Consider the following 141,444-nt stretch of genomic DNA (forward strand, 5'->3'; position numbering starts at 1 on the left):
TTGGAGGGTTTCATTTGGCTGATGATGAATTATAAAATCACAGAATGGCTTGGGTTGGAAGAAACCTTAAAGATCATCTAGTTCCAGCCCCCTGCCATGGGCACTCACCTTTCAGTAGACCAGGTTGCTCAAAGCCCCAGAATCATCAAAATTAGCTCAGGGAGTAAGTAAAGGAAGGAACTGGTATTATCTAAATGCTTTTGCACTGGGTTTTTTGAAGTCAAATAAAGCGGTGCTCCTGTGTTTGCTTCATACATGCAGAACACTCTCAGAAACTCAAAGCCAGGAGTTGTTAGTTTCTTTCACCCAAACAATTTGCAGGAGGATACATGCTGTGTGAAATACTTTCTTTTTGCAAAGAACAATAAAGGCACGGAATAAATTTGTGTCTGTTGCTGGTATGGCATTTGTACTGTGGCTATTTAATGATTCACTTCGTGTAGGTAGAATTCTTTTCAAATGTTGCCTAAATATAACAGTATTTGACACAGTGCATGAGAAATGTCTGTTCTTCCAGCCAGTCTCAGCAGGTGTGTGTGTGTGTGTGTGTGTGGTGTAATTCCCCCCGGTTTCACTTCACATCGGATGGAGAATTTGAGGTGTGTCCTTAAATTGCAAAGATACTGTGGTTTGATCCACCCATTAAATGAGAATGGGAAGACTCCTGCCAACCTCAAACCCAACCTTTGTTGTAATTACCTAACACTGACTAGTTAACAGTTCTGAAAGTGGCTGCAGTGGGTATGGCTCAGCTCTGACAGCAGAAAGAGCTTAAAAGATGTTATGGAACCAGATCACAAAATGTTTTGGCGTCATTAATAGAAATACCGAACTAGGCACAATGTTGCAAAGGGACTATTTTTGATCTTTCTGCATTCCTATTGTTTTTTCCACAGTGTTTTGGGAAAGCCTGAGATAAGGGTAATTTTTTTTTCCACTAGGACTATGATCTATTTATAGCTTACAAAGCCAGATGAGACTACTATGACCATCTCGCTTGACCTTTCGGGTAGCAGAAGCTGTAGGACTTCCCTTACTTCGTGTTTGAAGGAGAACTCCTCTTGTGGGAACAAGAAGAGACTGCAACTGCAGGGAAATCCCACCGCAGCTCTGGGCGAATTATTCCAATGACTATTACCTGTTGTAAAAATGTTTTCAGTGTATGACATCAGTTTGGTTAGCTTCAGCTTCTAGTTGCTGGACCTTATATTTAAGAAGTCCCCTATTACAGGTAACTTCCCTTCATGCCAGGTGTCCCAAAATGTAACTGTTTCTTAAACAGTTTTTGGACTTCTGCCCACCACACTGTTCCTATTTTCTGCTCTTCACAGAGTTATCCATTGTTATCTCATAACCTTAAATTCCAAACACCAGCACTGGACCGAAAAAAGCTATTGCACAAGTATTGGTTGCAAAGGTAATTTGTGTCCCCCAGTTTTATACTTGCAGTCTTTGCATACAGACTCCATGCCATGCTATCAAACGTGCTTGAACCTATGTTTGTGCTCAGTCCATTCCCCATCCACGCAGCTTAGACACAAATACCACTTAGATCATAGAATTGGTTAGGTTGGAAAAGACCCTTAAGATCTGGTCAAACCCAGCACTCCCATGCCCAGCACTAAACCATGTCCCTGAATGCTGTCCCTGAATGCCACATCTACATGTCTTTTAAGTACCCCCAGGGATGGTGATCCCACCACTTCCCTGGGCAGCCTGTTCCAGTGTTTAACAACCCTTTTGGTGAGGAAACTTTTCCAATCTGAACCTTCCCTGGTGCAATTTGAGGCCATCTCCTCTTGTCCTGTTTCTGCTGAACTCTCATGCCTGTGGGCACCTTAACAAAGGGGGAAAGTGGGATTTGAGGGTGGTCTCCTGTAAACCTGCACTAGGCTAAGCGCAATGCAGCCTGGCTTCCCAGTGGGTGTCCGAAGCTAGTCTTGTCTTCAGCATGGTATAAATACTGCAAGCCTGAGCCACAGTGGGGTTATTAGCCAACAGTGTTGATGGAGGGGCTCAGGGCTTCTGATTAAGCTGCCCTGCACCTTCCCCAGCATCTTACAGATGCTTTCCTGCAGATTTGCCTCTCAGGTGTTGTTCCTCGTGCTATAGTTGTGTGACTATTTCTCATAGTTACAAATTAATTTTACTGGATCAGCTCTTTATTTTGACAAGATATCAAGGGTAGCTACTTTCTCCCCAATTTTTCCACAAGTTTTGTGTTTCCTCATAGCAACTTGGCCATACTTCTTGTGCTTGGTTATAATACTTTCAGGTGGGATAGTGTCAAGACTTATAAAAGTAAGGTGACATCTTAGCTCAAAATCTGTGGGTAGCAGCACGAACTAACTGATGTGACAGTGGGAGCTCAAACTACCTAACAGCTCAGTATGATCTTCAGATCTTTGTAAAGTAATGAGTACCCAGGAGGGAACTGCACATCCTGTAAAGCATGTCCTGCAGTCTTTGTTCCTAGGTATGTAATTTTATGGGAGCTATATTAAAATACGTATTGTTTGCTAAAGCCCAGCTTACTCAGAGAGTGCTCTGTGATCTGTCTTCAGGACTTACCATTCTCCCAATTTGTGTTATCTGAAATCTTGAGCAGTGAGGATGTTACATCTTCTTTTAGGTCTCTGATAAAAGTTTCAAATTGCTAACACCTAATCCATGCTTAAATCTTTAAGTAAATGTGCCCTGCATGAAGATGACACATTGAAAGGACATTTTGAGACCAATTAGTCAACATTTAATCCTTTTAATGCATGCTGGGCTAAATTCACAGAAGTGTCCCTGGTGGAAACGTCAGGGGTTACCAAACCAAATGTTCTATGGAAATGTAAAGCATTATTACATTAACACTGCTACCTTTATTCAACAAACTTGTGACTTTATCTAAAACACATTTCCCACCAACCTCCCACCCACCAGGGGACCAATCCTTGTCAAGTGGTGATGGTGCTCCCCCTTTTTATTATCAGCTTGTCCACCCCTGTGTCTGGAATTGGGGTAAGGCTGACCGGTCTCATCAGCCCAGGCTGCTCTCACTTTACAAACCAATAACCCTTCCCACAGACAAGCATTCATCCACTGGTCAGAAACCTCCACAGCATCTCCAGACTGACTGACTGGAAAAACAGTATTACAAATTGAGGGATGTGAGTTTATCCAGAGCTGCTGATTCTAAGTTGTTTAAATGGAGCTGCTCTTATTTTCCATCCTCAGGCTTGCACTGGAACAGAAAGTATTCTGTTGCCCACCCATAATATGGTTCTATCATCTGCTTTGCACCGCAAAGCAGAGCAGAGGTATTATTGAACATCTGTGTTTCTTTTGCATTCCAATTGACAAGTCAAATCTCTCACATAGCTGTAGACTGGCACAATAGCTGCCACTCTTGTTTCAAATATATATTAAAATCATAAAAGCATTTATCACTCAACATCAATGGCTGCAGATCTTAAGTTCTTCACCAGTTTTATTTCTACCAATTCCTGACAATTTTACATTTTTTCCACTTATGTTTATTACTTTAAATGTCTTCTGTAGTTAAATTATCAGTATTCTTGTCAGTTCTCCAGTCAAGACTGTAGGTTTATCAGCCAGTGCAACCTTTTTTCTTTTGATAGCATAAGAAATGCTCTTGAACAATGCAGAGGTATCATTTCTAAAAGGACACATTTTAGTTTCTCCTTGTTTCCAGCTTTCAGAAGCTTCCCCCTAAAGCACCAAATATTTATATGACTGTTTTGACCCTCACCTTTTTCATTGCAGATGGCTAGCTTGTATCCCAGCCAGCGGTACTTTGGGGGTTTCACAATTAATTCTTCTCTGCAGTGCTGATGAGGGCAAATGGAGATTTCTCCTGCTTGCACGGTTCTCTTTCTGAGTCAGGATATTATTACTGCTCCTGTTGGGAAGCTTGAGGTCATTTTAATATCAGCAAGAGGAGACTTTTAACGTATTTTGCACAGATATAAATCACACACGTTGTCACATCTCTCCCCCCTACGCAGAGCAGAGAGGGAATTCGGTAGCCAGCCGTTCTGCTCTCACACCTGGTGGTCCGCAGACAATATGTGCTACTACACGATCTTGGGTTTATGCCAATGGGAAAAAAAAAAAGACATTTTCTTCTCAATTCAACTGTGCTAGCAGGGAGGAGAGAGCCACAAACCAGCACATCACCTTATACCCACTGAAAATCACCAACACAGCCAATCTGGTGGCGCTCATCAGATAAATACCCTTAATTTGCTTTGGGTAAAATCAGGCAGATCAGTTTCAGCTCATGGCTGGACTTGGGACAAAGCTTCAGAGAGACCTTTGCGGGGGACGTTAAAGCAGCTTTCCAGTACCTAAAGGGGACCTACAAGAAACCTAGAGATGGGCTTTTTACAAGGGCATGTAGGGATAGGACAAGAGGAAATGCCTTTGGATTTAAAGAGTGTGGATTTAGATTAGATATTAGGAAGAAGTTCTTTACTGAGAGGGTGGAGAAGCACTGGAACAAGCTCCCCAGAGAAGCTGTGGCTGCCACATCCCTAGCAGTGCTCAGGGCCGGGTTGGATGGGGCTTGGAGCAACCTGCTCTAGTGGAAGGTGTCCCTGCCCATGGCAGGGGGTTGGAACTGGACGAGCTTTAAGGTCCTTCCAACCCAAACCATTCTGTGATTCTATGGTATAACGTGGCTGCTCTGGCCTGGTTAAGCAGCGTGCAGCTGCCCATACCCTCAGACACTGCCCATCACTACATATACAAGTGCTTTCTGCGCAGCTGCCAGCAGCTGGGAAACAGGTATTCCCATTTTCAGGGGCCAGGATGCTTTGCCCTGCCTGACCTTCCTGTCACGGCTGCCGTTATCATTTCAGCCATGCAGCCACCTCAGTGCAGTGGTTAATGGGGTCTGCGCTCAGGTGGGATCTGTCTGCATGCTCCCACTTGTTCATCACACTGGCGGCTGGTGCTACAGATCAGCAATTAAAGGTCACCCTTTGTATCCCTCAGTGTCCAAATTCATTTTGCTCCCAGTGTTGTGGTTGTGGGCTAAATGAGTATTCGTCCGCTCCCTCTCTCTCCTGCCCCTTCTGTTATTAGTTTCGCACTCTCCAGGGAGACCAACTTCAATGGCCAGGAACCCAGCATTTCATCCGCCGCTAGCCAGATGCCTCACAGACCAGCTCCTCTGAGGTATTTTAATGAAAAATATGTTCCTGATGAAATTTGGATGGCACGTTAACAAAGACAGATCCTAGTCCTTAGCATCACAGCAGGTGTGTTATGTGCAAACATAATCCAGTGTGCTTCAAAGGGTTTAATAACATAGCTTTGTGTATTTATCCCGTGCTCATCCTCCTGTTATCTGGGGTCTTTTCAATTCCTGTCATGTAATCATAGGGGTGACTTGTGTTTTTTAATCAGTATTTTTTGGACTCTGTCCCCTGTTGGAAGTGTCAACACAAAGGCGAGATGGGTCTAAAAGGCAGCACAGGGGGGTGTGCAGTGACCTGAGCTGCAGTCTCTGTTTTGTTTCTGGCTTTACAATTTCAGCATAATCTCAGCAAATCAGTTTACACTGGTGGAAACATTAAGACAAAACCTTTTTCATCAGGAGCAGGGAAAAAAAGACCAAAGATCCCCCATAACTCATAAAATACTCCAAGGCCACTGGATCAAAGGCAGTATAGTAAGTGCAAAATACTGCGATATGAGTAAAATATCTTGCCACATGTTCCAGGCTCTCTCCTGCTGTGTGGATTTCTTTACTTTCCCCACTGCACTGCTAGAGGAATGACTTTTTTTTTCCTTAGTGATTAAATCTTTAAGAGGTTGTGTTCATAGAGGGAAAAAAGCCTGGCAGCGCACTCACCAAAATAGGATTTTTCAGATGTCAAATGTAGGCAGCAAGCGAGACTGGACTTTCAGCCCTGGGACTTCAGCAGACATTTCGGAGCAGGGATTCATTCACCACACACTTCCTCTGCTCTGAATTTCCCATCATGTGTAATCTCCTTACAGCATTATTTTATCACAACACATGACTTATTACAGGTTTCACCCAAATCGAACCCAGTACCACGGCACATCCACTGTGTCAGCTGGCACCTCACATGATCCTTGTGAAATGAGCTCCTGACTTGACTTAGCACCTGTATGTCTGTGTACCTCCGTGGTGGCACTGCCTGCAGCTGAATCCCTGCTGCAAGACGAGTCACACAGACCAGGACCAGGCATGGAAGCTCCTTGGCATTCAAAGGAAGGGCTGAGCTACATCTCCGTGAGATCATGTAGCTGCAAGTGGCTGATGGCAAAATGCAGTGACCTTCACTTACTAGACTGGACACACGGTGTGTATCCCTTCACTTCCAAAAAGCCAAGCAAACATCTTACAGACACAAAAAGATGAGTTAAAAAACTGTGCATGCCTCCATTAAACAAAACAGACTTCCAGTACCTGGAGGGGGCCTACAAGAAATCTGGAGAGGGGCTTTCTACAAGGTGGTAACTGGATAAGGGGGAATGGGTTTAAACTGAAAGAGGGGAGATTTAGGTTAGACATAAGGAAGAAATTCTTCCCTGTGAGGGTGGTGGGGCACTGGAACAGAGAAGCTGTGGCTGCCCCATCCCTGGAAGTGTTCCAGCCCAGGCTGTGCAGGGCTTGGAGCAACCTGGTCTAGTGGAAGGTGCCCCTGCCTGTGGCAGGGGGTTTATCTTTAAGGTCCCTTCCCACCCAAGCCATTCTGTGATTCTGTGATAATATTAGGGATCTGGTTGTTCAAATGAAAATGTTTTAAAACAGCCTGGAATATCTTTGTGACACATCAATACTCCACTTTTTGCTGTCCAGAATAGAGTCTGAGTTCCTCAGCAAGTGTTTATCTTTCTTTCCGGAAGGTTTTTGATGGTGCTCCAGATGGCAGCGTGCCTGTGAGGCTTTATCCACAGCAGACCCAGGCTAGCATATGGAAAAGGGTTTCAGCACAGGTTGATCAGAGCCGAGTGACAGCGGGAAGGCTGGGGACAAGAGGGGGCTAGGGCAGACAACAACCCTAATTGACTGCTCAGGCTCTGCATTCATGTGGGGCAGGAATACTTGTGTGGAAGTTGTATTTTCTTGGTCAGCTGTATGATACAAGTTAACCAGGAACAACGTTTCGGTTTGGTTTTAATTTGAACACTAAAAGTCAACAATTACTTCCTCTTGGGCCTCCACCTCATGCCCACGCTTGCTCTAGATGGATTAGGGAAAGCAGGAAGATGCATTACACATAGTACTGGCTGACTTCAATGCCCCTTGAAATCCTTTTGTCGCATTGTGGGTGCGTGGGTATCCATCGGTCTGTATTTAAATCACAGACTCTGTGTCAGGGAAATAAATTTAACCACAATTTGAGACAAACGGATGAGTCCGTTGCATAAAAACAGATGGAAAGGGTTTGTTTTCTTCTTCTTTCCAAGAAGTCTTTCTGCAAGAGGATAGTTTTATCCTGTCACAACAGTCCCTGAATGTTATCCACACACACTGGACATGACAAATACCCATGCACATGTGACCTCTGGGGCTGCAGATGGGCACCTTAAGGAGCTGGTGCTGCTCTTTGCTGTTGATGATTGTATGATGCCCCATCTTCACTGCTGCAAGTTGGCTCAGGAAAGTGGCCTCCTGTTTGCCTGCTGCTCTCTGCATGAGACAACAACCAACACCAACACCTGTCTCAGCATCAGTGTGCAAGCTCATGCGTGGATGGATGCTTTTACCAGCACACAGCAGGATTTTGTGGTGAGAACTCTCTACTGACCATAAAGGAGGCTTGTGGAGAGGTGTAAAAGGTGGAGATCACCACGCACCTCAGGAGAAACAGCAGCTTGGGCAGGTTTGAAGGTCTGACCTGCCTCCCCGGTATTGCCTCGATTCACACCACGGATCTCCAGCTTCTTCACAGAATTGTATTATCATAGAATCAAAGCATAGTTTGGATTGGAAGGGACCTTAAAGATCATCCACTTCCAACCCCCTGCCATGGGCAGGGACACCTTCCACTAAACCAGGCTGCTCATAGCCCCATGCAACCCGGCCTTGAACACTGCCAGGGATGGGGCAGCCACAGCTTCTCTAGGCAACCTGTTCCAGGGCCTCACCAACCTCAGTGTAAAGAACTTCTTCCTAATATCTCAGTCTCCCTTCTTCCAGTTTAAAGCCATTCCCCCTTGTTCCATCACTCCACACCCTTGTACTAAGTCCCTCTCCTTATTTCTTGTTGCCCCCTTTAGCACCGGAAGCTGCTTCAAGGTATCCCCAGAGCCTTCTCTTCTCCGGGCTGAACAAGCCCAGCTCTCTCAGCCTGGCTTCACAGGAGAGGTTCCCCAGTGCCCTGCTCGTCTTTGTGGCCTTTCCCTGACTCACTCGAGCAGTTCCACGTCCCTCTTGTGCTGGGGGAGCCCACGACTTCTCACCCCGGGGCCACACAAACCGCACCGCACCGCACCGCGCCGCTTAAAGCACTGCTGGAGCCCGGGGAACGGCGGAGCCTCCGCCGGGGCTGGCCGGGAGCCGGCGGCTCTGCGGGCGACCCCAGCGCCTCCCTGGAGGCCCCTGTCCCCCCGGGACCACCACACCCCGGCGGGGCCGGGCCGGGCCGGGCAGGGCCGGGCAGGGCAGGGCAGGGCAGGGCAGGGCAGCGCCTCGCCGGGCCTCGCCGCCAGGGGCGCGGGCTACCCTCGCACGGCGCCCGCCGCCGCCCCGCGCCCAGCTGACAGCCGCCCTGACAGCCGCGCCGGGCCGCGCTGCGCCGCCATTTAACCCTCCCCCCGCCGGCGGAGGTGGGCGAGCGAGGGAGGGAGCAGCGCTCGCCTGTCCGGGGGCAGTCCCGGCGGCGTTTCCTCCGCGGCAAGGATCCCGTTCAGCCGCGTCCCGCCGGCGTCGCCGGTGCGGCGGCCGCTCCGCCCGCGCGGGGCAGCGGCGAGGAGGTGAGCGCGGGCAGGGCGGAGGGGAGCCGAGTGCCCGCGGCCCGGCCGCAGCTTCCCCGGGCGGCGGGGCGGGGATCCCGGGCCTGGCTGAGGCGCCGTCCGGCCGCGGGTGACGGGGGGCTGGAGCCTCCGGGCTCGGGCGGGCCGTGGGGCGTGCGGCGGCACGGGGCGCCGCCGGGGACAGCCCGTGGGTCGCTGAGAGGGGTGCCGGCGGGACCGCGGCGGGGCGGCCGTGAGGCTCGGTACCGGGGTGCTTGCAGGCGCTGCGTGGGGTCAGGTCCCGGCTGTGGATCTGTCCTCCGCGGTCCCCGTGAGGCAGGGACCGTCCCGCCTGGCAGCCCGGGTGCTGTGCGCTCCGAAGTGCCGGCAGCACTGGCACCTAGAGTAGTTGTAGTGGGTTTGTCGCCCCGAGTCTGCGGTAAGTAGCGTTAATTTTAGAGTGCTTCCAGTACGTTTGGTGATTTCTACTTTGTACGAGTCGCTAGACGAGATGAAACCATGTGGGTTTAAGGCAAAACCAGTATAAAGCACAGGAGACAGCTTCCCGGTTCTCTTTTCAGTCCTGATACTTTGTGATATTTCAGACCTGCTTCTCAAATGTATTTCTAATTATTTCAGCTGTGCGGTGTATATTCCCCATCCTGTGGTCTTTAAGATAACCACACTAACAGGGGAATTCCAGAAACAGTGAACAACATACATATTTAAACAAAATATCTAAAGGGGAAAGGAAAGAATGGATGACTGCATTCCAACCCTTATGCCATAAGGGAATGATCTAATATATGTAATTCTTTGCATTCATTATTTATTCTTGCTTGGACACCTTCCCAAATCTCCTATGCTTAATAAACTTATTTTCACTGTACATTTTCCAAAGTAAATCTCACCCTTATATGCAGTCTACTGTAGTCCTTAGGTTTCAAGGACAGATGTTGCTGGCCAGCTAGCTCTTGAATTGCTGAACTGATATCAAAAGGAGCTGAGAAATCCCAGAATTTTGTGAGACCTGACCCCAAATGTGGATGAAAATAGGCTTTACTGGGAAATTATTGGGTTTCCTCTTGCACACAGAGGATCTGGTGCTGTCAGTTTCAGCCTAGTGAATTTAGATGCATAATTTTAATAAAGCCATTATCTGATAACAATGTAAAATTGTCTGATGTGTAAATAAGAATGAAGGATGCCTTTGAGGATGTCAGCTCTAAGCCCCCTGCTGTGGCAGGCATCACATACAGACTTTTATTGCTAAACTCGGTATCTTCCTGGAAGTGGCATATTTTTGGCCCTGACCACTCTGAGTGGTCAGCAGTGATTAGATTTCGATAAAATGTGATGCACACCTGAGGTGCTCCCTTCAATGTGAAAGGGGGAGGATTATAGGGGAAGCTCTGAAATTCCCAGCAGGTGGTAACACTTCAATAGCTGCCTAATCCCATTGCAATAAGCGAACGCTGGTTGAAAATAATTAATCTCTTTCCTGCCACACAGATAAATTATCTTAAATTTGCGGAAACATTACAGATGCACATTTCTTTTTGCTGTTCGTGCTGCTTGGCATCCCTCAAGTGAAATGTAAGGAGGGTTTAGGGACTTTCATGCTTTTCCATCTCTAGCCTATTTTACTGTCAGCCTCATGCATAGCCAGAATTGTGCAAATTCAGGTTGCAAATGTGACTGTAAAATGTTTACTAATGGACAGCTATTAAGAAAACTTGTTTTCAGCTGGGATTTTTTTTTTTCTTCCTTTACATTCCAGCAACATTTTGCTTGCTTTAAATTTCAATAAATAACTAATTTTTTTGACAGCATCACTCCAGACCAGGGCTGGTTACTGGGGTAGGTGCAGCTGCTTGCGCAGGAGGTAGGCTGGATCCCAGAGGATCAGTCCTCAACCTGACCCCTGCACTTACTCCTTCCCTGAGCCTTTTTCTTGCCTTGCCATTATACGTGCCACAAGTCATGTTGGGGAGTTCTGTGCTGTGGCTGGTCCCCTGGAGCTGTAGGGTCTGGGGGTCAAGGAGGGAGCAAGCCTGTGCTTGGAGGAGAGTTGAGCAAGGACAGGCCTTTTCCTGATTCCTGAAGGAGAATGGAGCTAGGGCAAGGGAGGGCTTGGCCCTTGCCAGGGATTTGCAAAGAGGAGGATGACTGAGGGTACTGGTGGCTTGGGCAAAATATGAGATCCATCAGTGGCATTTGCCTGTTAATGAGGCTCCAGAGCACAGAGCTTTCAAGTGCTGTGAGTTTGTGTTCTCATTAAACTCGCTGCTTGTCATGGAGTAGCTGATTCATTCCTGATGGCCATTTCTTAACTGCAGGTCTCATTTGCCTCTCATCTCCCTTACGAGGGGGGAGTCGCTGCTCAATGCTATACTGTTGCAGCTGATGAAGCTGGTAACTGGTTAGCTGTGCTAAATCAGCAGGTGACAGCGCTCGGAAGGGTGGCTGGTTTGAGAAATGCCGTGTCTGCTCTGTGGCCTTGGATGCTGCTGCAAAAAGTGCTGGGAGTCATAAATCCCGTTGGCTTGTGCTTTGTTGTTGCTTCGGTGGGTGGTTTGTTTTGTTTGTAAAACCAAAATACTTTGATTTTACTGACGTAGAGAAGTAGTGACATTATTTAAATAGATTAATATGTGTGACTCCGGTAGTATCTATAACCTATTCTTTTACTTCATTTGCAAAAAATACTGTAAATGAAATTGTCATGTTTGGTTCTTGCACAGTTCCTGACACTGTGGTGCCTGTAAAGCCTCGCAGTTCATGATGGATTTGTTCGTACAAGGTAGTGAGGTACTGTTTCCAGAAGAGAGCTACAACACAGGAAAACTAAGTGGTGTGACCAAGACTACACAGGAAAATCTGTTGCAGAGCAGGGACTTGGAAGTTTTCCTGTGTCATTTGCTTTATACACAAGCCTCTTGGTCTTCATTTCCAAGGCGTTTTAAAGCTTATCCCCTCCTCATCTGTCATTTCTAATTCCCTTTGGAGAGGAAGCTTTCCACTTCCAATCAGCCCATTACACCGTCTCTTGGAAGAAGAAAGCATCTTTTTATGTTGCTGTGCTTCTGCTGCGTCTCACACAATAAAGCCTCAGTTCGTGCTTGTCCACAAGAGCAATAAATTAAAAAAGCCAATTATTCAAAGTCTGATAGCCTTCTCTGGTCAATCATTTTTCACTTCGCTAAGTTAATGAACTTGAGGCAGAAGATTTGAATAGAGCAGAAGCCATTTAAGCTGTACTGTCTGCCTTGGAAAGCAAAATTTTATGTATGGAAAGTAGGAGAATAATAGAGCAGAGGGCAGGAGGCAAAGATGTGGGGAGTTCTGAAGACCTAAGAATGAGAAGAAATCTAGAAAGAAGTTGGCTTAGGGAGGACTAAGAGGAGAGGAGAGAAGTCTGAACCAAGCTTAGAAGTCAGTGTAAGGCCTGTCCAAAGCTGGGGCCAGGTGAAAAGAGGGGAAATTGAAGGAGGGAAGAGGAACAAACTTGCAGGAAAGGAGGGGTGAAGGGGTGTGCGTAGAAATATTAAGCCAGAAATGGGGCAGCGATTCTTGCGTTCAAAACTGCTATTAGAATTGAACTAGCAAAGGTGCAAAAGCTCAGGGAGGCTTTGTGGAGGCACTTTAATCAGAGCTTTGTTCAAAGACAGGGCTGTGTTGCAGCTACTGAAGCAGCTGTATATGAGGTGGGAGGGCTCCCTCTGCAATGCAGGGATGGCAGAGGCTTGGAGGGTGAAGTGGCCCCGGGCTAGGCTTCCAGAGGTACCTGATCTCACTAATTGGAAGTTAGTTTTGGTACTGGTTCAAATACTCCAGTTCTAGCCTGGGTGTTGCCTGCAGTGCTCACCGAAGTCTTTTTCCCAAGCAAGCCAAGGTAACACAGAGGGAAGGAGGTTTTGGTCTGACAAATGATCGACGTTACCAAAACACCCAAGGGCCCTGGCGCTGGGCTCTGTCTGCAGGCTTGGTTAGAAAGAGTCTCTGTCCTGAAAAGCCTGTATTATAAATACAGAGCGGGAGAAATGGGGTGGGAAAGAGGGGAGCAGATTAATGCTGCAGTCTGCTGACATGGTATGTCTGGCGACGGCAGGAATCGGAACAGGAGTCGGGTCTCCTGTGCCTCCCGCCGGCGCCCTGTCTCGTGAACCATGCTGTTTTTCCCTTGGTCGAGCTGATGTGCAGATTAAGATGTACGTCAACTATCTCAAGAGTACTCTCCCACACAGGCTTTTTTCTTTCTCTCGAGGATTTATTCTCCCATCCGTAGCTTCGTTTCCTCTCTGCAATGTGTCACTCATTAGACTGAGATTAGGATTATTTGAATTTCACCTGTCAGTGTCTGACGCTCTGAAAGAAGTATTTGTAAAAATCATTTGAAAAATACACAGCTGGGAAGGTTGAAATGGAAAGGACCCATTAAATCATCCAGCACAATCATGATTGTGGCCCACAGAGCATTTTTCCCCTCTTTATTTCAGGGCAGTGTACAGCAATGCTGCATAACTTGTGCTGTTTTCCTTGAGCAGTTATGCTAGAGGGCAAGGCATCTATCACAATTATTGTCTTTTTAAATGAATCTGCTTTTATTTCCTTCGACCACTTCGATTCTTTGCTTTGACTAACTGATAAGGGATTGGTAGCAACACAGGACAGGAGCGCTGTGCCCGTTGCCTTTACCCTGGGAGGCAGGCTGGTTTGCCGCCGCCCTCTGCTAGCAGCCCGCCCTGTCTTGAGGCATAAGATTTGTCTTCCTGTAATTTGTGGCATATCAAGTGAAATTCTGGGTGGTGGCGGTATCACTGTCCCTATCTAATGCTTTTTGGAGCCTTGTCAAGTTCCTGGACTGGATGATGATTATTCCCTTCGGATACATACAGCTATTATTGTAATGGGCTTCTACTGAGCAAAGCCATGCTGTTAGTCTTTTCTTAGAAATTATTCTCTCCAGCCACTTGGAACAGAGAACAGTTTAAAAAGCTTTCAAATGACATGTCTGCTGTCTCTTAGTTCTACAAGTCTAGCAAAGTTATTGTTGAAATATTTCATTTGTGATTCCTAAAGACAGCTTTGCCGTACCTGGTTCCTACACTTTGCCTTTATGCTGTGCAGTTTTGTTCGCTTCTAACTCCTGCCTGCTCCAGTGCCAGTTTTTTCTCATAAAATTAGGTTGTAAACTTAATGGAACAAGAACTTTCTTGCATGTTTGCGTGACAATGAGCAAAGTAGGACTGACTTGCTGCTGCTCCTGTGTAATACAAAAGAGCAATTCTTGTATTTTGAGAATGGTTCCCCTGAGGTAGATCTTCTCTTCTTAGATTCTCCCCTATTTCTGCTTCTGAAGCAAACTATTGGTTTTGCTGCTACCATTGTGCTTCCAACCTGTTTTATATGGTTGTTCCGAGACCCATAAAAACTAGTTTAAAGCACATGGACATAAAATCATGAAATTTGTCAAAAAGAGCGCTTTTTTTTTCTTCCTTTTTTTTTTTTTCCTTTACTAAGGCTGCAGAGAATAAAAACTTTAAAAATGATGGAGGAAAAAGTGGTAGTTAGCACCTTCTCCATCCAATCAGTCTGAATGACATAGAAGGTAGTTACAGATAACTAAATATATTGCTGAATAATAGGACAGTTTGAGGACCAAAATGGTAGTTTTCTAAGTCTCTCACATGCTTGAAAGCAGTTGACAGTGATAGGAATTCTGTAGCAGCAATAAATCTCCAATATCTATATGTGCCGAAGGCAGAGTTACATTTTGTATAAAATACTTGCTATTTTGCTATCAGGAGTCTTCATCTTAAAATAAGACATGCACAGCAGCAGTTACTGCAGTGCAAAGGAAAATTGTTGTGCTCTGTCTTTGTTATTCTGCTTTGTTATTCTGGCCCAGGAGCCAACATTTCTGGAGGGAAAATTTATTGTACAGTGAATTGTAGTCGTGCTTATTCAAATTCATTGATACAGTAACTATTAAGTAAATGGAAGGTAAGTGTCGTTTAATAGCCTGGGTTTTTTGCTTATTGGTGGGATGCCTTTCTTCTTGTATTTTACAAAGCAAAGTCAATACAGCTGTAATTTGTAAACTTTCAGGTGGTGTTGGAAAATAGTGCCTGCACTTCGGAGCTGAAGAAGGACATGAGGAGTACAAGGACCTGGGATCTCACTGGTCAGAATGAAACAGATGTTGAAAGATTTTTCAAATCTGTTGTTAGTAGTGCTCTGTGACTATGGTGAGTATTACAGCTACCAAGGGAAAACTGTGAGATGAGTATTCACAAAGTGGGTTTGGATGGTACTGTTTCCAGGTGTTGGCTGAAATCAGATTTCACAGAAGCCACTGCTGATATGCACAGAATATAGTCTAGATTATTTGAACTGTGTAAACTTGCCCTTTAGATCAGAGTGGCAGGAACCTTTCCTGCTCTGAATTTGCTCAGAGAAATAAACAAGGTAAATGAACAGATTTCCGTGGGCGCTGTTGAGGAACTGGCTGTGTTAGAAGCAGGAACTGGAACTTTGCTCTCTTGTAAGACTCATATTTCGTAATCTTTAATGAACATCATGGAAGACAGACCTTGTAGGTATCCATACCAGGTTGGGTGGAACTGTGCCACACACCTACCCATTTCTCTCCATTAACTGTAAAATGAACCTGTGATGGTCTGCTGAGATGTAAGCATCTACAGTGCAGGCAACCTCCTATTACTGAGTGAGTCCCCATCTGATGGAACTAAGCTGCCATTTAAAGAACTTTTGAGAACAACAGAGGTTTCTTTCCTCTGACTGTGTAAGAAGTAAAGGGATGGTATTTGTACTCATTCAATTTTAGTAATGTAAAATTAGGCAGCTAGTCAAGAGGCAATCAGTTTCATTTGAGTAGTCCATACATAAGTCAGCATATCTTGAATGCAGCTCTAACCCATTTGCAGTGTGAGATGTATGGAATGAAAAATCACCTCCTTCTCACCATCATCTGCCAAGGAGGGAGATCAGACATCTTAAGTTCAAGTTAGATAACTAAAATATCTGCAAGCTGAGGGACATCATATTCATGGTGTCTTGTCTTTCCAAGAATGCTCTAAGTAGGAAGTAAATTTGCAAAAGGGATTAATTCCTTATTGCACGGTGAATGAGAAAATCTGAAAATGGGACTCAATTCCTAAATAATAGATATATTTTTGAAAATCACATTCCTAATTTAAAAAAAGGCATTGTTCTGACAGCCATGGTACATTGTCAAACCATGCCGAAGGATTAAGCCGTGCACTGCTGAAATGTCTGTAGCATTAAAAAATAAAGGAAAAAGGATTGTTTAGTCCCCACTTATGGAATGAACTGTGGTAGCAGGTAGTTCACACACCAAAAGGCTGAAGAGGTCTTACATAGGAGAGAAATGGACCAAAAAATCTGTGCAGTTCTCCTTGTAGAAGTGAGAAAAATCTGATTATAGGTAATGACTCAATACTTATCATGCTGCTCATGCCTCTGTGCTTGCTGCCTTTACTCTCTGGAACAAGGGATCACTAGAAGGTTAAAGAAGCTAGAATTGCCATATTTTAGGTGAGCTAAGTTCCAGTAAAGGTGGAAGCATTTGTCTGGCTTTCAGTACTTTTTCTTCTTTTAATAAGACAAAGTTAACTAGCCAGGCTGAAAACACTGCATTGAGTGGGGAACACTGTGAGGTTAAGTATTAAATTCACATAACCCAAGAAGTGACGTGAATGACTGCAATGTCTACTGGTGAGCCAGTCCTGTAAGCATTCACGACTATTTGACTCAGAGGAAAAAGCTATTATTCCTGAACTTTATAGAGCGTGGCACAGTAAGTAATTACAAAGTGCAGTTAAAGAGCTAAATCTCTGCTGCAGATTTTAGGTGCATCATCTTTTGCCTTATTTCCAGTTAAAGAGTAGTCCATAGTTCAGAAAATTACTTCCAAACAGTTCTGCATATACACGTGTTTGAGTATCGCATGCGTGCAGTTTTTAGGTAACTATTTCACTCATACACTTTTCTGTTTTAGACCAAGACTATTTTTTAAATGATCCAGTATGTGCTGGAAAATTACTGTAATGCTAAAAAAACCTCTAACACACAACAAAACGGGATTCTCATTTCTGATCAGTTTTTCTGGTGTGTTTGTTCTTAGCTCTGTACTATTAGTGGCTGACAAGCCAACAGCACAACCCAAGTTGGCTTAAACACAATTAAAAATAAATAAATATCATAGTAGCATGCTCCAGTAATTCTTCTTGCTCTTCAGTGAGAAAAAAAGATTTTCCTTTTGATCTTTCTAAGCGTGAGTTCTTGCAGAGACTCCTCTGGCAGGTTGTTGGCACCACAGCCAGGCTCCATTCAATGGCAAACCATTGTAATGACAACCAAAAATATACAAATGCGTTGAAAGCTACCCCTGACTGGCTGTCCAAACAACTGGGACCGAGTTTTGGCATGTGGCACAGTCATGCACTCAGAGGGGGCTGGAAGGCATCTGAAGGAGCTTGTGGTGAAAGCCGGCTACTTCTGACTAGTGCCTTTTGGAGCATCATGAAAAACTGCTATATGGGCTGTCCAGGAGTGCCAGGTTATTGCGTTATTAACCAAAGATGAGGGAAAAGATGCTGTGAGCTGGGGTGCACCAGCCAGAGCTCTGCAGTGCTGCAACAGCATCCTCACTTTCCTCACTTCCCAAGTGATCTTCATGAAGGTTGATGGGAGCTGGCTTCTCTTCAGTCCTCCTGCACACATACACGGTAGTGTTACTTCAAACCTGAGATATTCCATATAAAAAAAATAATGTAAGAGAGTTGAGACAGTTGTAAAAGAAAGCAAGGGGAGTGGAGAAATAGATACAAGCAGTGATACTTTTCGTTGCTATCCCTTGAATATTTTTGCTGTAAACTTAAAGCTTGAATTTGAAATTTTTCATTAGGGTTTTTTTGCCATGGTCTGCTTTCTTTTTCTCCCTATAATATTTTGGCTAAGTTGAATCCAGATGATTCCTTTGTAGAAAAATAGATTATTTTACCCATGTTCAAAGAAACAAAGCCCCAGCAACTTGCAGCCATTTCACTGGGAAACACAGCTGTGAGAACTTCATGCTTGTTACAGTGCTCACAGTGGCCTTTCTGCTGTCCTTATGAAGATTCACCCAGACTTGGTCCAGATGTAAGTCCTTGCAGATGAGTTAGTGATGAAGTTATCTGAAGGACTGAGCATGCCCACCTCCTGCTGCCTTCTCTTGCCAGCCCCATGCAATACTGCCTGCTGCAGGCCAGGGCAGCAGAGTTCTCCCATATTTGTAGTATTGGGCACTAGAGTTGCTTATCCTGTGATCTCTGCTGTCATGCTAGCAGTGAGCAAGAAAATTTGCTGGAATTGAGGAACCGCGGAAGTTAGAAGAGCTATAAGACAAGGAGACAAAGGCAGGAGTCTAGAGAACTGTGGTAATGGTAGTGGAGTTACGGTAGTACCCAAGAGATAGTGACAGTAGGTGATGGTAGGAGCAGGACTGGAAAATATGGACAGGCACAGATGACAGAACCAAAACACGAAGAGCAAGGCAGATGTGTTGCTGGGCTATTCATAGAGTGCCATTTTCCACAGGCATTTAGGGTCTGTTTCCTTCTTTCTGAGTGTCTGAGTTGAGATCAGGTTTGCTGGGGTGCCATGTGCTCACTACAACTGGAACCAAGTGGGATCCTGGTTTGGATGCTTCTGAAGGACCATTGTATTTGAAATCAGGTCCTAGCTTTCTCAGGGCATTCACAGTTACTTGGCAGTTTTCACCTTTGTGCCTGTGCCTTGGTTCCTAACACACAAAACAAGAATAGTGACATCCTCTCATCTTTCGGGGATATTGGAAGGATAAACTCATTTAGGTTTCTAATGCACAAATATACTATGGTAAGTGCACAATAAAAGAGTCTGTGAGGGAAATGAATAATTCTGCGTTATCAGAATGGGGTTTGGATGGTGAGCAGTCAGTGATACATGGGACTACCCATGGAAGAATAGAACAAAAGAGCCCTCTGGTAACAAGCACCATCCATGTGCCAAAAGCAGCATCATCTTGTGGAAATGCAAATTAAAGACGGAGTAATAGTGCATGTATGCCAGACCATGTGCATGATTTATATGTGTAAGGCTGTGCATGCCACCTTCCTTTGGACTTCATGGATGTGGTTGGAGTTGGTTATTTTAAGGATGTGTTATAGCTGGTGGAGAGTAATGGGTTCTTTTAGTGCACACTGTACCTCACTCAGATGTAAATGTCTGTAGCTGGTCAGATCAATTTCTTCCTGAAAAATTTTCCCTGCTGACAAGAAAGTGAATCCAAGGCGACTAACTCAAATTGAAGCTTAGAGTGGTAGGCGTCTAATATTATGTGAGATGAGTCCTGCTACTCCTGACTGCTGAGTGCTTGCCTTGGCAGTTGCAGTGTTTTTCCAGCAAAGCTGTCTTTGTGGTAATCTTAAGACATGTGTAACAGATTTAACAAGTCAAAGTATTGTTAGTTGATACTGCTTATGAAAGGATTGCTTTAACTGGGGTTTTACACGTCCATAGGACGTTCCATCCAAGATTCAGAAGCCTTTTCCCAGGCAATTAATTAAATAAAGAAGTCACACGGCACATTCTGTATATGGAATGGATATGTGCAGCTCCCATTTTTCAGATAAGCTTTCTGTGTCTGAAATCTCTTTTAAGTTTCAAGCAACACAGGAAAGCTAGCTGAGCTGAGAAGGGAAGTGTGATCTTCCCAATCCATTGCTTTAGATATCATCTCTCCCCACTAGTTATGGCACATCTCAGTATAATTTGGCAACTTGCACAAACACGGTCATGCAAGAAGTGCATGTAGAAAAAAACTGCGCCATTTATAATGAAATGATGTAATTTGGACATGTTGCACCACATCTGAGACAAGAAAAGTGCTGCAGTCACGATCCCTGTTATTTTCAGCTCTCTCACTCAAGTGACTCTGCGATGCAAATGAGCAAAATGAAAGATTCATGAGACAGAGGAAGAGGGAGGCTTCAAAAAGCATCATGCAGACTTCTTTATTTAATTTGGGGGACATTTTTCATGTTTCTGTGTTAAGACACTGCCATCCTTTTTTTTGCTAAGTTATACATAAAGTAAGTGGAACAACAGCTGGCCACTGTGGACTTTTAAGAATCGGTAAGTGAAAGAAGTTGAGAAGTCTGAGAAACTACCCTGATAAGTGAAGTTTTCTGTGACTCTTCTGGGCTGTTCGGAGGTTTGTGGGTTTTTTAACCTTGTTTTTAACCTTCCTGAGCGTGTTACTGCAGTGGACTCTGAGCTGCAGCAAACCATGTCCCTCGACAAAGGCGGTGAACTTTAACTGCTATAGCTAGGGCCTTCTTTCATGGGTGTGTATGTGTGTGTGTGTGTGAATTGATTCGTTTTAAAGTGCTTGAGAAGCACTTCTAAAATATCCACGTTATAAATCTTTGTTTTCTTCCATAAAGTAGATAAACAATCAGTTGTCTCTTTGGTTCTCCTTTCAGTTCTCGGCGAAGTGCAGTATCTCCTGTTGGAGCGTCCAGGTCATGTAGCCTTCAGCAGTGACACAGTGTCTGTGGAATATCAGTACTCTAGTGGTGGTAATGTGACAGCAGAGCATTTGTCCATCCTATTGCTGGATGCCAGCACCAACAAGATAATTGCAAGAAAAGAGCTTCCAGCAAATCAGTCCCAGGGGAAGGTGGAATTTGAGTGTTTCCATTTCAAGAGTGCTGGGGACTTCTTGTTCAGAATGGTTTCTCCCAGTGATAACAGCAGTGCTGCCCAGTGGAGCAGAAGCAGGATGTCCACCCTCCATGTGGAATGGCCTGTATTTCACATTGATTTGAACAAGAGCTCAGAGGTGCTTGGGAGCTCCCTTCAGGTTGGACTTTTTACAAATGAGCAGCTGTGTGCCATGAACGAGACAGTGGTTTCACTCGATGTGATATTCACCAGCACCCTTTATGAATTCGGAAGAGTAAGCTCTGATGAGACTCTGGGCATTAGAACTAGCAAAAAAATCCCACTCTCTAGGTCCCAATGGATAGAGTTTGATTGCCCACCTGTTAGTCAAGAAATATACATTGCTGTGTTACTGAAATCATTAGAAACACGTTCCATCATTGCCTCCATAGGACCTATAGATCTCCTCCACAAATTTGGGTACAGACTGGTTGTGGCACCAGAAGCAACATGCAAAACTTTGGTTCAGGTCTTCGTAGTGTCTCCACCATGCACTTCTATCAGTGGAAAAATTGTCGTCTATAAAGAGGCTCTCAAGCATCCTACTCAGAGAACAACCTGGCTCTATGAAAACACTCTTCACCCAGGAGACAACAGCACAGAATTTAACTGCACTTTATTTGATGTGGGGAAGAACAAATACTGCTTTGACCTCTTTAATTTCTCAAACCGAAGCCTTTTCCCAACAAGAGTTAAGGAGTGCATGATGATCCAAAGGAATATGGGTTTGTACTGATGTTTGTCCTCTTTTAGCCAAAATCAGCACTCTTCCCAGCCAACATGGGTGATGATAAATAGGTTTAATTGTGGTGTCACCTGTTGGATAGCTACTTTTTGGGACTCTTTCAACCAGACAAGTGGTGTAAATGTCTTATGCAGTGGGAATGAGATAGACTGTTACGTAGAGGCATACACAAGGACATTTGGTACCAGATGTTACTGAAGTAGCTTAAAACTGCACTAAGTTAACACTAAGTACCAACCCAAACCATTTGGGGCATTCTGAATGATGTCTCTCTCTAGTCCAGGCAAAACTGAAACTTGACCCTCTCAGTGGATCACACCCACTGGAGACACTAAAGGTAGGATTAATCTTACCTACATCAAAATGTCTAAAAGCCAAGGGTCCAGCACTGAGTAGTTATCTAGCTTTTTAGTCAAGAGGGACAGGGTGATTCATAGGTGTAGAAGATACACGGGCTGAAACCTTACCTGTGTGTGTCGTTTTCTCTAGCCCATTTGCTGTAGGAGTTTAGAGTACTGCCTGTTAGGCACACAACTTTTGGTGAGATGAATCAGTATTTGGCCACAGTGAAAGACACTGTTGTGTCACTTGGACAGGTTGCAGGCTTTTCAAGCAGCCTTTCAGCACATGTGTCTGCAGACCAGGGTACATTTTCTGACCCATCAGGCCACTAGGCAGATCATGGGTCACATTTGTATAGCTAAACTTTTCCTCCCGAGAAAGATTAGAATCATACAAACTGCCAACTAGGAGCAGTCTGTGGTTCATATAGTCCTTTGGGCCATGACCACGCATGGCCTGGGAGAGGGCTGCTTGGCAGAAGCTAGAACCATGTCCAGGAATGTTAATGTGATCATATAATCACAAGACAGAGCTTGAGCCCGTTCCTCAGGCCTGTTTAAGGAACCATCTATACATTCTATTTCTATCTATGCATCTTATGCAGCTGTAGCTTCAGAGGTGGCAGTCCGTGCTTTGGCAGAATCTATAAATCGCAGTCGCATGGCAGAGGAAGCAGATGAGCCAAATGTCCTTCTCATCCTTTGTTTGTGGATAGCAACCACGGTGACGGAGGGGCTGTGTGTGCACGAGGGAATTGGGTTGGGTTAGGTTGTGTTGCCTACACCCTGGAACAGAAGAGTAAATGTTCTCATGTAAAGCAGGCTTGTATCCATAGGTAATGTATTTGTCTTTCCCATCTTCACACTTCAAAGAGTTCAGGTTGAAAGGTTTGAGATGTACACCATTTTATACACCTCCCCACCCTGGTCTCCCTGAAAAGCAAATGCAAAAAAACCCCCAGTCGTTGCATTTCACGGGCAGGTATCTGAGTGGGATCAGCAGGAGACTGGGAGTGTAGGACATGCTCCATAGCACACAGTCCAGGCACAGCCGATCTTAATTAGGTTCTTAGTATCGTATGCTCTTACATAAATTCTTAAACTGCTAGCTGTTTAATTAACGCTTTGTACTAAAAATGACCTCTCTTTTCACCACATGCCAAACTCTGTATGTAGTTCTTCTCTTCATCTTAACTTCCCATCTGCGTTATCTGTTGGCACTCTCTCTCTTCCTTTGGCATAAGAAAGTCTGTCTAAAACTGAAAGCATATTTTCTTAGTGGAGATAATTCTCAAGGAAAAAGGAAGAGAATTCTAATTCTTTCTCTGTGCTTGGGTGGTATGTTACACTGATGTGATCTAGATAATTACCCCCGCAGATGAATACCTAGGGTATGACATAGGTACGTTTCTGTGCCCAGTATTTAACTGTTTTAATTGATGAGATCCACCTTAAGTGATGACTCCCTGCAATCTGCTTTGTTTTCTTGGGTTCCCCAATAGCACGATCCTTACAACTACAGTCAAAAGAATCAGGCTATGTCTGTGAAGAACAGAGATAAGTCAACATCTGCCAAGTTAAAAGTGTCACATCTACAAAGCCGATGAAAGCGAAACCACGTTGCATAGCCGTAAATAAAATGTCAACCTGAAATTAATTAGGTGCAGCACATCTGACTGTGCCTGTATCTGTGAGACTTCAAAGCCTGTAGGCAGTGTTTGAAAGGAGCGTGGTGTTCTGGGAGGGGTGCATTTGCCTGAAGCCACAACAGGCAGAGTGAACCTGTGCTGCCTGCGGTGGCTATCTGCCTCCTGGCTGATTGCAGAAGCTCTCTCCTGAGCCTTCACCCTGCAGCACGGCACTGAGAGATGGTATGCGCAGACCCAGGCCCCGATAGCTGCGTAACACTTGCGGCTGCTGCACAACAGGCACTGCTCCTCAAGTCACTTTCTGCTTTGGACTTCTTGAACTCACTCGGTTTAAGGCAAGGAGAGGTGATAAATCCTCTGGTCTGGGCTCCTAGACAACATGGGCCATCACTTTTCATCCAGTTGCCCTGGCACTGAGCCCTGCAGCTAGGCTTTACATTTGACTGCCACTTATCCTCCAGAGAGTTGCCCAGTCTTTTGATGAAGACAGGAGAAAACAGAGACCTTTCTGGTAATTTCTCTCAATACCATGCTCTGATTTTATTTTATTTTTCTAAAAAAAGGGAAACTCTGTGTTTCATAACTAAAGCTCATTTAGCTTCAGTCTGTGGTGACTAGCTCTTACTCTGCTGCTCTCTGCTAGATGAGACAGCTGTTTCCTATCCACTGTCTTCCCCCTGCAAAGGCGTTTGCACATCCAGATCATCTCAGTACTTCCAGGTTATCTCTGTGTTCTTTTTAATAAACTGAAAAAGATTGAGTCTTTAATTGGAAGGCATTTTGTTTGGGATTTGATTACTTTTCTGACTCTTTGGCTCCATTTCCGTTATTTTAAGCATTTCTTTTTATTTGACAACAGGGGTGCCAGCTTTGGGTGCTGTGTTCAGAAGTCCTCCTCACTGATGCTGCTTGAGCAGAACCACTGTCCTTACCCATACCTCTGCTTTCATTCCATCAATTGCATTAGTTGATTTTGCTACAACTTTTACCCTGTAAACCCCTGTTGCGCTGTTTTTGCGTATGACCTTTTAGTATGTAGTCTACCATCCTGCAGGTACAATTTGTATTCCTTCTTCCTACATTTTGTAATTTGCTGATTAATGATCTACTTTGCTTCGGTTGCCGTAACATGCAAGTACCCTACATTAGAATCAGAATAGTTAGGGTTAGGAAGGACCTTGAGATCATCTAGTTCCAACCCCCCTGCCATGGGCAGGGACATTGCTCCATACAACTGCACTATCTACTTATGTCATCACAGCAGTGACATATTCTCAGTAATGGTTTTATCTTTGTTTTCATGTCAACTAGGCAGGCACTGTACAGCACTGAGCCTTATATTAATCCCTTTGGAACCTATCCAGGTACATTTACACTCGATGGTGGTTTTCTGTTGACAATTGCGTATCAAATCTGTCACTCAGCCAGTTCTTACTTCATTTAACATGTGCTCTGTTATTACGAAGCAGAGACATCGTCTTATAAAAAGGTCAAAGCACCTAATCATTATCTTCATCCAAACCACAGAGGGTGAGAAAAAAGATTATTTTGCCACACCCATTATCCATGGATCAGGCATCAGTTATATTCCTGACCCTTTGGCAAGCCTGCTCCTTACTCCTTATTGCAACCTGGTTTAGTACAGCCTGTGAAACAGGAATCTGACTTGCGTCTGGAATAGGAAAATGTTCACAGTGGCCCCAAGTGGGCCAGGGCAGCAGCTTCAGAACGAGTGTTGCAAAAATGCTTGTGCTATGTAAGACTGTGAATAGATCTATTAAAGGTGGGCTGTGAGCCAGCACTTGTGCAGCTTTTTGTAGACTTCCAACTGGAGAACCTGTGAAAAAATAACAGCGAGATGCAAGTCACTTCATTTGTCTCAGTGGAGTGTTGGCTGTTTCACACAGGTGACTTAGGGAGGGTCATGCAGCTAACTTTTTCTCTGTGTCTGACTGTCTTATTTGAATGTCTGAGGTAGGAAGCTCATCTTACCCAGCAACAGATGCATTGCAGGCTCATTCTTTTCAATGCTTTATCCTGTGCTTTGCTCATGTGCATTTTAAGTGTCCCCAGCAGTGAAACTTCTGCACTCCTTAGAAGGATGTTCCATGTCCTAGCCTGTATCCCAGTTGAAACATATGGGATGAGACTGATAAAATTAATCAGTAATGCTACCGCATAGAAACAGGCGTATTTTCTTCATATTTCTGGTGTTAATTAACTTAATTTTACAGCTCTTTGTTATACTCCAGAGACCGTTTTCAACTTTGGTGTGAAGTCTTTCACAGTTGCCAGCAGCAGAGATGAATTTTGTTCATCCGACTTTTGCTGACTGTCAAAAAAAAAGCCCTATTGGGAGCTCAGCAGGGCATAAGAAGTACAGTTGTTGCCTGCAGAAGGAAAGAGGAAGGTAGGGGAAGACCTTCTGAAGGGAAGAGTGGTCAGTAAGGGAGGAGAGGAGTAAGTGGAGTATCTAGAGGTCAGGCAGGGACACACAACTTCCATCAAATACTTGCTCCCTGAATAAGACTCACTGAATCAGACCCGCCTATCTGTAGGAAAATCTGGGAAACAATTAGCTGTATTGCCTGAATCTGCACCTGGCTTGCATTTATTTTGGAACAGACAGATGCAGGGGACGTGCATATGCCAGGGCTGGTTTGTACCCCACCTCCTGTGTTACTGAATACTTCTCCACATCCCCAGCATTTTAAGAATAAATTGGATGTTACAGACCCGGGATAGCTCTTGGCTTCTGAAAAAAAAAGTTTAGGCTGTGCCTCCACAATTCTTAAAGACACCTGTTTGTGGGGAAAAGACTGCAATATGCACAGGCAGAGTCTAGGTTTTCTTCCTTTAAAGAGATACTCATGCTTTCATTGTCCAAATTAGTAACCTGTTGGAGCATGCCGCCATTTCAGTGCACCCAGGCTTCATTTCCATGGAAACAGAGAAACACGGAATGGGTGAGAAGGGTGTTTTCCCAGGTCTCATCCAAACAGCAGTACAATGTGTGTACACCCATGCTCAGGACCTAAAAGCTGATCTCAGCTTCCACAAATACTCTGCAATGCCCCAGGCTAGTGCAGCTCTTCACATGAGCCTGTAAATCATCAGTGGGTTTGTCCCATATTACTGGTCTTGTTGAAGGGTTTAGGACTATTATGTGTGTCAGGCTGGAAGGATGATGCTGAGCATCTCTCGCTGACTGCACTGTTGGATAGCACTGCATGCTCAAAGTCTTATGAACACAAAAATTTGCGGGGAGATAGTTATACAGAGCAGCAATTAACACACTTAATTGCATTTATCTTTCATGTTGGCAGATCTGCCAACTACCAGCTATGTCAAACTAACTCATCAGTTCGAGGTCTTCATGTCGATAATTGATTCCTCAATTCAATGTGAAAAAATTCACACTTCTTAGAGCTGGTTTGCAGTGCACACCTTCTGGTTTCCCCCTGGCACTTTGGATCTGTTTGTCTTAAATGGAAATTAATCATTTCATTTCCTTGGGGGAGAATAAAGTATGCTTCATTTTCTTTTACATTCTGGTAATTGCAGAAGGTTGCAGAGCAAGTCACAAGAGTCTGGTCTTTCATGGGAGCTGGAGCATTTCCTGCTCTCTGCTGGTTAAGGCCCGTACTCTTAGCCTCAAAGCTATGGATGCCAAGTATTTATGCTAAGGAGCTCTTTTGCCCTCAGCTGAAGGCAAAGTCAGTCAAAAGTGCCCTGGAGCAATGGGCACATCATAGATTTGACATCAAGATTGTAAAATTACTCATCCTGAATGTTCTTGTACGTTGAAGCCCACAGGCATCAATGCGGAGGCCTCCATCAATGGGGCGCCCTCCACTATCGCCAGTATTAGCACTGGAGGCAACTAGAATCTTTCTGGGTCTGGCTTTATATCTGTCTGTAATTAACGGAAGTTTAAATGAGCAGGGAATGTGGAGAGAGAGAAATTATGAGAGGGACTCACCAAGCTGCTCACATAAAGTAGTCTATGAGGAGGTAGGTGCTTCTCCACCTAGCCTTCCTCCATCTACCAGTGATTAGGGACGCTGCAGGAATCTTTCATGATACTGGTATGAAGAAGAGTGTCATGAGATCCCCCGTACTGTGATACCATGAAGTCTTTTTCAGGAGGGATCAGCTAGCCACTGACTGACTAATGATGATGGTAATTTTGTCTTGCTGCCCTCACTAATATCTCTGCTCACTAGCTGATGTGATTTTGCAACTGTCCAGAGTTTGTATCTTTGTGGGACTCCTTACTCCAACAAACTTTCTCAGTTCCCTCCTCCTTGGCACCCTCTGACTCCCTTTCCTCCTGACACCACACACCATCCAGTCTTCATAGAATCATAGAATGATTTGGGTTGGAAAGGACCTTAAGATCATCCAGTTCCAACCCTTCTGCCATGGGCAGGGATGCCTCACACTAGACCAGATTGCTGCTTAAAGCCCCGTCCAACCTGGTGTTGAAAACTGCAGGGATGGGACATGCACAACTTCCCCGTGGCAGCCTGTTCCATTGGCTCACCACCCTCGCAGTGAAGAATTTCTTCCTTATATCTGACCTGATTCTCCCCTGTTTGAGAGTCTTAAAGACTTTCAAGTTAGAGAGACTTAACCAGAGTTGTGCTCCATTACACTTTCCTGGGAACTGGGGTGGCTGAAAACTGGAGGATTGAGAACTCAGCCTGCCTTTGGGCTCCTCTCCCCTGTTGTAGCAGCTCACCAGCTCCAGAGACAGAAGGGTGAAGGCCGAGAGGTGCTCACAGAACGCAAAGTGAAAGACAGACTGAGATCATAGATATCACAATGCTGTGGTAAAGTCAGTGGCAAATAGGCAGGACTGTCGCTTGGCGTTGTGTGGGCTTAAAACTGCAGCACCACCGGGGTGTCTCACTGTGCCCATCTCTACTCTGCATTAGGCAAGGCACATGCACTGGAACATGCATGCAGACAGATGTGTGTGAGTATGTGCCTATACACGCTTTACAGCCTTGGCTGACAGCACAAGGGTAAGCACAAAACCTCTGGGCGCTATGCTGCAGTGCAGGTGAGTACCTGCATGCAGGAGAGCAGCCCCGCTGATTCTGTTAAGCTCCTTGTGTTGATGTAACTCAGACTGGCATGGTCACAAAAATCTGTAGGACAGGGCCCAAAGCAGGTAACATTTCATGTTTGTTAAAACACAGCCGTATTTATTTTTGTTAGAGACTTTTAATAACTCACTATGAGCAATCCAGCAGCCAATATAACAAGGGTCTACAATGATGCTGGGAAGGGACTCTTCTTTAGGGACTGTAGTGATAGGACAAGGGATAATGGGCTCAAACTTAAACAGGGGAAGTTTAGGTTGGATATAAGGAAGAAGTTCTTTACTGTGAGGGTGGTGAGGCACTGGAATGGGTTGCCCAGGGAAGTTGTGAATGCTCCATCCCTGGCAGTGTTCAAGGCCAGGTTGGACAGAGCCTTGCGTGACATGGTTTAGTGTGAGGTGTCCCTGCCCATGGCAGTGGGGTTGGAACTAGACGATCTTCAGGTCCTTTCCAACCCAAACCATTCTATGATTCTATTCTATGATTCTATGAAATCATAAAGCTATTTCGAACACTGTCTAGTCCTTTAACATAGTAACTTTGTCACTGATCAGGAGCTCAGGGGCATCATAGCAGGAAAGCAACTGTGTCATAAAATTAAAGATCATGACCAGCGTTGACAGAAGCAACACTATAAATTATTTGAAAGAGCAAACTTTAACTAACCTAATCTAGGGTTTTAAATTATTGTCTGTTCAGCGGATTTTCAACTTTATCTGTGAGTGACAAAATGGAATTAAGAGGTCTGTTGTTTTTCTTTCTGTTACAATATAGGAGGATCCCCAGGGGTTTTGTCCTTTAAGATTGTACCTGGGCTTGTGGATTAGTTTGGAATTGAAAGTTGTAGTCCTGCTTCAGTGTCACAGCTGTCAGATACAGGCAGGAGCAGTCCCTTTCTCTCTCTGGGTTCTTGCTGCTGTAAAGTTTGAGTGTTGAACACTGGATAAGGATGTTGTCTGAGCAAAAGAGGGATTTCATTAGACATTAAAAGGTGATAATGTTTGAGGTAGTATTAGAACTTGCCTCCACTTAAATAAATGAACCAGCAAAATTTCGTCTCGAGTTAATTGCCAAACTATAAGCAATGAAGCAACAGAGACCTGGAAGCTGTCAGGTGAATGATTCAGTAGCACATCTGTGTGCTGAGAAGATAACAGAGAAAAACCAATATTGCAATTTCATTAGGCCTTGTAGACTTATCCTCCTTTCGCAATCACATAAATCAGGAGTAACTACACTTAAGTCAATGAAGTTATCCTGCTGTAAAAGCACTATTTGTCAGGCAGGAATTGGATGAATATATAAATTACTAACCCATTCCAAAGATCTGTGGATTAATTTCCATTTGCTGTGGTTCCAGGAAGAACTTGCCTGCCAGTTGACTGACCACTGTGTTGTTGGCTGGCACTGGAGTGGATAAAGGAAAACAAGGAGTGGGAGTTTGCCCAGACTGTTATGGAACAGGAGCAGGTCCCTGGATGCTGCTTGCTCTTTTGGTGTTGTTTGGTTTTTTACTGCTGTTTCTCTTAAATGAGAGAAGACAAATGGCTGTGTCTTTAAAGGTAAGGATGCAGATGCATTCCTCATTGCTGTGAGCTTGTGTATTTGCAGACACGTGGAGCCTGTGGCAGCCCTGGAGCCCCTGCAGTGTCACCTGTGGGGACGGCGTCCGGGAGCGCTTCCGAGAGTGCATCACCTCCTCGTCAGCCAAATCAGGCTGTGCTGGATCACCCAGCGAGACTTCTTTGTGTTCCCTGGAGGAGTGTTTGTGTAAGTATCATCTCTGCTGTCCTCTTCCCTGTGGTTGCATGGGCAGATGCTGTAGCAAAAGAAAATGGCCTGTTATTAGGTGGACTTTGCAAAATGGAATGATTCTGGAGGGGTGTCACATTCCTATGGTTGTTGGAGTAGGGCAGGAGTCTGTGTTTGTGGGGCAGCTGGAGATAGGTCTCCAAGGCATAAGATTTTGGTATTCTGTGGGTCCATGGAAGGGGTTTAAAATTTCCAGTGTGGCCAGGGAATGAAGACTAAAGGAGAGATCTTGGGGCTAGCAAAACATAGAATCATAGAATGGTTTGGGTTGGAAGGGACCTTAAAGATTATCTATTTCCAACTCCCTGGGAACCAGGGATGGGGAACAGAAGGTGCCCAGGGACTGTGCAGGCTTCTATTCCCTTAGGCTGTAATTTAACAGATATTTTAAACTATTACAAAGTGGTCAATGCCTTACCTCTTGCTTTGGCTGCTTCCACACACTTCCTTGTGCTGGCAAAAGTGTAATGTGGAGCACTAGAATGGAACCAGCCAAAAATTCGGAAGTTTGGGGATGTAAGCTGTTGCCATGCTTATGCCACGGAAAAGGGAAGGTTGGCAGAGGGGGAGAATGTGTAGCTGGAGCAGGAAGAGGGCAGGACTACTTTTTTAATAGAGGCGTTGGCTTGAACCAGCTTCAAGTTGTTGAATGAAGGCCTCAGAATTGTACAGGCAGGCCTGGAATGTGTTGTGGAGCACTGTAAGAAACAGATTGTATTGAACAAAAGGTTGGGTGAAGGGAAAATATTAAAAGTGATATTCCATGAAGCCAGGTATTGCATTTTGTCAGTGTTTGTGCAGCACATAGGGTATTTTAACAGCTTGTTGTTATAGCATCTGATGTTTTTAATGACTGGAAAATGCTGGCCATGTGGGTTTGCTTATTTTGTAAATCTGCAAGTGTAAGCAGAGAAGAGCAACTCAGATGTTTAGGGCCCCAGCTTAAAACTAATGCCCCGCTCTAGGCCTAGTTGTCTTCTCTGTGGCAAACCCTGTTATGCTGGTGTGGGCAGTAATGCCAGCAGAGAAACACAGTGAGGTAGTTGGTGTTTTCCTAAAGCTGATGCTGAACTGTGCTGTTCCTTGCTTGTGTTACCTGCAGGAGGGGTATGTCTGTAAGTACAGTACTTGGCTTGGCTCCTCTCTGGCTAGCTTCACCCCACTCCTCTGGAACCCAGAGAGCAGTTCTGGTGCACAGAGTTCCCTGAGGGGGGTCCATCCATGTGGAGCATGTCCTGGACATGTGGTTTGTGTATGCACCGTGGCTTTACATGCACAGAGGTGACTGGCCTCTCTGGTGCTTCTTGGATGTGTCACTCTTTCCATGCATATGTACAACTATATAATGCATATGGTGGTTTTCAAAGAGGTCACCAATCCTGTGCATACCCAGTGCACATGCCTGTGGCAGTCTGGTGAGAGTTATACTATCTGACAGCACTAGGAAGGTCTGGAAAATCCTCAAATTCCACCTAGGTCTCTGGGTTAATAAAAAAGGTTATCTATGTTTTTTATATATAGGAAACACAGATGCACAGGAGGCCTGCGTCTGCACCCATTGCCGTGGGACCATCTGAAGGAATTGCCTTGCTTCTCTCTTGCGCATGGTTTCTAATCCTCCTGTTCCTACGTCAGGCAGCTTCCTTTACAGAATCACCTACAAGATTTCATCTCATTGAATCTTAGACTGCTCAGGAAGTGACTTGACGCTGTCATCTTACAGTGTTCATCTGCTGCCTGATCTCCAGCTGGGGGTGTCACCCTCCCACCCCCTGACTGTCTGCACCTTTCTGGAGCAGGCAGGCCTCTTTTTCAGCATAACTTATGTTTGAAGTTATTAGTCCAGCAGATGGAGCAAATAGCTGAATAAATGAAACCAGCACACAGTCCAGGGGCAGAGGTACATGAGGTGGAGAAAGAGCAAACCTAAGGGACTAAGTCCTGGTTTGAAACTCACTGTTAGCTTTCTGTTCCAAACAATACAGCACAGTGTCTTGAAACTCTTTTAAAAAGTCTTTAAAAAATAACTGTAAGCAAACAGGAATGGGAAGAGGATGAGCAATGAATGAATTGCTATGCTGCAGTGGTACTGAACAGAGCAGATGGCTGGTCCTACCTTCTTTGCTGAGGTCAGCGTGCTCAATTCCTGCTCAGGTCCCCAGAACAGCAGTGCTCTGGCTCAGTGGCATTGGGCTGGATGAAAGTTTTAGAGATCCCCCAGTAAAGATCCAGCAGGCATTGGTCGTGTTCTTTGAGATGATGCTGAGCTCTCAAGAGTGACATGAAGATCAAAGTGGATCCAGTAGCAGGATTTTTTCAGCGAGGTTGGGGCTGTCAGGTAGACCTGAGGCAAAGAAATGTATCTCTTGCCCAACCAAGCACCCTGCACGTCTGTTATCATAGCAGCCTGAGACCTTCTGACCTGTGTTCATCAGTGTATTTGTACATTGTGCACACCCTCCTAATACCAGCTTTCTGCTGAATGAGCATCCTTCTGAATTACGGGAAGAACATGGTATCAGCTTCCTGTTATTCTGCGGGCGCATTTCCTATGCCTGGACAGTCACAGTGGTGCAGGCATCTGCCAAGTTTTATAACAGATTTTCTTTCACTCTCATGTAAGGCTTTGGGTTCTGGATAAAACTAGAGACAGGGGCAGGGTTGTTAACTTGTTCAGTGTGAGCTCACAGCTTTATGGTCAGCTCTTGTCAACTACATCTGTGCAACCTTATCCTCCAACAGCATTGTCATGGCCTTACACTGATGATGTTGGGCCATAAGAAACTGGGGAGTGCTAACACACATTGGAATTAGCTGCTGGACCAATCCATCCACTTTCAAACATGCTCAGGGCTGCCCCTAAAATGCTAGGGACCTCATCCAGAAGAAGAATTATTAATCTCTCCTTGGTTCAGCCATCTCTAATGTGGTGCAGTGCGCAGGTGAGGGGTTTAAATAGGGCTGTGGAAAGATCTGTGATGTTCACATTACAGGTTAAAATCATAGAATATCTCAAGCTGGAAGGAACCCATAGACATCATCGAGTCCAACTCCCTGCTCCTTTCTGGACTACCTAAAACCAAACCATATGACTAAAGCATTGTCCAGATGCTCCTTAAACTTTTAAAAGGCTTAGTGCTGTGACTGCTTCCCTGGGGAGACTGTTCCAGAGACTGACCACTCTCTCAGTGAGGAAAGGCCTGCAGAGTGTTCATCCCTGTTTGAAAGCCCATCTGCGGTCCACAACAGAAGAGTGTCAATACTAGAATGCCAGGGGCACCAGAGCAGTGGCCTTCTCAACTGGGAGCCTGGGGTGGCAGGGGAAGGTTCGAGCCTCTGTGGCTGTGACACAAGGCAGTGGTAGAAGAAGCACGCTCAGAGGGCTGCTTAGAAAGTTACGCGGCCCCTGCTGGTGCTGCCTCTGTGCTCTTCAAATTCACTGCAATTCTCACTCCTCTTAAGCTTTCATAAAACTAATTTTAAAGTGATACTGAAGTACTAGCCTGGGTTGACTTATTTTATGGTACTTTTCACCATGGGATCTTAATGTACTTCACAAAAGAAGGCAAATAGTGTTACCCATTTTACACCTATTTAGGAGTGCCTTATGGAAATGGCAGAACAGGCAGAAGTAATGATGACATTTAAAAGTTCCGTGGGAGCCTGGGTTTAAAGTAAGTAGATCTGTTCCTGCCAGCTTGAAGTCATCAATAAGAAGTCATCTTCAATGACCAAATTTTAATGGCAGACAACTTCCTGTACTGTGTTAACTGGTTATTTTTAATTTCTTGCAAGGTATCCATCCTAAAATACCAAAATGCTGATGACACTGCAGCTCTGATTGATAGACGTGTGTGCTCTTTGTTACAGCTATGAAGCCTCCCACCCCACCTTCTGTCCAGCCAGGAGAGGACCAGAAAGCAAATAACATAGTGACCATCACAGGTATCTCCCTGTGCTTGTTCATCATCTTTGCCACTGTTCTCATCACCCTCTGGAGGAAGCTCTGCAGAGCTCAGAAGTGCAGCACCGCCGTGCGCCGAAACTCCGTCCATTCCCCTGGCTTTCGGAAGAGCTCTGACGAGGAGAACATCTGCCAAGGCAACAAGCAGCGGGACAGCTTTGCTGAAGGAGGGGATGCCCCTGTTAACATTCCTCTGACCTACAGGCGAAGCCTCCAGTTTGCCCAAGAAGATGATGCCTCCGGAAGTGAGAACTTCCAGCCAAACGCCCAAAAAATTATCCCTCCGATCTTCAGCTACCGCTTGGCACAGCAGCAGCTGAAAGAGATGAAGAAGAAAGGCCTGACTGAGACCACCAAGGTGTACCATGTCTCTCAGAATCCCCTCACGGACACGGTTGTTGGTGCCACCACGATGCTTCCGCTGAGCGGAGAAAACCAAGAGGAGGCAGCAGCAAACAAATTTAGGATCAAATCTCCGTTTCTGGAGCAGCCAGCCAGTCAGCCCAAATTCCTGGGGGAAGGCTCTCACCCTAGGCTGGATTTTCCATTCTCACAGGCCAATGCGGCAGTGAGCCCTACCCAAACCTTGGTAAGAAGAGCTCATTTCAAGCACCAGGATAACAGAGGAGACTTGCCTGAGAGGGGCTGCCACAGAAACCCACAGTTCAGAAGAACAGCCAGTTTCCATGAGACTAAAAAGGCCAGGCCTTTCAGAGAGAGAAGCATGTCCACCCTCACCCCCCGGCAGACTCCTCTCTACAACTCCAGGACCAGGACATGGGACCAGGGTTTGGAGGACAGGATGCGGCCAAAATCAAGGAACACTAATCCAACTGGTGAAAAACTGGATCAGCCCCACAGCGCTGCGCCAGGATATGAACTGCAGGGCCATGGCACAAAGTGCCACCACAGGGCAGGGCCCCCGGTGAAGAAGCTGGACTTGGTCACTGACCGCCAGCCTGCCGGTCAGGAGAAGGCAGCTGATAAGCCTGAGCCCAGCCGAAGCAAGTGGGGCCCTTCACCTAACCCCAGAGGCATGTGGCGGAAGGAAACAGGCTCAGCTGGCAAGGATAATTCCCAGAGAGTCCCAAGTGTAAGCCCTGCCCAGTACCGAAGGGACAAGTGCCAGAGCTTCCCCTTGGATCCTGAGTTTGCCTTTTATGATAATACTACTTTTGGCTTAACGGAGGCAGAGCAGCAGATGATCGACCTCCCTGGGTATTTTGGCTCCAATGAAGAGGATGAAACAAGTACTTTAAGCATCGAGAAGCTGGTGATCTGAGAGACTCATTGCGGCCCTGCAGGAGGGGGCATGAGCGGGAGAGGATCTGCAGGATCTGTTGGCTTGTGGGGGAAGGAGCAGTGGGAATTGTGTTACCCCCATGCAGAGCAGCGAGGAAATTATGCCCCAAGTCTGGCCTGTGGGAACACATTCCTTTCTAATTACTGGAAAGTGCTTCCATATCATTATTTTTTGTATGTATGTGTGTACAGTTCACACAAAATACCCTGGGAAAGCACGTGTTAGTGGAGGCATGACACAGACATAGCCAATAGTTTTTATTGCATAAAGCAGTCATGTTTTGTGCATCATATGTGACGGATGCCACTGATCTGGCCTTTCTCACCTTGTGGACCATGTACTAGTAGATAATAATGCCCTAAAGCATCCATTGTCCAGTATCCTCAACCATCTATCCTAATTGGTGAATCCTTGCCCATTTAGAAAACACAGACCTCAAGTTGCGAGCAATTTCCATAACTTTTATGGTAGTCATTACTGAAGTGTGCCGATTCATCGCAATTGCTCAAGTAAGTCATATGGTGGTGTTTATTTTAGCTGCTTGCATGAAAGTGCAAACAATTGATGCTGAATACTTGGAGTGAATTTAAAACTGAGGGGGCACTTCTCACCCTTCAAGGTTTTGATACTTTCCTTCTGTCAATATTTATACTACAAAATCAGTGATGTACAGACACATGCAGGAAGTGAGTAGAAGAAGCATGCTACTGGGAGGGCAAAGAAAATGGATGATCAGATTTGAGTCCTCACAGAAATGTTACTTGCAGCCATCTAAGCACCTCTAAAAGACAGTGAGAGAACAGTTGAATCACCCACCCTTTCCATAAGCATCTTTGCCTTTATTAAACTTTTCAGAATGTAAATACATTGACAATAATACTGCTACAGCAAGCTCAGAATAAATTATGAGCAAAACCTGCGAACAACAAATTCATTTCATGAATACCTGGTTTGTGAGCAGAAACTAAAACTGGCTTGACAGCATCTGGTGCTTCCCGGAGAATCCTATGGCGAAGCACAAAAGCTACTTTGGGTGTTTGATTTTGTCGGGCTTTAAAACCAGAGATCACAAATTGACAATTACACACTGCTGCAAGTATTCAGAGCTGGGTTGAAACCCCAGTTAACAACAGAGACAGAGCTCGGGCCAGCGAGAATGACTCAGAGACTTTGCTTGCTGTTTGTTAGGATAACCATCTCTTCAGGGAGTTTGCAAAGACCAGGGAAATGCAACTGGGCAAAACCAAGAAAAGACAAGATGCTGCCCATGGAGGATGGAATGAGAGAAGGTAGGTTCGGGCAGAGGACTGTCTTAATTCTCCTAGAAGGAGCCCAACCCGATGTGGGCCTTTAACCCCCCTGTGAGTGTGAAGAACACTTACCATGTGCTCAGTTCTCTGGCAGTAGGCTGCTGTCTTTCTCAAAACTGCCTTTCTGAGCAGAAGGATAGATTTCCCAACCCCACACTTCTGTTTTTTTTCTCCACACCAACAACAGTTTTAAAGGAAGAGCAGCATCACTGTGTGTTAGCCAGTTACCGACAGCACCCCACTGAAGTGTCCAAATCATGCTGAGGTAACCTGGCAGGCACACAGTGATGGTCTTGCTGTGACAGCCTCAGAGGAGCAAAGCTTGCAGCATTTGGCTGCCGGAGTCAAACCCTGCTGTCTGAATGGCCTTTCTGATGGGTAATGTTTTGCAGCTGCTGCTGCAGCGCTGGGTCTGACTCGCAGGGTGCTGTGAGCTCCCTCTTTCCCAGGAGCTGGGCTAGCACACTGCATTGTCGACATTCAGCCCTTTGGCACAGTGTGGTGTTAGTACCTGCTCTGCATTGCCATAAGCTGTCAGCTTGAAATGCTGTTTAAAGCATTTGAGAGCATGTCCACACTTGAAGAGTTATCCAAAGCTAATCAAATGTAACAAGTCTTCAAAGTGACTTAAATAAGCTGGAAATCAGACCTCTGAAGCAATTGCTGCTCAGATTACTTACCACCCCTGTACTAAAGTAAAGCCTGCCATGTGAAGCACATTCGCCCTGAAGCAGTGAGGTGTCAGCAGGGCTACAATATCTGTTTACAGATTTGGTGAGCCCTCTCAGCACGGGAGACCTTGGAGAAAAGGGAGATCAAGTGTACAGCACAGCCACACTGAGCAAGCATTCCCCTAACCTTCAGTGGGAGTGATGTGAGCCTGGCGGTAGCCCTCAGATCAAATAAGTACTAGCTAGTGGCATTTTACCCTGCCTACTGAGATAAAGGGGGTTCTGAAACACTTCCTGGGGTTTGCTGTGGGAGTTGCGGGGTCTTGCACAAAGCCCTGTGACCTGTGTCTCTGAGGGGGTTCCCTGCACCACAGGAGGGCAGAGGATGGGAAGCATTGTTCCAAGCCAGATGCTGCTTCCTGCAACCTTGTCTTAGTGTTGGGCTGCATTCAGAACAGCTACTGTAATGCATTGCATGTACTTAGGTGCATCTTACACCTAAGGCAGCAAGGCAGACCCCTTTCCTCCCAGCTTGTCAGGTCTGGGCCCCTTTTATCTCTTTTTCCTTCTCTTAGAGAAAAAAGCACCATAACGTATTGATGCTGGCTGAAGGCAGCCCAACTATAATGCCTGCCTCTCTGTATTGACACAGAGGGAAACAAGCTCTGTACTCTAGACTGCTCACTGCTCCTTCACGGAGGAGCTGGACTGGGTAGCAGTTATCTGTCTCAGCCCTGTTGACTTTATTTTCAGCTTGGTATCTCCATTATTGATAGCTCCATTATCAGATGGGTTATTGGCTGCTCAATGAACTGTCAAACCACTAATACTGTCTCTTTGGTGCTGTAGTTGATTTCCAGCATGCAGAATCATGCATCACCGGTCTGCAGTCTATATGCTGCTTCCATAGCCCCTCTACCGAAGAGCAGGATTGAGTATCATCTGCCAGAAGGCATTAATTTATTTCACTCATACTTCTCTGCCTAGACAAAGATTGTTCTTGCTGCCCTCAGCACTGCATCAGTGGCCACATGCCTGTAACATGTACAGAGGGATTCCTCATGTTCCTAACATGCAGTTACAACCTTGCACTAAGATTTTACCATAGTATAAAATATAGAAGCAGTGATCAAAAAGTAAATCGTTCACAGCCCTTTCTTCACAAGAGCAACCTCATTTCAGAGAGGGAGGTGCAAGTTTTGCTCCGTGTGGGTATGTGGGAAGAAGGTTTTAGGATCACGGCCCGTTGCTCTCCAGTGTTCACGTCTGCAACCACTGGGATCTCTAAGAAGAAGTGAGAACAGAGTTTACCTTTTCCTAAAGCAGAGGAACCAAACCAAGTTTTGATACTGAACCTTCACATGTCTCTGCATTGTCTCCAGGACAACTTGAGCCCTGGAAATTAAACTTACCTTGCAGAGACTCTGAGCTGGCCAGGACAGCAGGTGTAAAAGCACCGGAGCCAACACCAAAAGAAAGCGTTTCTCATATTATGAGCTTTCTCAAGATTTTAATCCAAATTTCTGTTCAAGTTCCTACTGTTGAAAATGAGATACAAAGTGTTAAGACCTACTCAGATGGTTTTATTTCACCCTCTATGGATATATAATACAAATTGCAATATGTATGGATCTAAAAGCAAGTAAATGGAAAAGAACAATCAGTTTTTTAAAAAAAAGTAATTCAGAAAAAGAAATAGGCTCATTTTACCACATGGTAGGTAACTGATTTGCATCAAGCTGATATTCCTGTTCATTGTAACTGTTGTTAGTAAAACCGTGTGGAAAATAAATCTTCAGTACCCAATTTGTGTTGCTTTTTCATTTCACTCCACTGATACATGGAAAGCAGGGGGCCCTATGGTTCAGCCACTTTCCACTTTCACATTCCCCTTCACTAACTCAAAGTTAGTGGTAAATTGCACGAAAACGTACAAATGAATCATGAGTGTGTTTTAAATTCAGCAAAATCTGCCTCATTTTAATCTGGGACTTAAATCTGATTGGCAGCATTGTATTTGCATTAATACGTCGCGGTGTGCTGCAGAAGTGGATCTGCAGCGCGAAGCACTTGGCAACCAAACCCAGTGCCCACGCTGTCCGTGTTGTGGGGATTTACTTTGAAGTAGCCTTAGTCTGGATTCACATCAGCAGTTGTAGCATGTCACTGCCTTGGCTTCACACTCTCCAGGAGTGTTCTGCAATGGAAGTGTGGCAGTTGGGGACCGTAAATACAGCTGTTGAAACATTCTCCTGATCAATTAATGTAGGTAGACCAGATGAAGTTCAGTTCACCATCACCTTGTTGTTTCTTATGTTCTCGTAACTGAAGCACTGATGGAAGGATTGGGCCCTTCAAGAGTACAGGTAGCTGAAAGGACATTCTTAATCATTCAAGGTCCAGAGAGCTTTTCTGAAACACTCTCCAATGAGTGCTGAAAATTGCTGCATTTATTCCATGACTAGATCCATATGTTTTCTGTCAAATTATTGTCTGGCTGTGCTCAAACAACTCACAATGTTAGCTTCAGCAACTCCAGTTTTCGCAGTGCAGGCTTGTTGGTTGGCAGGAGCAGAGGGCTGGCTGTTAACTTGTACAATTCCCTTCAGCCTGTACTTCTTTCCAAAGCAGCAGGTTTCAGCTGCCCTGACTGTTCTCACCATCTCCACTCTCACTGTCAACAAAGAATGGAGCCCTGATTTTCATGGCAGAGTATTTTAGAGAGTACCACACCCCACGCCATGTAGACCAAACCAAGCCATCATCATGGGATCCATTGTACCTTCCCGTTCTGTAGTACCGGCCATTGAGGTTCACAGCATGGCACCTTGTAATGATGTAGGAGAGGGAAAAAAGATGAAGTTTAGTGTGGGAAGATACTGCACCATTCCAGTGAAGTACAATTTTCACACAACCTAGACTTAGAAATACCAGGGTGGGATTTGTTGACAGATTCAGACACCTAGATATGTCTGTACTGAACTGGTTATCTAAACTCCTACAGTAGCCTATGGAGATCTGGTTAATGCATTTCGTGGAACACAGAGAAGTATGTGGGTCATCCCAAGCAGACACCTGCATTGCTCAGATAATTCAACATGTTGACTCCTTCAAGTCTATTAACCAGGATCCAGCTGCCTAAACAGAGAGGTGGAGGGCCATTTGGTAGGCTCTAGCTGAAGTGTAGGCAGCTATGTATTGGCACCTAAAAATGTAGATGTCTTTTGATAAAGGTAAATCCCACTATTGATACACATTTTTGTAGCTCCACTGTTTTCAAGTTGTATGTGATGAGAGGCAGTCAAAGAAGAGGCACATCCTGCCCTAAAGCAGAGAAAAACTGAGCACAGTGTGTCCATGCTCCCAGGACTGATCAGCCCAAGTCCCTGTCTGTCAATGTGTGGGGTGTGCCCAACTAGCGAATACATCACCAGGATTCTTAAAGGGTAGCTCATTTCCTAGACATGCTCCCCAATAGTGTCCTATGTACAAACTTCACCTTGCAGTGACCAGAGTTTCTTTCTTGGGATATGACCCAAAGCACCTTAAGGAATTTTAATGGGGCTCTTTCCCTTCTAGATCATTCCTCCATATGCATTTATAGAATCATAGAATAGTTAGGGTTGGAAAGAACCTTAAGATCATCTAGTTCCAACCCCACTGCCATGAGCAGGGACACCTCACACTAAACCATGCCACACAAGGCTTCATCCAGCCTGGCCTTGAACACCACCAGGGATGGAGCATTCACAACTTCCCTGGGCAACCTATTCCAGTGCCTCACCAGCCTCACAGTAAAGAACTTCTTCCTTATATCCAATCTACACTTCCCCTGTTTAAGTTTTAACCCGTTACCCCTTGTCCTGTCACTACAGTCCCTAATGAAGATTCCCTCCCCAGCATCCCTGTAGGCCCCCTTCAGATACTGGAAGGCTGCTATGAGGTCTCCATGCAGCCTTCTCCAGGCTGAACAGCCCCAACTTCCTCAGCCTGTCTTCATACCGAGGTGCTCCAGTCCCCTGATCATCCTCGTGGCCCTCCTCTGGACTTGTTCCAACAGTTCCATGTCCTTTTTATGTTGAGGACACCAGAACTGCACACAATACTCCAGGTGAGGTCTCACGAGAGCAGAGTGGAGGGGCAGGATCACCTCCTTCGACCTGCTGGTCACGCTCCTTTTGATGCAGCCCAGGATACGGTTGGCTTTCTGGGCTGCGAGCGCACACTGAAGCCGCCTCATGTTCATTTTCTCATCGACCAGCACCCCCAAGTCCTTCTCCGCAGGGCTGCTCTGAATCTCTTCTCTGCCCAACCTGGAATTTCTCCAACATTTATTCTGACCTTTTTTCTGAAAATCAATGCAACTAACCTGTGGCCCAGTTTCTTACAGTGAAAGCAACTTACCTGCTTTCCTTCATAATGAAAGAAGCAGATTGCTTTCCCTTGAGAATCTGTAGGTGTCAACATCTTAGGTTTGGTTGTGTGAGATGGCAAGATCACACAGCAACCTCCAGCTGCGTAAGGCTGGCAAGTCCTCTTGGCTGCACCCACACCCTATGCATCCAAAAGGAATCGACTACTCTCCTTACCTGTTAAACCACCAGCCGCCCTTGTTCTCAGATGCACAGTTGCCTGCCAGGAATCGATCATGATCCTTGTCAGATGTGGTGAACTGCATCCCTCTGTGAGAGGCTGACCACTGATCTTCAAAATTGCTCCCACCAGACAGAGCGTCGCCAGCATTACCAGAATAGGTGCCAAACCATAACCTGTAATTGTCCTGCAATAGTATGTGAAATATGTCTTTGATACCAGCTCTTTCTGCCCTTCCTCCCATTTCTGGGATCAAATTTGCTCTGGCCATTGTATCCACTGTGAAAGGCATGACTGTTGAAGGCAAGGGTGACTTCTGGTCCTGTGCTTCAGTGATCCTAGTATAGCTCAAGGCAGGATTTAAACTTCTAGAAGGGATTGCTGATTACTGCTGCTGCTACAAAGGGCTTCAGGATTTATTATCTTTTGACAGCTGTTTGAAAACTAAACATACTGGAAGGCTCTTCCTAGCTCATCAAGAGCAACTTGGTAGGAAACCATGCCAAGCAGTTGCCTTCACAAACTGATCAGTTGTTCAGCTAGAATAACTCCTAGGATGTAGGAGAACCAGGTTCAGTTTCCTTGCAGGGTTGCAAACCTGTAACTCCTCCCTCACAGAAGACTCCTAACCATGAGGCTGGAGGCAAACGCCTGTGGGAATCCCTGTGCCCTGCAGTAGAGAGATGGTAAGAGAGCACATGCACATGACCCTGTCTTGGATCTTGGCTTGGGCACTCAGCAGTGGGAGGAAGAAGTCCCAGGCTTATGTCCCTGCTCCCAGGGCTGTTCGTCAGCCAGCCCAACCAGGAATCCCAGGGAACCAAAGCAGGTGAGTTTCGCAGAGCTGCAATTACAACCCTGATACTGCAGTCTGATGCTTCATGTGCAGATGCCCCACCCTCACAGACGAAACAAGCAAATCACCACGCTCTCCATTTCGTACCTGCTCATTTGCAAGCTGGAAATTTTCATAGACTGCGTAACGTCTTTCCCCATGCCAGTCCATCAGGTCAATCTTTAATGAGCTCTCTCCTAAACACAAAGTGATGTCATGTTAGAACTATCTCATGCAGATTGGAAAGAAATCTATGGAGGGAAAATACTTGCACCTCTAGTGAGCAGGTCATAGATGTGGTCATTGCCCAGCCAGTATTCATCATTCCTGCCCTGGAATTTCCCAAATCCCAGTTTGTAGTCATCCCATTTCCTGCAGTGAGATACAAATACCAATTTCAGCATGTGAGGGAACTAGACAGTTTGTGACACTTGGCTATGGAAACAAGTAAAACTTCAGCTGTGCCTCTAGACACTGTTTTCTACAAGTATCTGATTCATCGCAAGCTGAGCTGAGATTTGTCGCTCTGCCTTAGAATTAAATACAACTCGCAGCTAGCTTCTGCTAAACCTGTGCACACATACATTGGGATCAAACCTTCATACTGCCAGATGCCGTGCTTGCAGAATGAGGTTGTCAGTTAGATGGAGAGGGAAAGCAGCAGCTGTCATACTGGTCTTCAGCAAAGCATGTGATATTGTTCTTCAGCAAGTCATAATTGAAATGCACTCCTGGCTGGAAATGAATGTTGCAATGTAAAGTATGCTGCATTCCTGGATGTATGTGTGGTATGGTGAAGAATCAGAAACTGAATAGAAGCTGCAAACAAAAGCTTATAGATAGAGTTAAAAGCAAAATATCTGGGTTTGTTTTGTGTCGTGTTCCATTTAAATCTACTTTTGATTCATTCACCACTCCCACCTCTGCTTTTTCACAGGTTCACCATTTGGATGTGGTAACTTGTCCTTCAAAGATACATACTTTTCATCAGCATTCTCTGCCTTCATCTTTCTAAGAGAAATCTCCTGCTGTTACTTTCTCCCCATCATTCTCTTAAAATCTCCTCTGTTATTTATGTATTATGTATTATTTTAAATATTCATGTATACTTCCATGTATCATCATTTCCAGTTTTACTAACCTCATGTTTATTCCCTCTCTCATGTTACTGGGGATATCACTTCTGCCTGACCTTCATACTAGTCAATGCTTTTCTTCAGGTTGTTTTCCCTTCACCTGTGTTGACAGCTGAACTACCATGGCTAGATAGCTACCATGCTCTAGGCAAGTCAGCTTAAAGCCAGTTGAGATTGCTTTGCAATGGACTGTACTCACTGTAAGAGACACCAGACATGCCCTGAAGTTGTGTGTGCTATGATAGTGAATTCATCTGCATGATGATATTTCTTCTTAACTGTGCTACCAGAGCATCTCTCCTTGTGGAGATTTCCAGGTGAAAGTCACCTCCCTGGGACTTTGCATAGAGAAAGGACAGTCTGGACCAGTGGTCTGGCATCTTTTTGAATTATTTGAATAAGAAAACATGTTACACCATGCTGAACAAAAAACCCTGATATGAGAATACATTCAACAGGTATCAGTCTGTGTGCTGGCAGCAGATACCTGCCCATTTGGAGCCTTCAGCAGTCCCCATTAATGATAAAACCAATATACACACACATATACACTTACTCAAATACAGAGAAGTCATGGCATTATAGGTCCATTTTGAGAATGGCCTCCTACTACCTATATATACCATTAGATTGTCCTAATGCAAAGAGTTATCATCACTGAGTATAGTCTTGCACCTCCTGCTTCTAAGAGAGGGTTTGCCAGGCAGCAGGATGGGGTGGAAGCTGTAGGTGTGACTGTGAGCCCTGTTGATGCACCCACCTGTTGAAGTTCTCCTTGCCATTACTGCGCCGCTGGATGACAGTCCAGCCCCCGCCATCGGACATGTCACAGTACACCAGGAACGGCTCTCGGTCTGCCCTGGGCCTGATCCGGTAGTAGCCGTTTTTGGTGTTCTTCCGATCATACACAGCAGAGCAATCTGGGCAGAATGGTACAAGCTTGTTAAACGGGGCAGGGGGAAGCAAAGGGGTATGTGCAGCCAAGAGAAGACATTGTTGAAAGGCTGCCTGAGACAAGGACAGTTGGCCAGCCTGTGTGTAGATCTGCAAGCCCTGCAGAGCCAAAGCAAATTGTTCAGTAAGGTAAGAGTTGGTTGCAAACTGCTGGGCCTGACAAAGAGCAGCAAGGTTTGAGAGCTATGCCCTCTGGGGGAGTCATTCCCAAATCTTCAGTGAGACATGAGATGGCTGCAGTGCAGGCTGGAGCTTTGGAATAGGAGCGATACAGGACCAGGACTGGCTCTGTCAGCAAGACTTCGCAGGGAAGCTGATTTCCACTTGGAAGGTAACCTCAGCTGCAGACTGATCAAGGTCTAAAATTTCTAAAACAAGAGCCTAAGCTCCTGTGACCAGCTCTACCAGGGCTGTACAGGGAGAGTGCCTTTCAGGACCCCGCTGCTTCACACTTTCAATGTAATGCCCATGAAGGACAAAATCTTGGTCACAGGCCATGATTCCAGTTCTCAAAGTGACACCAAAGAACAGAGTCTGCACAGCTGCTACTGCACCACAGAAGTGATGGAGGAACTGAGCAATGGGGAGGCTGGGCTCCTCCAAATACGTTTCAGTGCCTGCAGCTGAGCCAGGTGCTCTGAGCTCCAGTAGGTTGCTCAAGGGAAATAGACTCTTCAAGAGCAGGACCCATCTCTCCCTAAATATCTAAAGTAGGTCTCACAGCAAGCATCTGAGAGGTGCCTGTCCAGCTCTGCACCGGGGTCCCAAACCCAGCTGCAGGTGTCTGGCTGTACCTGGGTGGTAGCTGCCTAAAACTGCCCAACTCACTCTGGCCCCAGGGGATGTCTGTTGGTACCAAGGCCACCACTGTTGGCCAGTCTGCCCTTCTCTTCCCATGTATCTCAGTTTTAAAACACAACGCACTTTAAAAATGTTACAACTTTTATCAGAAATAAAATATGACACATGGGGCACTGCAGGGAGAAACAAACACCATGGTGAGCTGAAATTTCCACACGCACTACTGCAGGCTGTACCTTGGTCGTAGACTATCAAATTTCCACTGGTTGTGGGTAAAAGCGTCTTATGCTGCATGCTCCTGTTGCCTGAGAACAGCCCACTGCTTGTTCTATGGTAAGTGTTCTCCAGGATGTCCTTCAGTTGTAGTTCGTATAAGAAAAGCAAGTCTTGAAGCTGTTTTGACCTTTGTCTTAATTTATTGTTGTCTAGGAGGCAGATATCTTTTTCCTATGGAGGAAATAAAAGAAAACCCCACACACTTCAGTCAGTGGTAGGAACAAGGAGGCAAGAGAGAGCAGTATCTGTTTCCTGTTGGCCCTACCATGCCACACTGCCCCTGTGGATCAAGATGAGTCAATGGTGGTCTTCTAAGATACAGAAATCTTGCACAGCAAGGGCTGTTGAATTGAACCCTATGGAAAAGGGTTTTTCTACAATGACCCTGTTGCTGCACAAAGCATCCCAGAATATGACCAGATACACAGAAAATTACTTTGGACAAAAATAGCATGTCTCAACTCCCTTTTAATGAACTCAAAAGGCTGTGTACAGACTGTGAATGATAAACCATTGAGAGGTTGTACAGACACTAGGTAAAAGATACGCACCGAAAACCTGGGTGCGGGTGAGCCAAAGCTGACCAGCAGCAGGAGCAGCAACCAGGGCATCATCACACTCATTTCTTATCACCTGAAAAGAAGCATTGACAGGCTGCACGGGAGGTTTCTTTGGTTCCTCTCACAACTTAATCCCCCTTCACAATCATGTTTAATTCCCCAGAAAATGCTGCAGGATTGTTAAAGAGGTTGCTTGAAAGTAGCGGCAGTACAAAACCGGGGGAAAGATGTGTGTCTGGGAGAAGCTGAAGCACCAGTGCAGTGTGCTGACAGTCACTGGACTTCAGTGGAAGAGATCTCTTGCTGCCAACCTGCCCCGGCATACAGATGGGGCTTCCGTCACAGAGCCTCAGCTAGAAAAAACACTGAGTTGCTGCCACTGGGAACGTTCAGCTGAGCACGAGTGATCAGTGAAGATTGTTCGCAGGGTGTTTGTATGGTGCTTTAGAAAACAATAAAAACCAGAAAGGGTTAAAAAAATCTGAAAAATAGGCTAAAACTGACTCCCCCGCTGCACATCTGGAAGTGCTGCAAAAACTTGGCTACCCAGCTCTTTGCTTTAAGCAGCGATGTGCTTTGTTTCAGCTACGGCTCTATTAGCCTCCCCAGGGCTGCTGAGGCTAGGGGCTGCTTCCAGAGCCGGCAAAGCTGCTTCCACAGGGGGCCATCTGCCGGGCTGGGCAGGCAGGGTCCAAAGCGAGCCGAGAGAAGCAGCACCCCATGGAGGGAACCTATAAAAGATGTCGTGCAGGTGTGTGCCCCAGAACACGGCACTTTTTCAGCTCACAGAAGAGTGCAGGGTGACAGCAGGGACCCCCCAGCCTGTGACGCTGGTGCTGTTCATCCACACCGTCACGCAGCCATGCCGGTGGCTACAGCACAGAATTGGGCCCCACACAGGGCATGTGGGTGGAGGCAAAAAGCCAAGAGGAAGGATGGGTTTGAGCTATGGCTCCTGGAAACCAGACAGCACAGACCGGAGGGAAAGCAAGCAGTTTCATTTACACCTTTATCAACACGTGAAATGCACATACCTGTAACTCGCCTTCCCTCCAGACCTCCTCCTGATAAGATTATCTCCCTTAAAAGTCAGCTGCAAAAGAAAGTGATCATAAACCTGGCTGCATCTCTAGAGGTTGATGAGATTTTCTTCCTCAGATGGCCCACGCCAGGGCTGCAGATGAAGAATGTCTCACAGCACTAGGCAGTTGCACAGAAAAGATACTTGCAATTCCTTGTGTGATAGTTACCCAAAGCCCAGGTTGTCTGTTGTTACCCAATAGTCATCCTGCTGCTTCCCAGTGAGGATAACTGCCAGTGAGGTTTCTACCAGCAGTGCTCTCCAAAGGAGAGGGGCTCTGCTGGTTGCGTGCCATTACCCACCTATTTGACTAGGAAGCTCAACCAAGACTGACTACTTTCAGTGTTTGTATGAATCACTCAGACTAATGCTCCCTGTGGGAATTTTATCTCATGTTTAATACAGCCAGGCTCATTTCACTAAGTCCTGCAAGGTGGAAAGAACACAGCTTTTGTGTTTAACATTCCTTTTGCGGTTTATTCTGGTTTGTATGTAAAAGTAGAGCACAGCTGTAACGCCAAAGGAGCTGCTAATCTGAAGCAAGAAGCAAATGTGGGGGTATTAAGCAAGATTTGCTCTTTGACTGAAGTCTCAGGAGGTTTGCAGTTGTGTAACTCTCCTCTGAGCTGGATGATAAGGTTTGCTAGTTAACACAAACAAGGACATTTGTGAAAGAGAGAAATAAAAAAACCCAAACAAACAGATGGGTGCCTCCTTTTGCATTATGGCCAAGGAATTACAGATTATTTTAAAGAAGACAGCAGAAATGTTCCACTTTACAGAGCTCTGTTCAGAGGGTAGACTGTGGGGACAAAAGACAAGGCATATAAGCCCATAGTTGAGCTCTGTGTTACTCTCCAGGAAAGCAGGACTGTCCAGCTATTACCACGCACAGCTATGCTGTTTATTTCTTAAACACTGCATTCCTCTTCTCCCACAAGAACACTGACCCATTTCACTGCCAAAGGATTATGAAAACAGTGCTTTCCTCCTCACTTGTTCTCTACACCCAGTTTTAGGCTGGTTTGGCAGCTGTGAAATTATATGCATGAAACATTTCCTCATGAAACTCAACCCTTTGCTCTGCCCCTTTGGCCAGGGGCTGCAGCCAACAGCAGGGTGCTAGGGTATTGCGCACCTGGGCTCCTCCACAGCAGCATCTCTTTCCCGGCTGGAGCCAGCCAGCAGTTACGATGCTGTGCACCAGTTCATGCTCTTGCCTACCTGGCCAACAGCCTCCTCAGCCCATGAGCACCTCCTGCTCCTAGATGAGATCTGCAACAGGCCTCGTCCTGTGAGTGGCAGCCACTCCATCCACAGAATGGAGTCACGGTGTGGGAAGCATGGTCAGCCTTGCAGCTGCCTGCAGGGCCGTATGGCTGTGGAGCACCAGGCCCCACGTCTTGGAGTCCTGCAGGTCCCTAGGTAGGAGGGGCAGTGAGCTGCAGTCCTGGTGGGACTCACGTGTGTATGTGATGTGACTGCAGCTTTGCAGGAACAGGACTCAAATTCCAACCCTCCTTCAGGGACTCCTCAAACGCCTCTCATAGACATCTGCAGCACTCTTACACACTCTCTACGACTCCACCAGTGTGAGCCTCACCAGTGTTTGCATGTGAAAAAGCCAGTCAGCTGGAATGTGTTTCTTGCACATCTGCTTCACAGTGAACTTATTTTCCCAGGCTAGATGAAGCTTTAGGAACATCTGAAGCACAAGAGAAGGGTTGCCATGAGGCTGTGTTCACGTGAGGTGGGTCTAGCAGGAGGGTGTGTTCATGTACTGCTCCACTGGCCTGGAGCGAAAATAATCAAGTCATCATAAAGAATGTGGACGCTGTGTGACCATTGGTGTTGTTTCCTCCTAGGCAATGGGACTACAAATGCTCCTTTTTTTTTCCCCCGGAATACACACGCTTCACACATATTCTGCAGTGCAAATTCCTGTTCAGTTACTTGGAAGGGGATCAAATTCCCTCTTAAGATACTCAGTGATCTTGTCAGCAAATAATAACAATTTCATTAACCAAAAACCTCCCCACCCTCCTCCACCCTCCTTCCAGCAAAAGTACGTAGGTGCTGAATAACAGTTGTGAAAAACTATTACTCACACATTAAATGCACAGCCAGCACAGGAAGAATGCAAACTGATGGATAAATATGAATGAGGAGAGTGGCTCTGCAGCAGCTCTTGATACTCCTTCAGTCACGGAGCACCGGGCTTCACCAGAAAGAATGGGTTGGGATAAAGCCATGACCACGACACATGATGGACATTCACTCCCTGAGAGCCCAGTGGAACTGCAGCTGGATGTCAGTGGTGGCATCTCAAAACTCTTCAAAGACACACCTGGAATACTGTGTTCAGTTCTGAGGTCCTCAGTACAAGAAAGACAAGGAGCTGCTGGAGAGGTCCAGTGGAGGGCCACAAGGATGTTCAAGGGTCTGAAGCATCTCTCGTATGAGTAGAGATTACAGGAGCTGCGCCTGTTTAATTTAGAGAAGAGCAGACTGAGGGGTGATCTCATTAATGCGTATAAATATCTCAAAGCAGGTGCCAGGAGAGTACCAGACTCTTTCCAGCGGTGCCCAGTGACGGGACAAGGAGCAATGGCCATATGCTAAAACATAAGAAGTTTCACCTCAATATGAGGAAGAAATTCTTTACGTTAAGTGTGGCAGAGCACTGGAACAGGCTGCCCAGGGGGGTTGTGGTGTCTCCCTCTCTGGAGACATTCAAAACCCACCTGGCCATGTTCCTGTGTAACCTGCTCTATGTGGCCTTGCCTTGGCAGGGGCACTGGACAAAACGATCTCCAGAGGTCCCTCCCAGCCCTAGTGATTTGGTGATTCCGTGAACAGTTCCTCAGTTTTTGTTCTTAAAAGGAGAAGGGACTAAATGAGGTGGACTGCTTCAGACTCCAAAGCAGTCAGAGACCTGAGGTTTCCACAGCAAGAGTCTGACTGCCTACCTGTGGTCTAGGAAAATGCAGAGTAGCCTGGAGCCAGTGGAGCCAGCTCCAAGCAAAACAGCTCATTTGCACTGAATCCAGGTGCTTTATGCATTTGCCATTGTTTTTATACTTTTCTATCATGTCCTACCTTCCAGGAACATCCTGCTCGCTGGGCTCCTTTGCAGTCACTGCAGATCTGGAGGTACGAGGGGTCCACAGGCTCTTGATACATGAGCTACTAAACATCTGTAGGAACCTGGCTGCTAAATTTTTTAAGACAAAGTTAATGCATGAGATCTGAAACAAATATTTATTTTTTAAATCTAACAATAAAGGGTTTCATCAAAAGTAAGATAAATGTAAAAGATTGGGATGACATCAGCCACCACAGTTTCAATCTACGAAATAACCGAAACCAGCATATGTGCATTAAAAGTCTGTGGTTTGCTAGCAAGGAGTAACCACAGAAATGTGTGTACAAAGAAGGAGCAATGGCAGACCATGAAACATGCTAGATCTGAATGTTTTGATAACGTTCAAAGAGCAAAGACATAATTCAGTCTAACTAATGAGTCTGCATGCAGCCTGTGAGTATCTAATGGGTTGACACAACAAACGTAATGAGTTTGGAAGATCCTGAGGGCAAGCACAGGTCCCCTGGATCTCACTTACATCAGGAAAACCAAAGGGAATTAGTCACAAGACCAGAGGGAGTATGTGGATTATCTGCATGATCTTCTACCTACCTCAGGTCAGAGAACTCCCTGACCTAATTCAGTCCCATTTGAATGAGAGCATCTCTTTGAGAAAAAGATATTCTGATGCAAAATATTCAGTGCTTAAAAAACAGCCATCACCTTAGCATGCTCTTCCACTGCTTAATCACCCACATTATTAATTATTATTGTTTTCTGCCTTAAATCTGAATCTGCCAAGTCTCATCCTGCAGCTCTTTAATCTCATGATGCTCTACTCTGCAAAGGGGAGGAGCCCGCTGCTGCCCAATGTCTTTTTCCTGCTCAAGGCTAGGTCCAAGCTCTGTGCCTGCCCCAGCTGGTAACCCAAACCTTGGTTACCTGCTTTGGCTGCAGGGGGGAAGCCAGCAGGGTCGTGGAGCAAGGGGTTACATGGAGCTTATCCTCGGCAAGGCTGGGCACTATGGCACAAGCACATCCCAAGGGAAGAGCACTAGCGGCAGGGCACTTGGCTGGCATGGAGAGGGAGGGCAAACCCAAGCTTTTGTCCTGAGGTGATTCCATTCAGGGTTGTTAAATGCAGAACACATACATAGAGGTACTGTGAGATGTGGGTGGTGTTTGGCAGGGTGTAGTGGAGGTGGTCTCACTAGGCTTGTTGAGGGCCTCCCGGGACTGCAGTACTCTTCTACCTAGATTCGGGATCCCAATCCTGCCTAAGGAGGAGACTAGCAGGCAAGATTTGTGGCCAGGACAGTCCAGGGCATGCACAGGAGCAGAACTGCAGGTCCTGAAGGATCTCTGCAGCCCAACAGAGTGATGTTTGATCAATTTAATTGTCTCTAAAGTTAGGCAGCTGCTGAGAAAGTATCTTTCTAGATCTAAATTGCAAAGCTTTAAGACTGCTTACGCCCCTTTTGGGGCACCTCGACCTTTTCTGAGATCCAGCCCTGACCAACTGTGATTAAGGCACTCCTCGTCTTTTTTTTTTTTTTCAGAAGACAGGCAGCTTTGAGTGCACTTCATAGCCTTTTAACTCACACAATGATTCTTCTCTCTTTCTTCTGGAATTGTGGTTACCAGGACTGGAGACCTGAGAGCAGACAGGAGCCAAGTAAAGAGATCAAGCAGTGTTTCCAACCCAACATCTTTCCTGTCTGTGGACCAAAGGATCTTGTTACTCCTTTTGACACAGAGCCACATCTCACAGTCATCTACGTCTGGCTGCTCCTCACCACTACCCCAGGATTTTTCAGAGTTACCTGTCTTCATAACAGTCGCTGATGCTCCAGGCCTGTCCTGCCTGCAGTCAGGATGATTGTGATTCACAACATGAGGAGTTAGTCCAGAAGTGCTTGCAAGCTGTTTGACAGGGACACACATACGCAGTGCAGGTGGCAGGTGCCTTGCAGTGACAGTTAATGGGACTGTAAGTTGACCGATGATTTTTTAAAAGCTGTTGCATGGTCCTTTAGGTACCAAGGGCTGAAAAGCACCATCCTGAGGTCCTTTGTTCTGAGACTGACAGTGGGCGTTATAGAAAAGCACGTCGCTCGCTCATCTGAACTCACCAGATGTTACAATTTACCCAGTGCTATGCAGCTGTTCTTCTGACTGACCACTTTTCCAACTGCTGTGTCAGCTGCAAACTTCATCACATGGGATTTTAGTGAGGGCATGGTTTTAAACAAAACAACAGAAATCAACACAACATTAAGCACCGTAAGACAACACCCAATCCCTGCAGAACCTCTCTGAAAAGAAAATTGCTTACGGATGGTTCCCCTTTTAGCTATTTTAAGACTAGTGTGCTGGGTTTTCACCAATATGAACCAAATTGAGTTTATATTCTTCTACCTCTTTAATCAAAGTGATTTTCTAGCCAGACAGTTGCTTACAGAAGCAACAAAATACTTTTGTCAGTAAAACTTGTAGTCTTGGTTTAGAAATATAAATCAGTTTGATAGGAATCATTTTTCCTAATCCCATGATGATTGGCTTTAATTATTGTGATTACTAAGACTCTTTAATACTTTATTAGTTGAAACTTCTGTCTACTCTGCTCTCATTTCGGCTGGGAGCAAAGCCAAGATGACAGATCCACCAGCATCAGGTCATCTGACCTCCCTGCTTTTAATATTGGCAGAAAATTGATTTCCCCTCCCCACTTATCTGCATATTTATGCTATCCCAAGAGTTAATAAAAACAAAACTGTTTTTCTTGGCTATTTCTCTTAAGAGTTTCAGATATAAATGAGCCATACCTATCAATTTTAAAACCTGTCAAGCAAAGAGATTCTGTTTACCACCCTCTCTGTTATTTTTGGAATGTAAAGTATGTTCATCACCCCTCTGAGATATGCATACTTCATCCTACTCTCTATCCAGTACATAACTGGATTACTTACTGAACATTTCAATCTCTTCTGCATTTTGTTGACAATTCTGCTACTTCACACTGATGAATAATTATCAAGGGATCAGAACTAGATTCTGATGGCTCTTTAAATGTCAGTATCATGAGTTAACCAGCAAAACATAATGAAAATGACTGATAAGTCTTGAATAAAAAAAAACACAAACACGAAACAAACAAAAAACCAGAATATTTTCAATGCTTTCCTTTTATTTTTAGCTTTATGAAGCTTGGATCTTGTCCTATGCTTTTCTCCACCACCTGAGAGCTCGAAATTTGGTTTTATTACTTAAAAAAAAAGGTGGTGTTTTTATTTTAGTCGAGTCCAGAAGTTAGCGTTTTAAGAAAATAGAGTAACCAGCTGGCAAATCTGCTCAGCATCACCAATGCTGTAAGATTAGCAACATGAAAGGCACAGTTACAGTGTTATCACTGGCAATGCAGCATCTCTCTGTTTGATGAATAATGGGAAGAACTGGTTTTCCTTTCTAAGTGTAGCCTCTAGCAAGCTGGCTCATTTACAGCCCTGGCATTCAGTCTAAACTGGCCTCCAGCCCCTCCTGTGACTTCTTGTTATAAGTTGTTCTGTGAAAAGTCGGCTTCGATTTCCGAACTGCTTTCACACCTTGGTGCTTTCAGAGCCCAGGACAGGGGAAACGAGACTTCTGTGCTCCTACAGTCGTCTCCAGTATGGCCGTTCTGTTTAGTCTGCTGCCCCCAAATGCTCCCTATTCTCATCATTCATCTCAAAGATTTTCTTTCTTTTGGGCGACGGGCAGCCGGAAAGGCTCCTGCCACCGGTGAACCGTACCTACCCCAATCCAAGCTCCAGCAGCCTCGGCAGCAGCCGCCAAAAGCTCGCTTTGAGCTCCCTCTGCTGCCGACCGTTCAGCGGAAAACCTTTCCAGCGCGGTCGTGGCCCCAGCAGCAGCAGCCCTCTGTGATGGTCCTGCTCGGGGCTTGCTTGTCACTTGGCTGTTGACAGGCGATGAGGAAGGCGTGAAGCCGTGATGTGTCCCGCAGGGCCCCATTCTGCAGACATCGATGCCCAGTGTTAGGTGTCTGCCCCGGATGGAGCAGTCGCTGTCACACGCCGTGGTGGCCGGACTGACCCGCAGCCCACCCGCACCGCGCTGTCCCGACCGCCGCCACGCCACGGGACACGCATTAAGCATCATCAAGGCGCGGCAGCAAAGCTGACAGCGCCCGACCGGCGGAGGCTCGGGAGGGGCGGCCGCCGCGGCCATGGCCGGCGGGCTGGCGGCCGCTCGCTCCCGCGGGCCTGTGCGGGCCGGGGCCGGCGGGACCCCGGAGGGGAGTGTAGGCAGGCCCTGGCCTGGCTGCTGGCCCGGGGAGACACCAGGTGCTGCGCGATGAGAGGTGCCGGCCGGTGCGAGGCGCGGCGGCGGCCGTCGCCACGGCAGCGGGGGGCCCGGCCCCGGCCCAGGTGCAGCCGCGCAGCGCCGCTCGGCCATTTAGCCGCAGCCCGGTAGGGCTTTGGCTACGTTCGCTCTCCGCTTCTCGGCCTGGCCTCGGCGGGTGAGTGGGGCTGTGCGGCCCGGCGGAGGCGGGAGGGTCGGGGAGCAGCCCGCAGGAAGTTTAGCGCAACTTTCCGCTGGGTGCGCGGAGCGCCGGGGGCGGGGGCCCGGGATCGACTTTGAGCCGCGCCGCGCAGAGGTGAGGGGAGAGCGGGCTCCGGCGGGCTGGGGCTCCGCGGGCTGCCCCACTGTGGAGCCGTAGGCTCCGTGCGGTAGCCGATGGGCCGGGGCCCGGCCTGTGGGGCCTCCGCCGGGAGCGGAGCGGTGCTGCCGGCTAGGCGGTGCCGGCCCCGCTCTGGGGTGGGACCAGCACCCGCCGCAGTGAGAGCCGCTCCCCGCCCTGGGGCTGTGAGGCCGTGCCCGAGAAAGGACTGCCGCCCGGCGAGGGGGGAAGCGTTCGGGCCGAGTGCGGGCCTCCCTCCCGGGGCGCTGATGTGTGCGGGGGCTTCTGGACCCGCGCTTGGCGGAGCCGGCTGGAGCTGCGCCTTTCTCGGAGGTGCCAGCTGCGGCTCTGCCGTGTCTCATAGCTTGAAACAGTGAGAGATGGCTCCTAGTGAGGTAAAGATGCTGTTTTAAAGTTATCACTGTGGTATTTAGGTACAGTAAAAAAGCCCTTCATCGTACTACTTAGTGTGCTGATTCTCAGTAACCTCATAGAGAAAGACTGCTTTGCCAACTGGGGTGGAGGGAATAGTTGAAAATTAAGCAAAGTCTGCAGGTAACATGACTGTGCTGTAGGATTGTGGTGTTTACTGTTTCTTGTACTGATCCCCCTTTAACTAGATGTGTGTCTCTTAAGACCAGCAGAGCAACAACAGGGAAAATGACAGTTGTGAGGTATGAACAAGGGGCAGAGCTGACAGAAGCATCCGGGTGAGTGAAATGAACTGTACCAGTGTGTGGGTTTGGGATTGAGGTATGCTGTGTGTGGTCCCCTACCTAGAGTTTCTTTAAATGTAACAAAAATAATGATGGAGTGCTTGAGGTTTATATAGCTTATAGTGTTTATGTTCTCCCACCCCAATGCTGTTGTTTGAGAGGAGTCCTGTCTTTGAGAGAAATACTCTGCTCTGATTGACTTCTGGAAGTAGTTAAAAAGTACAGAGCACCCAGCCCTGATTTAAGAAGCTCATGGGACTGAAGCTCACTCACTTCTAGCATCCAGAAACACTGTTAAGGTCTCTTGTAGCGCAAGATGCTCTTGTTCTGCTCCTCCTGGAAGCCTCAAGTCTGAAGTTCCCTTTAGCTGTGAACAGTCAGAAAAGCTTATGCTTTGATGGAGAGTGCGTGGGGTAGAAACAAGTTATTCTAATATATCTTTTTTTGTCTTCCACCTGCTTGTCAAAGACTGGATATAGTAGCTTGTGGTGGAGAGCTTGTTCCAGCTTGGACAACAAGTAGATGTGGAGTGCTTAGCAAAACAAACTCCCACTGAGGAAAGCATTATCTAGGACTGAATTCTTGTGTGAGAGCACAATGGAAGCAGCATGCTTGGACTTTGCTCCTGTTTTCTTTTGTGTTAAAGATTGGCTTCCTAACCCGAACCACTAATGTTGTTCATTCTTGTTTTAATCACAGTAGAGGATAAGAAGGTGGCTTTTGGTGCACTTCATATGTCTATAAGGATAAGCAAGTGACTTGCAGGAAACTAGCTGTAGCAGCTACTCATTGAGTAGAACCTCCCAAGTAACTATCCCATAAGAATAGCTGAGAAGCAAAGCTGAATGGCTGTACATCACTAGAGCTTTGCTTCAGTTCTAGGAACAAAGTGAAGATACTAGCGTCTGGAGATGCTGGAGCTGAAAAATGAGCCTGAAATGCCAAAACTCGTGGGGTGGAATCTTTTCTCTGTTCTGCCCAATATTGAGTGCAGCTGGTGAACCATCAGTACTGGTTGCTGAAACTGCATGCTGGTGCATGGATCCATTGTGGAGGATGAAGATTACTTGCGTCTTCTGAGCTGTTACACCAATGCTTCAGACTAATGCTAGGTTGCCTCAGAACAGCATGGAAACATCAATATTGAGCATGTGTATGTAGCTGCTGCTGCCCAAGAAGCAATGATGCCAGAGACAGAGCCACAGCAAACACTATGACTGTGCTATTATACAGCATAGTATTTCTCTGGAGGAGACTTAATTAGAAACTCCTGGATTTGGATGTTACTTTCTCTAAGGATATCATGTGGCCTTCAGAGCTTCTCAGGTGGCTGAACAAAAGCCTAATCTAAAGAGACGCTTTTAAGGAAGTTACGGCAAGCAGCCAATACCACCAGAAAGTGCTGTTCTAGCACTAGCTCAGCTGCTGCTCTGGTCTTCCAGTTTCCGGTCTGATATCCTGCTCTGTGCAAAAACATCTCTGTGCTATGGCTTTTCCTGGTGAAAACATTCATTCTCTGTACAAGTAGTATACTGTAGTAGCATTAACGTAATTTGGACTCTTGGAAGCAACTTTGCATATATATATATATATACACATATATAATGTATGTTTCCTTCCAGAGTCTGGACTGTTAAATCCTCAGCAGGCTCTTGGATGCCGAACTTCAAAGCCCTTATCCTATTGCTGAACACGTATGTTCCCTTCCTCCCCCGAAAGAAACTTTTGCAAGGTAGATTGCTAATGGGAACTAGGTCAGTACATGCCGAAAGGTTCTGCTGTTCCAATGTAAGAGAAGTATTTCTTTCGCTGGTACGATACCGGTACTCTGGCCCAGTCTGCTCCTCACTGCTTAGCTGACAGTTAATATTCTTTTCTCTGGAACAATGAAGGATAGCAATATATAAAGTTGACTTCTCTATCAGTATGTGACTTGTGTTATTCCTTTGCCAGCTCTCCAGCAGCAGAGGAGCCCACAGTAAAGATTGATGATGGCCATGATGAGGATAATGGACCAGACAGCTGTTCCAAGTAAGCTAATATACTAAATGCCTAGCGTACCCCTAAAAGTGGAAATTGTTGAGCCAAAGTAAGCAGGCAGGTGGCTTGCTGAAGTGTAGATAAGCCCAGTGAATCACTTCATACTGACATTTGCTTTAGTATATAATAAAGAGAAGTAAGTTCAGGAAGCTTCTTTATGCCTTTAGAGATGAAAGCCCAACCTAAGCACTAGCTACAAGTCCATCATATTATGGAGAATGCAGGGTCCAAACTACTCTAAGCTTTCCCAAAAGAATGATTTTGGGAGATCACAGAAGAGCAAATTCTGGCAAGAAAATAAGATGAATGAGAGTCTGAGGTGAATAAGCATCATGCCCTCAAGACTAAAATGTCTGAACTTACTAGTGGTTAACTCTGTTCTTGAAGTAGTTATTTTCTAGTGGTGTTTAGCTCTTGTCACCAGATTACTAACTTCTATAGCATACTTAGTTGAGTCACTGACATATTGACTTCTTTCTCTGTGCAGCTCAAGAACAGTAAGACTAAGCCTGTTATCTCAGGTCTTCAATGTGACAACATGTCTTTGTAGAATTTGGGAGTTGACATTTACAAATGTGTTTTACAAAGACCTCTAGCTAAGTATGTGAGCAAATGTGCTACATTCTCAACTGATGTAAGATGTTGGCAGGCCAAATTGGAGTGGTGTATATGTATTTCAGTCTTTAGTGCACCTAATAAAGGTACCTGTCCTTAGGCTGTGGAATTTGGAGTCTAGGTATACCTGCTATGTTTGCATTGCAGGATTGACTGGGAAAAGAGACCAACAAACTGCTAGCACTGCAATAATTACACTTCCTCAGATATTAGGCATTCATAAATGCAAGGAGAATCACCTGTATACCAGGTTGCCTTCAAGACAAGACCTGTTATTGCATCTTTGACTTCCGTGGGAAAAGTGTGTACTACAACCTATGTATCCTTCTGCTTAAGAATGCAGGTGTTTGCTGGTTAGACCTTGAACCTAATAATGAGAGGTGTGAGTTAATTTAGTAAGGCCAACAAGATGCTTCCTCATCACTTCAGAGATACCTAGCCTTGTCTTAAACTGAGGTGTTAAGGATATGCCCAAAGTGAAATGCAATGCTCAAGTTACCCTAGAGGAAACAAGTAGCTTGGACAGGGTCACTGGGGTGCAATATGCATTACTGAGCTGACAAAGGCTTCCTGGAACAATGGTATCTCTGATGGTGGGGAGAGGAAATGTAGCAGCTGTATATAACAGGGAAGATAAGATAGATATGCAAATGAAAGTCTACTGGTACTTTTTGTCAGTATGTCAGAACTTCTGGTAGGTTCTATTGTTAGTGGTATACTTGGACAAATTCTTTTCTTTTATGTGTCTAAGAAAAGACTCTGTACTTACAGTAGTTAAGTAATTTTGGGATTACTTAACAGACTGGTAATCTGTTTTTCAAACTGTCAGAACTTGGCATTTGCAGGTAGTTGCTTCTACCTTAGTTCTTTGTGTAGCCTAAGGAGACTTTCAGCTAGTGAGACAATTACACAAAGGCCTAGCTTTAAACCAGAAGGCTTAAAGCACACCAAAAAAGCAACACATGATAATCTGTAACTGAAAACAGAGGTGGAACCCTACTAGGGCTGGAGATAATTCTCAGTACTGCAAGAATTTAGCTTCAGCTCATTTTCTTAAAAGGCACTAAAAACCTCAATCAGAACACCAAACTGGTATTTCCTTCTAATGGTAGAAGATGTGTTTTTCTTCCTCTGTTCCAAGAGCACTGAAGCAGTACTGGAGCTATTAACAAGTGCAGCTTTTTCCAGGCCTAGAAAAAAAGAAATGTCTGATATAATAACGTAGTATCTTGAACAAGATGACACCTTAAGAGTTGTTTATCCTTTAATCTTCCTCTTGACCAATAGCTGTTATATAAGCCCACTTCTTAATGCCCAGTTATAAGCTTTACGCCAGACTTTTAGTGTCATTGGAATTATGACACTGAGTAGTGTTATGCACAAATGCATACTATTATGCTTTTAGGGGCTGATGAGTACTGATGAGCACTTTTTCTATGAAGTGGTCAAAGCATTGCTTTCAAGTACTGTCTTAACCTATATTCTTCATGAATACAACTGGATAATCTGCTCTTAAAGAAATCACTGCTATACAGAATTCTAAACTGAAAAGAATGTGAACAAAAGAATGTAATAGGGCTTTTGTGGCTAACATCAATAGCAAAATGTCACTTGACTTGATGCAACTTCTCTTCTCTTGCAGTGCACTTAGGAGAAAAATTTCCCCATTTGTGATGTCGTTTGGATTCAGGTAAAAGCTCATGGATGTGATAATATGGGCAAGACAGAAATGGTCCTTATTTCTGGTGTGAGAACTTGGAAAGTTCCTTGAAAAACAGTGGCTCCAGCCTGCTCTGTATAAAAAGTACTGAATCCTATCACCCTCAGAAAGGATGACTTGAGAAAAGTACTTTGACTGGGAAAGAAGCCTTAAACAGCTAGGGCTGTGTTCTCCAACTAGAGCTGGAAGTCAGAACTGTAAATGCTGTTGACCTGGATAAAAGCTTTTTTAATGGCTTACACCAGGCTGTGACAGCCTTTGAACAACCAGCTGGTTGGTTGTATGCAATCTAGGTGCTGGAACAAGGTAAGCTGTTACAGTCAGTATAGTCCCTTAAAAGTAACTGTCTTTATCATGACTATAGTAAGTTAGGAGTGCAAGAGGAAAGTGAGTAAGCTGGAAGACAGCGCTGACACTTGTGTGCCTTAAAGCATTCAGATCTTTAGCACTTCTAGGTAGCTGTGGAATTATAGGTAAATAAATACAGCTGAGTCTGGGGTAAATATATGGTTCCACATGGATTATATACTCTATGCAGATCACTTAAATGCAGTTGGAAACTTGCTTATATAAGCATGCTTCAATCCTGTATATAAAAAGACATGCCTTGCTGGAACAAATTAAAACAAAAATCTGGGCTTATGCTTTTTGGTCAAATGTCAGCAATTCATTCCTATCTCTTGAGCTCACTAGTATCTTTCTTTTTGCAGAGTATTTGGTGTTGTGCTTATCATTGTGGACATTATAGTTGTAATTCTGGATCTGGCTATTGGTGAGAAGGGTGTTAGAGAGATTCTTGAAGGTGTTTCCCTGGCGATAGCACTCTTCTTCCTCATCGATGTTCTCCTGAGAGTGTTTGTTGAAGGGTAAGACATAAGCAAATGTTAAGTTAGTGTGGCAAGCCCTCAAGGTAGTAAGGAAGCAATGCTTCCAGCTTGGTCTGCACACATGGATGTTCTGTAGGCTAATTTTCTGGTCATAGACAATGGCCCTATCTCTTCTTGGTTGTGTGTGTTGTCTGTTACCGTTCCATAGAATAATCATAGAATCATAGAATAGTTGGGGTTGGAAAGGACCTTAAGATCATTAAGTTCCAGCACCCCTGCCGTGGGCAGGGACACCTCCCACTAAACTGTGTCACCCAAGACTGTCCAACCTGGCCTTGAACACCACCGGGTATGGAGCATTCACAGCTTCCCATTCTAGTGTAATAATCTGTAAAATGTTTGGGGTATAAGTAAGCACTTCAATTCTATCAGCTTTGCTGTGACTGATAAGTGTAGACCAGGTGTATGATTATTTTCTTAGTGAGTCTTCAGTGCTCAGTATCAAGAACTACTTCAGGAGAACTTGTCTCTAGCAGTACCTATGTGCAGGTGATTCTCTTCCTGAAGATGTATTTCAGTGTTTGTTATCCATATGGGCATCTCTCTAAAACTTTTGTTTCAGCTTCAGGAACTATTTCCGGTCCAAACTGAATATTTTGGATGCATTCATAGTGGTGGGCACTCTGTTAATCAACATGACATACTCCTTCTCGAGTCTTGCTGCAGCAGATCAGATACCAAGGTAAGAGTGGTATGGCAGTTGTTAAACATGAGCTCTCTTCATAGTCTTCTAAGAATTTTTTTGGGCACCTCTAAGCTAGATGTGTGCATTGTAGATCGTGAATAGTGATAGTATTTCATGGTACAGACTATTGAGTAATAGACATTTAATTTTGGTCTGTTATTTACACTGTACACTGTCCCCATCTCAATGGCAGAGATGATCTAAGTGTATCAGTTGAGGTAGCTAAAAGTGGATAGAGAGGCCATCAAATGCTGTGATTTAAACTTTTCTTGGGGGAAGGTGTGCAGCAGTCCTGAGAGAGTCTGAAGGTCAGAAACATGAGTTGGGTTATAATAGCAAATGCAACAGACAGCTGAAGGAGAATCTCCATCCAATGGCAACTCTTTCTATTTCTTGTTTCCTCCACCTTGCTTTTTCAAAAGCCCCATGGTAGTACATGTTGGCTTTTTCAGCTGTCTTGGACACGGGAAATATGCTGGTTATGTGTGTATATCAAGTAATATTTTCATCTCGTTTCTGTAGCTTGATCAGATGATAATCTGTGGGAGGAATCCATTTATGGATGAGATCTTCCCACCTAACACTCGAATAGTGTCCACGTAATCCAACTAATTTCCAGTAGCTTGCCTGGGATTTATCACTTTTCTTTCTTCATAGCCATTCCTTGAGAAAGAAACAGCAGTCTTAGAGCACCTAATACATCTCAGAATAATTAGAATTTGAGCAGCTTTTATGTGGATAAGGGTATATATGTGACAAGTGAAAATTCAGTGGCAGGCTATAAAGGTAATGTGCCCCGATGAAGGAATATGGTCTCTTATTTCTAATCTTGTCTAGCTGGGTGTGCATTGCGTTAAGTTACCCATTTCCTTGAAGTCTGACTTATGAAAAAGAACACTGGGGAATGAGAGCTGTGTTGAGGAGCTAATGCTTAACTGGCTAATTTCCTAAGGGCAGAATGCAAACTGCTTTAGTCTTTGAGATGCTTCTCAGAGTTGTGGTTCAGGCTGGGGAGAGGGGCTTTGGAGTCTTCGTTCCACTGTTGTTTCATGTCCTTGGCTTCCAGCTTCTTGCTGCTAGCTCCAAGGGAGCTCTGTTTGAAACCAGCAGGGTTATCCTGGGCTAGGAAGAAGCATTGGGGAAAAAAAATGAAACTCCTGTCCAGGACAGCCTTGTTTTGCTGACTTTACTCTCTCCCTCAGTGGAGAGCAGACTGTCTTTAACTGGAGGTTTGTCTCTCTTACTGCAGGTATTCACCACCAGGATTCTTGCCTAAGTGTATCAGGATCTGAAATAAGTGCATGTGCTCTTAAAAGCATATGCTCACTTAAATCCTTCAGGAGTGAATGTTAGTTTGCCCTAGTGCCTAAGGGTATGTGAAAGCAGCTGCCGCTGTTCAGTTGCTTTGGTAGAACCGCTCACATAAGCATCCTGCCTGCTTCAAAGTTCAGTGACAGTTCAAAGTTCCTCAAACCAAATCATCTGCTCAAGTTGCTGAATGATTAAACACAGGGTTTATACTGATCTGTCCTCAGGTTTCTTAAGGCATGACCCTGTCTAGCTTCTCTTTTCAGCTATTTTCAGATGGTTACTTATGTTTAAATATGTAGTTGAACAAGCTTCAAGGAACAAGAATTTGAGGTTGACATAGGTAGTGTTACAAGAATTTGTTTCTTGGCAGAGTTGCCTATGAAAGTCTGAGCAAGTAGGGGATTTCCTAGTTTTGTTTCCTGGTTCCTAGCTAGCTGTTCAGAACATGTACTCCCCAAAAAAACTCGACAATGAAACATGGTGTTCTTCAAGCACAGTATTCTTTCTCCTAAGTCAGCCTGAGAAGTCCTAGTTAAGTATATGAAGAAAGTTTTAAGCTCTGAGGGAGCTTTTAAATAGCTTTAAGCTTTGCATTTAATTGTGTTAATTTTCTTTCATGGTGAATCTGACTCATCTAGAATGGTCGCTCTCTTCCGAGTTCTGAGGATTGTCATCTTGATAAGAATATTTCGCTTGGCTTCACAAAAGAAGCAACTTGAAGTGGTGACCAGGAGAATGGTAAGTTGGCCTCTTGCTATATCTAGGCTACTATTGCTGTTTCCAGCTCTTTCTCCATATAACTGTCAGTAGTAGCAAGACTACCCACAGCCTGTTGGTCTGCAACTGAATAATAGTGCCTAAGCAGCACATCTGTTTAGTGTGCATGACAGGGTACTGGAGCTTTGCCTCCAACTTCAGCATAGCTAATCATTTTCAACTTTGCTCAAGTAAGCAGCAGCTTGACCTGAAAGACCAACATACTGAAGTGATTGCACCATCAAGTGTCTCAATTAGTAATTTCTAATTTGTGTGATACATAGACTGTTTTCCCTCCTATAGAGGAGGATAGGAATTTTAATGCTTCACTGCTTATTCCAGGTGGAGACAAAACAGCCTAGCTGTTGAAGCTGTATCTGTTATAAATGCCTCTTATTTTTATCGGGGAACTAAAGTGGTACTTGAAGCTTCAAGTATGTCCTCTTGCTCAGGAATAAGCAGTCTTGGTTATGCTGCCCTTAACATTCTTCCCCCCTTCCTCAGCCCCCAAACACTCAAATAGTAATGATGGATTCATAACTGCAGCATTCTTTACACTAGAATGAACTTTGATGCTTTGGAGTAAAAATTCTGTACAGAGCTTTTACCTAAAGCTAATACAAGAAACATTATTGGTTAATGCTGTGAACTTTACTGTAGCATAATCAGGCTCTGCTACTTGACTTGACTTCAGAGTCTAGATGGTTGGTTTAGTTCCTGGTGACAGGCAACACTTGCTGATCTCTGGCATTCCTCTGGAAGATTAACTTTTCTTTCTTCGGCAGGTCTCTGAAAACAAAAGGCGTTATATGAAAGATGGCTTTGATCTGGATCTCACTTATGTTACTGGTTCGTAGAAACAAATGAGACTTTGCAGCATGTTACATCCTGCTAAGACTATTTACTCAGTTTAGTGCTTTACATGAAATACAGGCAATGTTTTAGACTAATGAAAATTAAGTATGAGGTCCAACTAGGCTTATTCCTTTTCTGTGGGATTTCAAAATATGAATTCCTGACTCTGACCCTGTTCTCAAAGATTAGCCTTCCAGGAGAGAGGTCACATGGGCTGTATGTATTGATAGAAATTCTCCTGAGGCCTAGTGAATCAGAGCTGAGAAACTGACCGACTTTTTTTTTTGATTGATTCTGTGGACACTGATGCATAACAGTAGTTGGTGCTTTGGGGAGCATTATTGCCTTGCTCTAGCTGTGCTAAATGCAGAGGAAAGGCTCTTGGAAATGAGTAGGTTGTCCTTATAATTAGGGTAGGAGTAAGCAATTTCATAATGGTATTACTCTCAATCATGTAGTTCTTACATATGGGGAGGCTTTCTCCTGTTACATCAGCTTGCTGTCTTTTCCACAGATCGCATTATTGCAATGTCGTTTCCATCTTCTGGGAAGCAGTCTTTCTATAGGAACCCTATAGAGGTAAAAATATCTCATTTACCAGGTTCACTATTTCTGAATGATTTTTTCACTTCTAGGCTCCCACTAATTTACATGTGGACTAGGTAAGTCAATCCTAGTTCTGCTGGTTCGGCTGGTTGGAATGACTAAGTGATAGCCTCCACTGTGCTGTACTGCTTGTGTTGTAGTCTCAGGTGAGCCTAGTGGGATGTATCCCAGTGTGGACACAGTGGTGTTCTGAAGCTCCTGTTCTTTGGGAGTGGTTCAGAGAACCAAGTCAGTTCTGTCCTAGGCTAGTAGTAGTGTGATTGATAAGAACTATCTATTCATCTAAATGAAGATGTTTAAAAGGTCTATATAATACTCTTTTCAGAGCTATGCCAGCTGATATTGTAGAAACATAAATATATAGGGCAGAGAACATGTAGCAGTACTTCTGTTCCACATAAGAACCTGAGCTGTTGGGCTGTAAAGGCCTGCTGTCCAAAGACTATTTATGAATGCAGTTGCTGACCCTTCCTGGGGGTTAGGAGTTGAGGTAGCAGTGGAAATACAGACTGGGGACTTAACTACTCTGAACTCTTGTTGCTTTAGGAAGTCGCAAGATTTTTGGACACCAAACATGCAGACCACTATAAAGTCTACAATCTCTGCAGTAAGTATACTTAGCCGCTGACTACACTGAAATACAGCTAAAACAGAAAAACATCTCTTCAAAGTATGCTGCTGACAGTAACAGATCTCCGAGAATATATAATCTGTCAAAAGCACATAGCTGTCTCTAATTACTATCTGTCCTGAAAGTAATTAATGACTTTGAGTATCTAATGCTGTCCTGGAGCTTGCAAAAGAGGTACTGGAGGCCTTGCAGTTTAGGCTTCCTTGCTTATGCTGAATAATTGTCTTAGTGTTCCAAAATATTTTATTGAAAAATGAAAGTGGAAAACTAAACCTGGGCTGAAAGTTGGGGTGATGTTGAATTTCCTAATGAAGGCTTAGAAGAATGAAGTGGAGGAATAGTTAAATGCTTTTCTGTTTAGAGGAGGCTAAAAATACCCCAGAAGAGTACTTCAGAAACAACTATGCTGTGGTTCTGCTTCATAGCAGAGCTGGAAGCAAGGTATGATAAAGGAGCACTGACACTTGAAGTTCTGAAAAAGCAAAATTGTCCTCTGGCCAGCAGAGGGATAGATAGGGATCACAGATGAGCCATTAGGGTTACCACTCTAGCTGGTGGTTGCTGTGGTTTACCCTGATAATACATCAGAACACGGTCAGATACCATAATAATCCCTATGGAAAGGAATGGCCATCTGGATGTGGAGATGAATTTTAGCTGAAGTGAGAGGTGTGAAACTAGAAGCTAAGTAAGCAAGCATGGCTTTAGCTAAATTACCTCTATTTTTTTTTTCTTCACTTTGATCTGTCTATACTACTGCACTTTAAACACCAGTATATGCTCAGACGAGCAGCTGTGTGTCACAAGCCACCTTATTTGTAAACCTACTCCCTTTCCTGGCGTAATTTCAGATTTTTTTTTGTAGGTGAAAAAGGCTATGATCCCAAGTACTTCCACTACAGGGTAGAAAGGATCTTTATTGATGACCACAATGTCCCAGCGCTACAGTAAGTCTTGTCAAGAAATGTGTACATCATGGTAGCTCTATGTAGGCATTTGCTTTGATCTGCTGACTTTCCTCTTATCTAGGGACATGCTGAAATTCACTGCCAGTGTCCGTGAATGGATGAGTCGAGATGAAAAGAACATCATAGCAATTCACTGTAAAGGAGGCAAAGGTAGGACTGCTCATGTATAATTGGTGTACTACAAATTATACCATATTCTTACAGCTTCATTTGATATGTGGCCTTAAACCATAGCATGAGATTGGTTTAGAGCATAGCTTGACAAATTCTGCAGCACTGACTAGCAACAGTATAGTACCATGTGTTTAGTATTGCACAACCCCATTTCTAGATAGCCCAAATCAGTTTTTAATCCAAGCTGGTACCTAATCTCTTAATGTTCTTCAGTAACTTCCTGCTGTCCTGGCTGCTGGGACAGCAGTTCCCCAGGAGAGGCTGGGGATAGGGAGCTGCTGGCACTGATACTGTCAAAAAGAGTTAAGCTTCTGCTTTGGTTCCCTGGTAGCCAGTCACCCACACTGAATATCCATGCCTCAAGCTTTTTAATTGCTGTGGGGGAGAGGGAGGGAATTGTGGGATTGTTAGGTTGGAAGATATCTTTAATATCATCTAACTGCCAAGTCCCCCACTAAACCGTGTCCCCAGGTGCCACATCTACACATTGTTTAAATACCCCCAGGGATGGTGACTCCACCTCTTCCCTGGGCAGCCTCTTCCAGTGCTTGACAACCCTTTTGGTGAAGAATTTTTTCCTAATATCCAGTCTAAACCTCTCCAGGCACAACTTGCTGATCAGCATTTCTGTTCAACTTTGTGTTGTCTGCAAACTGAAGTGAGGGTGCACTTGGTCCCCTTGTCCAGATCATTGATAAAGATATTAAACAGAACTGATGTAAAAGATACATATCATATATAATATGATATTTATGTAACTGATATAGAAGATATAAAAGAAATGTAAAGATATTAAACAGGCCCCTATACTGATCCCTGGGGAAACACCACTTGTGACCAGCTGCCAACTGTATTTAACTCCATTCACCAACACTCTTTGGGCCTGGCCATACAGCTGTTTGTTTTTTTTTTTTAACCCAGCACAATACACTTGTCCATGACCAGCCAGTTTCTGTGGGAAATGGTGTTAAAGCCTTTGCTAAAGTCTAGGCAGACAACATCCACAGCCTTTCTCTCATCTGCTGTGAGTCACCTTCTCATAGAAGGAGATCAGGTTAGTCAAGTAGGACCTGCCTTTCATAAACCCACACTGACTGGGACTGATGTCCTGTATATACCATATACAGAACAGGTTGTCCTGTATGAGCTGTGTGGCGGCACTCAAGATGAAATGCTCCTTAACTCTTCCCTGGGTGTTTTAGGTACTGCTGGACCTTAAGTCAAGGTACACAGTGTTATGTGATATAGCAATGTGGTCTTACGGGAACAAGATTGTCAAAGTTATGACATGAGCTAACCTGTGGGTGCTGTCTGCTACTTGTGGTAGTGCAGCAGCTGTTGAAGTGCATAGATAGCACATAGATAAACTGAACATCCCTGCAAACATCTGCCGCATCTTTAGCCACCTGCTTTTATTACTGCAAGTATTTGGCTTAAACCAGTGGTTACTTAACATGAAGTCTCCCCCAGTCTGAACTTTAGCTTAAAGATTTTGCAAAACTCAATACTGAAACTACCTGCAGGCTAAAGCCAGTTTGAAGAACAAGTGTAGGGAGGGGTGACTTGAACTCTGAGCTTTTTTTGGTGTTTTTTTTTAAACTCAAAGATGAGACAATATAAGAGTGTTGTGCTAGCAGTCTTGATGCCTTCTTGGTGAGGTTGGAGGTGAAAAAGTTAGGCAGAGAAGCAACTCTTGACTTAAAGACTGGCACTTGACAATGCTATAGCCTCATGTAGCAGGGTGTATTTAACACTCCTTTGTTGCATGGAGGCCAGCTTCCTATCTCTTATTTCTAATGCAGGGAGGACTGGAACAATGGTTTGTACCTGGCTTATAGACAGTGACCAGTTTGAGAGTGCAAAGGTAACATGGTGTTTGCTTTTTGTTTCTTTTAGTATTCAGAGTTCTTTAGAATCTACTTATTTGGTGAAATGCATTAATACTTTGCAAGAACTCCATACTGGAAAAAGGACACTGTGAACTGATGCTTTGTTCTTTATAACAAAGTTCTTTGTTCTTTTTCAAAATAGAGTTCTTGCAAATCTTACTACTAGGTAAGTTTCTTTGTGATGAAGACTATTGTTGATCAGGAAGAATGGAGAAAGTAAAATTGAACAGATACAAACTCTGAAGTATTCTTTTTGGAGGCATAATAGACATAGGTTTTCAGGCAATGCCGTTCTTGAACTGTAGATGGCTTCTGAGCATGTTCTACTAGAAACAACATCACTGTTTTTAGGTGGTCTCCAAGTAGTATGAGGCATCAAGAATTGCCTTGACTGCCAGTGTTACAGCAAGAAGCCCTTCTGGGAAAAGGGAGAAAAAGCAAGTCCCAGCCAGGACAGATGCATGTGCTGCTTTAGCTTCCCAGGTCCAGTATACCAATCTGGAGACATGGTCTGCAGAAGGCCCAGGTCACTCAAAGTAGTCTGGGCTGACTGTAGATCCATTTAATCACTTGTTTTTTCTTGGTTTGCTTTGTGAAGATCTGAACTAAGTTCAGCTTGATCTGCCACAGACCACTTGAATACACATGGTTCTAAAGCAATTGCTTAGAAAGCATATTGTTCTCCTTCAGTCTTTCATGGATGGTAGACTTAATGTATTTAATTAGTACTTTTTTATTCTAGTTAAAAGCCTCCTTTAGAAGGTACCAAAACAACTATTGCATATTTTTACTTGCACTCCCTTATTGGAATTGACTAACAGAATTCTAGTTTACTGTCTTCCCTTCAGGAAAGGGGAATGGTGGTAGGATAAATATATTAACACTTGAAGTTATCTTCCTATGTAGGAAAGTTTGGACTATTTTGGGGAGAGAAGAACTGATAGAAGCACAAGTACCAAGTTTCAGGGAGTTGAAACTCCATCCCAGGTAAGCTTCAGCAGGTCCAGTAACAGTAGCCAAACCAACATTACTCTTGCAGCTGCTTATGCTACCCCACCTCTCCTGCCTTGTTTCAGATGTAGGTTCCTGCATGCTGAACTCCTGAACTTTCTGTATTTGTTACTTAATAATTGGAAGACCATCTAGTGGTAGGGTTGTGCTGCACCTTCCCCTCCCTCCCTCCCTTTGTCCAAGTACATTCCTTATGCCTTTCTCTGCATAATAACAAACCTGAATTATGGTATTTAAGTTAACAGAATTGGTGAGATCAGGGGAGCTTTCAGTCGACCCCACTGTTCAAGCAGGATGAGCTAGAGTAGGTTGTCTAGGGCTGTGTTTAGTCAGGTCTAGACTACCTTCCCAGATGGGGACTCCACAGCCTCTCTGGGCATCCTGACAGGAGCATGATCCTATAAGACAGTTGGGCTGTTATCAAGGATGCACTGAAGCCTGCAGCCTTGCCTGAGGAGGGGCTATGGCACTGATGTGGCTGGGTGGAGGACTGCATACTATACAGACTGCATTTACAAGGAAATACTAAAGTTACTGCCTCAGACCACAGTTTAGGGCTTTGCTTGTTCTGATTCACTGTGTACTGTGTGGTTCAGAGGTGCGAGATGAAACTGGTGACAGAGGTACATCAGTTGCTGGTATAAAATAGAAGTACAGCTGTCCTACAGAATGTGCTTCTGTAAAATGAGAGTTTCTTGTATGTTTAAACATCCTGCCCCTTAAAAAGCTACAACATAAAAGCTCCTCACTTTTTGCTGAACTGAAGTACAGAATTCTTCTTGGAACACGAAGTTTAAATATTGCTTAAAATGTAGATATTGAATTTGTCTAGAAGATTGTTTGAACTGGGGAGGGGAAGGAGAACAAATGGCTACCTTCCTCTCAGCTTTGCACTTAGAGGTAAGAATTTAGGATAAAGTAGATCTTCTGCTCTGCTTCTGCCTAGAATTAATCTGTGTGGGTTACAGAAACTGCATAATTTGTCTGGGTTTTTGCATTACAGAGTAGGTATGTTGGGTATTATGAGATCCTGAAAAACAAGTATAACTTGAAACTCCCACCAGAGAGACAACTCAAAATAAAAAACCTCAAAATCCACTCTATACATGGTAAGAACTCTTGAATTTGGGCATTCCTCTATCCTGTTCTTATTACAGGCAGCTGATCTTTACTGTCTGTCTTGCAAAGACCATGATAGGAATGTAGATTTACTGCGATTTGAGAATTCCAATTGCACGGTTAAAATACAATGAGAAGCATTTTGGACTGAGATTGCCTTGTGTGTTCTGTCACTTGCTGGGTGTCTGTTCAAATGGTGGCTCACATACAGCCTGCTCTGTTTTGTAAGGGAAATCACTTTCCAAGGGAGATTAACTCCGCATGTGGAACTTGATCCACTACTGTTTCTGCACACATGTACTGGTAATCTTCATAAAAGATTGTTCTAGGGGACTACTTGGTCTTGGGGGACTTGAAACTGCTGTTCTTGTTCAGTTGGTGGAACCAGACTCTCCATTAGACTGTTCCTGCTTCATATCTGCTTTGAAATGCAGCTCAAGATTCAGTGGCTGAAAGCTATCTTTAGGATTTGAGTTCTCAAGTCTATTACAAGGTATTCTGGAAAGAAGGCACTTTTGAATAGGATTTCACTTGGTTTTCCTGACTGCTTATGTTTCCAGCTAATGTATGTGCTCTGGTATAATGCAACTCTTTCTTTCCTAGGAGTTGGGAAAGGCAATGGAACTGACATGAAGGTGCAGGTGATAGTGAGGAAGCAAGTTGTACTAGAATGTGTGTGTGCCAGTCAAGGAAACTGCAAGGTGAGCACTATGGAATGATGTCAGTTGAGTCACAGAAGATGAAAGCTGACTTAGAGGTCAAAAGTGTCTTCCTGTAAAAGTTGAATATTGGATGTAAAGCTGTCAGATTAAATGGATGTTGTAAATTCTGAGAGGATGAAAAAGCTAAGCTTTGCTGAATCACTACCTTACCACTACTTTCCTACAAAAGATTTCCCTAGAAGTCACTTACATGCAAATAGCTCACTTTAAGTAGCTTAAATTGTTGGCTTTACTAGAGCACTGCTATTGTATTTGTATGCCATGAATGAGTATTCAAAGAGTATGAACTGGTCCCTTGTCTCTCTGCAGCCATTTTTCATAAAACTAACACTTCATTCTGTTATCCAGCTCTTCTTTGATGCTGAAAGTGACTCTGTAGTCATTGGCTTGGAGGACAGCCCTGTCATAAGTGGTGATGTGAAAGTCAGATTTGAATCGCGTTCGGTAAGTATAACAGTGTAAAGATCTTTGCTTGAGTATGAGGAAAGGCTGTGGTTTGCACTGCAGCTGGATGCCAGCTGGCTGTGCTGGGCAGAATCTGTGCTCCTCCCCAGTGATTCCTGCTCCTCCCTTGGCCCTACTGCAGCAAGTGGTACAGCAAATGTTGCTACATCAGCTTATGCAGGCAGGGGAGACATCTGGCTGTTCATATAGTACAACCAAGACATGTTAATTGAGCACCTTCCACTAGACCAGGTTGCCCAAAGCCCTGTCCAGCCGGGCCTTGAACACTGCCAGGGATGGGGCAGCCACAGCTTCTCTCTAGGCAACCTGTGCCAGGGCATTACCACCCTTGTAGTGAAGAATTCTTTCTTAATATCTAATCTAAATATCTCCTTTATCAGTTAAAAGCAGTTCCCCCTGTCCTGTCTCTACATGCTCTTATAAAAAGTCTCCCTCCATATTTCTTGTAGGCCTCCTTCCTAGAAAATAGTGATCTGGGTATGATGTTGGGCTCTTCAAGTGTACTGGCTCTGGCACTTTAGTTTTGTAAACTAAACTGCTGAGGATGGGTGGGTACTCTTGCTCTGCCAAAGAGTCCTATTGTCTAACAGAGTCTCTGTCCTTAGGATCTCCCAAAAGGCTATGATGACTGCCCATTCTTCTTCTGGTTCAACACTTCCTTTATTGAAAATAACAGGTAAGCAATCATAGTGACTGCCTTGAGATCCTAACTTTTAGTGTCTGAATGGAGCTAAAAGTTCATAAGCACAGTACTAATAGCTGAGATAGCTGGCTTGCCCAGCCTGTGTGGGTACTGGTCTCTGACTCTCAGCTGGAACTTAGGAGCAGGCAGTTGGTATGTAGTTGCTTGCACTGTGCCAAGTATTTTAAGCATGTGATATCTTAATCAACTTAATCCATTAGACTTTCCTCAACACTCCATTATTAATCAACTCGAATTCAAAAAGGTAATGCTGACTTTCAAACCAAAGGCAACTTGGCCATCCTCTGTAACATGGCTGCTGAGAGGCTGGAACTCATTCAGCACCTTAGCAGGCAAACATTAAGACCAGAGTTAGAGGTACTGATGCTTGGGATTCCAAAGAAAGGCTCTTTGAGTGCTTCTCATGCTTTTATTAGAAATTACTATGGTGGCTCTTGTTGAGATTAGAACTCCTCAGGGTGCTCGAGCCAGTGCAAGTTGGGCTTGTCTACTGCTCCAGGGAAGTGATGTAGAAACAGGAGGCAGAGACAGGAGATCCTCCTCTTCTGTCTACCAAACTAGCCAGATTTAGACAGAGGAACAGCAAACTTCATATAAGGATAACTACTGTGTTCTCTGTAATAGGAACAGGAAGGAAACAAACTTAATTGATCCCATCAGAGCATGAGGAGTGATAGTCATAAGTATGTTCATAATTCCAAACCTAATTTGCCGAGCCAGCATTTCCCTTTCTGCCTAGAGAATTCTGGTAGACCTAAGGTCACTAGACCTGATCAGAAATCAAATGGCTGTTAAGGCAGTGTCCCTGTCTTGGTATCTCAAACTCAGCCAGAGCTGATGTGCAGGTGCTATTAAGTGATAACTAGACATGAATTTGGTAAACGTTAAAAGTGGAGAACATGCCTGAGCTTGATGAGTACTGAATCAAATCCTTGCTATTAGGAAGGTCAGTTATTAAATTCCTGCCACACGCATCCCACTGGGAGGCCTCTAGCTGAATGTAGCACAGATGTTACTCTAAGAGTCTTGCTTTGCGGGGCAGAGGAACCTGACCCACAAAGCTGTGAAGCTGTTTCTCAAGCTATATCAGATCCAAAGCCCTGTGCAGAGAGGCATGTTTTCTGTCTGTCTGAATTCAAGATCTAGGGCTATAGTTAATATTCCAGGGCTGAGCTTGGAGCTCTCTTGGCTGACTGAGAGGAAAACTGTGGTTTAGGCTGTACGATATGCTGCTGAATTTTGTCTTTCAGACTCTACCTTCCCAGGAATGAGCTGGATAACCCTCACAAGTCTAAAACATGGAAAGTCTATACTGAGACATTTGCTGTGGAGGTCAACTTTATTGAACCGTAAGAGGAAAAAAAGTGTGCGGGGAAGGCTGAAAAAAGGAAAATATGCAAAATTCATCTCTTTTCCTGGAGAATGCCTTGCTGTTTCAGTGTACAATGAAGCAGTTACATTTTGATGTACTTAATGTATTTCTGTGTAGATACAACTTGTCAAATAAATTTACATGAAGTTCTGTTGTGCAGAGCAATAATACTCAGAAGAGTCACTTAGTGTCAGCTGACTGACATGGCAATGAGCTTTGGATCCTTTGGCAATTAGATGTTTCTACGTACAGGTAATCCCTTCTTTATTAAGCTAAGACAATTGTCTTCAAGAGCATTAACCTGATGGTGGGTGGAGACCAGCAGTCTGCAAGAGGCTGCTGGAAAAATCTGACGCACCGTCAGGGTTTTCCACAGGTCAGTAGAATATTGGCATCTGAAGGGAGACATTGTCTGCCTGTGCCAGTAGAGGTCTTGGTACTGAACCACTTGTCATCAGAAATCCAGTGCTGTAGGGTTTTGAGAAACACTTAGCCTGGGAGCTGACTCTGGGGGTGGGTTGCTCCTCTGCTGTTTCTCTTCCCTACAGAGGGCTGAGATGGCCATATGCCCAAACCCTGGATCTCATCAGTTCGTAAGCATGCCAGTGTGCTCTTCTGTAGAGACTGTTCATGTCTGCCTTGATGGGAAGCAAGTGTTGAACTATTGCTTCTGTAGTTGTCCTATTGTTAGGATCCAAGAGTTACAGGGGGAGGGACATAGCTTTTCACAGCTAATACCTAGTTAATAAAGTAAGATTTCTCTGAATCAGCTATTGGAAGCTCCCACAGCGTTGGAAGCTGTTTTCCATACTGTACTTCTGTCCTGGGTTTAGCAGTGGCAGTTGTTTTTAATCCTTCTTGGTGGCTGGTGCAGCGCTGTGTTTTTGACTTTCGGCCTGGGAGTGGAGCTAACACTTTTTTGGTTGCTGCTCAAATGTTTAGACCGGCCATAGGGCTTTGTGAGCCTCGTGCTTTGCCAGGGAGGAGGGGAAGCTGGGAGGAAGCAGAGACAGGACACCTGACCCAAACTGACCAAAGAGGTATTCCATACCACAGCACGTCATGCCCAGGGAGGTAACTGGGAGCTACCTGGAAGGGCACTCTCTTCTCAGTCGGGCTCGTTTTGGCGGGTGGTATCATATTCTCTTCCCTTGTTATTTTTCTTCTTATTATTATTGGTGGTAGCAGTAGTGATTTTGTGTTATACCTTAGTTACTGTTCTTTTCTCAACCCATGGGAGTTACATTCTTCTGACCCTTCTCCCCATCCTTCCGGGAGGCAGGGAAGGAAGGAAAGAAGGAGGCGGGGGGAGTAGAAACTGTGTGGCTGACTGGGTTTAAACCATGACAACTTCAGGTGTGGAGGCCTGAATGAACAACAGTATTCCAACTGCCTGCAGTTCTAGGTGCAGGATAGAGTGAGCCTGTGTCACATGTAGCCCAAGCTCCTTTGCAAAACAAGTCCAGCTAGAGGTGGCTCACAAACCAGTTATGTATATCGCCCTAGATAGGGTTCTCACACAAGACTTAATTACTGCTTTTCCTTCCAGACTGGGGTTTTGCATGTTGCAGACTATAGCTGCTGCTTCTTGTCCTCCTCTTGTGTATCTCAGAGGAGCCTGGCTCTATCCCCTCCCATGAAGGAGGTAACTGTAGGTGGCAGCAAGAGCTTTCCTCAGCTTTGTTATGGGTGGGCAGAATCGGTCTTCACTATCCCTCCTTGTCCTCTGCTTGACTTGCTTCACTATGTCACTGCTTTTCTTGTATTGGGAACATGAAATTGGATGTGGGATTCTATGTCTGCTCTGACAGCTGTGATAGGTATGAGCAGAGGGTCAGAACTGATCTGCTGGCTCTGGAGTCTGCTGCTGCAGCTTAGCCTTTGCTGCAGAAGTTCAAATTGTGCAGTGCTGTTCCCCAGACTAGTCTTGCTTAAGAGACTGCATGTGTTGCACATAAACTTAGTAAACTGCTCCTCAAGGCCAAGGGGTGAGCTGGCTAAGTTAATGTAACCCCCATCTCTGGTGTGAGAAAAGGAAGAGGTTCTTGCTTACACAGGAGTGACCACAGCTGCATCAGTGGAGGGCGATGGCACAAGAAGGCAGCCAAGGTCTGCCTGCACTGAATGTGCTAGGAGCTGAAAGAGGATGTCATTTTACTGCAGCCAGAACTGGCTGATGATTAAGTTTTTTTTGGCTTAGCTCAGGCAATTTGATATCACTGTCCTAGGATGCCCTTTCTGAGAGCTTGTAAGGCAGTTAAGGACAGCTGTGTTCCCGCCTATGGAGAAAACTAATCTCTTCATGTAACAGCAGTGAGGGCTGAAACAGCAAGTCAGGTTGCTGTTGATTCCTGTTGAAGCAGGAATGAGTAACAAACTGTGTAAGGCTGATACTACGTTTTTCCTGAGAGCCAAGAACCACTAATCAGGAGATGGTAATGCTGGCAGGAAACTTACCCTTACAGTGTGAATCATGGTAATCTGCGATCTAAAAACTTGGAAGTTGAGTTGAACCTTAATATTACAACTGACTGGTATTAACAAAGCACCAGGCCAAAAGCTAAACTAGAGGCTTTATCTTCCATAGTAGATTATGAAAAATCTGCAGTTGTTTCATAGCACCTTCTTAGAGCTGTGGTTTTAAGGGCTTTTTCCATCCATTGATTGCAAAACCACTTTGATTCTGGAAGAGTAGTGATACTGACTTCAACCTCTCTTTGCACCTCAGTAAGACAAGCTTGTTAAAAGCATTGTTGCACAAACAACTGTCAGGCACTCAGTTAATCAAATCAGACTTTATTCCCATGAAATCCTGTACCAACATCATGAAGTTCTTAGCTGAACAACTGATACATGTTACAGCTGAAGTAGCTGTGACCAGAAAAATTACTGCTTACATCACCTTCAAAAGAAAAGCCTTCTAACTGCATGTTTATTTCAGCCACTGGCTTCTTGCTGTAGGTTCTGTTCTAAACATCCTGCTTCTTTTGAAGCTTCAACTTTGTATTAAAAATTGCAACCATGAGCTTTAAAAAATGAAAGCAAAGACAAATCTAAGAAATAGATTGAAGTATTCCACTGATGTGGAGTCAGTCCTTGCCTTTTTGTAACTATCAGAAGCACATACAAATGTCTAGCCAAGAGAAATAGTACAACTTTGGAAAGGGACAGTCTAGCAACTCTCTTAAAGCCTCATCTTCCTACCTGAATTATTTGAACATTTGGTATAAAGTACTGATGATGCACAGTATCATTCCCCATGTGCACCAGTCAAGCAAGGTAAATTGGTGCAGTAGACACTGAAGATTCTTCAGCCATGCCCTGCTTTAAAACTGCCTCTTCTCATGGGTGTATGAAAGGAAGATGAACAGTTCCTGCTGTACAGGAAGGCTGGAGAGGCAAGAAGAATTTGTGGAACTGCAGCACATGCCTTTCAAGAAGGCTGTAACAGTGCAGTGTTAAGTGGACCCTGGCTCCACTACAAGAGGCAGCAAGTGCTGAGATGCTTTCATCTGTACCTAAAGCTTTTTCCTGTTTCTAGAACCTGAAAGGAGAACTGTAACATGCAGAACCGAGCTGTTAGAGCTGTGGCTGTTGCCAGTCACTGCCAAACTCTGGTTGCTGTGACAAACTGGTACTCTCTGCATACCACTGATGATCACTCTGGGTCAAATGGCTCTGTGCTCTCCACAGGCATGGACTGACGCTTAAACCCTATAACCATCCCTCTGTACATCTCCTTAATCCTGAACTGTATTGCTGAGACCTGCTCTGCCTTCGCAGTTGCTGCTTCTTACAAGGCAGAGCATGCTTGTATAAAGAGCATCCTCTTAAAAAAATGAAAGTGGCATCTAGAAATAGGTATAACATCATTTTGGGTAACACTAACTATGTATTTCACCAAGTAGCATGACCAAGCAGGCATGCCCCCAGGCCTGAAGGTGATATAAGCTATCCAGTCATATGAGCTTTTTCCAGTCTGCTGAATAGACACAGCAAATGGCAGGACTCCAGGCCAAGCAAGTGTGTGCTACACCACAGAGACCAGAGCATCAGTTGCTTTTAAAAACTCAGTTCTGGCTTCCTGCTCCTCTTTGGCATCCCATCTTTCAAGCACATGGACTCATGCATGTCAAGGTGACCCAGACACGAGCTTGAACAGTTACAGTTCTGTGCTCTGAGCCAGCAGCTATTTCTAGCAGTCTCCCTTACTTTAAGTGCTCAGTTCAGAGGTGCTCAGCATACTCCAGCACTTGAAAGCATTTAGAAAATGAGATGCTGCATGGACTCCTTAAACCCAGTAACTACATGTCTTTATCTCAAATGCAGGCAGATCTCTGACTCTAAGTCAGGTAAGTACAAGGCAGGGCGTGAGCACTTTCTACTTCTGTAAGCCCCTTTACTTGGACAGAGTACACAGGCAGACACCAACTGCTGTGACCTTGGAAAGTCACAGGGAAGAAGGGCAGGAGTCAAGCTGAGGGATCCGCATAAGTAAACCATATTCACCAAGATTAGATATGACTGCTGTTCTTTCGAGTCAGACACTAGCAACAATGGGAGAATTCACCACCACAGCATAGCCTTGGAAGCAGTGCTTTTGCCTTGAACAAGTCACAGCCCACTGCTGCATGTTACAGTAAACCCAACAGGATGTCAACTTAGGTCTTTTTTTTTTTTTTAGCACCATTACAGGTCAGGAAAATACATTATGACATGTAATGTACCTAGTGCAGAATCTGCAAGATGGAGATAGTTCTGCTGGGCCAATTCAACCATATACATATCTCTATAAAATTACCTGAATTTAAAAGATTACAAATCTTAAACTGCAGCTGAGTTCCTAAAATTAGGTCACTGATTTGGCCCTGCTCAGACCACGATGTGATCTACAGGTTTTTGATCCTTTACTTAAGTGATCCTTAAACAGCTTTTCAGTCTCTACCTGCTTGAAGGTATCAGTAAGAATCTACTTGTTTCATCATAAGTTTCCGGCTGTACTCATAGGCAAGGAACAGTGCCCCATTGGCCAGGAATGCACGGATCATAGTTGGCTTCAATCCAGAATACAAGGCAAGTACACCTGGAAATGAAATCAGAGCCAGTTAGCAATTTATTTACCTGCCTATCTGCATTAACCACTGCTTGTACCTTCAAAGGATACTGAAGGTACTTCTGGCCTTGAGGCCAGGTGCTTCTGCCTTGAGGGGCACAGAGTGCTGAACTCACTCGTGTAGCTGCTAACTGCAGCGTTACTGGACATTGATATGCCCAGAGCATCTAGAGTTGTAACATGAAGCTCATCTTAGGTATGACAGGGTCTTCAGAAGGCCACCCTGGTCACCTGAGGATATGGGTCACAGCAGCTATACCACAGCAGGCAAAAGGGAACAGAAAAAACAGCAGGACTATGTTAGAGCTGTGCCCCAGGTCAGACTCCTGGTCTGGTGAAGATCTTCCCTAGCACCAGGGCTAGGATTCTTATCTGCTGCCACATACATTCTTATACTGTCTTCTGAAGTGCATGGCACGGGTCTTTTCCAGAGATTAGGCGCTGAGGTAGATGCCCCAAGCTGCCAGGCTAGATAGGCCTGATTTATCAAACAGCCCTCAGTCAGCCGTATATTAGCTTCTAGAGGTGAAGAAAAATTTTATTCTGAATTTGAACCAGTCCCTTCAATTTTCATGGACAGGTTTGGTCATGGGGAATAGAGCTCATTCCTTCATCTGCTTTTAATGCCTACTGAGCTTTTGTTAGCTTTAAGTGAATTGTTTCCTGAACCAGGAGGCATGGTCTCAACTTCTAGATTCCAAGCTGTCCAGACTACATAAGGCATCAGTATTTCTTTTAGTTAGAAATGTCTGTAACACATTATCAGTGGACACTTCTTAAGCAATTTTTTTGTGTTGGAGGATATAGTTTTCAATGTGCAGCCCTAGAGATGAAGTTGATATGCTGCATACTCACCTTCAGTTCTCACAACAGTTACAAACGTTCCCATAAAGCCTGTCTGTTTTCCAGCCATTGAAAGAACCTGAATTCTAGATTTGATGCAGTCCACAGGATACACAGCAATCCATAGACAGCTGCCTCCAAAACCTCCACTTAGTAGCAAAGGAATGGGACCTAAAGTTAAGAAATAAGCTTTATACACGGTACAGAAATATTCACCAACATAAATATCACATTATTTATTTCATTTATAGAAATCAAAGAAAACCTGCTTGTCGAAGGGACCGGCTTATGACAAAAGTTCCTACTCCCCTACAAGCCTTGAAGTTAATCTTAAGCCACTAGTAAATTGCAAGTCTAACTAGAAAGCTCAAAGGTTACAAGGAGTGCTTCTTAGATTAATGAACATGCTAAATAAGCGTAACTTGGAATTCTGACTATTAACTAAATTAACTCCTCTCCTTTCACACTTGTAATCACTTTTGAAGGCTAACTGATGTTACTCTAAACTATTTCACGCAGGGTCACTAATCACCTAAACAGAGATTTATTGGTGCAGTGAAGTTACTTTGTGGTCAGCCATTTTTCATAATGCAACCCTATTTTTGTGTTCCAGACCAGATGTTTATTTACAAGAGAATGCGTGCAACTGAAATCTTAACTGAAGTTTTGACATCAAGACAAAGTACGATTGTTCAGTCTTTCAGCAGGAGACAAACCATCTTTATTCTGGCTTCTCGTTTGTTCATGTCTAATTTTCAGTGTTTTCTCACTAGCATTGTCATTACATCTAACGGCCAGCACACATTTCAGCATACACTTGAACACACTGTTCAAGAGGATATAGCTAAAGACTTAGAATTCTCTCTAAACAGCTGCTGAAATGAAATAGTTCAGAGTTGTGTTACATCAGGGTCAGATATTTAGGTAGTTTGATAGTGTTAATGTTAGCTTACTGTATTTACTCGCCATTTAAAATATTGCAAAGTGGTCACTTCAAGAATTCATTACTATATATACACACAAAATGCAGAACTCCATGTTTTGGATGTCCAGTTTCCTTCATTTTACATGTAATTTATAGCTGCTGTGCCTCATTAGTGTATTTTCAGGGAAGATATGGCCCCCCCTCCTGTATGTCCCCCACAACAGCATGCTAAAATCCACATGGAAAAAGAGGCACCATACCTAATTCATCTTTTGATCCCCCCGAGGCAAAGAAAGTCCGGCTCAGTTCATACCCTCCAAAGAAGAAGAAATAGCCTGGGACTTCCCGCAGCAAAGTGCTCGACAGGCCACGGTAAAATCCAAGGGGACCATCCTTTTGAATAACACCCTTCACTACTGACCAAACTGTACTGATAGAGAGGTTGATCCAGTTAGTGATGTTTAATAGGCAGATAATGAGAAGGTTACAGAACAACTGGCAACTGCAGTGACAGTTAAGGGTTAGACTCATTGCACAGACACCAGAATTCAGGTAAAACTTAGAACAAGATCCTGCTGGGAACCCCTCACTGGTATCCAGCTTTACCAATACATGAAAAATCCCCAGGCTGCGACCCTCCCAGTTAACACTGGTTAACAGTGCACTTACAAATATGACCTGAACCGATACACAAAAATAAGAGATACACATAAAAGGGTTTCAGAGATACGGAATACTTACTTGTAAACAGTATACTTACTTGTGTCCCTGGATTATCTTTCCCGACAACTGCATTTCATGCATGGCCTGCAGCCGGCACTTCACCAGCTCTGTGGGACAGAGGACAAGGGTGGCAAAGGCAGAGGCGAAGGAGCCTGCAGCAGCATTCTGCAGATCACTATGAGAGAGAAACTGCTGAAGTTATTTGGGCACTGACACTGAGTGCATTGGAGCCACTGCACCTGCGATCAGCTTCCTGAACCTGTACTCTAAATATCAAGACAAACTGACAGAGTCTTGAGGGAATAACTCTCCAGGAAGACATCAGTTACCTGAACTAGTCAGATAAAAACCTAGCTCATTCCATCTTCATACACAGCTCAAAGACACTTGAAGATAAGCTCCAACCTCTCCCCTTTTTGCTATACTTCAACACTATAAAATCTTTGCCTTCTTAGATTTTTATAAACATTTCCATAGACTTATTGGACAACTTCTTGGTACTCAAAAAGAACAATAATCACTTCATATAAAGATCAGTGTTTTTCAAGTCACCTTGCCAATATTAATACAGGTTTTCAGTAGAAGATGCTAGAAATCTGTAAGCAACACATAAGGGACCACTATAATATTTCTATGGATGTGCTGTCATGAACAAAACCACATGAATCAGAGGCAGCACAAACCACACCACTGAACAAGACAGCACTGTAATCTACACTGACTCACAGTATTCCAAAACTAGGGCTTACTTTACGGTGATTTTACCCAAATTGTCAAGTCTGGGCTGCTAAATTGCCAGGACTCAAAGACTCAGAATCATACTGCTTTATGAGTATGACATAGCTCTGAACAGGCTCCTACAAACACTGGTGTGCTAGACAAGACCTGCACAGTAGCACAGAACAAGTGGAGCTTCTCTTTTCTTTCCTGGGGAATTAGCTGAGCCTGACCTCACTGGGACACAGGAATTCCTTCCATACAAAGGAGATGTTTTCCCTGTGTCCAGCGGTTTCATACATCTATAGTATCAGAGATTAAAGCTACAGCTTTTCACCTTACAGAAGCATCACAGAACTAAAGCTGTGACATGATGCAAAGCTTGTGACATATTCAGATATGGCAGCGACAAGAACTGTCAAAGTGGGAGGAATCAGTAACTGCCTGCAGAGCAGCATCTGAATAATATGCAGTAAATAAGAAATGACAACATTTATTGCACAGCCCTCTTGCAGTACAAGCTTGGCAGAACAGGGATCTGAAATGCAACCCACTAAAGCTCAAGAATGCAGAGTTAAAAATACAGTATGTGTCTGAGCCCTGCAGTCATTAAGTTATGAGCTAGAGCAAGGCAGTAACGTTACACTCTGAAAAATAAGGATCAGAAAATATGGAATAGGTACCTTCTAACTATACACTAAAGAGTGCACACAATCCTTCGTCCTTCAGGAGACAAAAAAAGTCAGATGCTATCAGATGAAAGGAATTCTGGCACGTGTACATAAAGGAATAGATTTAGCCATAATTCAGATCTTCTCTGCTTTTGCCTGTTGATGTTTAGTTCTACATACAAAAATTCAACTAGATCCACTGTTTAGGCTTTGGTCTTTAACACCATGAACCTCACTGCAGAAGTGATAACCCTTGAATCCTGTTTGAGTTACCGTTGAACTCACAATGCCTAATTCAGTATTTTTTCTGGATGGGAGAGTTTTGATCACACATCACAGAAGCCAGAATCCTGCCCTTACACTGCTGCTGCTTCTACAAAAGGCATTCATCTTGGTGGACTTCTTTTTCCTCCAAAGAAAATTACGTGCTGAAGATGACCAGTCACGTACTGAGAAAGTCCAACTGAGGTGAACAAGGTGTCCTGGGTTCAGCAGTAGCAGTTATTTTTCTCCTTCTTAGTAGCTGGTGCAGCACTGTGTTTTGACTTTCGGCCTGGGAACAGAGCTGATAACACAAATGTTTTAGCCTGACCAAGGACTTTCTGAGCCTCATGCTCTGCCAGGGAGGAGGGGAAGCCGGGAAGAAGCAGAGACAGGACACCTGACCCAAACTAGCCGAAGATGTATTCCATACCACAGCACGTCATGCCCAGGATGTAAGTGAGAGTTACCCAGAAGGGCTGGTACTGTAGGTTTGGACGAGGTATCGGTCGGTGCTTGGTTGGGTGGGGTGGGGCGAGTTATCAGTCGGCTGGTGTTGAGGTGTTGTATTTCTCTCCCCTTGTTATTTCCCTCATCATTATTACTATTGGTGGTAGCAGCAGTGATCTGTGTTATACCTTAGTTACTGGGCTGTTCTTATCTCAACCCATGGGAGTTGCATTCTATTCGATTCTCGTCTCTGTCCCTCCAGGAGTAGAGGGAGGGAAAGAAGGGGGGGAGTGAGTGAACGAGCTGTGTGACTTTGTTTAAACCATGACACAAGGATAACAATTATTCCAGTTCAGACTTTGGCGCAGAATGAAATCAGTTTGGTCAGACTAAATGGGCATTTAAAGTCAAATGGATTTTAGCACTTCTCTTTCCATTTGGTTATCTCAGTTTAGACTTTAGCATGGAATTAAATGGTTGGTTGGACTAATAGATGTTAAAGATAAAAGGAATTTAGCATTTTTCTCTCCATTTGTTTTCTCTGATTCATGCATCAGTGGCATTTATTCCCCTAACTCAAAAAAGTATTGTTTTGTAACTGTCCTTGTAACTGTTTGCAAGGCTTCACACACTGACCAGGGTATCCCTAAACATAGGCAGGCCAGGGAAGCTTATTTCCAAGTTGCTTAAAGCTATGACTGAAAAGTAAGCAAAACCAAACTATTATAGCTGGATTTGAGACATCTCAAACACTATAAAATAATAGGAAACTGACAAGGAATTTCTTATATATGGGTAAGAAAAATGGTCAGGTTCACCTCAGTTTGTGACTCGATAGATTTGCTTATTCAGGCTAAGACAGTATGACAGTTTTTAAACAGCAGAGGCAATGAAGGCAATTATAGTTATTAACCTGTCATGTCTGGAGGTTAGCCACCTCATCAGGGTTTCTTCCCACCCTTACAGCACACCACAAAGGCTTTCCGACTCTCCCACAATGAATATGAATGTCCTGGACAGGCTACATGTACTCGGGGCACCACTGCAGGCCATGTCAATATAATTCTCCCACACACGCACCTGTAAGATGTCCCTACAATGATCCAGATGAAGAGATCAAAGGAACAGCACAAAGGGAGAAATCTTTCAAGTAAGCTTAAACCCTTTAAGTGTTCTGTCCTAGCACAGCCATGCTGTCACACTATTTGCTCTTCAATCAATGATGCATTAAACAGCCATGGATCTGGAAAGTACCATTACCTGACCAAGGAAAGAAGCACTTGTTACTACTACATACTCAAATTACCTTCCCGTTCTGCATCCTACTCCAAAGACATGGAGTAGTACACCTATGCATACTGTTTGAAAGCTTCCTATGCTACCTTCCCTACATGCACCATAAACATGCTGTCTCAGTCACATCAAGAGATGATCCTAGGACCCCTGCAAACCTGTGGTCTACCTCCCAAAAGGATCACAAAATATAGTTAAGAGGCAAAGCATGCTGTTGGTAGGCCTGCTTCCTCATTTTAGTGGGTAGAATAAGATAAGGGGTCTGTAAGCTGATCTAAGAAACAGTTCTGTCTCAGCTGAGAGCTCTCAATTACCAGAAAACAGTGAAAAAGAATGCAAGTAGAAAGCAATTAATGTAATTTGTTTCCTCATCACTTCATATTCCCTCATCGCTTCATATTCCCTCATAGTTGGCCTCAGTCTTAAGATACAGCATATCTTAATATGTGACAGAAAAACACCTCACTTAATGCCACTTTAAGATATTTGTCTTGTACTTAGATAGCTACCCATATCATGGCAGAGATCTTAAATGGAGAATTAAAGCCTCCTCAGCTACTTCTATCTGGATACATGTGACAGAGGCAGAACACAGCTATTAATAAAAAGCTAAGTGTGGTTAACCTTGCATCACTCTCTGAATGGAGTCAGGACAGTATGAGAAGTCTTTTATACACTGTGGAACAGCACAAGGATGTAGAAGGTGCAGATACTCTCAGTGCTGCACAGAAGACGTACCTTGAGAAATGGGCAACAGTAAGGCACAAGACTGCTGGACCACTGACAGCTCTAGAGTGGTGCACCTGGAGAAAAGCCATCCTAACTACAAAGAGATGATGATTGCTATGCCAGTGCATACATCCATGACACGATCACACCCTGAATACCCTGCACAGCTCTGGTCTTACCAGCTAGAAGCCCAGACACACTACAAGAGTTCCAGAGAAAGACAAAGACAGCTACAGGAGCATCTCTCTTACACATCTCTCTTATGAGAAGAGAATGCAGGAGCTGGGCCTGTTTAGTCTAGAGAAGAGGAGACTGAGAGGGGATCTCATTAACGCATATAAGTATCTCAAAGGCGGGTGCCAGGAGGACGGCATCAGACTCTTTCCAGTGGTGCCCAGTGACAGTACAAGGAGCAATGGCCATAACTAAAACACAAGAAATTTCACTTCAACATGAGGAAAAAATTCTTTACATTGAGAGTGAAGAGCTGCCCAGGCAGGCAGTGGAGCCTCCCTCACTGGAGACATTCAAAATGCACCTGGACACGTTCCTGTGTAACATGATCTAAGTGGCAGTGCCTTGGCAGTGGGGTTGGACTAGATGACCTCCAGAGGTCCCTTCCAACCCTAATGATTCGGTGATTCTGCGAACAGATTCAGTGCTCACTGGCTAGGAGGGCTGGGATCTTTCCATCCAGGAAAATACTCAGGTAAGGAAGAAGGGCACAGAGCAATGGGTAGAGGTCTGCAAGATCCCAGGTAGCATGCAGACAGTGGCTATGGATCAACGGTTACAGAACTGATGACTATCACCTGCAGAACTCTGCCAAAGCATACTGCAGATGCAAGGGAATTTCAAGAATTCTAGAGGAGGCTGGACAAGTGCTCTTGTCCAGTTACTGATGGAATCATACCATAATCAATAAATCCTCTGAACTAAGAACACAGCCTGGCAGAGGACTCAGAGTATTAAACACTCCCTTCTCTTGTTGTTTTTTTAGACAACCACTTATTGCCAGTGACACCACAAAACTAGACATTTGGTCTTGCCACCATTCCATTCAAGCTTTTGAAATTTAAATAAAGACAGTATTATAAAAGTGCTCTTTCCCCTTAGTACGCCCCCCTGAGAGAAAAGCCACTACTTCCCCTGCAAAATCAGAACAGCCTAGAGATCAAGGGAATACTAACTTTCAGGTGTTGCAATGCTCAGTCCCTTTGGTAAGAACATTCTAGGTCTTAAGTATTCCAGTTAAGTTGTGGTTATCTAAACCAGGCAGCTGCAGCGACAAGTAGATGGCTCTGTTGCAGTAAAGCACCATATCCTAGCACAAAGCTTACTACAGTGCATACTGGCAGAGGCAGGCCTAGTACATCAGCTGCACCCTGACAATACAGTAGTTGAATGATTTTTATTTTAAAATATGAAGCAGATTTCTATTACTAACCTGAGCTTTGTTTTCCTGTCTACTCCAACAATTCTTCTCACAATCTGTTGGCAAAATCCATAGCACATAAACAGAACGGAGTTCTCTGCGATGTTGGCTACAAGTGCTGGTGTGGTACCCTGGTAGAAGCCTCGAAACCCCACTTGCTTATAGGTTTTCACAAAACAGTCCACAAGTCCTTTGTACATGTCCGGGAACGTCTGCATCTTCACCTTTGCAGTGTCAAAGGGCTGGCCAGTCACCACGCATGCTGTCCCACCTAAGTAAGCAGTGGAAGTTAGGAGGGTGGCTGAAGGTTATCACAACTCAAACACCTACACACAAACACCATTATTAGCAAAATTATGCAGAAAAAGATGAGTTAATTCTCCACAGGAAAAGATAAGTGCACTGATTTTAGCACAATGGCAGCAATTGTCAGTGGTGGGTTTAGTTACCCGAAGAAGAAAAATCAGGCATAAGAGCAGTAACAGCTTGATTCTCATTAAACATTTCTTCACTTTACTCAAAGCAGGCAACTAAATGAATCTGATCACTTACATAAATGGTTCTGAATTAGAGGTATTGTTCTGCAATCAAGTCACTTGTGTTAACGAGTTAACAGCATTTTCCTTTTCTCATTACTGCAGTGAATCATAAAATCAGAAACCATCTGATTTTATGTTCTCTTGATAAGAAAAAACTGGAAGATTTGTAATCAAGTGAGACAAAGATTCCTCCAGGACAAGAGAATACTGATGAAACACTGTGAATTGATAACCAAAGGCTCAAGCCCTTTACTTCAAAACTCCAGATGATTCTTATGTACATTTATTCCCACATACTGGAATAAAGTGTCCAGTATAAGCTGGAAAAGGGCAAAGTTTCTTATCATATTATCTTTTCCAGACTCAAGAGCAAGGTTAATACCCTGAAAATTTGAGATATTTCCATCAATTTAATCAACCACCACTTTGCCAACAGTGCAAATCTGTTCTTCCACAGATCCAGCTCAATTCAGTAGTCTGCAGAAAGAGCTAACATTACACTTTTTCAGTAAGAAATACCAGTGTATCCTTACAGCAACCTATTAGAAGCCAACACCTATGCAGAAAGCATATAATAGGTGTATCTTATATAGGCTTTATAGTTTTGCTTTTCTAGTAAAAGAACCATCCTAGGCCAAAATAACCAAAAAAAGAACAAAAGAACCATCCTAAACTAGAAGTTGATCTTTAATGAAAGCACAGTTGACATGCTTATACCTTAAAGAGGGCAAGTTAACAAGATGCTTTCTCAGCTATGAAATGAAAATAATTATCTGCAAATGCAGATCTGTAAAGAAACTAAAATAGGAATAAATGTGTGAATCCAATTAAAATTAGTTATTTTTCTTCTAAATGGGGAGAAAAAGAGTAAGCGTTTGTTTTAACCAGGGTTATTTTCAATGACTTTTACTCTTTGCAAACACATTTGTGTCACATAGTTGTTGCTCAAGATCTAACTGCCATTAAACCTCATTCTCAATCAAATGGATCATTAAAAGCTTGAGAGCAAATCAGGCAAAGAAGCACAAAGAGCTTCTTGCTCTGGGACAGATAACCAAGGAGAGTAGCAGCTGGCTCAGACCAGTAACATTCATGGAAGCCTCAGATGAAAAGCAGAGCTGGAAGGGCTTAGCCAATGTTATCTGCATGAAGTCAGCTAGATATTAATCTACAGGACAAATACTAGGTTCCTATGTGAAGGCAGATGTAAAACATTCACATGTATAAAATAACAGCTGCTGGAAGAAGCCCAAGAAATCCAGACATGGTCTTGGGAATGCAAAGCTTAAAAATTGGGAGTTGAGTGTGAACAGCTGTTCCAAAAGGAGAAAGGACTCTCCTTATACTGTCATTGGAGGTGGCACAAGTAAACTACAGCCATGAACTTCTACCTCAAGGTAAAGACCAAGAGTCCCAGTTAATCTCTGAAATATTAAAGGAAAAAATAATTCTTCTAGCCAGGAGTAAGGAATCTAAAAAAATCTAAACAACAAAACCAAATAAACCAGAAAAAAAAAAAATAGTCAAACCTGCCTGAACATTTAGAAAAATGAGGCCCTCATAGTAACATGGGAAAAGAGGAGAAAGAGTCCTACTTTATCAAAGAAGTGATCAGAGGTTGCTCAGATCCTAGGCAAAGGACTCTGACCCACAGACAGCTAAACGATTTATTTATTCTTGTTCAGAATTTACTTGCCCCTATATGTCATTACTTATCAACTAGTGGAGACTGCATTCAGAGAGAAAGGTAAAACCAGGTCACACATTTGCTGGAGGAACTACCTGTTTGCCTAGTTAAATACACTCTCTAAAGGGTGTAGACACACACCTAACACAGAAACGAGCACTACCAATGAACATAAGCAATACAAAGCAAGTATGTGGAAATAATATAGGAAATAAATATTAGAGGAACAGTAAAGCTGTATCTTTACTGTAAAGTAGCAAAGAAAAAGAACAAGAACAATGATTTAGGATTACTTAAGTCATGCTGAAAAAGGTCTGAATTCCTCCATCCTGTCTGAAGAAAGGAGAACTATAACAGAGAAGAAATCAGCATAACTAGTTCTAAGATTCTCTACTGCCAAAACCCAGGCAAACCTCAAGTGCATGCCCTGTTAGCCTGAATGTAGGCACAGAACAGTATCATTAGACAAATCTTCCCTTCCTCCTTTCCTGATAAACACTGCCAGCTATGAAATGTCAAACAGACCCCTTTTCTCTGACAGAGGTAAATAATTCATCCGTCAGAGGCACTGAAACTGTCCCTAAGAAATTCTGTGCAATTAAGTTCTCTCCAGCATTACCTGCAGCACCTGCTGTGAGGTCAATAGCAGCCTGAATAGCAGAGTTGATCTTCATGCTTCACACTTGTCTATCAGTTACTCCAGAGTGAAGTCTCCCCTTTCCTGGCAGATGTGGAGGTACTTGTCTCCTGAGGGAAAAGAAAGATGTAGCATACATCATTTATCACAATAACTGACAGGTAGAAACATCACATGAATGCTTTCACTTCCACTCTTCAATTTACCTTCTTCAATGCCATTCAGAGGCAGAAAATGCTTGTCCCCAAGACTGAGACTTGGCATATTTGTAATTTGACTGACTAGTCTTGCCACATTATGCTAGTTCTCTGGTGTATCACTGCCTGCCTTCAAATTACTTGGGCCTTCCAGCTTCTAGTCTCCCTGAATCTCTCAAATGAAAGCAGAGAGTACCTCCAGGGAAGAGTGTTGAGCATTACCTTTCTATCTCTACAACTGCCTGAAAGGAGAATGGACAGATGAGGTGGCTGATCTCTTTTTCCAAGTAAAACAGTGACAGGACAAGAGGCAACAGCCTCAAGCCGCACCAGGGAATACTTAGACTGGATATTTGGAAAGACTTCTTTACCGAGAGGGTGGTCAGGCATTGGAACAGGCTGCCCAGGGAAGTGGTGGAATCACTGTCCCTGGAAGTGTTCAAAACCATGTAGATGAGGCCCTCAGTGATATGGTTTAGTGGTGGCCTTCGCAGTGCTGGGGTAAAGGTTGGACCTGATGATCTTGAAGGTCTTTTCCAACCTAGTTGGGTCTATGCTTTCTTACAGAAACATAGTCTCCATCAGGTGTATAAGGCTAGCTGGCAAGAATATTTCCCCACCCCATCTCAGCTCCCCACCTATAGAGCAAAACAGAGAATTGCTCTCATTATGGTGAGCAGCAGCCAAGAAAACTATAAATTGAAACACATCAGGTATTTCTACGTGGCTCTCAGAAGATATGAGTAGAAAGTGAATGAATATGAACACTTAGAATTTTTTCTGGCTGTCACGTTCCCAGTGCAAGTCTCCTACACAAGAGCATATTATAAATAACACCTCAACTTCCAGGAAGGCAGCTGGAAAGCAGAAATACAAAGGCAATACTTTCAAATAAAGCATTCAAATTAATTCAGTTTTCAAGTTTGCAGCAAGGTGCTTTCACTGGGTGAATAGCTAAAACAAGCTTGCTTATCTGGAGTAAGATCACCGAGTCAACGATCTCCCACTGTTCCAGAACCCCCTTTCTGAGCAAGACACCTGGCAGGTGGTGCTGTCAAAAATGTTGCATGAGTCTTAACAAACACACAAATACACATATGAATCAGCCCCCCATTGACTTTTAAGCCTTGCTTCAAGCACAGTACATCAGTTAACAGGATGTTTTTCACTCTTCTACCTACTGTAATGCTTCTTCTGAAGCTTGTTGCCTGCCAAAATGTATTCTGGGGTAATAGGAACAGGAAACACAAATTCCCATAGGCTAAATTAAAAGATTAAAAAAATAAATTTAAATCAGACTGTATGAACCTCACCCTTTGTAGAACTTTTACATGACAAGCGCAGACGTTTGCACGTAACTTCACATGTCCAGTACATGCTGCATGAATCTGAACATAACGCATTAAAAAAAATCAGATCACTATTCTCGTAATGACACTAATACGTACTATTCCCAAATTATTATTACAGATGTGAGCTGTTTCACTATTGACAGCAAAGTATGCTACATGTTATTTCAACACCACTGTTATGCTCCAAGACCAAGTTACATTTCATTATCCTCATTAGTGCTCACGCAGCACTCCCGTTTTGCTTCTCATTTAAAGGCAGAAAAGAACAGATAGGTGGGGCAGCCTATGAATGAGGGGAACTCCTAGCAAGCAGCAACTGCCTGCATTCAGTAAAACGTACGCTGCTTGCATCATGCTGAGTGCTTACCGACTTGTGCCAGTCCCCAAAGGGAGCACATGCCAAGTGACCTACACTGAAAGCTTGGCAGCAGAAGGAAAACCAGAGATGCCTATACAAACATGTTGGGCTTAAAATCCAAGAAAGTTTAGTTTCCTTATCCATAAAAAGCACACTGCTGCTTTCAGAAGGTTTAAGACTTAGTCAAAACTAAACCGGTATCATATATGTACATACCTATCCTCTCCCCCCCCCCCATTTGTAGATTTGTAGCCACGCTAGCAGATAAAAAACTGCTTGTAGATACACCAAGGCAAAAACTGCTCTACTTCCAAAGTGAGTCCAAGTCTCAAGCCTGGAAACACAGCATTAGTAAATGGCACAGGCACCACCAAGTCCTCCACCCGCAGCCCCAAACTACTCTGCTGACACACGCACCAAACACTAGGTGACAGTCCCAGGAGGTATCACAGCTCTTTGCAAGGGCCCATAAAGGCAGGCTACAACTCCACTCGCCAAGGTCACAGCAGGCCATGCCCCAGCGTGCTAACCACGCAGCTGGGCCGGGGCAGGCCAGGCGGCGGGCAAAGCTGGGGGCAGGTTCCACCCGGAGCGGGAGGCTTGGCTGCCGAGGCGGCGATGCCTGCTCCCGGTACACCGCCCGTTCACCGCAGGGAAGCCCCGGCCTGCGCTCAGCGGGGCGATGGCAGAGGCCCGCAGCGGAAGGAGGCGGCCGAGCCCAGCGCCCCCGGCCTCATGTCTCTCCAGGGAGGCTGCCCGCAGCTTTCCGGCGGAGTCCCAACCCCGCGGAGCCCCAAGGCCGCGGGACTGCCCGGCTGCCGGCCATGGAGCCCTCCGCTCCGCGCCGTCCACGGTCCGCTCCACCCCCAACGGGGAGGACACGGCCACAGCCTCCCGCTTGCCCCCCTCCCGGCGCCACCACTCACCACAGCACAGCGCACAGCACACGGCCCGCCCGAGCCACCCCACCACCGCGGCCGCCGCCCCTATATAGGCGGCCGAGGGAGGCGGCGCGGCTCCCCCGCCGGCCCGGGGGAAGCGCGGGCCGGGTTGGCGCTGGGCGGGTGTCGGCCTGCGCTGCCCCCGGCGGCGGGAGGCGGCCTCGGGAGGGCGGGGAGGCGCCCGGCGCCCGGTGGCAGGGGTTTGGGGCGCGGGGGCCGCAGCACCGCGACCCCGCCGCACCCCAGGGGCCTGGGGGGCGCGGCTCTGAGGCTCCTACCGGCACCCGGTGGGGGCTGTGGTCGCGGCTGTGAGGGCGAGACTCGGGCTGCTGCTGCTCGAATCCAACAGCACTTCCCCCCAGAAACCCTGTCGTTGGTGGACACATCCCCGGCAGTGTTCAAGGCCTGGCCGGATGGGTAACTAGTTGATCTTAGAGGTCCTTTCTAACCCAAATCACTCTGATGCTGTGATTCCCTGTTTCTCAAAATACAAAATTCCCGTTAAGTTTAACACATGTGTAAGAGGACCAAGCTATACAAGTTTGCAACTACTTAAATAATAAATACACAGCATTTGCAATCTCTTACAGTCTACAGTTATATACCTGACATCTTGGATACTGACAAAAGTAAAGGGATTTTTTTCTGCCTCTTTAGTGGGATAGAAAAGTCAAATAATTGTGGAGATACAAATAAAAAAGGTGTTCCTGTTCTGCCATCTGCTAGAACCTCTAGCTATATAGGTGCATAAGCAACAGTGGCCTGTAGCATGTTAAATTCATCCTTCTCTCTAAAATGGAGAGATATCAATTTGATTGATGGACCACTCGGTGGATAAAGAACTGGCTGGATGGCCGCACACAAAGAGTTGTGGTCAATGGCTCAATGTCCGGCTGGAGACCGGTAACAAGTGGTGTCCCTCAGGGATCGGTGTTGGGACCGGTCTTGTTTAACATCTTCATTGCTGACATGGACAGTGGGATAGAGTGCACCCTCAGCAAGTTTGACAATGACACCAAGCTGTGTGGTTTGGTTGATACGCTGGAGGGAAGGGATGCCATCCAGAGGGACCTTGACACGCTTGTGAGGTGGGCTGATGCCAACCTCATGAAGTTCAACCATGACAAGTGCAAGGTCCTACACATGGGTCGGAGCAATCCCAGGCACAGCTACAGGTTGGGCAAAGAAGAGATTCAGAGCGGCCCTGCGGAGAAGGACTTGGGGGTGCTGGTCGATGAGAAAATGAACATGAGCTGGCTTCAGTGTGCGCTCTCAGCCCAGAAAGCCAACCGTATCCTGGGCTGCATCAAAAGGAGCATGACCAGCAGGCCAAAAGAGGTGATCCTGCCCCTCTACTCTGCTCTTGTGAGACCTCACCTGGAGTATTGTGTGCAGTTCTGGTGTCCTCAATATAAAAAGGACATGGAACTGTTGGAACAAGTCCAGAGGAGGGCCACGAGGATGATCAGGGGACTGGAGCACCTCCCGTATGAAGACAGGCTGAGGAAGTTGGGGCTGTTGAGCCTGGAGAAGAGAAGGCTGCGTGGAGACCTCATAGCAGCCTTCCAGTACCTGAAAGGGGCCTATAGGGATGTTGGGGAGGGACTCTTTGTCAGGGACTGTAGTGACAGGACAAGGGGTAACGGGTTAAAACTTAAACAGGGGAAGTTTAGATTGGAGATAAGGAGGAAATTCTTTCCTGATATGGTGGTGAGGCACTGGAATGGGTTGCCCAGGGAGGTTGTGATTCTGTGATTCTGTTGTGAGTGCTCCATCCCTGGCGGTGTTCAAGGCCAGGTTGGATGAAGCCTTGTGTGGCATGGTTTAGTGTGAGGTGTCCCTGCTCATGGCAGTGGGGTTGGAACTAGATGATTTTAAGGGCCTTTCCAACCCTAACTGTTCAATGATTCTATGATTCTAAATTGGACATGCACATTTGTAAGCAATTTGCTGCTGATCACCAAGTGACTTTTCCTAAACTGAGATACCAGTTTTGTGCTCCTAAGTTCTTGGCAATATGAAGTGGGCATGTAGTGGCTTAAACCACTGTGATGAGGGCTAATACTACTTTCCTCAGCTGAAACTACACAGAACTCTACCTCCCTCCCCCTTACCCCTTTTCTTTTGATTAGCAATTAAGTGAAGTGCTTGCTATAAGGCTCATCAAAGCAGTGCCCAGTTGGGAGCAGCAGGACACTGTGCAGCCTGTGGAAAGCTAAATGAACTGTATCTCTAACGTGTCTCAGTGATCAGTAATACTTGAGATACTCTGCTGGACCAGGCAGTGTTTCTGGGCAGTGCTGTACGCCTGCAATCCCTGCTGAGCTGCACATGTGTTTGCATGGATTGAGACCTCAGAGCTACATATTTGTGCTTACATCCATGGTGTTTTCCACCAAATAAAACTGACAGCTCCTACTTTCGAATCCCAAGCCAAGAAAAAAGTGTTATAAATACCAGAAAGTTGAATGTACATTTCCCCTCATCACTTTTAATTAATTGTAGGGTTCAGATATGTTTTTTTTTTATATGGCTACTTTCTTGAAATATTCTTTTTAATGGTTTGGGGCTATTATTCAAAATACGGCAATTGTTAAGGAAGAGCAAGGTACGTTATAAATGAGTTTAGACACAATACATCAAATTGTAAATGATTTTATGACTTCAGTGTAGAAATGATTGCTAAGATGTGGCAACCAGTTAGTGGTTGGAGTTAGCTGTGCATCTCAAATGACCTGAAATACTTAGAGATCACTGTTTTGTCACAAAGAATTGACCTGTGTACTGACTTCCTTCTTAGCAGAACTGCAGTGCTGTTGGAAGACCCAGTTGGTGAAAAGCACTCTCACGCACTGAAGCTTGCAACTAATATGCCATTAAACTGCGTGCTGCCTGCTCTTGCGGTTTGCTGCTGAAACATCAGGCCTGGAGTATTTGAGGATGTTTCTCCATAATGCCGCTCCTCGGGCAGACCAGCAGTCTTGGTCTTGTTTGGACCCTGTACGAAACACCGAGATGGTGAGACTACTCGGAGTGTTGCCTGAAATATTTTATAGCTGTGCAGTGCAGCACTACAAGGAGCACATTGCCACCACATGGCTGTTTCTGCTACCTGCACCCTTAGTCTACCAAGCCAAAACGTACTTTTCTGCGTGGAGGTCCTAGTGGACCATTTGTAGCTTAATTTCAAGCTTCCCCTCAAAAGATTTAGGCAGGGCAGAAATGGGACATGCGTGCAGAGATTTTGGCTTGTAAATGCTCAGCAGGAATATGGAAGTGCTTTCTGGTACTGCAGGGGTCTGGCTAGGATATGGGTCTGATTTACAGCACAGTAAGCCACGACAGAGATAGGTCTTTGGAGGAAAGATACTTCTTTGCACTATGAGAATTGTTCTTCCATGTTCTGTTTTCTATACTTTGATTGCACAATAATTTTCCTTAGATTGCTTAATCTCCTTGATAACTAGCAGTTGCATGGATGAAAGTGTGATGAAAGAGTGGATTTTTAGGAGCAAGAGTAATTTGTTAGTGAAGTTACCTAGATTAAAAGATCTTTGTCTGGGAAGTATGTGACATTTGTGTATCAAAGGTAAAAAAAGTCACTTTGAAATTGCTATTGCATGCAATAGGAAAAAAACCCACCACCACCAACTTCCCCCCCCATAAAAAAAACCCCAACCCAACACAATGAAACAAACAAACCAACAACCCCCCCCCCCCCAGCCTTGCAGGACAGAAAGCACACAGGCAAGTGAGTACTGCCACAAGTCAGACAGAGTTTGAGGAAGCTGGCCAACAGCAGCAGTTCCCAGTTCAGTGGATTTTTGTTTGCAGTTTGGTTTTAGACTGACTTGAGCCAGACCCAATATTTTGTTTGCATTTCTGGTATATCTGAAGTTCCTCTGATCCTTTTCAGCTAGATCAGGGTTCTCATTAGTATTTGTGCTCACAGCAGGAAGCCATTTTCCTCAGCAACAGCTAGAGGCCAAAATGCAGATCCACTATGTTTCTGTCCCTGGGCTGGACACCCCACAACCATCATGGGCATATCCTGGAGCGGAGGCTGGAAAACCACCAGATTTCATCTCTTCATCTCAAAGCCCAGTTGTTCTTTAGATGTGGACAGATTTTGTTCAGAAAAAAAGAAGGTTGTCTTCTTTTCCCGCTCCCTTGCTGGCTTGTGCTTCCTACATACACCTCTGAGCCACGGGTTGACATCTGCCATGCAGCTGGAAAGAAAGCACAAGGGGAAAAGCACAGCAGTTGTGCTGGATGCAGAGAGGGTCTTCTGACCTTCAGAGCCAAAAAAAAAAAATGGCAAGAAGTGAGGCAGTGAACAGGGGCTGAGTGCCAAAACACCACTGTGGAACCAGCCATGCACCAGAAGCGCTGTACAGCCTGAAACCTGGTATTTTACATTTAATGTTTTCAGTACCACAAGCTTTAGAGATGGGTGAGAGACACTTGAATTAGCTGGCTGTAAAGGAATCAACTTTTGAATTTCTTAAAGCAGCGTACGCTCTGATATAAAAAACCATCTGTCCTTTGGAGAGGTAACTTTGGTCTTGAGATATGACGGCAGCACAGTTCTGGATGCTGCTGTTTCATTTATCCTCATCTGTACTGCTGACAAGAGTCTAAAAAATAACTCTTTTGTGAACTTAAATCTACATACTTAAGTCTTACAAAACCAGCATGTGTGGGCCACTCCCCTGCTGGGGCAGGACTGGTGTCCCTAATGTGGATCCAATTTAATGAGTATTCAGTGATGGAAATAACGGGAACCATCCGATGAGACACCTGAACTTAATAGACACGAATCTTTTTGTTTCCTCAAAATAATCGTTAAAGGTAGGTGCTTTGTAGCCCCAACAGATACCCCTTGCATGTGTTTGTTCCTGCAGCTTCCCCGAAGCTCTTGGGTGTCTCCAACTATTACATGGTTCACAAGGGAGACTTGCTCTATGCCACTGCGGCTCCTGGCTCCGAGCGACCGGGATGGTTTTGGCAGAGGACCAGCAGCGCCGAGCCGGGCGGAACGCTGGTGCGCGGAACGCTCGGCTCAGCTCAGCTCCGTTCCGTTTCCCAGCCGGGGGGAGCACGCCGGGGGACGGACCGCCGCGGTGGCCGCGCTGCGGGCACGATGTGGAGCCGTGTCGGTGGCTGGGGCGGTGCGGCCGGGGGCTCCTGCGGGCTCGCGGTGTGGCTTCTCGCCGGCCGGGAGGTGGTGGGGGTAGCGCGGCAGCAACGGAGCCCTTGCAGGTACAGCCGCCTCCCCCCAACCCTTCCTCGGCGGCGTGGGGGGCTTTGCCGGGACGGGGCCGTGGCCGCGGCAGGGCCGCGCTTCGCCCTTTGCCGCTGCCTCTGGAGGGATGGATGGGCTCGGCTCCCCGGGGAAAGCCGGTCCGGTTCGCCGTAGGTGGGGCCGGGGCCGCCCCAGCCTGTGCCCCAAGGGCAGGTTGTCTCCGTTGGCCTCCGCGTTGAAGGCAGGCCTCGTGTTTTAGCGGCTAGTGCCGTGACTCTGTGTTTGGACCGGGCGGGTGAGGTACGGGTGCCCCGCCGGGTATTCTCGGTGCCGCCTTCAGCTGCGCTGCTCCCGGGTACCGCGGGGTTAAACCCGCTCGGGCCGGAGGCAGGGCAGGTCCCAGTCCGTGTGTCCTGCTGGGGCAGTGCGCTACCGACACCGGTGGGCAGAAGTCCTGGGAGAGTGAAGCCCGGAAGAGGGGAGTGGTTTGGATTGAGTTTCTACCCTGAAAGAAAGTAGATTTAGATTAGATATTGGGAAACTCTTTACTGTTACGGTGGTTGGCAGAAGCTGTGGCTGCGCCATCCCTGGAGGTGTTCAAGGGTGGGTTGGATGGAGCTTTGAGCAATCTGGTCTAGTGGAAGGTGTCCCTGCCCACGGCAGGGGGGTTGGAACTAAGTGATCTTTAAGGTCCCTTCCAACCCAAACCAGTCTGTGATTCTTTGTGACCCGAGCATAATTTTACACAGCGTGTATCAGCAGAGCAGTACTGCCGGTTGGCAGAGGTACATCCCCAAAGCACTGGCTAAAAGTAGTATTTGGAAGTTTGATTTTTTTTTTTTTTTAAGATTTTAACTGCTTTTGTTACACTTTTTTTTTTTAATTTCAAAGCTCCTCAGTATTTTTGAACACGCTCCAATACTGTGATAGCCTCATGTATGAAGGAGCTTGGTTTCTTTTGTAGTTGTGTTTGCTTTCTTAAATGAGGCTTCTGAGCATAAGACAAAGCCTTAGGTGGAATATAGTAATAGAAGCTGCAGCGTACTACTGGCTTTAAATGTTTAAGGCTTGCAGTCTTGCTGTAAGCAAAGATCTCTGAATGGATAAATAGCTTTAAGGAGGATACAGCCTGAATTAATAAAATCCATGTGTTTGAAAAAGATCTGTGGAGAGCAGCTCAGTGTGAAACAGCAGGACTCCTACCAACAGTAATGTGGTTCAGAAGCTGTCGGTTCTCAGCATCAAAATTTAGGATTTAATGCTGACAATTTATAAAGTGCAGAGCAACTGAAGTAATAACATGGTGCCTGCTGAGAACAGCAGATTATTATTTTTAACAGATTATAAGTATTTTTTGGAATAGAATAATAATAATAATTATTTATTGTGTGAGGGGGAGAGGTGTGTAAAAATTCCTTCAGATCTGTTGAGGTGCTTTATTTTGAATCAAATAATTGTAATTTTTTTCTTTATTTTAGTAACTTGATGGTGACTTTTAAACAATAAATGAAGTAGTTGCAAATTTAAACATTTAAAAATTAATTTTAGAATGTTAAAGAGAACAGTTACTTGAATTTTATGGTAGTTTTTTTTCCAGGGAATGCAGTTGTATCTGTTGCAGCAGCATCCCAAGCAGCAACCTGCTGTCCCTGGCTTCACATCCTCACCTGCACCATGTCAGTTTTAGCTTCATTACAGTGATTTGGTAAACTAGGTAAAATAGCTGTTCCAGAGGGAAAACTAACTGAAAGAGCTTTTTTGTTAGTTACCGGGTTATCTTGCAGCAGGATCGATTTCCCCATATGTCTGCACAAATGCCTGGCTGTTATATCGCAGAGCATAGGGTAGGGGGATATGATCCATACTAGTGCCGCAAGTATGAAACGATGTGAAGCTAAATCTGTGTACAGTCTTTTTCCAGGTGGCTGAGAGTGATGTCTTTGTTGTCCCATTTTAAGAGTTTCAGTCAGTGTTCTGTAGTGCTCATGAATCTAAATATCAGGTACCAGTAGATTCAAACTCTTAGACTGCTACCTAATGCAGAAATACTTTAAAAGTTGTGAGTTCATAGATTAAACACAGTTTATTTGTGGAGGAAATAAAGTGTACTTGATTTTTGTGAGGAAGAAACCATAAATAGTAAGAATTTTAAATAGTGCCCTAGCCCTTCTCAGAAGTTAACAGGTACATGTCTGACATGTATTTAACATACTCAGTTTGCACTGAGGCCTAAGCAATTGTAACTGCTGGGGGGGTTTGTAGACTTACAAAATTCAGCCTCAGACCTTATTTGTAACCTCTGACTTTAATTTATCTGTTTATTTAAATTTTGTATATCATCTAGCAAAATACAGAAACTCTTCAGCACAAGCAGGGTGCTTTCTACTGAGAAAGATAAATCTACCCCTTCCAAAGACAGCACTACTGAAGAGGCATCGAAGAGCAAGGAGGATGCAGCAGAAACACCAAAGAAGAAGCTGTTAGACATTATTGGTAACATGAAGGTAGAAGTGAGCTACAGGAGGAAACTCCAACAGTTAAAAGCACAACAGATGAAAAAGCAAGCCATAAATAAGCTGGAAAGCCCAGGCAGCGAAGGTGCTGCGCTTCAGAGAACTGGAGAAGGGATCCAGGGGTAAAGTATAACAAACTTCTCTCAGCCTGTTTTATCTCCTTCTTCTTTTATTTTTTTTCCCCCAAATTGTTTTTTTCGTTATCTAAACCAAAATAAAGCATCAAATGCCATTTCCAAGCGTGGGCAATAATCTTGTAAGGGAATGTGGTATACAGATGTATATTGCATTAAATCACAGGGGAGAATCTGGGCAAAAGGTGGTGCGTACTTTCTACCAAAAGCAACCTTTTTCTTGGGAGAGGCTCTTGAAAGGTAGCAATAGCATCTGTGTTCTCCAGGCTTCACATCCAAGGAGCTATGCAGTGGTGTAGGGCTGCCATTTTCCCAGCTGTGAGAACAAGAGCTTGTTGGTGTCCTTTGGCAGTTGATGATTAGGACAACATAGGGCAAACCTGGACATCCCCCTGGCCACTCCCATTTGGGATAATGTGCAAGTGTAACTTCTGAGTTTTTAAGATATAAAAGTACAGAAATGTCAATTTAAATATATTAAGGCTTTCAAATTTTTTTTTTTTTTTGTATTTCCCTATCTGTTGTGTCTCTTACAGAGGCAGGCCTTTAAATCCAGAACTGGTCGAGGCTGCTTCTGTAGTTGCATCTTCCCTACCACTCGACAAGAAGCAGACAGAATCAGAACTACTTGCACAACTAAGACGACACGAAGAAACCACAGATAAACAGAAAAAGGGGGGAATTGTTAGCTTACGGTCTGTATATTGAATTTTATTCTCAATAATGTTTGACATTCTGATTTTGCACTATCATCTTGAAGGTGACTGGGTTCTGTCTTGGAAAGATGGTGCTAAAAGATATATTTGCAGAGGCTATCCTTGGAATTAATGATCATTGGTCTGGTTATACCAGACTCCCTAAATTTTGTCATCATTATTCTAAAATGGTTTTGCAGAAATGGAACTGTTTTCCTGGTCAGAATTATTCCTTTCTTGGACAGGCTAGCAAAATAACATTATTTATTTTTTTTATTCCAAGCTTCTGAAATTCTCACACAATGGATGGATTTGTAGATGTTTCAGACATTCTGTCTGGAGTGGTGAATTTTCATGACAGCTCTGCAGAGCAGAACTAGGGTAGCTCTGTTTATAGCCCCACCCTTCCTTTCAAAACTTTCCAGTCAACCCAAGAAACTCATCTCTTGGCTTAACTCATTTCCAGTGTGGCTTTCAAACAGATGAGAAACATTTGTTTGGAAACAGAAACAGTTGGGCATACTGCTCTTTTGGAGGATGGCTAAAGAGAGGATTTTCGTTATATCTTTTTTTTCCCAGCTAGGATTCAGATAACCACTCAGAAAATAAATTATTAAACCCAGGTAAAATGCTGAAGAGAATACTGGATCTTCAGCAGTACAGGAATGTGAAACCTTTATGGTGGTTTGCAGTCTGAACTCCAAGCTGCTTATCTAGTTTTAATTTATTCTGTGAGAATGAATTTGTCCTAAACCAGGAGTTAAGTTTGACCATGTATTATTATTATTATTATTTATAGGTTGCTCTAGGGATCAGTGGTGGAAGATGTTTGTATGTTTATCAAGGTACTTGATAGCTAACAAGCTATTGATGTTTGTGGCTGATGTTTGCCTTTTAAGTGAGTGAAAACTAAGAAAGAATGTGACAGATGATTGCAGGCAGCTTGTGCTAGATGGTTGCAAAGAGACTGGAATATATGATGCTCAGTGAATAACTTTGTTGAACAAAATGCATGTTCTTCAGAGTCTGTGAAGGGAAAAGGGAGAAACTATGCAATTTTACTTTTTAGCCTGTGTTCATGATTCCCTGCCGACTGCTAATGGTGGTAGTGGAGAGCAGAATGAAAGCATCTCCAAACTTAAGAAGTCTGTGTTATTTGAGGAGGAAGTATGGGTTTAGGTAGTACATGCAAGCATCTCTAAAGGACACACACTGTGTGTGCACTGTTTTCATAATGTCCTTTAAGCCTGAACATAGAAGATCAGAAGAAGAGGACAGAACCTTCTCTCTCCATAGGTTTTTGGAGGCAGAATTAGTAGTTTAAAAGTTAGAGGTCTGGCTGCTCTATGTAAAATTTACATGTTTCTACTTCTTTTGTGTGTGTGCAACATTACAGAAAACTTGAAGAGACCCTTCCTAATGTAGAAAATATAAATAAGGGACTATTTTATACAAAGCGTATGTTCATTAAGTATTAGTTGCTAGTGAGGTTGTGCCATCGCTTTTACTGAGGTTTTCAGAAGGGCAGAGTACAAAAATGTCTTAATAGCTGTACTGGCTGTTGGTGGCCAACTTAAACATTATTAGAACCTACTTCGTTACCTGATAAGACGTTGGAAGACTGTACTGATACTGACTGAGCTGCTGTGTGCTGTGGCTAACCTCATGTGCATCTGCATCTATTTGTTGAGGTATATTCTTCTCTAAAAGTGGTTCATCTGCCTACTGGCATCAAGGACTCGCTGTCCTTGCCACCCTGAAGCATTTGCTGTGGAAGAAGGAAGGTCCCTAAGGAAGTTACAGTCTACGCAAAAAGACTATTTTTCTCTTGAAAGAGTGTTTAAATTCTACAGAAATTTAAAAACTGAAGTCCCTGCAGCTGTATAGTGTCTCTATATAGTTGATTGATGGATTAAGATGTGCTGTTACAATATTTTATAACATGCTTGTGGATGAGTCACTATGGTTAGAAAAATGCATTTTACTCAACCAAAACCAGCCTTTTTGGTTGGCTAGGAATGCCATGGTTGGCTTGCTGTGCTTTTAGTTGGCAAGTTCTACTCTGTGGGACAGCTTTGTGCATGAGCTTGTTTCCCCCTGGGAATGTAGATTCTTTTTTCTTTTCTCTCTCTCTTTTTCCCCCCACTGTGTGCTCAGAAGTTTCATTTTCTTCCTTAATGGTTAGGTAACAGTTTGAAATTCTTACCAGTGAATGAGTTTTCAAGAAACACCAGTGACTCCTGGTGACTGTCATGACTGAAAACTTCGTTAATGGTAACCTTTCTGAGATAAATGTGGTACTTTCAGCTTCCTGCTTAGTGTTTAAAAATGTTGATTTTTAGAAGCCCAGCAACTCTCAGACTTTGTGGGCATGACTTTATGCTCCAGAATGCCTCAGTCTCACAAGGCATGAAAATGCTTTTAATGCATTAGAAAGCAATTTTATTCATACATGATTGTTTTGTGTTGAATTTTATTTGACAAGAGAACACGGGTAATTTAGCTTTTCATTTTTTTCCAGTAAAGGTTTTGCATTCAATATACTGACACACTTCAAACCCCAGTATGTATTCATTCCTCCATTACTTAAAACTATTTAAAAATGAGACACCTTCACAAGCAGTAGAGCTGTATAATGCTCAGCTGCAAAAGATTGGGGTACTGCTATTTTGATTTATGATTCATGATAAATCATATATTGTTCATATCTTTTAGTTTGTACTGTTTTCTTCTTCCCGGGATTGTGGCATGACCTCCAGAGGTCACTGTTGTATGCAGTTGTCTCATGCCTTGTTTTGTAGACAGCATGAGGACAGTGTGTTCACTAGGAGGGGAAAATATTAACAATACAGGAATTTATTTTCCTGAGTGTGGGATGAAGTTTCACTCAGTGGAAATTACAACAGCACCGTACCAAAATAAAATCTGCAGCACTACAAGCTGAAATTTCAGCTCCTGTTTTGGGTGAAGAAGAAAAGTCATTCAGAGCTTAGGCTAAAGTATATCCAAAGCTTATTTGGTCTTCATTTTTAGTATTGTAATTACTGATTGGTAATCAGGAAGGAGAGAGAATGGTGGTTGTTACAAAAGCTCTACCCCTTCCCATGTCTGGAAGGCAGAAGTATCTATGAACTTGGGTTTTTAACGTTATGGTGGAACATGAGGTAATATTGTGTAATATCTAACAACTGAAGGTACACTGGGGTTGGAGTATGACTTTGTAATCTGATGTTTTCATTACAAAAGGCATTAAAAACACCTTCGTAGTTTTAGTTAATACAGGGACAGTTTAAACGATGGAGTAATGATTGTTGCTGCCAGAAATGTTCATATACTCGCAATGGGGTGACATTAGAACTTTCCAGTGAGAAATATGATACCATTGACTGCATGTCCTGATAGCCTGGTAGCATAGCCTGTCCAGACCTACTCTGCAAAACCACAAATAAATCAAGATCAGCTGTGAGGAGAGCTATGAGCAAGCCTGATCACCCTGAAGCATGGGAACGCTCCAGCCTTTCAAGTCACAGCTGAGTCAAGCAGTTGGGCTGGACTGCATGTGGCTGACCTTAGTAATTATGTCCCCTTGACACTCAGAAGTGTGTCAAGCCTCTGGCCTAACACCAGCTCACTAATGCCAGTAGGCACTTAATAGAGAAATTTCTAGTGTGAGATACACAACAGATCTATAATTGTTTTGTCTTCAAGATTAAAATGAAAGTATTTTAAACGTGTTTTCAGGTGCCTTTCTTTCAGAGTATGTGCTTAAAGAGCTATGCTGTTCTTGTTCTGCCGTTGGAAACCACATCTAAGAGCAAGGAGAAATCCTACTGTGTTGCTGTGGCAATTAGCTTTTACAGTTTTCCAGAAGTATTTCTTGTCAGTGAAATCTCTTTTGACTTAAACTGCCAAAAACATAGTTTGGATTTCATTCAGATTTTCATCAAATGGATATTCAGTATTTTTGATTTGGCTTTTTTTTTTGCTTTTTTTGAGACCATATTTCTATCGTCTACCTTGAGCACTGCAATTTTGCATGACTGCATGTTACTGGAAGTGGTTGGCATAGAGGATAGCTGTGAGGAAGAATTACCAGCTTGGTTTTTACTAACCAACAGACTTACCAGTTAAAGTGATTAGGTGGTGGAGGCAGAAAGGTGGTGTGTTTTGCCCTTTGTTTTCAGAATGAGCTGCATAGAATGCTGGCTGAGATCAGAGCATTTGCTCTTCACGTATGATTTTGAGTACAGAATTACAAAGGAAGATGTGGTCTGTTAATGCTGTAATGTGATTACGCAATGCAACAGATTGCAGTGGATCAGGAAAGGTGACCTACTAAGTAGGGTGGCATGATTGACCCATGTCAGCTGATGTGTGAAGGCAAGCTTCCCTTCGGTCTGCAGCAGCACAGCTCTGTCCCTGGGCAGTGTTGGTTCGTGTAAAAAAAACTGGTGGGTTTTTACCTCCCTATTTCAGCATATTCCTTGTATCCTCAGTTACTTAAGCAAAACATACATAGTACACTCTGTAAATACTGGCAGGTATATGAATTTTTTCTATTGGAAACAAAATGATTTCAAAGAAAGCTTTCACTGTAGATCTAGTAGACTAAATTAGTACTTTTCATTTAATGTGTATAGAGCATAACAACTGAGGTTTAAAAAGGAAGACTTGAATGTTTGATGACTTAAAAATGGGTGTATTTTGTAAGGAATGTAAAATTCTGTCTTATAGAGGCTCATGGAGCCAATTGAGAATAGCGTTTCTGGTAATACATGTGCCAAACTTCCTTGCTTTGTTGATATGTTGAGTTTTTACATTAACATTTTTAATTTCAGCAACGTTATTTCAGAAATGGCAGTTAAAAGGCAGTCCCGAGCTCAGAGAGGTGTGAGGATATCTAGTCGCATTTCATTGGACTTTGATGAGGATGGTCAAAGAATGAAGCCTGGAAGATTTTCACCTCAGTCTTCTGATCCTAGAAGGTATTTTTGTGAGACATCTATTTCAGTGTATCATAGATAGTGAATTGTGACTTCATGTAAAGAACAAATTGGAGTGTATGCATTGAGCCATGTAGATCATGAAAAAACCTCAAAGAAGTGTCTTACAGCCAGTCATTAGAAGAATGTAACCTGCTTGCTGAAATGTTTCTGGGTAACTTCCGTGTTCTGGAACTACCAAACTGATAAGGTGTGTTAGGGAAGCATCTCTTGGGCCTCTTCAATGCTATAAGGCCAGCAAGCAGTGTTTTCTTTTCTGATGCAAAGCTTGTAGAAAGTGCAAGATGGGCTTCTTGTAATGGAAGTTGAAGGGAAGAAGTGGAACAAGATTCTTCTCCTAACCCACTTTATTTTAGATACTTTGGTCCTGAAGTTTTCTGTTATAAGCTATTGGTTTCAGGAGCAGGGGAACTGATTTTGTTATCAGCTGCTGAGTATCTCTCTAGGTGTTTTTAATCTGGGATAATTACCAGACAGAGCTGGTAAGTCACATGAAAGCAATTTTGTTACTACACTATGATTCTTGACTGATTATGAGAAATACTTTAAAGTGTTGGATTGAAAGTTTTTGAAAGTTTGAAAAGATAGAAATAAAATGGTCTGAAAGTATAAACATGAAAACCTGAGCTGTTACATGCTTGTACAGTATGTATTATTTTATATCTTTCCATGCCTTTTGACATACTGCAAAGTAAAGTGAATTGCACTTATGTTTGAGAACATTTATTAAGTTTATGATATCTGAGAATCTGTCTCGTTCTCTTTGTGTGATGAAACTGTACTGGGTATATAACTTCAGGAACAGTACCTTAAAATAGTTTTGTAATGAGCAAATTGTCTCCTGTCCTGAGTTTCCTCCTGCATCCCTGAAAATCTGATGGGTATACTTACCTGTCGATAATATAAAAAGAATGGGTTAGAAAGAATATGTAAGTTTAAATGGAGTCAGTAGATTGCAATGAAATGAGTGATGTTGCTTTATAATCATAGAATCATACAGTAGTTAGGGTTGGAAAGGACCTTAAGATCATCTAGTTCCAGCCCCCCTGTCCAACTGCCATGGGCAGGGACACCTCACACTAAACCATGTCACCCAAGGCTCTGTCCAGCCTGGCCTTGAGCACTGCCAGGCATGGAGCATTCACAACTTCCCTGGGCAACCCATTCCAGTGCCTCACCACCCTTACAGTAAAGAACTTCTGCCTTATATCTAATCTAAACTTCCCCTGTTTAAGTTTGAACCCATTACACCTTGTCCTGTCACTACAGTCCCTAATGAAGAGTCCCTCTCCAGCATCCTTGTAGGCCCCCTTCAGATACTGGAAAATATATAATAATTTGAATTAGTCACTTTAAAATTAATGTTCTTCCAAGTCCTGCTTGTATCTTTGGCCAATGGTTTTGGGAGTTACACACAGATAGGAAAATATAATCCTAAATCAGCATTCTTTTATGGCCCTGTAATTAGATTTTTCTGTGCTGAAGTAGATGTGGGGTAGTTACATCAGGATATAACAAACACAGGTTTGCAGAAATCTACGGTAAATCCAGAGATGTGAAATTTTAAGGTCAGGAAGGGCAACTAGTGGCAGAGTCACTGAATATGTAATAGCATGAAGTAGGACCTATTCAGTAGAAACCTGGAAGATTCTGTGATTAAAAGAATCATTTGTTCTAAAGTTTGGAGTGTTCTACCGTAAAGGCATTGTTTTTTCTTTGTTACTATGTATATAAAAAAACCCCTGATTACTTGTTGAACTCTTAGATTTGTAAAAACATTTCTAGCATAGGCTTATGCTAAAAATAAGTATGATTAAGAATAGGTCATCAGAGTTTAGTATTTTTATATTCAGAAGAGAGAGCATCAGGGTGATGCTGTTTAAAATGTACCTTACAGATACGCTTTAAGAGTTTGCCATGTGGCAGAGAAGGTGGCTGTGTAATCTTCCAAAAAGGCTATTTATGCCATAATGTGGGAACTGTTTGATTTAGCTGCTGCCTTTTCTCTTCCTGAATTGTGCAATATTTTTTTACAGGGAAAAAACCCAAATCACCAGATTCACTTTTTAGTTGCAACTTTGTAAAATTGCTTGAGTTCTGTGTTTGATACTGTTTAGATTTGTTCAGATTCCTCAATATTTCGGTAAAGAATGCAGATATAGTGTTTTGATTTCTGCTCATTCTTTTACACAGAAATGTTTTGGGAAGCTCTGTTACAGACGAATAACAAAGTCATAAACACTTTCTATGCTTAAAAGCCTGAGGATTTAGTGAGAGTCACTATCTCTTTTTTTTTTTTTTATTCTCTCCAGAGATCTGCTAGTTCATGAGAATATTTTGTGCTTTTAAATTTGTTATCTGGCAGTGTTGTGAAGTGTTGTGAAATACTAAATATCATTTTTCTTTTTTGTTTATAGAAGTCTCAAAGTAGGAAAGAGGCTTAATATATTCACTAAGGCTTCTACAGAAACACAAAGCGCACTGAAAACAGGTTAGTGGAAATTCAGTAATGAAAAACCCAGTGAAGCCACGTTCTGAATTTTTAAAATATCGAGAGATTCACTGTTATGAAAAAGACTTACAACCTGTGAACTTCCTGCTTTCAGACTATAAAAAAAAAAAAATGAATAATGTAACACTGAGTTTTGCTAAGCAAACTTCCATGCAGTGTCATAGGTAAATGTTTTCTGTACTAATCCAGGATATTCTGTTACTGAATCTTCAACTAGATCAGGTTGTTCAGAGCCCCATCCAACCTTAAATGTTTCCAAGGATGGGGCATCTACCACCTCTCTGGGCAACATGTTCTGGTGTTTTGCCGCCCTCATTGTGAAAAAAATCCATCCTTATATCTAGCCTCAATCTACCCTCGTTAAGTTTAAAACCATTACCCCTTGACCTGTAAAAACAGGCCCTACTAAGAAATTTGTCCTCATCTATCTTACAGATCCCTTTTAAGTATTGAAAGGCCTTAATGTCTCCCTAGAGCCTTCTTTTCTCCAGGCTGAACAACCCCAGCTCTCAGTCTTTTCCTTGTAGGACAGGTCCTCCAACCCTCTGGCCATTTTTGTGGCCCTTGTGTTGGATCTGCTTCAACAGGTCCATGTCTTTCCTGTGTTGAGGACTACAGAGTTAAATGCAGCACTCCAGGTGGGGTCTCAGCAGAGCAGAGGGGCAAAATTACCTCCCTCAACCTGCTGGCCAGGCTTCTTTTTGTTGAGCCAGTTGGCTTTCTGGGCTGTGAATGTGCACTGCCAATTCATGTCCAGTTTTTCACCACCAGCACCTCCAGGTCCTTCTCTGCAGGGCTGCTAGCAATCCCTTCATCCCCCAGTCTGTATTGATACCAGGGGTTGCCCTGACCCAGGTGTGAGGGATCTTGCACTTGGCCTTTTTGAACCTCATGGGGTTCACATGGGCCCACTTCTTGAGCTTGCCTAGGTCCCTCTGGGTGGCATCCCTTTCCTCAGGCATGTCAAATGCACCGCTCAGCTTAGTGTCATCTGCAAATTTGCTGATGATGCACTCGATCCCACTGTCTGTGTCATTGGTGAAGATATTAAAAAGTACTGGTTCCAGTACAGGACACCATCCAGACAATACGCCATGGACCACTACTAATTCCTTGTGCACCAAATACACATGCCAAAACTCATGTGAGATTAAAAAACTAACAGCAAAACAGGTATGACCCACCTTCATCTTCACTGAATGGCACAGCTCTGCAGGAGCATCCATAATGCCACGTGAGGGGGATAGCTTCCACACATGTAGATTTAGCTTTACTATAGTTGGGGTTTTGGCTAAGAGGGTGTGGTTATATCAAGCCATCTAAAGAATTCCTGCTCTCACTTTTCTTTGTGAGCAATGAAAATGTGCATTATTAGCGCTTGTCTTTAATACACTCCTTTCCCTAAGCTATTCCAAGGCCATTTAGGGGAAAAAAAACCTCCACCCAAACCTGTATTCCAGTCTGGTGACTTAGAACTATATATAAAGCTGGCAGCTGCAGAAGAAGTAGTACTCCTCTCTGCTATCTTCAAAAATGATACATATTTATTTCCGTTTCAAGAGTAGGACTGCTGGCTTTTGCCACATTCTAGCTGAGTAGTTTCCTCCTTTTTTTTCACACTTGAAACTGCAGGGAGAAGTTAATTTGGTTTCTTAATTTCTTTACTAAAATGTCACATAGTGCTATTTGCATATTTTCAAGCAGCTGTGAGCTTTCTGAATGCAGCCACTTCTGTGGTGGACTATGAAAGCTGCATATTAGAATGGAATTCAATTTGCTGGTTTTTAAGACTGTCCATTTCCTTAAAATTGTTTCATTTTACATAATAAGTGATGCAGTGTTTGTTTTTACCTATCTTGATAAATATGATGTGCAAGTAACCGGCGTTTTAATTGAATCAAATCTGCTCGGAGAACCGAACCTTCTTTTTTGCATAGCACAATGCAGACTCACTGGCACATGGTAGTCACCCTAGATAAAAAGAGATACACTTTTTTTTTTTTTTTTTAACACAAAACTGGAATGTGCACACATTGTGTAAGAGAGCCTAACAACAACATTTTTTTTGGCATTAATCTCAAGAAATACCAGTGTGATACTTAATACCTTTATGCATTTGATTCTGTTTTGGCTCATAGTAGTGGGGATAATGAGTTAAAGTGTTGTTTATACATAACAGAAAAGCAAGTTCTGTGTTACATGTTGAATATTTATTTTGAAAACCTGTATGTTCACTGGAAAGTGAATTGTCGTCCTGACAAAAAAATCATAACTGTTAACGTATCAGTAACTGTTAATGTAAAATGTCAGTATTTTTGGTTTCACAGAGGTGAAAATACAGTGTTTATCACCTTTACTGTAAGCTTAAAAAGAATTTTCTGCTCTCTTCTAATAAAAGATTTATTAGTACAACATTATTAGGTGTTCTTTAAGATGTGGACAATAATTTCATTCTGATAGGGTTTCTCATGTTGTCTCTTATCTGTATTCTATTCTTGCCTCCAGCCCTCAAATCAAAGTAGGCAGCTAGGGAATATAGTTCTGTCAATTTCCCTGCTAAATAAGAAATAATTTGCATAAGTATCTTCTGATTTAAAAGTGAGACCACTTTTCAGTATGTAAAAATATTGTTTGCCCTTTCATTTTGTTTTTTTCATAAAGGAGGGGGGAAGTTTTTTTTGACTCATTTGAGTTGTAAGCCACTAAGCCAAAGATGAAATTGTATCTTAGTTTCAAATACTTGCACTTACGAGTAGTAAAATAATAGCTCATTGGCATTGATCCACGTCAAATGGACTGTAATATTTGAATTCACATCAAGAACTCTGTTCTAAGGAGCTTGGTGTGAATTGATAACAGGGGGAGACAAGAAAACAAAGGGGAGCACAACTTAGGCCAGCTTATGAGACAGCAGCCCAAGGCACTGCCAGTGGTTCCTCCCTGTCCTCTGGTAACAGCTTGTTCCCTTCACTGCAGTGATGCTATTCAGTCTGGGCTCATGACCAGTTCTCCTGGGCGGAGGGACAGGAACTCCTGAAGAGTAACTCTGCTGCCATATGACTAGACTTTGATTTAAAAAAAAAGTATCAGGAGAGATGCATCCCTAAAGGGATTGTCTGACTCTGGGAGAATAGGAATTCAGGATTTCTCAAGCCCAGGAGACAAAAACTGAGACACTCACAAGTGTTGGGGAAAGAATTGTCATCAGTAGATTGAGTTGTCTCTCTGAAGGAGAGTATAGTCGTGAAGTACCTGAAAACTCCTGTAGTAAGCAAGATTCCTTTAGCAGAGCTCAGCAGTCAAGTTCAGAGTTTGTCATATATAGAAGTTGTGAAACACAAAAAGGAAAAAAGGTCGTGGAAAACCTAAATTTCTGTTCTGTGTGAAAGGTCTAAAAAGATATTGTCCCCTAGGAGTTCAGAGTACATTTTCATCAGGAAACTGAGACTTTAATGTACTTTCATATCAACAGAGAATTCTCATTTGAGAAAGGTGATGCTGGCATCTAAGGTAGAAAAATTTTCACAGCCAAAATAACTAACCTCTGTGAAGGTTAAAGGACTTAGTTTTCGCTAGTGAGAAGTCTTTAGCTTGCTGACAGATCTTTATAAAATTTCTTTTTTTAGTATCTTCACCAACTATCTGGGATCTGGAGTTTGCGAAGGAGGTTGCAGCAGTAACTGCACAGCCTCCCCGGAATGGTTTTGAGGAGATGATTCAGTGGACAAAAGACGGACTACTGTGGGAGTACCCAGTTGACAATGAAGCCGGTATGTGCACTGTTAACTTCTATTGTCTGTCTATATTTATCTTTTTTTTTTTTTTTTTTTAAGAATTAGAGCATGTTATGACCTCTGACTGTTTAAACGTAGCGTTTCAGCTGTGAGTCATGCATTTGAGAGTAAACAAATACAACTTTCCAAGTGTCCCAAATCAGAGCTGCTTCAGATGAACTCATTCTGGCACTCTGCAGGTGATGTCCTCCAGGTGGTTTGGCTGATCTGCAGGCTGGCTGCTGCCAAAAAGGGGGGAAGTTCCCTCCCTCCATCAGTCCTGGTGCTTTCAATACCAAAAGGCCATTCAAGTCTATTACATAATACCTTTTACTATGCAACTTCTTTGAAAAACCTGAATGGGGAATCTTAAAACTGCTGTCTGTATTTTATAATGCTGATTCTGTTCTTTGGTGTGGCTCTCAGACCAAGTGGCTAGCCGGATCCTAATCAGCTATCTGCCAGTTCCGTATCTGTGCTGGCTGAGTGTTAAAACAGTTGCTTGCTCCCTTTGTTCTGTCTGTTTCATAAGAATAAGTAGCCACAATATTAATTCACTCTGGGCATCTCCTTAACTAGACATCTTTGTGCACAGTATTTATTTTTGGTACCAGTAAAAAAAAAGAAAAAGCTCTGTGTGAAGTTAAGCCAGCAGAGAGAGAGTGAATGCTAAGGAAGGGAAGAACAACTACACAGAGCAAGTGTACGGTTAGGAAAAGGGACTTCATAACTTCAGGGAGGGCTTGGCTGTGTTGTTTTGGTTTGGTTTTTTTAAAGACTTTAAAGACATCACACAGAACTATTTTAGAATGATTCAGTCACTGAAAGCAAGACAGGTTAGCATCTGAAGCTGGGAGTCTTTGAAAATCTGTCCTATACTGAGTTGCAAATTGCATAATGTGGTTCATTGTTTCTTAATGTTTCTTCTCATCCTATTTTGGCAGTTTCTTCACAGAATTTAATCACTGCTCCCAGAATTGATCAGTTCCATCATGTGGCAATCTGAGTGTACTCTAGTCGTGTTTTTGCAAGCTGAAAACCATTGTGGCTAATGGTTTTTCTGTTGTTGTAATGTGGCTGGAACCCTGCTGTCTGGGGCCGTAAGCTGACAAAGTGTCTTTGGCGGCCAGTGGTTTTTCTCTTGCAGCAATGCGGCCGGAACCGTGCTGTCTGGGATGGGGTGCCGAATGGACAAAGAGTCTTTACATATATTTAAACAAGAGTCTTTATTGATTTGTCTACAAAGACTGGTCATGTGGAAAATTCCAGTGGAATGTTCTAACATCTATCACCTCTCAGGCTGAAATACCAGGACAGTAAATTCCAGCGTATCAGAATGCCAGCCACAGGCCGCTAATCAGATCAGGTGTGTCAAAAGCTTGAGAACCTCGCTCCAATTATATCAATGTACTATAATTTTAGTGGCTCTGCAAAAGAAAGATGCCCCTTCCTGCTGTTAATCTTGCAGTTCGTACCAGTCATCTCCCTCAATAGGAGGACATGATCTCAGCTTGTTCTCTATCAACAAATGTGTGGATTTTCTTTTATGCCACAAACATGTGTAAGTCTTCTGTTGAAGAAACATGTATATTCAACGCCTTTAAAGTTTTAAATGAAAGAAGACTGCTTATAACTGGTTTACTTGGCTTCAGAGCATCTCTGGTGTTCTTGTTGGAATGCTTTACCGAGGTACTGTGCTGTGCTTTGAGATAGCAGGCAAGGTCAAGATTTTTTAGAACCTCTCTGGCCTTGGTGTGAGTATCTGAAGATGTGGCTAGACATACTGGCTTGCTGCAGTGGCCAGTAGCAGTCTTCCCCCACCACCCCACTGCCCTGTTGTTTGTTCCTGCCTGCATGACCTTTTCCTTACCTGATGCAGTTAAAGGCAGAAAACTGCCTTTTTTTTGCTCCATCTCCCTGATCTCTGATTAATCTTTACCAAATCAGCAAAACATTGGTATAGCATGCATAAAATTGTTCTCACTCCTCCTTCATTCTGCTTGCCTCTTCTGCTTCTAGTATCTTTAGTTCTGCTCCATGACTTGCCATAGAATCATAGAATGATTAAGGTTGGCAAGTACTTTAAGATCATCCAGTTCCAGCCCCCCTGCCATGGGCAGGTACAACTCACACTAGACCATGTTGCCCAAGACTCTGTCCAACCTGGCCTTGAACACTGCCAGGGATGGAGCTTTTATCTTTATAGCATGTCAGCAGCACTCCCTACAAGGATGGACACACAAATTTGAGATACTATCTTTAAGGCAAGGTTGACCATGTCTTGGAAGGGTTAGTGTTTTAACTAGAGCAATTCCCCAGACTTTCTGCATTGTAGTATGTGGGGGATTGGAAATAGGATATTGGGAATGAGTGACTTCTTGCTTTGAGGTTGATGAAGAAAACCTTTTCTGTTAGACTCCCGCCATGCATGTTCTTTCAAATCAGGTTTCTGAGGACAGTGCAAGAGAGGTTGAGGGACAGATGGTTCTTCCCATGCAGTGGAAGTTATGGCTTGCTGGGGGTGGGGGGAATTGTGCGAGCATATCTCATCTAATCAATTCCTACCGGAGGTTTCAGCCTCTGATGCTTTGGGCAGTTGTATATTTTTTGTGATGCACACTTCTTTTTTTTTTTTTTGTGGACTGAAATACATGAAATATGTGGTCTAACTGAAATGTTTGGGCTTAACCCTTCATCCCCAAACCATATACCACGTGTTTGAATGTATCATGTGTTTGACAAATGGGAGATGAAAATACACAATGTAGTATTTCCTTCTGACCTACATATCAATGGTTTAATCTCTTTCAGGTTAGAGATAAAATTTGGTGAAATTATTAATGAGACATAATCTCTCCTGATACTCTGTGTCCCAAAGAGAAGACCATCTAGAGGGCCAAATTTTACTGGCAGCATTATGTAGGTTGTTGCAGTAGTGAGTTCATTGGTTTAGTTTTCTTGGATTTTTGTGACCAGAAAAAGTATGGAAATCTGGAAAAGATGTTAGCTTGTGAAAGCAACCAGCAGCATCCAGGTACGGTGAGATTCCACTGGGGAAAGTCAGTGTGGGTGGCATCATGAAAGGATCATTCCCCAGTGTGCTCAGCACTGGTGAGGTTGCACCCTGAATCCTGTCAAGATTCTGGACGAGTTCTGGACCCTTCATTACAAGACAGATGTTGAGTTGCTGGAGGTCCAGAGAAGGGCAACAGAGCTGGTGAAATAGTGCAGACTTAATGAATACAAGCTGAGAGACTTCTCCATCCCAGAGATGTGCATCATTTCTTCTGAAACTGTTGAAGCTCTAATGCAGGAGGAAAACTAGGACCGGCATGGATTAATTACCTCAGTTTTAGTAGTCCTGATTTAATGTTGCCAGATAATACATCCTAGCTAGTTATAAAAAACATATACACTTATGTCTGTGGTGTAGATTTGCCAGTCTTGTAATCTGAAAATTATATGTCTAATAATAGGTTTTTACTTAAAGCTGCAAATGTCATTTACAAATTTAGGGTCAAATAAAAATTTTCACATACCTCTAACTGAAGAAAAATCAGTTGCAAATCCCAGTTTACTTTGGGTTTTTTTTGTCTCAGAATTGGGAACTGCGAAAGCAGCCGATTTACGTAGGGATTTGTAGACACAAATTGTGTCTTTGTCATGTCTTTGGCATCATAGTGTGAACAACAGCAAGGGAAATCCACAGGACAGAGAACAAAAATTCACCATAGTATCTGAGCTGTGCTTGTTTAGAGATCTACAATAATCTCTTGTTCTGTGGATGCTTTTGAATGCATCATCCTTTGCTCTGGTTGCAACTTAAAAGTAGCAGCTGGTGAGCTACGTGACATTTTTACGTCAGCATACACTCAGAGGTTCAGAAAGTGTTAGGAAAACAGCTTTCTGAGCCCCTTTTGGTAACAATAGGATGTTAAAACCATGACTTGGAATGAACATGGAAGTGTGTTCGCTGTTCAGTATTAGATCCTTCATGAGGTTGCCTCATTTGTTCAAGACTAGCTTGTATACTTTAACCTTCTGCAGAATTTAGGCAATCAGTATTTCCATAAAGCATTTATGAAGAAGGTGTCCCTGATGTAAAAGGTGGTACCCATGATGAATCAAACTCTTCACATATTGAACAAACTGGGTTTTAGCAAGAAGATTGATTTATTTTGTTAATTATTCCCCCTGCTTCTGCCCTGGCATCAGCTTTCAGCAAGACTACCAGCCAGGGAGTTGAGGTAGATACTGTTATAAATGAGAGCACAAAATGGGAGTAATATGCTAGACAGGACTGCGATAATGCTGACATGTTTTGTGTGATTTCAGATTATTTGCTAACTGTAATTCTTTTTAACTTTGTTAAATTGGCTGTTATGATAATAACTTCGTCCTTTTTTGTCTCTTCTCTTAGGGATGGAAGATGATGCTGAATTTCATGAACATATCTTTCTGGAGAAACACCTCAAAGACTTTCCCAAGCAAGGACCTATTCGCCACTTCATGGAACTAGTCATCTGTGGGCTTTCGAAAAACCCACACCTGAGTGTTAAACAGAAGATTGAACATATTGAGTGGTTTCACAAGTATTTTGAGGAAAAGCAGGAATATCTTAAAGACATTTGAGCCTTGGGAAAGTGTTTAACCTTGAACTAAAGAATCATTACATCAAAATTGACAATTTCTTATAATGGAAGTACTGTCAGTGCAGAGTAATCATGTGACCTGGAAACTGTATTTTAAAGAATAAACTGAAAGGTCATACTTTCAGGTGTGCATGTCCATGTATGTGTCGGTATTTTTTACGACAACTGAAGGAACTGCAAAGTATGGCTTTTGTAGAATGTGCATTTAAAGTTTAGTTTACCAAAAATTGTTGTAATTTAAACACAAAACTCATCTTCCGACCATATAAAATACTGGGTCTGACTCCACTTCTACACCCTTCGCACTTGTGCGTATCTTAACAGGTTTGATCACTTTTCCCATTCTGGAAAACGTGCAATGCTTTCCTTTTTAACTCCTGATGAGGCTCTAATTTTGCAAAGCTGTTACTGAGATAGTAACAGTTTGTTTTGCTAATTCATGAAATACACTTATTTGGATGGCATTAATCCTTTCTATCCTCCTTTCACTAATTGTCTTTATTGGTTCATTTAAAAATTTTTGGTAATGAGTAAGTCATTTGAATTGAATGTTTGTTAGGTCGTCTGCTTAATGAAAAGGCTATTACATTCACAAGATGTGTACACAGCATAATACTGCTGAGTTACATAAAACAGTATGGGAAGTCTCTCCTACCATCCATACATCCATGACCAGCTTCCCATCTGTATTTGTTTAAAAATGGGTCTGGTTGTCAAATAATCCATAAAGTTCTGTTTCATCAGAGCAAGCAGTTTCATGATTGCTACAGTGTTTGGAGCTGAGGCCTTATCTCCTTCATCTGCAGGGCTAGAAAGAGGACTTGATGTTGCTGGCAAGGAGAGTTGTTGCCTTCTGATTGCTGTCACATGATACCACTGCTGTTTTCTGTCTAGTTCTCTGATGCTGGTGAAGTAACTTCATATTTTCTAGCTGATCCTTTATTCTAATTAAATGTGTGGCCCTTTGTGTCTATTAAGCAATTGCAGTATATTTTATCTCAGTCTTTAGCTAAACTTTCATCCAGAATTGCTCACTCAGCCATTGAGAATCCTGGATTACTTCTCGCTTCTTAACTTTCCAGAGCATTTCCAGACTTGCATATTGTGTTCTTGTTCTCTTGCATTCATTCCAAACACTTTAGCAGCTCTTGGCCCTATAAATAAAGCTGTCTTTTTCTCACATTTCCTTGCAACTCAAGCAGGAAGGAGGAAGTTATGGAATGAAGGTAAAACACTTGGCTTCATAGGCAAACTGATTTTAAAAGCAGAATTGCAAGAAAGCAGATGAAGAACAAAGAGCTGGCCTCTTTTTGTGGGTTGAAATATTACCGCTGTGTTCTGCTCATCTGCAGGACGTGAGTTTGCCTGTCTGGCAAAGGGCAAGACTTGAGCAGTGGGAAGGAAAAGCAGTTTCTTGACTTCCTAGCTGTAAGAACAGCAAGGTTCAAGTCCTGCAGAAATGCTTAGAGACCTGCTGGCTTTGGAAAGGAGAGTGAGAGTTATATCAAAATATCCCCATTTATTACTAGGATAATTTTTAGTTTTTGGTTCAAGGCCCAGATGTGTTTTATTTCAAAAATACTGTTCTTCCCAGATTGCCACCAAACTGTGCTGCACAGCTGGTGTTATGCTGTATTTCAAGCCTTCTCTAAAACAGGTACAGTGACTTAGAATTCACCACAGGCTTTTACAAATACACAGGCTGTGTATTTGCATCTAACATGTTCTGATATGAAAGACGGGACGCTCAGAAGCTTGGACCTTAATGGAAGAGTTTTGGAAGCTGTGTATGGAAGTGCTGAATTTCACAGCACTGGGAGTGAAGTCAATGTTATTGTTTAAACAGATTCATTAGGAGGTCAGTACTTCGACAAGCTCTTAACGAGAGCTCTTAGTACTTAGGATCTTTGGAAAGCTGTAGTAATTCCTACTTAGATGCTTAAATATAGATTTGAGAGTTAATACTTGGCAACAGGATTTGAATAATCAAACCTAGCTGCACATATGTATGGATGCTGACTGGGACTGCTCAAGGCACATTAAGAGAGCCCAAGTGGCAGGGCTTTTATGTGTGTGGGTTTTTTGTGGTATATGCTTCTTGGTAGCAGGCTTGCAGGCATTTAAGGTGTTGCTTACAGATGAGTCACTTAGAAACATAAAAATCACCCCTTTCCTGTTGCAGCCTAGAGGATAAAAGCTGTCTGTCACTGTTCAGAGTGCAGCCAGTGCTGCAGCTAGTGATTCCCACACTGGAGTCATTCAGGCTTTTCTTATGATGGTTGGTTTTCCCCTCTTGTAACTGGTTAGGTGGATTTACGCATAACTTAACGGACTCAGCGTTGGGATCTGTTCAAGGCAAAATAGCATTTGTTGTGTTCTGTGGTCTTATGTTTTCTTCTCTATGCATGAAGCTGAGGTCTTGTTAATGTGCTGCTAATGCTATACCTCTGTGACACCCACACTGGAAAGCTGTCTGGCTTTCCTGGGGAGGGGCTGGGGCAGTTGACTCTGCCCTGAGAAGAGCAAGAAGATGGAGCAAACTGACCTGGAGCCCTAATTGCAGTGAACCCTGTCTATGTGTGACTTCTAGGTGACAGTTTTTTATCTTGGGTGGCTACAATGGATACGTAACAGAACATCTAACCAAGCAGGGATGGCTGACCTACTACTGCAAAGCTGCATGCAAAGGCACAAGAGACACACTGTTGGCCGTGGTGGTAGCTGCTGTTAGCAATTTGAATGATGGGCATGGCTTCCCCAGCTGAGCTGCTACCCTGTGAATAAGTCCAACTCCTTTTCCTCACTTTTTCATCACACCCTTGTAGCCTCAATTTTTCACCCATCTGGTGCTACAGCAGTGGATCTCTGGCCATCTCAGAGGAGATGGAGGCACTGGTGCAGGTGGTAGGCCTGGCGGAGGGCAGTGACTCCGTGTTGGCAGAGTGAGGGAATAAAGCGGGGACTGAAAGGGGCCCGTATAATTCGTGAAGGTGTAATGGAGGTGTTAGTTGATGAGAAGCTCAGCACGACCCAGCAGTGTGCGCCTGCAACCCAGAAAGCCAACTCTGTCCTGGGCTGCATCAAAAGGAGCGTGACCAGCAGGTCAAGTGAGGTGATTTTGCCCCTCTACTCTGCTCTTACGAGATTACACCTGCAGTACTGTGTCCAGCTCTGGGGGCCCCAACACAAGAGGGACATGGACCTGCTTGAGTGAGTCCAGAGGAGGGCCATGAAGATGATGAGAGGGCTGGAGCAACTCTCCTATGGACACAGGTGGGGAGAGTTGGGCTTGTTCAGCCTGGAGGAGAGAAGGCTCCAGGGAGACCTTAGAGCAGCTTCCAGTACCTAAAGGGGCCTACAAGAAATCTGGAGAGGGACTTTTTGCAAGGGCATGTAGTGACACGACAAGGGGGAATGGCTTTAAACTGAAAGAGGGGAGATTTAGATTAGATATTAGGAAGAAAGTCTTTACTTTGAGAGTGCTGAGGCCCTGGCACAGGTTGCCCAGAGAAGCTGTGGCTGCCCCGTCCCTGGCAGTGTTCAAGGCCAGGTTGGATGGGGCTATGAGCAACCTGGTCTAGCGGAAGATGTCCCCGCCTGTGGTGGGGTGTTAGAACTGTACGATCTTTAAGGTCCTTTCCAACCCAAACCAATCTATGACCCTACAAAGCAACTGTGAATGTTTGCTCCCCAGCGTGGTGTTAGGAAGAAGCTGGAGGAATGACTGTATGGATCGGTTGCAAGATTATCTGTGCTGGAATTGCAGCCCTAGCAACCAATTACGCTGTGGATTTGATGTGGCCTGTGCCGCACGAGGGGTTGTGCTCCTTGAACACTTACCCGAGCAGTGGAAGAAGGATGGCCATGGCTTAATTTCCGCCTTCTGACCTGGCAGAGGAGCTTAAAGGAATGGAATGCATAGGGAGGAAAATGCTGTGTGTGTTCCCACCTGCAGGTGGTTTTTGCTTAAACCATGTATTTTTAAATGAAGAGGAGCATTAAAGGAGTCCTGGAGTGCTACTCAGGTCCATTTTCTTTCAGCGCCTACAGAGATCATAAAATTCCAGCATGAAAATAACTCCTCATCGGAAGCTTGTGCTTGAAAAGCCTGAAGCATCATGGCGTTTGTGTAAGAGGGGCCACGGGTTTGCTTTCAGTGAGGATGTAAAAGCAAATAGTCTCGTTTTAGTTGGGTTTGTGACCGTTGCTTAGCAAGATGATATTCATGGACAGAGTGTGATGACTTCTGAGATTGCTGCACCCAGTTTTCACTGTGTTCACACCCACAGGTGTTTTGGAAGTTCATCTGCCACTGAGATGTTTTCCAGGGGGACCCAAGGAAGGTGTAAATCCCACCCTGCGGAGTTGGCTGCAGCACTCTGGTCTCATGATCTCCACAAGATGTCAGTGTAGATTTATGGGATTAGATATAAAATCCTTGTGCTGTTCCCCCCACCCCGGCAGATTAAAGCAAAAACTGTTCAGAGTTGCACAACAGGTCTCATTGTGCTTTGTAATGGGTCACCCACGGACGAGCAATGTGGCGAGTGCTGGCATCCAGGGAGGAGCGTGAGTGACACCCCAAAATGGGAGCGGAGCTGCTGGCAAAAAAGGGCAACCCTTTGCTCATATCAAGGTGCCCTTAATCCCTTGGGGACAAGTTGCATATATGTAATATGCAATATCTCACTTATGCAATAGTGCTCTATATCTTACTCAGAGGAAAACTGGAAGCCTGAAGTAAAACTAAAGGACCAGGCTGAGTTGCAGGAAGGAGCTGAGGGTGATTGGGTCAATTAATGTATTGAAGAAGCTTAACTGGTGGTAGATCCAAAGGTTGCTTTGTTTCTTTACAAACAAAATGTGGTCTTGTAGTGTTGAGCAATGAGCTGTGGCCCTGCAAAGAAACCAGGACACAGCGTCCAATGCAGGGGAGTTCCCCTTCACCTTTTAGTTCTTTTGCATAGCAGTCCCTGCCCATCAGAGAAACTTCTCAATGCCTTTTGAGATGGATTCAGATGGATGTCAGCAACAGAGGTGTTTTTCCATTGAAGAAGATTCTCTGAAGTGCTGGTGGTGGAGGCGCTGATCCAAGCCAGGTCTGGCTTTGTTTGGGAGGGAGTTTCCCCAGCCATATTGCTTCTCACTTTCTGAGAGTTTATTATATGGTGAGGCTTCTTTTAGGTCACAATAGTCTACTGTTAGTCTCCACTCTTTGTTAGGCTTTAGTACTGGCCATATGGGGCTAGTAAAGGGTGAGCAGGTGAGTCCTGATGATCACTCCTTGATTCCAGTCAACAGATCAGTTTATGGATGGGAATCAGGGAGACTTGGTGTGATCTTGCTATTGTTGATCCGATGATGTCGGTATTGCCACTTTATTCCCCAAAACAGGCTGGGCTTCTCCATGCCCCTGTGCTGTCCAGCCTCTCCTGGGACTATGCTGCCCTGGGATTTGCTGGGCCAACTGAAGTTCCCCTGGGCTGCAGCTCCCAGCAGCTCTGGCCATGGTGAGGAAAAGAGTCAGCGTGGCCAGCAGCCATAGGCATGTTTCCCAGACAGCTTCCCTCTCTGCTCCTTTGCACTTGTCCCCATTCTCCCAGTGAAAGTCAAGAGCAATGCAGCCCCTGTCTTTCTTTGCAGCTGGGACTGTGGTTACCTCCATGCACTGGGTGCTGGCCTGGTGTCGGTGGCCCTGCTCCCACCACTGCGCTGTGCGATGATTTATGTGTGAAAGCCGAGCAATGATACATTTGTGGTCCCCACCACTGCACCCTGTCACCCGCGGGGGGGGCAAAAGGTGACGGTATTTGTCAGCAGTGGCAGAAATAGCCCCGTTTCAGATTTCACTGGGGAAGTGGGGAGGCGGGGAAGGAGATCAAGACCCATGTGATGCTCAGCCCTGTCCACAGGCCTGCCTTGCCACCAGCACAGAAAAACAGTGCCTTGTGTTCCGTATGGGCAAACATTTGCCCACCTAAATCTGAGTCAGAGGATTTGCATTGTGCAGACCAGCTGGAGATGGGGATGCAAACTCCCTCTCCCCTTGGTGCGTTATGTACCAGCTCACCCATGGGACAGCCAAAATGACTTTCTGGGATCAAGGGGTTCCTGAAGAAGTCACTTGTGTTTTCCTGCCCTCCACACCATGGCAGTCGCTGGGTTCTACTTTAAAGAGGTATTTTTCTGCTGGCAAATGGATTTTGCCTGTTCAAGGCTGGACTCTGCCAGCATACTTGCCCCTGGCACAGGCTTGGGATGTGCTCCTGGGCTGCCCAGGACAGGGGATGCCCTGCAAAGCCAGGCAGCTTTCAAAGGCAAGGGATAATCTTCAGAGCTGATTTCTAAATAGAATCCTGATGCTCAGCACACTGCAGCTGCACTGGGTAAGGGAAAAGGTGCAGACAAAACAGCCACCTCGATTTAAGGGCAAAGCTGTGAGCTGGTTCCTCAGGTTAGTGATTACCCCCTGAAATCAATGGGATTGCTCAAGCGAATTGCCATGTTGGCTATAAGAAGACTTTACTGTGAACTCACCACAAGCCTCCCTGGTGAGGGGATGTTTGCTTAGTGCTTTCCAAGGTGAAAAATGGAACTGGAGGCACATACCTAGAGCTGCTCCTTAAAACCTCCCAGTCCCTTAGACCAGGCTTTACTCCATTTTATATATATATGTATTTATATATTTATATATATATTAGATATATATATTAGATATATATATTAGATATGATGGCCATAACATAGCAGCAAATGCAAAATTGTTTTATAAAATTGGATTTTATAAAGGTGGATTTATAAGCCCACAAGCTGTAAGACAAAAAGGGGGAAAATAAAAGGAAAAGGAGAAAGATAAAATATAAGGAATACTTCAAGTTTAGCCCAATTTTAAGCTAAAAATGAATGTTTTGGCAGTGTTGCTCTCAGTGTGACCAGTGGCTGTGTTTTGCTCAAAAAGGCCCTGGCATCACTGACTTTAAAACCCTGGGAAACATTGAAATTATTGGAAGTTACTTTTTCCCCCCTCTCTCCTAAAAGCAACTTAATATTGCAGCTTTTTGAAAAGGGTTATTTTAGTCAGTCACAAGGTACAGAGCCCTCGGAGTGGCAGTGCTATATCAGATTGGCAGCGATGCTGAGTGGTAATATCCAGACCCGGATTGTGCCGGGATCACAAGGGTGTAAACTTGAGTTTCCCATTGCCCCAAAGTCAGAAGCAGCTGCCAGGCATGTGAAAGGTTGGTTGCCTGAACTCAGGGCTGCAGTCAGATTGGCTCTGTCATTCCAAGCCATGTGATTTACTAACCAGTGGTGGAGAGGGACAGAGGCTGCCTGGAGCTGCTCACGGCCCCCTACAGCTGCGGTGGGTCCTGCTGGGGCACATCAGGGAGGTGCTCTGCAGAGGCCAAGTGTCCCACCTGCTGTTAATTGTCCACTTCCCCCTCTCCAGACCTGAAACATCTCCTGCTCCTTTGTGAGGTCCTTCTGCAGATGTTAAAAGCGACAGGCAAGCTGCGTAGCTTCTGTCCTCCACCTCCATAGGGAAAGGTCCCAATCCAAGGGGCATTTGCAAGCGTGAAACCTGTGGTTCGCGTGTCAGGCTGGGGCTGCCTGCCTTTGGGTCCCTCCTGGAGAACACTGTGGCTGTGCATCTGCCAAGGAGATGTGTTGGAGTGGGTGAGCCTTCTTCCAGTCTGCATTGACTCCCCGGGTATGTGTGTACCATATAAAACATAGGTTTTGTTTGAGCCTAACCGCCACCCAAGGCAGTTTTTCTGCAGTGTGATGATAATAGCACTGAGCAAAACTGTAGCTTAAACACCCAACCCCGATGTTTGGCTGCTGTGATCCAAGGGGCTGGGAATGGCTGTCTTTCCAAAGCCTCACCCTGCGCTGGGTTGCACTGTGGTCCATTTCTGCATGGAAAAGATGGTAAAGAGGGGAGGGGAGCAGGCCTTGTGCTCTTGAAGGGGCACATTTCAGTTCAGCACTGGGCAGCGAGCAAGGTGGGCTTGGGTCAGCTGATATGCAGCCTGCAGCCCCCTGGTCCCTGAGCCTCAGGGTACCTGGCTGCATACGCACCGGCTCAGGGTTGTAGCTCCTGCTGTTCCTTGAGCCCTATATTTCATATAATTTTAAAAGAAACCTGGGTTTCTGTCTCAGCAGTGGTGTTATTTGGAGAACGGGCTGCGCAAGGCTTGTGCCTCAGTTGGCTGTTGGCGATGATTTGTTCTTTGTATTTTCTTCCGCAGTACATCCCCCAAAGGGGTGTTTAATCAGATGCCAATGTAGGAAGCAGACAGCTTTCACCCATCTCACCACCACTGCTGAAGTATTTCAACCATACTGCAGTGCAGGGGGGATCCTGCATCCTTCCCTGAGCCATCCCTGCATCTCCTTTGGTTGCCAAAGCACTGTCCATAACAGAAACAGGCTCAGGCATGGCCAGGGAGGCCAAAGCGGAGCTATTGGCTGCTCAGAGGGCTATAAGGAGTGTCCCTGCTCTTCTCCCCAGTCTCCTGGGGTGAGACCACCAGCATCACCTCCAGCCATCAGTCAGAGCTGAGCGGTGAGCACCGTGGCTTTCCCTCTTGCTTTCCCTGGGAAAAGGGCTGAGACCTGCTAACCAGATCTTCTTCCTCCCACCGCATGGAAACGGGGAAGGAAAATCCTGCTCCGCTCCTCTCCTCTCCTGGCCGGGATTGGAAATAGAAGCTGTATTTACTTTCCACTGCCTTGTAGCTGTGGAGAAAACATGTAGTGAGTGGTACAGTAACAGTACAGGGCAACCAGGGAAAGCGACCCAGGGAAACATCTGTCCCAGCTGTGGCTGTGTCAAGGGTGTTGCTGGATGTTATTTATAACATTTAATTACTAATATTTTTACTTGTCCCAGTTCTTCCCAGCAGGAGAAGGTCCCCGAGGCCATTGCTCAGGAAAGAAATGGCGCTAAGCTGGTAAAAAAGAGCTAAACTCCCATGGTTTGCTTTTTCCTTGTCATAATTTTGCCATCGTCACTTGGGTGGGCGCTGGGATTTCCCATACACCTCATCTGAACAGAGCTGGGTGTGGTGGTTAGAACCATGAGGAAGGGTGGAGTGGTGCCGAGATACAGAGGTGAGTCTGGGTCAGTGCTTCTCAAACAAAACGAGTATGAATTCAGATAACCTTTTGGTGATAAGCACCAGGGGTATGTGCTGGGATGGTGGGCACTGAGGCTGTGGGAGAAGCCTGAGAGCTGGGAGAGGGGGAAGCTGTCAGAGGGAGCACAGCCTCTGCCTGTTCCTGTGTGATGTGAGGAGCAGGGTGAGAGCCTCTTGGAGAAGGAAAAACAGTCCTTCCACCCAGATGGGATGGGTCTGGGTACCAGATGGGACATGCTGGTCCTACAGAAGGTTGCTTGTGGCAGCAGGTCTGGAGCAGCTATAGGCTTATGGCTGTGGTTTGTGGTGTGTGGAAATGGTCATGGGCACTGAGAGAGCACCACATGCATTTGACTTGTGTGTGGCCTGAGGTTGCAGCCGTTGTGGACCTGAGATTGGAGAAGTTGTTACTGCTGCAAGAGGAGGCAGAATTAGGCATAAAATCTGAAACATGGCAAGAAACTAGAATCCCATGGCAAGTTTTCCATGCTTATTTTTTCCTCTCCGTATATTTAAAAAAGAGAAGCTGGGGGGCTTTGGACCTTCCACAAGCACCTGCCTTGGGCTGTTAGCTCCCTACTTTGCTATGGTCTGGTGTAAGAGTCTTGTGTGGGATGAGCAGTGCCTCTGCCCTGGCAGTGTGACCCTGCCCAGGGATAAATGACTGCAGCTGCTGTCAAGTAACTACAATAAAAATTGTCACAGTTAACACACCTCTCCTCACTCTTGATTCTCGTAATTAGGCCAGATAGAGCAGCTACTAATTTGAATAGATTCTGCAGCTCCCCTCAGCCTTTGCAGCAGCAGTCCCTGGTTTTAATCGGGCTATGGAAAGGCATCACCTTTTTCTGAACCATTTGCTAGACTTGCTCACACCTACAAATAGTGACACATGATTTTACTGCACAGGAGCCAAATGTAATAAATCGACAAATAACTCGTGGTATCTGATAATCCAGGTGCCACAGGTGAATAATTGCCTAGAAACTTGCAAGAAGGCTCACGAATGCTGGGGTTTTTTTGGTGAACTGTGAGTATCAGGTTGCATGGTTTGGCTTTTTGCTTGAATGGAGATAAAGATTTGAGTCCAGGACATCCAGGTCTAAGTCAGTTCAAAGGTCTCTGACAAGGGTTTGTCTCCAGTAGAAATGTACTTCACTCCCCATTAAATGGTCCGAAATGCTCTTGCTGGGGGACAGCTCTTGCTGTCCACACCATCCCATGCTACCCTCGAGCTCCTGAAATCCCCCATGTGAGTAAGACCCTCTAATCTGATATCATGGTCAGCACAAGATGTGTGGGTTATTAATTTCAACTACAGCATTTTTATTTATTTATGTGTTTCTTCTAGGAAAAAAAAAAAGCGAACAAGCCAAACATTTGGGACTTAACAATTTGCAGCAATGGAGAGTCCACAGTATTGCTGGGTATGTCGATGCTTAATTATGCTGATGCAGTCAACGGAGTTACTGTAAACTCAAGTTATACCAGTGTGACTGAACACCGAATTTGGCCTAGTTACCTGAAAGGAGCAGCACTTTGAAGTCTCTGTATGTCTTTAAATAAAATTATTTTCCAGCAGAAGGTGCAGAAATGCAAGACTTTTCCTCTAAAGCTTAATCCAGCAGCCAGTCAGTCTCCAGGATACCACTGGAATATTAATACCAAATCCAAATTGCACCCATGCTTAAGACAGATAATTGGACTTATATTATACATAACTCTGTCTGTCGTCGTTGGGGCTATATTGCTGCTGGCCGTGATAGCATTTTTATCTGTTAACTTCCAAGCTGCTAGGACTAACACCAGCTACTCCTGAAATGAGTCAGCTAACTTTCTTTTTAACCGTTTGTTCTGCTCCCTGAAGGTGTTATGAATGTTGTGGTATATGACAAGCTGGTCGACACTCATTCCTTTAAAGCTTATGTAGCAATTTTATTGTCACAATAAGCTTTCTACAAAATGGGTTCAGAGTTTTGCAGCAGCTGGGCAAGAAACATTTCCCGCTTCAGTGTGAAAAACTGAGCGAAAACAATTGTTTTGATTTATTTAAAAGGCATTTTATGATGAAAATCTGTGTTTCAACATCCGTTTTTTTTTTCTCCCATAGGAACAATTCGTACAGGCGATCTGAATTATCCAGGAACTGCCAAGGCAGATTTACGCTCAAACTGGATTATAAGGAAATACACCGCAACAAATCATTACTAATCACAATCAATCGGTGTGATTAAAGCTCTGAAATCTCTCCTGAAGTTGCATTAATGAATGAGAAATTGCGTGCAAATGGCACTGCGGTTCCCGGTCCCAGCCAGACGTTGTACCTTGCATCTCCCTGCTCGCACAGCACGGTGGAAGGTTTTCCCTTGAGACAACGTCCCGATGAATAGTTTTTCCATTCTGGGTGAAATTTCCACGGGAGGACTGGGAACACTTATCTAAGAGAAAGAAGGAATGCTGCAGCCTGATACACCCTAAAAGGATGTTAACCCCCATAGACCAGTCACACCCTAACTCAGGTAAAATATTTTCAGACTAGCTAACTTATCTCTTCACATGTAAAATGTGGTATTCTTCTTAACTTCCTGTGCCTAACTGCTGCTGCTATGGTTGCTATAAATGGCCAAGAAGCTACAATTCCCCACCCCAAATGTGAACAGAGAGCTCCAGCACATATTTATCTTTTTTTTTGGCATACTTTACAGAAATATTTTGAAGCTTAAGAAGTCTCTTGGATTATGTTTGTTTGGTGTTTCAATAGCCTCCTGTGAAAGTGCTCACAAAGGATTATTCTTCTTTCTGGTTCATGATGATTTACTTATTCCTCCAGCTCAATGTTTGCGTTATGCTGATTATAAGGGCTATAAAACCATAGCACTGAAATGCATCATTTCCAGACGCTGCTTGTTCTCTTTGCTGGGAGAAAATGAGGAATCACACCCGAGAGGATGCTTGCCAGGCAGAGGATGGAGCCTGCTCTGCTGTGGCTGCAGAGTGGGGCAACAAGATCTGGGGGTGCCAGCAGCCCACCATCACCAGCACTGGCTGGGATTGGAGGGTGATGGATGCCCCTAAGTATGTTCATGGCTGATAGCATCTGAGGGAGGCCCCATAAAGTATAATCCTTAATCCATCTCCTTGGGAGCCCAGGAAGGCTGAAGTAGTCGGTGGGAAGTGCATGAATTTAAGCCCTTCAAAGACAGAACAGGATGAGGGTTCCTCCATGCCTACTGTACTGGCATGAACTTGGCCTGCATGACAAAAGCCTTTTACAGTGTCCCTGTGTTTTATCCTCATCCAAACCAGACAAAATGAAAAAAGAAATCCCAGATTACCCACCTATCCATGCCCTGTGGGGGACAGACAAAAAGATCCGTTGCTTGCTCCAGCCAGGAGGCAGAAGATGTGCCCACAACCGTTGGTGCACATGCCTGGTAGAGCAGCAGTGTAATTGCTGAGTGGTGAGTGTCAGTTTATCATGTTCTGGGATCCTTCCCCACATACACCCACTTTGTATGATTTTCTGTTCAGAGGGGAGATTACCGCAGCCCATAAACACCCCTGCAGTGAGATAGCTTTGTGCAGCTCTCCTCCGTGTGGCAGAGGTAATGGTGCTGATGCCCAGTATCAGGAAACCTGTGTCCCACAGGACCTGCCCTCTGGGCTGCTTGGCTGCTGAGTGCCCAGTTGCTGCACTGCAATAAACCATGTCCACACTGCATCTGCAGCACTGAGAGCACTGTCAGCTCAGCATGGTTTCACAGCCACTGGAAGAGGCACTGGTAGGAAGAGATGTCAACCTGCTTTAGGATGCTCCCATATCCCAGCATGGATGTCCCTCAAAGGCTGGGAGAGGTGACCCAGATCCAGTGCATCCTATCTCCCCAAAGGGTGTAGCTGCAAAGCAGTGCTTCTTGACGCAACTGCTTCTCAGTGACAGGAATGAGGTAGGTGTGTTTTAATGAAGAGTGGCTTTAGCTTCACTCGGTGTGGGAGGATTGCTCTGCTGTGGGTCAGCACTGTGGGTGGGTTCACCCCATTCCTATACATGGCCACTGGTCCCAGGCACTGCAGGATCACTTCTCTGGCTCTGGCCAAATGTTACCTGAAATCTCTCCTCATTGCTGGTGCTGGTATTGGTGAAGGCGATGAGCTGCACTGATAATGGTGTCTTCTGTAGAAAACAGATAAGCATGCGCTTGAAAAGGAAGAAACTAGTGAGAGGAGAAGAAGAGGCTGTATTTCCCACAGTGTCAGGGTGCTTGGCTAAGAGGCTGAAGTGAGCTGGGGCTGTTTCAAGCCAGGGTGTTTGAGGAGAAGCGTGCCAGCTGGTCTTGGAGGCTGATCATCTTCTTTTGTAAAAGTCAAAGGGCTGTCTCCCTAGGAGGTCTGAAAGGGAAGTGCCTCCACAAGCACTTAATGCTTCTATGAGCCTATAGTTCATCCCTGCAAACATGCCCACAGTTCTGTATGGGCTAGAGTTTCAGCTCATGGTATATCACAGACCATTTTCTGCTTAATTTTTTTCATAGTCTTTGTAAAAATTCCCTATTTTTACCCTCAGCTGTTTACTGAGTTACATGGGTGCACTTGCAGAGGATATTCATCCCTGGCATTCATCCCAGGTTACCTGGACAACTGCCTGAGCGCCTTCATGTTTGTTCTTCCCTTCATGAGCCTTTGTCCCATGGTATAGCTTCTCCTGGAGAAACCTGGCATCTGACCCTAGTATTGTTCCTCCGCTCGTGTGAGCAGTTTTATGGTGTGCATGTTTGAGGCCGTGTTCTGCTTTTTTATCTACCTGGTCCAGAACTACTCACTGCTGAAATGTTCCTCTAATGCTGAGCTGACCACAAGATGCTGTGTTCAGCAAAAGTAGGTTTGCTCTTCAAAACCTTTCCGGCTGCCTCTTGGTGCAGCATAGCTTTGTGAATCTATGTCTCACTTCTAACAGTGAAAAGTCCCATTCATAGTCAAGATGTCTCTGGCACTGAAGTAGCTGTCTTCTGAAAAGTCTCTCCTGCCCCTCTTCAATCTTTCCCTTTTTAGCTGTGTGGGTTGGGCACACTCAGCTTCTCAATGGGTACTAGAAGCCCTTGTCTGAAGACTTGCGAAAAGGTTTCGCTTCTGTTAAGTGAAACAGATCTTTGGAGAGACAGATGCTGCTGGCGTGTTTCTTCCCATGCTTTAGACAGTTTTGCACATTGTTTTCTGTGAGTACGTACTTGGTGCTTCTTGACAGCGTCACCCGGGACCCCCAGTTGGTATCACCTCTCTGCACACACTGCTTTAAAGTAGCTCTTCCTACTTTCAGAAGAAGATTAAAAAGAATCCTCTCGTAGTGGCCAGTGCATTCCCAGGATGCTTTGGTGCCCTGGAATCCCTGGTTGCTGGTGTAAGATTCCCGCTCCACTGGTCACCCTGCCTCCACATCACTCTTTGCCCTGTCTCCACTTCTGATACGAAATCAGCATTCTCTGCTGGCAGATAAGATGAGCCCTGCGGCACAGCAGCTAACGAAGATGAGTCTTTGATATAATAACAGGTTAACAGGTAAAAGGAACAATCTGAGAGGAGGAAATCTACCTTACCCTGTAGTACCAGCACCAGCTGACTCCATCTAAAACTTGTCCAAACAAGAATATTCTGATCTCCTAAAGGCCATTTGTAATTCTGACTGTAATCCATGCAGAGTGGTCAGACTTTAAAGTCCTTGTCAATCTTCTCTCTCTTACCACTGACACCAGCCCATTTTCAGGTCAACATATTAATTTTTAAGTTGTTATTAAGTCTACAACACTGGCATGGCATTTTGAAGTAAATTCAGTAGCAGAGGTTGAACAACACTCATAGATTACTAATTTATGTAGCTTTTATAAAAACAGAATATAAAGATGCTTTTAAATAACAGTCTTTTATTAATCCTATCAATACGAATTACACAGTACTACAAAACAAAATTTTACATTTAGCTTTGAACTTCTTTTATAGAAAAGAAGATGGCTTGCAGTTACAAATTAAGATCTTTATGGTTAAAAAAATGATGTTGTATATAGCAGGCTGCTGCCTTCCATTTCTCGTCTGGAATGATGAGATTCATCTTCACATAAAGAAAATACACATTCTCAGTCTTCACTGCCGTTGGGCACCTGTAAGTTATCTCAAAACTTAGCAATATGTGAAGCTTTTCCATCCAGAATTGAAGTGATGGTGCTAGGCAACACATTGTCTTCAAACACAGAAATTGCCTCAGAAGTATCAGTTGATATTTGATGTAGATTGGATCAAGAATTTGACGGGCCTTAAAAGAAAGGCATTGATTGACAGCTGTAAAGGCAGATTACTCTTTTTTAATACTGCTTTGAGGGAGGGCTTTCTTGGTCGGTATCCTGTCAGGGCTGTGACTGTAAAGTCTGAGCCGGAGCCAAAGTGTGCTGATGTCTGATTTTGTGAGGGGTGGGGTTACCCTTGGAGAATGAGCATGGGCTATTGAAGCAGCTGCACGAGTCTCTAAAAGCCTGCAGGAAGGGTGAGCTTTGCACCAAGATGTAGGGGTGAGAAGGTAACAGGTGTCCAGGTCATCCTTGTTCCCATCACATCAAACCAGAGCTTGCTCAGCTTGCCTGGCTTTCAGGCCAGGCTTTGGATAAGTGACTTTTCTCTGTCTGATTTTCTTCTCTGCTACAGATGGAGCTGAAGGTCCTTCAAGGACCTAAACATTAAGTTTTAGATGCCTGAGTCATGACAGGTGAGTCTTACCCACACATTGAACTGGTAAATGAAGCCTCACACAGGCTCTTAAATGCCTGTCTCCCCAGAAACTTTGGTCAGCACAAAAAAGACTTGAAAGCTGCTCTTCCATCTTATGACTGGTAAGATTGCAGGTACTTTCCCCTTTGCCTGGAGATATTGTTAGAAGGCAGCAGAGGCCCGTTTTACTGCCATAACAAGTTAATTAACTCCATTTTCCCCCAAAGAAGCTGAGCAAAGGTTTTGTGCAAGCCACATGCACTATATTGAGAAACAGGGCTTTTCTCCCACGTTCTTGCTGTGCCCACAGTGATATGGCTAACAAAAGCTGTTATCTTCTCAAGAGGAAAAATCATACTTCTGAATTGTTTCCAATGGCCTGGGTTGCTCTTTTAGTTTCTAACTAAACTTGCTGCATTAGAAGAAATCTCCGTCACGAATTGCCTTCTTCCCTCACCAAGCCCTTGTGAATCATCCATAAGGGAAAAACACGGTGCCGCTACCATGCTGAGCGTAGCAGCTGCCAGGCTGCTCTCCTCATCTGCTGCAAGATGATGCCCAACATGAGTGTTCAACAGCTTTCATCGGTCTTTCATATGACTTGGGAAATTCTTGGCCTTTTTCCCCCCCAGTTGATTCAACCAAGATATGCCACCAAGGTTTTGCAGAAGAGGTTTCCAGAAACTTTTTCATGGCAGGGTTGCCTATGACAAGAAGTGTAAAAAGTCTCTGCAGATCAGGAAACTTACTCCGTGGTGCAATCTGTGTAGGAGAAAGTTCATTCGCCACTTTTTGTGCTTGGCTCTGCCAGTGCAGATTCAACATCTCGCAGCTTCAATTCACGCGAAGCACTCTCAAAATATTTGTCACAGGCTGCTTTTGCTTGAAACCTATGAGAGCAGAGCAAGCTGTGCAGCACAGCATGCCAGCACGCTTGTGAAAAAACCCTTCTGGGTGCCTGTCAGTGCTCTGCTTAGCATTTACCTTTCCACTTGCTCTAGCCATTTTCTTGACCTTGTGTTTACCTCCATGGCTTTTACCCACTTCCTGGCTCAGCTGCAGATCTTGTTGGCTGGCTCAGACATTGCTGCACGTGCAGCAATCTGTCAGCTAGACAGTAGTGCCACTGAGGAAGAGAAGTGCTGATTTCCTATGACACTGGCACGTGAATTTGATTAAAATATCAAAGAAATCATCCATTGATGTAGGTGTTTTTTAGACCCATTTCCACGACTCCACAGAGGTGCTCAAATAGATGTTTTTTCTGACCACCATAAGAAAATCTTGGGGGTGCTCACGGAGGCAAGTTGCTACCAATGCTGTAACAGCAGTGTTTGGGATGAAGAGCTGCGCAATCCATGTGCTAGTGACCCACAGCTGATGATTTGCAAGCGACCCATCAGGCCATTGAGCTACTCTGATGATTTCACAGCACCAGCAACCACTGAGTATCCTTTCTCACCTGCAGCTGGGTCAAGCTGAAAACCGAAGAGGGAATGGAAGTGGTCTGCAGGGACTTTCTTGTATGCTGTGTTGGGCCACAGAATACTGTCCTGTCCCTAGAGAAACAAGAAATAAGGGGAAAGATTATAATGAAAAGCAGTAATGCTGCAAAACTGGAGGAAGACAAAGGCATATTCCTGAAAACCCGTCAGAAAAGGAAATAAAACCAGGAACTGTCCCGGTGATTCAGAAATATTTGGACATTACTGCCTGTAAACTACAACCCTTGATAACCAGCCAGCTGCTGAGAAATTCAGTGTACTCAGTGGTGAGTTTTACAATTTCCCCTCTCAGCTGCCACATTTTGATAGCTTTTTAGGAACATGCTGACATCTTTTGGGGCTTCTTTGCCATTGTCCTCACTTTTTGTTGTCTTCTCCATTTCTTATCCTTCCCACCCTTCCCACCCTTCCCACCCTTCAAAGAGACCTCCATAAGATGACTGAATGCTGATTTCTTCACTCTTTCTCCTCTGTCCAAGCCATCAGATGTTCAGAACTGGTTCACGCTGGTACTCTGGAGGGTCTGAATGATGCAGGGGCCAACACCATAAGACAGGAAGTATCAAACGCAGTTATTGTCCATCGGTCAGTCTAAGGGTGACCTGGAGACTGCTGGTGACAAACCAGTTCGTCTCCCAGCCTTGGGCTAATGCCTCTGTAGCTTCCTTCTCCAAGGCCTTGGGGCTCTGGAGAGGGTAGTCCTTTCCTCACCTCTGTGCTTTCTGGCATGCTGAGGCATGGAGCCTGCCTGGTTTGGGGAGCTGACTTTGGATGGGTTACACATGCTGCATTGTGGGTGTTGCCCTGGAGGAAGCTGTGTATCTGCTTCACACGACGAGTGCCTCTCTGCTGGCAGAGAGTTGGGAGGAAGGATCTAGCCAGGGTCAGACTTGTGCCTGTATTTGCACTCCTGATTTGGTTCCAGTATTAAAAGAAAACCCCTACTCATTAGATTCATATGAAGGAGCAGCAAAGAAAGTGCCTATTTATGGAAGCTGAGGAGAATCCACAGAGATGTGGGCTGCTGTTATTTGTCTGAATGGCATCTCCTGACATCATAGGTGGCTGGAAAGGCTTGCTCAGGAACAAGAGAGAAGGCAGCTCTGCCTGGCTGTGTTAAAGCCTTGACAACACTTTCAGCATCTAGCATTGTGTTTCTTCTTTTTCCTTACAGAATTCTTATTTTGCAGGAAGCTTGATGTGCACAGAGGGTAATGCTTTTTTGAGTCTTGTGAGAAAAGTGTGCTCCTTGCTTGTTTGCAAAGTGACTTTTCAACCACACCATGGAGATTTTATATAGAGTAAGATGAGGTGTACAAGTAGGAGAGAGGAAAAAGCTGTAAGGAAAGGTTCAGTAAAGAAAAATTATAAGAAGATATCAACTGAAAGGAAAACACATCTGTCTGGTCTGGAAGAGATACAAGCAGTCCTGCTTTTCGGCACCAGATTTTCTGTAATGTAAAAATACAGTTTTGCGATGAAACTGTACAAGTTTTTAACAAACTCATATATGTTAAGAATTCTTCAAAATTAATTTTTGCCCCTTGTCCATTTTGTTTTGCCTCCTGAGTTTTTCACCCAAACACTCAGAAGCCATCACTGCTGGGTCCTCCTGGGCAGAACGCTGGCAAGAAATGCTGAGGGTGCCTTGGCATTTATTCAGGTGGGTCAAGGAGAGGGCAGCTGGCTGCCTGATACACCACTTCATCAAGAGCTGTCAGTCCCTGGCATCCCTGAGCCTGTCAGTCAGAGTGTTGTGCCCGGCTGTTCTGGACAGAGCACTGCTGGGTGAGGGCTCCTTTGCCAACTCCAAATCTCGTGACTTTTTGCAGCACTCTTGGGAAGACCACAGGGAAGCGCAGCCCCAGGGTGCTTACTCGAGACCTGTGGGTGCTGCAGGGCAATGTCAGCCATTCCCCAGGATTAAAGGGAAAGTAAATGCTGACCAGATGATGCATAACAGAAAGGGAGGCGCAGGACCAACTTTGCAGCACACACTCAACGAGCTGAACTTCACCGCAGTGTAAACTGGAAACACAAAATTACTTCTGACTGCACCAGAGGCAAGAGCTCTGGATCCATTCTTCCACTGAATCTCTGCAACGTGGGGATGTGAATGTGGCCAGGGTAAGCCCTCTAGAAGACTCCCATGCATACCTGCCCTGGATACTTGCAGAGGTTGCCAGTTGTCCATTACAGCACAGCTCTGGGATAAGAGTCCTTCAGTGCCTTGCAAGTGTTCTTGTGGGTGTTTTGATACCTGTTCTCTTTCTTCATACATTGCCCAAGTCTAATTTATTTCATTGTTTTGTGCTCATTTTCCTCCTTACTCACTTCCCCCCCCTTCCCCCCCCCCTTGCTGTGACTTCTTTTTCTGGTTTCCTTATTTCCCCCACCCTTTTTTTCTCTTTTTCTCTCCACTCAGCCCTTCCCTTCTGACCCCCTCATTGCATTTTCCATTCTCTAGCAGCTCTGTCTCCCATCGGAGACTCACTCCCTGTGAGTCTGTGCCTCGATGAACTGATCCTGTGCCTCGATGAACTGATCCCCATCTCAGCAAAAAAGGGATACAAGAGACTCCAGTTGCTGTCAGAGACTCTACTTTGGTTTTATTTGCTTGGTGTTTTGAGGGGTTTTGGGTTTTTTGCTGCAAGCTGCTTCACCAGGCAGCAGGGTTGGTAGCCACAAGGGGAGCAAAGAGTGAAAGTGGGAGGTTTTCAGGGAGCCACTGCTGATTTCTGTGCATCTGCAGCAGCATTTCTGTAAGGTGTGGGTGAATGGGTCTGAACAGCCCTGCCACTTATCCCTTTGCATCGAGTGTTTTTCTCCACCTTCAGCCCCCTCCTAATATCTCATCAGAGATCCCCATCTCCTTCTTGCATAAAAAGAGAAGGCACCAAGCTGTTGCCTGCTGTGTGCCTTCCTATTGCTGGTCACACGTCATGAGCTCGTCTCATCCTGGTTGAGGTTCACTATTCTGGGCTTGGCAGATGCAAATGTAAAATTGAAACTGCTGGTTGCTCGTCTTATCTGTTTTCAGGGCAGTACGTGGTGTGCCTTTGCCTTAGGTACAACCCGCCGCTGGGACCTCGCTGGTTTCAGTTTCATCAGTATATTCTCCTTGCAGACCAAGCATAAGCAAGGTTTGCATTTGCAGCACCAGATCTCAGAGCACTTCTTAAACTCTAAACCAACAGGGCTGCAATGGGCAGGTATTTCTATACCTATGTTACAGAGAGGTAAAAAAGGCAGCATAGAGTTACTGCATTTCACAGAAGAAAGGGGATGTGGCTACCTAGGGTCATCCTCCTGCTGTGGACATTTACACCATTTATACACTACAGAGCTTACCGATTGAGCATCCTCCTCAAACACTGCCTCCTGCACTGTGTTAGTCACCAGCAGCACAGGAATATATGCATATATTTCAAAATACTGTCTCACTATTGTTGTCTCACCATGTCTGCGTCTATATAAATTTATTGTAAAATATATATAACAATACCATGCATATGCATTTGTGCAGTGTATACATAATGCATTTGTTTGTATGGAAATACAGTTGTACACATATAGAAATATGCTTTTGAAGCATGAATTCAACAATGGAAAAAAATATTTGTTTTAAAAAGTAAGTTTTTATTATGCCACAGCCCCTCTGTTGGCTCTGGCTATAAATGATTTTTCTCGTTGATGACAGGTAACTATCAGTTTTCCAGTGAAACAAAGGAAAGGAAGATGAAATAGTTGTCAAGCACTGCATTGTACCAAGCCGTGAATTTTCCTTCCTACAGGCTGAAGAGAAGCCACTGAATTATACTGTAACTGTCAAGCGTCCTGCTTTTAGTTTGTTGCTCAAACACAATAAAATTATTTAATATACAAAAGCTATCACGCGAAGCCAGTCAGTTTTTCCTCCAGCGATACAACAAGGAAAACAAGAAATGAAAAACGCACCTGAAAATGTTGAAACATTGACAGTAGGATGTGGGAGAATATTGTAAGAGATCATATTTATGACAAAACAGAAACCCAACACCCTGGAAAACATACACACCACTTGAACTGTGTTTACTTCCAGGCACATTGGCCTTTGCATAGGGGTGGGCCGGGTGATTCAGCTGAATCTGAAACCTGATAAACTCTTGCCTTCTGTTTTTACATCACAGCTAGTGATTGTACATGATACATTAAAACCAGATATCGCTGCACTGACACTACCTTTGGTATTTATTGTATCCATCCTGGTAAGGATTGTTTCTTGGCTATATTGTACTTCAGTCTTTCACTTATGGATGTGTATACAGGATGCAAGAGGGCATCTATGTAAATAGGAGGTGTTGAGCCTAGATTAGGAGAGTTGAGAAGTGAGCTTGTGTCAAATACTTTTTTCAGTTTACCTTCTTCTTCTGTTCATGAACTGTGGCACTGCACTGGTTCCTGGTAACTTCTGCCTCATTTGAGCTCATTCAGTGAAAATAGTTCTGTCCAAATGCTAGTAAGAGCCACATTTAGTAGGAATTTGAGACACATTAACCAGTAAAATCCTCTTATTATTTCTCTTCTTTGACTGGAAAAGCATAGGAGTGCTTCTGACATGAGCTCTTGAACAAGGAAACTTTAAATTCTGATTCTTTTAAAGAGCGCGACTTAGAAATGGTTTCCATGAAACCCTGCCCTCAAATCTTACTTGTTTACATTTTTGCAGATGCTGAGAACAAATGAGGTATGAACAACATCAAAGGAAATTGTCTAAAAATACATAGTAAATATTTTCACTAGCTATTTTTAATGAAAAAACATTTTATTAATGCTAAATTCTTTTCTAATTGATGTAACTAAATATTTATTGCAGCATTTCTTTCAAGCCAGGGTGGTCCAGCCTCAACAGCCAGTAGGTCTGTACTGAGATTTCTCTCCTTTCCTCAGTCTGGGGAGCATTTCCCACCTTCGCTCCTCTTGATGGCTCCCTTTCACGCCTCCTCCTGGCAGCAGTGCCCACAGATAGCTCAGGCCACTGTCCGCCACTGAAGATACTACAGAGAAATTGGGGAAGAAGAAGGTTTTTAGCTGCAGGTTGTTGCTGTCCAGTTCGAGGACTCACTGTCAATTGCTGGTGGTGAAGAAGAGGAGGAAGAGGAGGAGGAGCAGGAAGAGGAGGAGGAGGATGCAGCAGCTGCTGTGAGAGCCCCGGTTACAGCAGCCCAGCTCCCTGCTGCGGGTGGTAAGGAGATGAAGGAGATGGTGTTTGGCAGCTCTCCCACCATCAGCCGTAGTTCCCCCTTCCCTCTGAGAAGGAATAAGCTGCCTGGAGGCTTTCTGGATGCTGGAACTGCACCACACTGTGTGAGGATCTGGCAGTTCCTGACTCTGAAATATGTCCAGTGAGGCAGGCAGCCAGCACAGCCAGCGTGTGGCCCTCATTTCAGTCATACAGACGTAAATCCAGAAGGGCCCTGCTGCCTCTATGGGGAGCATTTGGGATTTTCCCCTTTGTGTAGCAGGAGATGGACCTGAGACAAGGCAGCTTCAACCCCTCACCAGCAAGCACCCTATCAGCTCTTTGGTGACATTAAATTCTTAAAACCTAAGGACTGGGTCTTGACAGACCTTCAAAGTCTGTCTCTGCCCATGTGTCCTCCATGAGGTCCTCTGCACATTATGTGGGTTCATGGTGGCCCAGTTTGCCCCCTGAAAAGTAGAACTGATCGGTTTGCCTTTCTTTTGCTGTCTCTCTGCAGTGCTCAGTTAGCCTG

At 44.4% G+C, this 141,444-nt stretch overlaps 5 protein-coding genes across 25 annotated transcripts; 3 read left to right on the plus strand and 2 right to left on the minus strand.

Moving 5' to 3' along the window:
- The first annotated feature begins 8,781 nt into the window (after positions 1–8,781).
- Positions 8,782–39,454, plus strand: THSD1 (thrombospondin type 1 domain containing 1). Its single transcript, XM_065678314.1, has 5 exons — positions 8,782–8,967; positions 15,058–15,197; positions 20,502–21,467; positions 30,200–30,358; positions 34,271–39,454. The coding sequence occupies exons 2-5, from the start codon at positions 15,140–15,142 to the stop codon at positions 35,644–35,646; spliced, it is 2,559 nt and encodes an 852-aa protein (XP_065534386.1). The 5' UTR covers positions 8,782–8,967; positions 15,058–15,139; the 3' UTR covers positions 35,647–39,454.
- On the minus strand, positions 39,211–55,492 carry LOC136013854 (fibrinogen-like protein 1). 9 transcript variants are annotated; one of them, XM_065678325.1, is made up of 10 exons: positions 50,984–52,496; positions 50,232–50,368; positions 47,838–47,896; positions 46,795–46,876; positions 46,204–46,414; positions 44,973–45,132; positions 43,351–43,448; positions 43,185–43,273; positions 42,238–42,428; positions 39,211–40,475 (listed from the first exon to the last, which is right to left on the minus strand). In XM_065678325.1, exons 4-10 carry the CDS (start codon positions 46,864–46,866, stop codon positions 40,286–40,288), a joined length of 1,011 nt encoding a protein of 336 aa, XP_065534397.1. In that variant the 5' UTR covers positions 46,867–46,876; positions 47,838–47,896; positions 50,232–50,368; positions 50,984–52,496; the 3' UTR covers positions 39,211–40,285. The 9 variants fall into 9 exon arrangements, 6 of the variants coding, with proteins under 6 accessions (XP_065534397.1, XP_065534398.1, XP_065534402.1 ...); XM_065678326.1 differs by lacking the exons at positions 50,232–50,368; positions 50,984–52,496 and adding an exon at positions 49,993–50,224; XM_065678330.1 differs by lacking the exons at positions 50,232–50,368; positions 50,984–52,496 and adding an exon at positions 49,109–49,127.
- On the plus strand, positions 55,405–75,042 carry LOC136013853 (phosphatidylinositol 3,4,5-trisphosphate 3-phosphatase TPTE2-like). Of its 9 annotated transcripts, none has more exons than XM_065678323.1 (19): positions 55,405–55,485; positions 56,268–56,321; positions 58,317–58,394; positions 60,661–60,708; positions 61,449–61,604; positions 62,188–62,307; positions 64,260–64,359; positions 65,163–65,226; positions 65,747–65,811; positions 66,385–66,445; positions 67,335–67,416; positions 67,499–67,587; positions 69,414–69,475; positions 70,407–70,487; positions 71,515–71,620; positions 72,234–72,331; positions 72,701–72,796; positions 73,423–73,493; positions 74,771–75,042. In XM_065678323.1, exons 2-19 carry the CDS (start codon positions 56,308–56,310, stop codon positions 74,871–74,873), a joined length of 1,494 nt encoding a protein of 497 aa, XP_065534395.1. In that variant the 5' UTR covers positions 55,405–55,485; positions 56,268–56,307; the 3' UTR covers positions 74,874–75,042. The 9 variants fall into 9 exon arrangements, with proteins under 9 accessions (XP_065534395.1, XP_065534389.1, XP_065534391.1 ...); XM_065678317.1 differs by having other exon boundaries at positions 55,428–55,485; positions 56,268–56,357; XM_065678319.1 differs by having other exon boundaries at positions 55,437–55,485; positions 56,284–56,357.
- SLC25A15 (solute carrier family 25 member 15) lies at positions 65,016–93,940 on the minus strand. Of its 5 annotated transcripts, XM_065678335.1 has the most exons (9): positions 93,749–93,940; positions 92,426–92,500; positions 90,898–91,025; positions 88,065–88,323; positions 82,534–82,671; positions 82,034–82,203; positions 80,861–81,019; positions 79,838–79,975; positions 65,016–65,166 (listed from the first exon to the last, which is right to left on the minus strand). In XM_065678335.1, exons 3-8 carry the CDS (start codon positions 90,950–90,952, stop codon positions 79,851–79,853), a joined length of 906 nt encoding a protein of 301 aa, XP_065534407.1. In that variant the 5' UTR covers positions 90,953–91,025; positions 92,426–92,500; positions 93,749–93,940; the 3' UTR covers positions 65,016–65,166; positions 79,838–79,850. The 5 variants fall into 5 exon arrangements, with proteins under 5 accessions (XP_065534407.1, XP_065534403.1, XP_065534405.1 ...); XM_065678331.1 differs by lacking the exon at positions 65,016–65,166 and having other exon boundaries at positions 77,673–79,975; positions 93,749–93,939; XM_065678333.1 differs by lacking the exons at positions 65,016–65,166; positions 93,749–93,940 and adding an exon at positions 93,240–93,665 and having other exon boundaries at positions 77,673–79,975.
- A 4,747-nt stretch (positions 93,941–98,687) lies between these two features.
- On the plus strand, positions 98,688–118,428 carry MRPS31 (mitochondrial ribosomal protein S31). The gene is made up of 7 exons (XM_065678336.1): positions 98,688–99,025; positions 101,353–101,643; positions 102,192–102,350; positions 107,189–107,335; positions 109,771–109,844; positions 113,492–113,635; positions 118,059–118,428. The coding sequence occupies exons 1-7, from the start codon at positions 98,703–98,705 to the stop codon at positions 118,268–118,270; spliced, it is 1,350 nt and encodes a 449-aa protein (XP_065534408.1). The 5' UTR covers positions 98,688–98,702; the 3' UTR covers positions 118,271–118,428.
- Positions 118,429–141,444: the final 23,016 nt, after the last annotated feature.

The sequence above is a fragment of the Lathamus discolor genome, chromosome 4 (assembly GCF_037157495.1).
Source record: "Lathamus discolor isolate bLatDis1 chromosome 4, bLatDis1.hap1, whole genome shotgun sequence".
NCBI classification, from domain to species: Eukaryota; Metazoa; Chordata; class Aves; order Psittaciformes; family Psittacidae; genus Lathamus; species Lathamus discolor.

Excerpts from the sequence above, each read along its gene's own strand:
- SLC25A15 (XM_065678335.1), bottom strand. The coding sequence starts at position 90,952 with ATGAAGATCAACTCTGCTATTCAGGCTGCTATTGACCTCACAGCAGGT. Across the intron at positions 82,672-88,064 it reads GACAGGAAAACAAAGCTCAG|TGATCTGCAGAATGCTGCTG; the intron begins GTTAGTAATAGA and ends TCTCTCTCATAG. Across the intron at positions 82,204-82,533 it reads AAGATAATCCAGGGACACAA|TACAGTTTGGTCAGTAGTGA; the intron begins GTAAGTATACTG and ends CCTCTCTATCAG.
- LOC136013853 (XM_065678315.1), top strand. Across the intron at positions 66,446-67,334 it reads TAAAGTCTACAATCTCTGCA|GTGAAAAAGGCTATGATCCC; the intron begins GTAAGTATACTT and ends TTTTTTTTGTAG. Across the intron at positions 72,332-72,700 it reads CCAGTCAAGGAAACTGCAAG|CTCTTCTTTGATGCTGAAAG; the intron begins GTGAGCACTATG and ends TCTGTTATCCAG.
- THSD1 (XM_065678314.1), top strand. The coding sequence starts at position 15,140 with ATGAAACAGATGTTGAAAGATTTTTCAAATCTGTTGTTAGTAGTGCTC. Across the intron at positions 15,198-20,501 it reads AGTAGTGCTCTGTGACTATG|TTCTCGGCGAAGTGCAGTAT; the intron begins GTGAGTATTACA and ends TTCTCCTTTCAG. Across the intron at positions 21,468-30,199 it reads GATGATCCAAAGGAATATGG|ACACGTGGAGCCTGTGGCAG; the intron begins GTTTGTACTGAT and ends GTGTATTTGCAG.
- LOC136013854 (XM_065678325.1), bottom strand. The coding sequence starts at position 46,866 with ATGAGTGTGATGATGCCCTGGTTGCTGCTCCTGCTGCTGGTCAGCTTT. Across the intron at positions 45,133-46,203 it reads TTTGATAGTCTACGACCAAG|ATTGCTCTGCTGTGTATGAT; the intron begins GTACAGCCTGCA and ends CATTCTGCCCAG. Across the intron at positions 40,476-42,237 it reads GGCGGCTGGTGGTTTAACAG|GTGCCATGCTGTGAACCTCA; the intron begins GTAAGGAGAGTA and ends CATCATTACAAG.
- MRPS31 (XM_065678336.1), top strand. The coding sequence starts at position 98,703 with ATGGTTCACAAGGGAGACTTGCTCTATGCCACTGCGGCTCCTGGCTCC. Across the intron at positions 102,351-107,188 it reads GGGGGAATTGTTAGCTTACG|CAACGTTATTTCAGAAATGG; the intron begins GTCTGTATATTG and ends TTTTAATTTCAG. Across the intron at positions 113,636-118,058 it reads CCCAGTTGACAATGAAGCCG|GGATGGAAGATGATGCTGAA; the intron begins GTATGTGCACTG and ends CTCTTCTCTTAG.